The sequence below is a fragment of the Semicossyphus pulcher genome, unplaced genomic scaffold (assembly GCF_022749685.1).
Source record: "Semicossyphus pulcher isolate SPU_LCO1_2020_fin unplaced genomic scaffold, fSemPul1.0.p SCAF_4, whole genome shotgun sequence".
NCBI classification, from domain to species: domain Eukaryota; kingdom Metazoa; phylum Chordata; class Actinopteri; order Labriformes; family Labridae; genus Semicossyphus; species Semicossyphus pulcher.
Window position 1 is genome coordinate 9478860 of NW_027211715.1, and position 134695 is coordinate 9613554.

General features: G+C 42.1%; 89 non-coding genes across 89 annotated transcripts; all 89 read right to left on the reverse strand.

Moving 5' to 3' along the window:
* Positions 1-35431: 35431 nt before the first annotated feature.
* Positions 35432-35503, reverse strand: trnae-cuc (transfer RNA glutamic acid (anticodon CUC)). The gene has a single exon. It is a non-coding gene; the product is annotated as a tRNA-Glu (tRNA).
* A 368-nt stretch (positions 35504-35871) lies between these two features.
* trnae-cuc (transfer RNA glutamic acid (anticodon CUC)) lies at positions 35872-35943 on the reverse strand. Its single transcript has one exon. It is a non-coding gene; the product is annotated as a tRNA-Glu (tRNA).
* A 557-nt stretch (positions 35944-36500) lies between these two features.
* On the reverse strand, positions 36501-36572 carry trnae-uuc (transfer RNA glutamic acid (anticodon UUC)). Its single transcript has one exon. It is a non-coding gene; the product is annotated as a tRNA-Glu (tRNA).
* A 331-nt stretch (positions 36573-36903) lies between these two features.
* trnae-cuc (transfer RNA glutamic acid (anticodon CUC)) lies at positions 36904-36975 on the reverse strand. Its single transcript has one exon. It is a non-coding gene; the product is annotated as a tRNA-Glu (tRNA).
* A 1382-nt stretch (positions 36976-38357) lies between these two features.
* Positions 38358-38429, reverse strand: trnae-cuc (transfer RNA glutamic acid (anticodon CUC)). Its single transcript has one exon. It is a non-coding gene; the product is annotated as a tRNA-Glu (tRNA).
* Positions 38430-39812: 1383 nt separating this feature from the next.
* Positions 39813-39884, reverse strand: trnae-cuc (transfer RNA glutamic acid (anticodon CUC)). Its single transcript has one exon. It is a non-coding gene; the product is annotated as a tRNA-Glu (tRNA).
* Positions 39885-40252: 368 nt separating this feature from the next.
* On the reverse strand, positions 40253-40324 carry trnae-cuc (transfer RNA glutamic acid (anticodon CUC)). The gene has a single exon. It is a non-coding gene; the product is annotated as a tRNA-Glu (tRNA).
* Positions 40325-40881: 557 nt separating this feature from the next.
* Positions 40882-40953, reverse strand: trnae-uuc (transfer RNA glutamic acid (anticodon UUC)). Its single transcript has one exon. It is a non-coding gene; the product is annotated as a tRNA-Glu (tRNA).
* A 331-nt stretch (positions 40954-41284) lies between these two features.
* trnae-cuc (transfer RNA glutamic acid (anticodon CUC)) lies at positions 41285-41356 on the reverse strand. The gene has a single exon. It is a non-coding gene; the product is annotated as a tRNA-Glu (tRNA).
* Positions 41357-41724: 368 nt separating this feature from the next.
* Positions 41725-41796, reverse strand: trnae-cuc (transfer RNA glutamic acid (anticodon CUC)). The gene has a single exon. It is a non-coding gene; the product is annotated as a tRNA-Glu (tRNA).
* A 540-nt stretch (positions 41797-42336) lies between these two features.
* Positions 42337-42408, reverse strand: trnae-uuc (transfer RNA glutamic acid (anticodon UUC)). The gene has a single exon. It is a non-coding gene; the product is annotated as a tRNA-Glu (tRNA).
* A 771-nt stretch (positions 42409-43179) lies between these two features.
* On the reverse strand, positions 43180-43251 carry trnae-cuc (transfer RNA glutamic acid (anticodon CUC)). The gene has a single exon. It is a non-coding gene; the product is annotated as a tRNA-Glu (tRNA).
* Positions 43252-44194: 943 nt separating this feature from the next.
* Positions 44195-44266, reverse strand: trnae-cuc (transfer RNA glutamic acid (anticodon CUC)). The gene has a single exon. It is a non-coding gene; the product is annotated as a tRNA-Glu (tRNA).
* A 368-nt stretch (positions 44267-44634) lies between these two features.
* On the reverse strand, positions 44635-44706 carry trnae-cuc (transfer RNA glutamic acid (anticodon CUC)). Its single transcript has one exon. It is a non-coding gene; the product is annotated as a tRNA-Glu (tRNA).
* A 960-nt stretch (positions 44707-45666) lies between these two features.
* On the reverse strand, positions 45667-45738 carry trnae-cuc (transfer RNA glutamic acid (anticodon CUC)). The gene has a single exon. It is a non-coding gene; the product is annotated as a tRNA-Glu (tRNA).
* A 980-nt stretch (positions 45739-46718) lies between these two features.
* trnae-uuc (transfer RNA glutamic acid (anticodon UUC)) lies at positions 46719-46790 on the reverse strand. The gene has a single exon. It is a non-coding gene; the product is annotated as a tRNA-Glu (tRNA).
* A 331-nt stretch (positions 46791-47121) lies between these two features.
* On the reverse strand, positions 47122-47193 carry trnae-cuc (transfer RNA glutamic acid (anticodon CUC)). Its single transcript has one exon. It is a non-coding gene; the product is annotated as a tRNA-Glu (tRNA).
* A 980-nt stretch (positions 47194-48173) lies between these two features.
* On the reverse strand, positions 48174-48245 carry trnae-uuc (transfer RNA glutamic acid (anticodon UUC)). Its single transcript has one exon. It is a non-coding gene; the product is annotated as a tRNA-Glu (tRNA).
* Positions 48246-48576: 331 nt separating this feature from the next.
* On the reverse strand, positions 48577-48648 carry trnae-cuc (transfer RNA glutamic acid (anticodon CUC)). The gene has a single exon. It is a non-coding gene; the product is annotated as a tRNA-Glu (tRNA).
* A 1400-nt stretch (positions 48649-50048) lies between these two features.
* Positions 50049-50120, reverse strand: trnae-cuc (transfer RNA glutamic acid (anticodon CUC)). Its single transcript has one exon. It is a non-coding gene; the product is annotated as a tRNA-Glu (tRNA).
* Positions 50121-51100: 980 nt separating this feature from the next.
* On the reverse strand, positions 51101-51172 carry trnae-uuc (transfer RNA glutamic acid (anticodon UUC)). Its single transcript has one exon. It is a non-coding gene; the product is annotated as a tRNA-Glu (tRNA).
* A 331-nt stretch (positions 51173-51503) lies between these two features.
* On the reverse strand, positions 51504-51575 carry trnae-cuc (transfer RNA glutamic acid (anticodon CUC)). The gene has a single exon. It is a non-coding gene; the product is annotated as a tRNA-Glu (tRNA).
* A 980-nt stretch (positions 51576-52555) lies between these two features.
* trnae-uuc (transfer RNA glutamic acid (anticodon UUC)) lies at positions 52556-52627 on the reverse strand. The gene has a single exon. It is a non-coding gene; the product is annotated as a tRNA-Glu (tRNA).
* A 331-nt stretch (positions 52628-52958) lies between these two features.
* trnae-cuc (transfer RNA glutamic acid (anticodon CUC)) lies at positions 52959-53030 on the reverse strand. Its single transcript has one exon. It is a non-coding gene; the product is annotated as a tRNA-Glu (tRNA).
* A 1400-nt stretch (positions 53031-54430) lies between these two features.
* Positions 54431-54502, reverse strand: trnae-cuc (transfer RNA glutamic acid (anticodon CUC)). The gene has a single exon. It is a non-coding gene; the product is annotated as a tRNA-Glu (tRNA).
* Positions 54503-54870: 368 nt separating this feature from the next.
* Positions 54871-54942, reverse strand: trnae-cuc (transfer RNA glutamic acid (anticodon CUC)). The gene has a single exon. It is a non-coding gene; the product is annotated as a tRNA-Glu (tRNA).
* Positions 54943-55499: 557 nt separating this feature from the next.
* On the reverse strand, positions 55500-55571 carry trnae-uuc (transfer RNA glutamic acid (anticodon UUC)). The gene has a single exon. It is a non-coding gene; the product is annotated as a tRNA-Glu (tRNA).
* Positions 55572-55901: 330 nt separating this feature from the next.
* Positions 55902-55973, reverse strand: trnae-cuc (transfer RNA glutamic acid (anticodon CUC)). The gene has a single exon. It is a non-coding gene; the product is annotated as a tRNA-Glu (tRNA).
* Positions 55974-56341: 368 nt separating this feature from the next.
* On the reverse strand, positions 56342-56413 carry trnae-cuc (transfer RNA glutamic acid (anticodon CUC)). Its single transcript has one exon. It is a non-coding gene; the product is annotated as a tRNA-Glu (tRNA).
* Positions 56414-57355: 942 nt separating this feature from the next.
* trnae-cuc (transfer RNA glutamic acid (anticodon CUC)) lies at positions 57356-57427 on the reverse strand. Its single transcript has one exon. It is a non-coding gene; the product is annotated as a tRNA-Glu (tRNA).
* Positions 57428-57795: 368 nt separating this feature from the next.
* On the reverse strand, positions 57796-57867 carry trnae-cuc (transfer RNA glutamic acid (anticodon CUC)). The gene has a single exon. It is a non-coding gene; the product is annotated as a tRNA-Glu (tRNA).
* A 943-nt stretch (positions 57868-58810) lies between these two features.
* On the reverse strand, positions 58811-58882 carry trnae-cuc (transfer RNA glutamic acid (anticodon CUC)). Its single transcript has one exon. It is a non-coding gene; the product is annotated as a tRNA-Glu (tRNA).
* A 368-nt stretch (positions 58883-59250) lies between these two features.
* Positions 59251-59322, reverse strand: trnae-cuc (transfer RNA glutamic acid (anticodon CUC)). Its single transcript has one exon. It is a non-coding gene; the product is annotated as a tRNA-Glu (tRNA).
* Positions 59323-60264: 942 nt separating this feature from the next.
* trnae-cuc (transfer RNA glutamic acid (anticodon CUC)) lies at positions 60265-60336 on the reverse strand. Its single transcript has one exon. It is a non-coding gene; the product is annotated as a tRNA-Glu (tRNA).
* A 368-nt stretch (positions 60337-60704) lies between these two features.
* trnae-cuc (transfer RNA glutamic acid (anticodon CUC)) lies at positions 60705-60776 on the reverse strand. Its single transcript has one exon. It is a non-coding gene; the product is annotated as a tRNA-Glu (tRNA).
* A 943-nt stretch (positions 60777-61719) lies between these two features.
* trnae-cuc (transfer RNA glutamic acid (anticodon CUC)) lies at positions 61720-61791 on the reverse strand. The gene has a single exon. It is a non-coding gene; the product is annotated as a tRNA-Glu (tRNA).
* Positions 61792-62159: 368 nt separating this feature from the next.
* On the reverse strand, positions 62160-62231 carry trnae-cuc (transfer RNA glutamic acid (anticodon CUC)). The gene has a single exon. It is a non-coding gene; the product is annotated as a tRNA-Glu (tRNA).
* Positions 62232-62788: 557 nt separating this feature from the next.
* On the reverse strand, positions 62789-62860 carry trnae-uuc (transfer RNA glutamic acid (anticodon UUC)). Its single transcript has one exon. It is a non-coding gene; the product is annotated as a tRNA-Glu (tRNA).
* A 331-nt stretch (positions 62861-63191) lies between these two features.
* On the reverse strand, positions 63192-63263 carry trnae-cuc (transfer RNA glutamic acid (anticodon CUC)). The gene has a single exon. It is a non-coding gene; the product is annotated as a tRNA-Glu (tRNA).
* Positions 63264-63631: 368 nt separating this feature from the next.
* Positions 63632-63703, reverse strand: trnae-cuc (transfer RNA glutamic acid (anticodon CUC)). Its single transcript has one exon. It is a non-coding gene; the product is annotated as a tRNA-Glu (tRNA).
* A 943-nt stretch (positions 63704-64646) lies between these two features.
* Positions 64647-64718, reverse strand: trnae-cuc (transfer RNA glutamic acid (anticodon CUC)). Its single transcript has one exon. It is a non-coding gene; the product is annotated as a tRNA-Glu (tRNA).
* Positions 64719-65086: 368 nt separating this feature from the next.
* On the reverse strand, positions 65087-65158 carry trnae-cuc (transfer RNA glutamic acid (anticodon CUC)). Its single transcript has one exon. It is a non-coding gene; the product is annotated as a tRNA-Glu (tRNA).
* A 942-nt stretch (positions 65159-66100) lies between these two features.
* Positions 66101-66172, reverse strand: trnae-cuc (transfer RNA glutamic acid (anticodon CUC)). The gene has a single exon. It is a non-coding gene; the product is annotated as a tRNA-Glu (tRNA).
* A 368-nt stretch (positions 66173-66540) lies between these two features.
* trnae-cuc (transfer RNA glutamic acid (anticodon CUC)) lies at positions 66541-66612 on the reverse strand. Its single transcript has one exon. It is a non-coding gene; the product is annotated as a tRNA-Glu (tRNA).
* A 942-nt stretch (positions 66613-67554) lies between these two features.
* On the reverse strand, positions 67555-67626 carry trnae-cuc (transfer RNA glutamic acid (anticodon CUC)). The gene has a single exon. It is a non-coding gene; the product is annotated as a tRNA-Glu (tRNA).
* Positions 67627-67994: 368 nt separating this feature from the next.
* Positions 67995-68066, reverse strand: trnae-cuc (transfer RNA glutamic acid (anticodon CUC)). The gene has a single exon. It is a non-coding gene; the product is annotated as a tRNA-Glu (tRNA).
* Positions 68067-69009: 943 nt separating this feature from the next.
* Positions 69010-69081, reverse strand: trnae-cuc (transfer RNA glutamic acid (anticodon CUC)). Its single transcript has one exon. It is a non-coding gene; the product is annotated as a tRNA-Glu (tRNA).
* A 997-nt stretch (positions 69082-70078) lies between these two features.
* Positions 70079-70150, reverse strand: trnae-uuc (transfer RNA glutamic acid (anticodon UUC)). Its single transcript has one exon. It is a non-coding gene; the product is annotated as a tRNA-Glu (tRNA).
* Positions 70151-70481: 331 nt separating this feature from the next.
* trnae-cuc (transfer RNA glutamic acid (anticodon CUC)) lies at positions 70482-70553 on the reverse strand. The gene has a single exon. It is a non-coding gene; the product is annotated as a tRNA-Glu (tRNA).
* A 368-nt stretch (positions 70554-70921) lies between these two features.
* trnae-cuc (transfer RNA glutamic acid (anticodon CUC)) lies at positions 70922-70993 on the reverse strand. The gene has a single exon. It is a non-coding gene; the product is annotated as a tRNA-Glu (tRNA).
* Positions 70994-71936: 943 nt separating this feature from the next.
* On the reverse strand, positions 71937-72008 carry trnae-cuc (transfer RNA glutamic acid (anticodon CUC)). Its single transcript has one exon. It is a non-coding gene; the product is annotated as a tRNA-Glu (tRNA).
* A 368-nt stretch (positions 72009-72376) lies between these two features.
* trnae-cuc (transfer RNA glutamic acid (anticodon CUC)) lies at positions 72377-72448 on the reverse strand. Its single transcript has one exon. It is a non-coding gene; the product is annotated as a tRNA-Glu (tRNA).
* A 942-nt stretch (positions 72449-73390) lies between these two features.
* Positions 73391-73462, reverse strand: trnae-cuc (transfer RNA glutamic acid (anticodon CUC)). Its single transcript has one exon. It is a non-coding gene; the product is annotated as a tRNA-Glu (tRNA).
* A 997-nt stretch (positions 73463-74459) lies between these two features.
* trnae-uuc (transfer RNA glutamic acid (anticodon UUC)) lies at positions 74460-74531 on the reverse strand. The gene has a single exon. It is a non-coding gene; the product is annotated as a tRNA-Glu (tRNA).
* A 331-nt stretch (positions 74532-74862) lies between these two features.
* trnae-cuc (transfer RNA glutamic acid (anticodon CUC)) lies at positions 74863-74934 on the reverse strand. Its single transcript has one exon. It is a non-coding gene; the product is annotated as a tRNA-Glu (tRNA).
* Positions 74935-76317: 1383 nt separating this feature from the next.
* trnae-cuc (transfer RNA glutamic acid (anticodon CUC)) lies at positions 76318-76389 on the reverse strand. Its single transcript has one exon. It is a non-coding gene; the product is annotated as a tRNA-Glu (tRNA).
* A 1383-nt stretch (positions 76390-77772) lies between these two features.
* Positions 77773-77844, reverse strand: trnae-cuc (transfer RNA glutamic acid (anticodon CUC)). The gene has a single exon. It is a non-coding gene; the product is annotated as a tRNA-Glu (tRNA).
* Positions 77845-78212: 368 nt separating this feature from the next.
* trnae-cuc (transfer RNA glutamic acid (anticodon CUC)) lies at positions 78213-78284 on the reverse strand. The gene has a single exon. It is a non-coding gene; the product is annotated as a tRNA-Glu (tRNA).
* A 943-nt stretch (positions 78285-79227) lies between these two features.
* Positions 79228-79299, reverse strand: trnae-cuc (transfer RNA glutamic acid (anticodon CUC)). Its single transcript has one exon. It is a non-coding gene; the product is annotated as a tRNA-Glu (tRNA).
* Positions 79300-79667: 368 nt separating this feature from the next.
* On the reverse strand, positions 79668-79739 carry trnae-cuc (transfer RNA glutamic acid (anticodon CUC)). Its single transcript has one exon. It is a non-coding gene; the product is annotated as a tRNA-Glu (tRNA).
* Positions 79740-80682: 943 nt separating this feature from the next.
* trnae-cuc (transfer RNA glutamic acid (anticodon CUC)) lies at positions 80683-80754 on the reverse strand. Its single transcript has one exon. It is a non-coding gene; the product is annotated as a tRNA-Glu (tRNA).
* A 368-nt stretch (positions 80755-81122) lies between these two features.
* Positions 81123-81194, reverse strand: trnae-cuc (transfer RNA glutamic acid (anticodon CUC)). Its single transcript has one exon. It is a non-coding gene; the product is annotated as a tRNA-Glu (tRNA).
* Positions 81195-81751: 557 nt separating this feature from the next.
* On the reverse strand, positions 81752-81823 carry trnae-uuc (transfer RNA glutamic acid (anticodon UUC)). The gene has a single exon. It is a non-coding gene; the product is annotated as a tRNA-Glu (tRNA).
* Positions 81824-82154: 331 nt separating this feature from the next.
* trnae-cuc (transfer RNA glutamic acid (anticodon CUC)) lies at positions 82155-82226 on the reverse strand. Its single transcript has one exon. It is a non-coding gene; the product is annotated as a tRNA-Glu (tRNA).
* Positions 82227-82594: 368 nt separating this feature from the next.
* trnae-cuc (transfer RNA glutamic acid (anticodon CUC)) lies at positions 82595-82666 on the reverse strand. The gene has a single exon. It is a non-coding gene; the product is annotated as a tRNA-Glu (tRNA).
* Positions 82667-83609: 943 nt separating this feature from the next.
* trnae-cuc (transfer RNA glutamic acid (anticodon CUC)) lies at positions 83610-83681 on the reverse strand. The gene has a single exon. It is a non-coding gene; the product is annotated as a tRNA-Glu (tRNA).
* Positions 83682-84049: 368 nt separating this feature from the next.
* On the reverse strand, positions 84050-84121 carry trnae-cuc (transfer RNA glutamic acid (anticodon CUC)). Its single transcript has one exon. It is a non-coding gene; the product is annotated as a tRNA-Glu (tRNA).
* A 942-nt stretch (positions 84122-85063) lies between these two features.
* Positions 85064-85135, reverse strand: trnae-cuc (transfer RNA glutamic acid (anticodon CUC)). The gene has a single exon. It is a non-coding gene; the product is annotated as a tRNA-Glu (tRNA).
* A 1383-nt stretch (positions 85136-86518) lies between these two features.
* trnae-cuc (transfer RNA glutamic acid (anticodon CUC)) lies at positions 86519-86590 on the reverse strand. Its single transcript has one exon. It is a non-coding gene; the product is annotated as a tRNA-Glu (tRNA).
* A 368-nt stretch (positions 86591-86958) lies between these two features.
* trnae-cuc (transfer RNA glutamic acid (anticodon CUC)) lies at positions 86959-87030 on the reverse strand. The gene has a single exon. It is a non-coding gene; the product is annotated as a tRNA-Glu (tRNA).
* A 942-nt stretch (positions 87031-87972) lies between these two features.
* trnae-cuc (transfer RNA glutamic acid (anticodon CUC)) lies at positions 87973-88044 on the reverse strand. Its single transcript has one exon. It is a non-coding gene; the product is annotated as a tRNA-Glu (tRNA).
* Positions 88045-88412: 368 nt separating this feature from the next.
* Positions 88413-88484, reverse strand: trnae-cuc (transfer RNA glutamic acid (anticodon CUC)). Its single transcript has one exon. It is a non-coding gene; the product is annotated as a tRNA-Glu (tRNA).
* Positions 88485-89426: 942 nt separating this feature from the next.
* Positions 89427-89498, reverse strand: trnae-cuc (transfer RNA glutamic acid (anticodon CUC)). Its single transcript has one exon. It is a non-coding gene; the product is annotated as a tRNA-Glu (tRNA).
* Positions 89499-89866: 368 nt separating this feature from the next.
* Positions 89867-89938, reverse strand: trnae-cuc (transfer RNA glutamic acid (anticodon CUC)). Its single transcript has one exon. It is a non-coding gene; the product is annotated as a tRNA-Glu (tRNA).
* Positions 89939-90881: 943 nt separating this feature from the next.
* Positions 90882-90953, reverse strand: trnae-cuc (transfer RNA glutamic acid (anticodon CUC)). Its single transcript has one exon. It is a non-coding gene; the product is annotated as a tRNA-Glu (tRNA).
* Positions 90954-91321: 368 nt separating this feature from the next.
* On the reverse strand, positions 91322-91393 carry trnae-cuc (transfer RNA glutamic acid (anticodon CUC)). Its single transcript has one exon. It is a non-coding gene; the product is annotated as a tRNA-Glu (tRNA).
* A 942-nt stretch (positions 91394-92335) lies between these two features.
* Positions 92336-92407, reverse strand: trnae-cuc (transfer RNA glutamic acid (anticodon CUC)). Its single transcript has one exon. It is a non-coding gene; the product is annotated as a tRNA-Glu (tRNA).
* A 368-nt stretch (positions 92408-92775) lies between these two features.
* Positions 92776-92847, reverse strand: trnae-cuc (transfer RNA glutamic acid (anticodon CUC)). The gene has a single exon. It is a non-coding gene; the product is annotated as a tRNA-Glu (tRNA).
* A 557-nt stretch (positions 92848-93404) lies between these two features.
* Positions 93405-93476, reverse strand: trnae-uuc (transfer RNA glutamic acid (anticodon UUC)). Its single transcript has one exon. It is a non-coding gene; the product is annotated as a tRNA-Glu (tRNA).
* A 331-nt stretch (positions 93477-93807) lies between these two features.
* Positions 93808-93879, reverse strand: trnae-cuc (transfer RNA glutamic acid (anticodon CUC)). Its single transcript has one exon. It is a non-coding gene; the product is annotated as a tRNA-Glu (tRNA).
* Positions 93880-94247: 368 nt separating this feature from the next.
* On the reverse strand, positions 94248-94319 carry trnae-cuc (transfer RNA glutamic acid (anticodon CUC)). Its single transcript has one exon. It is a non-coding gene; the product is annotated as a tRNA-Glu (tRNA).
* Positions 94320-95262: 943 nt separating this feature from the next.
* On the reverse strand, positions 95263-95334 carry trnae-cuc (transfer RNA glutamic acid (anticodon CUC)). The gene has a single exon. It is a non-coding gene; the product is annotated as a tRNA-Glu (tRNA).
* A 368-nt stretch (positions 95335-95702) lies between these two features.
* Positions 95703-95774, reverse strand: trnae-cuc (transfer RNA glutamic acid (anticodon CUC)). Its single transcript has one exon. It is a non-coding gene; the product is annotated as a tRNA-Glu (tRNA).
* Positions 95775-96314: 540 nt separating this feature from the next.
* trnae-uuc (transfer RNA glutamic acid (anticodon UUC)) lies at positions 96315-96386 on the reverse strand. The gene has a single exon. It is a non-coding gene; the product is annotated as a tRNA-Glu (tRNA).
* A 331-nt stretch (positions 96387-96717) lies between these two features.
* trnae-cuc (transfer RNA glutamic acid (anticodon CUC)) lies at positions 96718-96789 on the reverse strand. The gene has a single exon. It is a non-coding gene; the product is annotated as a tRNA-Glu (tRNA).
* A 368-nt stretch (positions 96790-97157) lies between these two features.
* trnae-cuc (transfer RNA glutamic acid (anticodon CUC)) lies at positions 97158-97229 on the reverse strand. The gene has a single exon. It is a non-coding gene; the product is annotated as a tRNA-Glu (tRNA).
* Positions 97230-97786: 557 nt separating this feature from the next.
* trnae-uuc (transfer RNA glutamic acid (anticodon UUC)) lies at positions 97787-97858 on the reverse strand. Its single transcript has one exon. It is a non-coding gene; the product is annotated as a tRNA-Glu (tRNA).
* A 331-nt stretch (positions 97859-98189) lies between these two features.
* On the reverse strand, positions 98190-98261 carry trnae-cuc (transfer RNA glutamic acid (anticodon CUC)). Its single transcript has one exon. It is a non-coding gene; the product is annotated as a tRNA-Glu (tRNA).
* A 368-nt stretch (positions 98262-98629) lies between these two features.
* On the reverse strand, positions 98630-98701 carry trnae-cuc (transfer RNA glutamic acid (anticodon CUC)). Its single transcript has one exon. It is a non-coding gene; the product is annotated as a tRNA-Glu (tRNA).
* Between the last annotated feature and the right edge of the window lie 35994 nt (positions 98702-134695).

Below are 134695 nucleotides of genomic sequence, written 5' to 3' on the forward strand. Positions count from 1 at the left end.
CTAGTCATCCTCGATGTCATCATCATCACTCAATAGCATCAATATGGGCAAAATCTGATGAGCACACACATTCATTTTACTGAGCATATTCATCTTGCTTACAAATTAAATAATCTTTTCCAGCACTGCCACCCTCAGGAATACATGTCAGTAATAGACAAAAGGTATTTTACAGACTTGCAGCCAATATGGAGTTTTATATTTACTTTCTCTACTGGTCCTTTATCAAATATAGCATTTTAATGATATCTCTGAAAAGTGAAACTATGCTATTTATAGTTTTGGCTGACTTTGAGACTCATCTTTGCTGTAGTCTCAGCCGATGAAGATTGCAAAATAGATGCTGCCGTGACCCTTCTATGTCGCGCACATTCGTCTGACGTTATGGTGCTGACATCTCTCCAAAAAGGCTATAAGAGTGCTCGTGAAGGGGATGTGAGTGCGGATCTTCGGTATGGACAATGACCAAAAGCAAGAACCGGTCAAGGCTGTAAATGGATAAGGATGATCTGCATTTATTTATTTCTAAAGTGCATCTCCGCATCAACCGCTTATACACAAGAAAGACACAGACTAAAGTAAAGGTGATGATAATAAGAAAGCAATATTGACAATTAGTTTATTGCTGAAAGCATATACTACCAGTCAAAAGTTTGGACACATTTTCTCATACAAGTGAATGGGAAAGTGTTTCCAAACTTTTGACTGGTATTGTATATGGAAAGCATATGCATGATTTTGAGATATGAAATGCAGCACTGATAGTGCGCACTGATGATTTTGTTTGGTGTCCGACTGACATTGATGTGTTCACAAAATTATAAAATTGCCCAAATAGGTCTTACAATGTATGATTTTAGTTGTGATTTGAGTCTGTTTTCAGTTTAGCTAATGAATTGTGGAGGGCTAATTATTAAATAATTAATTTGAGGTGGGGGGGGGGGGGGGCAGCTGCTTTTATGTTCTTTCAGGGGAGGCTCACTTTGCCATACTTTGAAAAGCCCTGTGTTATAACATGACTTCCTTAATTTACTGTAATGGTATCCATGTACGACAGCTAATTTGTGTAAATGTATAGAAAATGAGGGACTGTAAGCATGTCTTCATATTCCCTTCTATGCTTTAACAGTATAGTCTGATTTACGTGACAACTGACATGTTGCTTTCATACCTCCGCTGCCATCTCTCCTGTCAGCCTCTGACACCTCCAAGTTCTCTTCAGAAAGCCTGCTGCCTCATCTGGCAGAGCCCAACCTAGAAAGATTCTCTGAAACAATCTCTGCCCTTCACACTCCGCTGCTTACCACCTGACATTTTGGTGGTAAAAAAGCAATTCAGGAGCATTGATTTGAGGGAAAGGGTTTGCGGCTGGTTAAAGAGGAAAATCGATGGGCACTACAGAGACTGGGTCAGGTACACAGGTTCACTACAATTCCTTGACAACAAAAGGCCAATGTAAGAAAAGAGAGCTCTGTGACTCGTAATCAGCTGAAAATCATACGTCGCTGGCTGCGTCAGCAACTCCCACTGAGAGTAAATTGTCTGTGTTGCTATTTCTGCCGAGTTCCTGCACTGTTGGTAATAGTCAGGTGCACTATCTCACTCTGCTCCTCTCTAACGCACACACACCGACACACTGACAGTGAAGACACTTTTCTTTACTTTGGGCATTTCCTTTGATCAGCAATGGTTAATTAATCTAATTTAAAAGCCTCACTGAGAAGAATGACTGGCTTCAGTAACACTCGGGTTATAAATCGACAAATGAGCTGTGTCTCAAGCTACTTGTGAGACTTTAACAAAATCATATGGATTATTCTAGATTTTTTTTAAAACTCTTTTCTGCACAGTACAAATCCTTTATTCCTCTTCTCTCTGAGACTAATTTTTGGTTCCAGCAGGACTTTGCTGCTGCTCTTTGCAGCTAAAACTCACAACATTATCAGAGCTTTGTTGTTTGCAACCTTTTGTTGTTATTGTTTTGTTTAAAAAAAAAAGTTGAAACAGGGGGCTGCACGGTGGTGCAGTGGTTAACTTCCTGGTTCGAATGATGGTTTGGATGTAGGGGTCTGTCTGAGTGGAGTTTGCATGTTTTACCTGTGCATGCGTGGGTTTCCTCCAGGTACTCCAGCTTGTGAGTGTGAGTGTGAGCGTGAAAGGTTGTCTATCTCAAACAGTCCGGTTTTCCCCGCCTCTTGCCCAATGACAGCTGGGATTGGCTCCAACCCCCTCATTACCATGAATAGGATAAGTCGTATATATAATGGATGGATGGATGGAAGTTCAAACAGACTTTTCCTCGTAGATTAGGCATGCTTAACCTTAAATTGTCACAGTTCACAAAAGGGAGAGGGCCCAGATGCAGGCGAAGCAGATATTTATTGAACAAAAGGCAATATGCCAAATACAAATCAAAACCAGACCTTAACCAGTCCTGCGGTCAAAAAGTCAAAATAAGTCCTCCTGCGTCTTTTCCTAACCACTTTTCCTTGAACTTGATGAGGAGAATTCAAAAGAAGTAAGGAAAAGACAACTGTGTAGCTCAGAGAAGCTTAAATCATTTGTTTTACTGCTTTTATGTTGCAAAATTGAATTCTGTTTTGTTGTGTCTAATACGATCTTATTCTATCTTATTTTATCTTTTACCTTGTTTGTATTAATATTACAAGGTCTACACTTTGTTCTGTCTTATAATGAGCTTGTAAGTAATTTGTAAAGCACACGAAACTAACACACTCCACCATCAGAGAGGATTATTTTTCTTTATAATGTCAAGCAAAATAACAATAGCCTTTTAGATAAAAGCCTCATCAATGTCATCAAAACAGAAGAACACCATTCATCTATATTATCTATCTATATTGATTTATTCACTGACTGACTGATTGACTGGTTGATTGATTGATTGATTGGAGGTGGCAATTAAATAAAAAAAGGAAAATAAGTTACCAAAGGTATTTATCCAAATGAATACGTTTTGTTGTATGAAAATAACTGTTTAATCCAGTCAAGTTGGCATTCAAATCTACTATCAACTATCTTCGTCATGTTGATGCATGATGCGAGGTTCGTTGCAAAGAATTGTGGGTCATTATTTTCTTCTCTCCTTTCGTAAAGGAAGTCAGTGGGTGGGATATGTAAGGGAACAAGTCAACATTTTCTCCTCGAAGTTGATGTGTTGGAAGCAGTGTAATGATGTGAGCAACTTTGACAAGGGCCAAATTGTGATGGCTAGACGACGACTGGGTCACAGCATCTCCAAAACTGCAGCTCTTGTGGGGTGTTCCCGGTCTGCAGTGGTCAGTAACTACAAAAAGTGGTCTAATTAAGGAAAAATCGGTGAACCAGCGACAGAGCCATGGGCGGCCAAGGCTCATTGATGTGCGTAGGGAGTAAAGGTTGGCCTGTGTGCTCCGATCCAACAGAAGCACTGCTGTAGCTCAAATTGCTGAAAAATGTAATGCTGGTTCAAATAGAAAGATGTCAGAACACACAGTGAATCATAGTTTGTTGTGTATGGGGCTGTTGTATAGCCACACTGATCAGGATGACCATGTATCGGTGTATATATATGTGTTTCACAGCAATTTTGAAACCAAATATTGACATTGCTTGCAACAAAATGTTTACTTACAGGGAAGTCGGGGCTTGATTATATTGATAAACCATCCTGTATTGTTTGATTTCTAGGTCACTGTGAGAACAGGTGACCTGTGGTGACCATGGTTCGTAGATGCGTCAGATATGGCACTGAAAAAAGGACTGTAAAACAAAATATCCATATACTGTATTAATGCAAACTTGTAAACAGTAATGAATGCTAAGTGCAAAAACAATCAACTTTCATAACAGTAAAAAAAAAAAATTAAAACAATAAACAATATATATATAATATTATCAGAAAGAACACCAGTGTACTGTCTATAGGCCTTTTCATATAAAGCTTTGGAGTTATTACCACTATGATACCCTGAGACTTTCTGTCCCAGTCACCTGACTCCTAGATACAGCTGTTAACCTGGTCCTCTATCACCCTGTCAGTATTTATACCAGCCCCAGTTTCTCAGTCACTTGCTAGGTCATCCATGTTGCTTCTTGCAGTTGCTTTTCAAGTCTTTTCTACCTGAACCTGACTCTGTATATTTTACCTGCCCCGGGCGTGGTTACGTGTGGATTTTCCCTTCTTCTTCTCAACTTTTTTCTTTTTGGAGTACTTCCTTTGCCTGTAAGCTTTTGCTTAATCCTTTTACCATTAAAAACATTTTACTGCCTGCTTGTCTGCATGTGGGTCATATTCCTAGCTTCCTCATCCATGCCCACAGATGCATTTAATCAGTTGTTGTGGCAATAAAGTTCCACAAACTCTCTTATCTGCAACATAATTTCAATCTCCAATAGATAATAAAACATGGTTGAAAAACTCTTAAAAATACGTAATAAACTGGGTTGAAAAACTCTTAAAAATAGGTTATAAAACTTGGTTAAAAAACTCTTAAAATATAATCAAAGTCTTCAAAAACTCTGACAAGCAAACACTAGAGACTGGCAGAATCTGATGCAAAAAGAGTTTATTCCCGTATAAATACAAAGAAACAAACCTGAGTCCATCCGGATGAGACTGCCCACGGGTCAGCCGCTTGGGTCTTATATACTCTAAGCCCCTCCCTCGCTGGGCTTCAGCTTGCCCCAACACCTGTTGGAGCCCCCCCCCCCCTATAGAAAAGTTAACTTTAAGACATTTTAACTATAAAACCTTTAACTTTAAAGCATTAGACTATAGAAAAGTTAACTTTAAGACATTTTAACTATAAAAACTTTAACTTTAAGGCCTTAGACTATCGGAAAGTTGACTTTAAGGCATTATAACTATACAAACTTTAACTTTAAGGCCTTAGACCATAGGAAAGTGAACTTTAAGACATTTTAACTATAAAAACTTTAACTTAAAGGCCTTAGACCATAGGAAAGTTAACTTTAAGGCATTATAACTATAAAACTTTAACTTTAAGGCATTCAAACATTTAATTTATAAATCTTATGGTTATATAACTTCAACTCTAAAACATTTAATTATAAAGTTTCAACTAAAACATATCATTATAAAACTTGTGATTATATAACTTCAACTCTAAAACATTTGATTATAAAGGTTCAAATTTTTTTCCAACACAGTATGTTACATCATGTTCACCATAACAGACTGAGCCTAATCTGTTTTTATTAAATTATCAATACTAGCAAACCAACAGTCAAATCAAAGTAAGAGTGCATGTAAATAAAGTGGTGCAGTAATAACAAGGAATAAAATCATTGGTTTAATAAGGACGAGGTAAAGCTTGTTGCTATAGACTTGCTGGGACTGAATAATCAATGAAAGGCGGAGAGGAAAGGGAATGTGGTTTGCCCTAGAGGTCAACCGATTGATCGTTTTGGCCAATTAATCGGCCCCGATAGGACTTATTAAAAACTATAATCATCGGCAGATCTGGGCTCCGATAGTGGCCGATGGCTGCGCAGCCTCAGGCGGGGACGTACATCGCGTGCATTCGCCTTTTTAATGGAGTCTCAATACGTGACATACAGGTAATGCAGGTACCTGGGATAATTAATGAAAGTTAACTTTATAACACAGCTTTATTCATAAATTATGATCATGATAAGGTTGTTGTTCATAGTATTGCATTTTTAATGAATTAGACTATCGTTAACTTTCACTGCTTTCTGCCGATCTCATGCTGCTGTCTCTGTTAGCTAGCAAGCTCGCTACAATTTGGCTAGCAGTGAGTGCAAGCCTAGCACAACTAAAGGGATCGTATCTGATCATTTGAGGGGCACTTTTGCTGAAAATATAAGTTTGCGTGTGCAACTACCGAGGATACTTTTAACAACTGTTAGAAAACCATGAAATGCCACTCGTACTTGGAGACCGTGACAGGGGCCAGGTGGGGGCTAAACCTTTGCTGTACCGGGGAACAGCTGACAAGTGGTATGAGATTCATATTATATCTGACTTGTTTCAGTTTATTTCTCCCCTCAAAAGTTATCTCTGGAATATAACATAACAATATCAGCTCTCCACGATACAAGACAGGCAGGCAGGGAGGAAAATAAATAATTTAACTGTTACTTAAATTACTTACCAATTTGGCGTTCTCTCTTCTAAATAATCCAACCACGTAACATCATCTGTCCATTCATGACATGAAATCACACTTTTTATGATCCTCCTCACTCCGGTAATGTGAACAAACACTAATAGTTTGTAAGAGTTGTATTTAAAAATGTAACGGGACGCGCAGCATCTGGCCTGATATAGATTCTTATGGTAACTTCTTTGATGCTACTTGAGTTGTGTCTGCTGAATTAATGTTTCTATTTTTTTCTCCCAAATATATGCCAGAAAGCTTCCGTGATGATAATAACCATTCATTTGTAACTTTAGTAAAACTTTACTTTATCAGAAAGGTTTTATTAAACCAGCAACTTTAAGAAAACAACTGCAGTATCATTTCAATTTAAAAATGTTTAATAAAGTGCAACTTAAATTATTCATGTAGATTGAAATAAATATGAAATATATAACAGTAAATAATAAAGTTATATATATATACATTATCTATTTAATAGCCTATTTAGTTAATAGCTATATTGAATTGATTTACATGTTTCTTGTTTCTTACATTAGATGGCAGATGGAGGAAACACAGTCCCTCTATGGGACTATTTTGCTGAGGAAAGGCACAATGTGGGCACAACAATTCAAGATTGATGTTCATTTGCAGATTATATTTTCTTTTCTTAACTTTACTTTAGGATCAAACACATGCTCTTTTTCGCTTTTCAGTGTTGCTGACAACGTTCATCAAGGTTGAACTCCACGCAAAGCGACGAGGCAGATTTGCTTTGTTACTTGTTACTATTATAGAATGGAATGTAAAAGAAGGCCGATGTATATATGCCAAAATTGTAGGTACGACCGTGTGAGCCTTAAACCTGCAAAAAGTTATGATGAGGCCATTATGCCAAGTTAGAAATGAGCTGCAGACATAACATAGTATACACTTTTAAAGTTGATTTGGTCATCTTTGAAGTCTTTGAGTTGCCTATTTACAAATTCAGCAGCTACAGAGCAACATTATCATTCATTTGGAATAATTTTTCACTAACTGTCACTAGCTGTTTGGTGTTAGACAGGTAGCTTACAGCGGAAGTCTCATCACTGAAACCAGCTGCCTGCCTCAGATGGAAAGGATACTTTGAGAGCAATGAACCAATACAAGCCTTAAACCAACAACGAGCTGAAAAAGGCTACAAAGTTCAAAGAAGCTCAGAGGTAGCTACTGCAGAGTTGGTGATAATTATCTGTGAGCCCTTCAAAACCAGTGACTCCTTACACATAATACACAGCCAGCAATTTGATGTCTTATTTATATGAAAATATATGTACGTAGCTTTTACATGGTATATCATACCATGTTGATTTTCTAGTCTGACAACTTGTTTTGTTTTGTTGTTTTTATGTAGAGAAAATCAGAGCCTCAGTGGGTTTTTTTCACATTCATTTTCATGTGTATTTGCATGTCATTTGTCAGATTTTAACCTGTGCAAATTTACAAAAATAGAGATATAGACAAATATTATATAGAGATTTGGTCAGTTTTTGTTTTCAATTAGTGTTTGTTTGTTCCTCGTTTCCTGGTCAGAGGATTTGAAGTGATGATCTTCGTTCTGTTTCTCTCTATAGACTTAGATAAGATAAACCTTTGTCGATTCCAGAACAGGGACATTTTCGGTGTTAAACGGCAAGAAACAACAGAAGCACAATACGCAGTGCACAATACAGTCACACAATTAGAGTACAAAAAATACAGTGCACACTACACACAGTGGTAGAAAAATACAGTTCAGAAAAGTGAACATAATATTTTACAGAGAAGTGAAGGTGGTATTGTGTGTAGTTTAGTACAGTTTTGCAAACACAAATGACCCACAATATGGAAACTATAACTTACTGTCAGCTCTGCAGAGTCTGGAGAAAAAAAAGGAGTATGCAATTTTTTTTTTCTTTTGGGATTTGAACATGTCTCACTGCCACAGGCCCTTAGAAACAAAGACAGTCACCCCCTCTCACATTTACCTTTCTATTCCCACAGCAACAGAATGGCGGTGATGGCAACAGAAACAAACAACAACAGGAAGAGATCTTTTCCACAGTTACTGCCTCTCTCTGTCAGACTTTTACCTAGAGCCCCATGGGATCAGGGGATTCTGAGAGAATCCATGAAACCCTTTGGGGCCCCACCGATTCCTTGCTACTTGCTTTTAAACACCACAAGCACACCTAAACCAAATGTGGCATTTTTACAAGAGTTAATCACTTGTGAGGAGCGTCTTCCTTGCATGTCTTTCTGACTGTAATTACTATGTAACCCAATTAATTTCCCTTGTGCAATTCAAGTAAGGTGTGCTCTACAAAATCACTTGAAGTCTAACAGGCCTTTAGCATACACTTAACAGTCAAGTATCATCTGCAGGAGAAAGGAAGAACAATCTTAAGAGAATTAAGTTTTGACTCATTGAGCGAAGGAAGTTTAAATATGCTATTAGGATGGCAAATTAAGATCAAGATTAAGAGGCTGTATTGTAGTTGCATGGTAAACACAACAAAATTTGGTTTGGGAGCAGTCCACTCCAAAAACTAACAGCAAATGTAAATAAATTATATATAGTCCATGGGCTGTGTAAGTGATGGCTTTCAATATCTGAGTTCCAGTTACACTGCAAGGCACCAGCTTTGAATAAACAATTAACCTATCCTGCTGCAGTCACGTAATTTAGTATTGCTTACTACTTACTGATAAAAGAATCAAATCAGGGCATATAGCCACTGTCAGAAATAAACATGTTTTCATGTATGAGAGAGTCTCGCCTTTGTCATTGTGCTGCTATAGATGTTTCAATAAAATGTTCATTTTGTTCTTAATGATGAACCTTGTTCATGTATCAGCACCTTTGTTGACAGGAAATGAAGCAAATATGGATAGCTGTGTTTCAAGTGATAAATGACAGAATGTTTCAGTGACACCTCATTTATCATTATAGAAATATAACTCTTTTATTTCCAATTATTACATTGACATTTCATTTCATGTTTTAAGGGATATTATGTAATGGTTTATATTACATTTAAAAGAAAGATGGAAAAACAATTATATACTGCTTCTTGTTTTGGAACTTTTTTGCAAAGAAATCTCTGAATGTCATGCCATGTGTAAAACTTAGATTATGTTGCATTGTTTGACTGGACTTTCGTAAAGGCTATTAGAAAACTTTCCATATAAACCTTAAAGAAACTGCAGTTGTGCTTCTTTTTTTAACAGTGAAAGTGTGCACCTACAAACAAAAGTAAGAAAAAATTGCTTTTTCAAAATTGGTGAAGTGTAAGTGTGACTTGTCTAGTGTTTGATTCAAGTAGAAAATTTATTGATGTGTTGGCTCCATAGACTTTATATAAAAATGGAAAAAAGCCACTATCTACCATCTACTACAGAGGGGGAGCAGCAAAATGCTGGAGCTTCGTTATGGCGCTGTGGTGGATTTGCAATGTAATAATGGCTGTCATTTCAAATACATGATCATAGTAAACACCTGAACAAGTTCACAGGTGTAAATGGAAGAACATGGCCACCAGCCTGCTTTGTACCATGTATAAGACCAAAGAAAAAGAAGCAAATTGGAAAAATGTGTATAGGCACATTCATTTACACATGAAAAAAAGATGAGAAAACATTCACACACAAAACAAAAGGACAGAGAGGAAGAATTGGTAAATAGACTCTGTACTTAAAACTGCTTTTGGATTCACTGGCATTGCTGGAGTATTAGCAAATACAGTTTTGTGTGTGACATCCTATCAATTTTTTTTTTAGAAATGATTATCCTGGTCTGATCAGGACAGATGCTACACATCACCCACTTTGGATGGAGTAGCTCTCATATCTAAAAATATGCATGAGTATATCAGACCTAAACCTACAATGAGACCGGGGGCAGAGCTACACACGCTTCTCTCTGCTTTAATTAGAACAGTTATCCACACAATATCCCAGAGAGACGACCAGTGGTGTCATTAGCGTCAAACATCCAAGGCTTTAGCCCCGAATGTTTTGATCCTAGCCCCGAAGGTTATTGGTCTGGAGTCGATTCTAATGTATTGTAGTGGTACAGAACTTTAGGTGAGTTTCAATTGTTATTGGGGGCGCAATAGAGCTCTGCACAAGCATGATTGTGATGCGTTGTCATGTCAATGGTTGTTTAGAGGATCATCAGGCTTAATGATCAAACTAAGTTTCACATCACGTCACTTCAGTCCGTGATCACCCGCTCCCTCCCTCCCTCCCTCCCTCCGTGCGCCTGCACAGCAGCTCTCCCCTCTCTGTGCTGCGAGTCTGCAATCGTGTTTTTATATTATAGCCTATTATGTTTTGTTAAGTCTTAACTTAAGTTAAGTAATTAACGGGTCTTACCTTTGCCGAAATTTCAACATCATGATGCAGATTTGTAAAAAGTAAAAATTAGGCTTTGTCAGGTCTGTCCTCAAGAGGAGAAGAAACAACTTTTAAAATGCTTGTTTGTTAAACGGAGGTCGTATCAATCATTTCTGATGCATTCAAGGGAGTTGGGAAATCTGAACGCTGAACGGCTTTTGCAAACTGATGTTGTTTCTGTCCGTTTTGGCTCTTGTTTGTGGTATTCTCATTGCGTGTTTGCCCTACAATCTGGCACAAGGCCACAGATCTTTTGGCTATGCTAATAGTTGTCATTTATTGATAATCACCTGCTATTTGATTTCTGTCACTTGTTTGCCACCTAGATGTCTGCAATCGAATACTATGAATACAATAGTAATACAGCCTTGAGATTGTGTCATTAGAGTCTTGTTGCATTTGCAATACATCTTGTCAAGCTTTAACAGTAAATACTTGTCATAGTTTAATTTATCATTTATATATATTTATATTTTATAATTTTTCATTATATCATTTAAAGGCAAGCAATGTCAAAACATTTTTCATGAGGCAGAGTCTGTTGTCTTGATGTTTTAGTTTATTTAAAGGTGTCCAGAGTGTAGCAGCCTGTGTGTGTGTGTGTGTGTGTGTGTGTGTGTGCGTGCGTGCGTGTGTGTGTGAGAAAGAAAGAGAGAGAGAGAGAGCTGTACTATATATGTGAGTACTAGATTGAGTGAGAGAAATTTTCATTAAGGCCACAAAATCAACAACCCCTGGCTGCCCCCAGACTCCCTACAAGGTGTGAGGTTAGCCCCAGATGTATTTGGCTAAGCCCCAGATGTTTTCAAGTCCGAAAAACGCCCCTGGAGACCATGCCTGTGGGGTCAGCCCTACACATGGGTCTGTATGTGACTGACTGAGTGAGTGACGGTACTTTCAGAGCCATAGAGAGAGAGAGAGAGAGAGAGAGAGAGTTGCGACATCGCAATGGTGGATCATCGAGCATACTGACGCAACTCTCTCTACATGGCTCTGGATACTTTGCTCGGGGAGTAGGCGGGGCTGCTCCTCCGCTGCTCGTCCACTGTCCTCACCATGTCTGCAGCGCACATATCCTTCGGTAGTTTCGGGTCTTTGTTTAAAAGGTTTCCATGGGTTGGTCTTAACAGAAAACAACCTTCTTTACATTAGAAATGGGACCTTAATTAACACACAGAGAAAACAACCATTTGACCTAGTATTGTGTAAATAAAATCAAAAGTATTAAGAAGAGGAGTTAAATTTAATGAAAAATAACATCATCTCTGCAAAATCACAACAAAATAGGAGGATTTAATCAAAGGTTTAAATATTAAAACTGTCGTGTAAAACAGCTTCAGTAATCGGTAATGCAACGAATATGAATGCTAACCAGCATAAAACCCAATAGAAGAAGAAGACTGCCTCTGACCTGCCTACCTGTCTGTTATCCAGGAAAATGCCTCAGCCCTCTGTCCCTGACCAAGAGTTCTGCCAATGCATTCCTGGTTTCTATTAGCCTCTCCCTTTGGCTGTTTGGCTTTTCCTGCACTACGGTGTGAGTGTTCTGTCTGCTTACCTGTGGATTACTGTGGCTCAGAGACTCTCACTGTGTTGCTACGCTCATCACTGTGTGTCCTGTGATCTCTCACCTTCTGGCTCCCAGAATCTACACTTGGCCCGACTTACCTACCGCCTGCTTGCAATTGGTTTTCCGGCTTCAGCCGAGTGCTTACCTGGTTCTGGACCTGCTGCTCCCTCAACCACGTCTCCTGCCTGCTCCCCCCGTGCTCCTATGCAGTCCTGTTGCCCTTCTGTGAACTGTTGTGTGAGTGTGTGTGTGTGTGTGTGTGTGTTGTGGTACCACCTTACCACACTCACCTATCTCCCGGTTTGGCTCACCTAGCCCATGCCGCCGGCCCAGCCAAGAGATTCAGACAGCTCTAAGCCTCATACTGTACTGTGTTCTCACCTGCCTATTGGATCCTGTACCTGTTGGAGCTATCAGAAAAGATTATTACCATCGATCCCTGTTTCTCCGTGTGCTGAATTTGGGTCAATACACAAACCGTAACATTACCGTTACCCTCTTTCTAACAGGCATGTGCACATGCGGTCCAAGCAGCTGTTTTTTAACATCTTTTTAAAAATCCTGCACTTGATTTAAGCACTTTGGTCGACTAGAGACTAATAACTTACCTTCCCATTTTTCTCTAATGCACCATAAGACAGAGACAGGTCAAAGCTTAAAATGGCCAACTAAATGAATCTGTATCTGTATCTGACCACCACATATTATTACAACGACATAGAACTTAAGTGCCATTAGAGTCCATTTATCTGTTTTTCTCATACACTATAAAGCTAATTACACCCTTCACCTACCTCATTTTATGCTTAACTGACACCACACTTGTGACACTTTATTTTCAGTCCTAATTGATCAAATTTTGCAAAAACAGTGTGTGCAAAATAAACCTTCAACCTTTTTAAAAATGACTCTAAATCTAACCCTTACATAGTACTGCAGTAAATGGAAAAAGACCATCATTATACTTTTTCATTTTCGTTTTCGTTTTTCATTTATTGGGAAATCAATCATTGTAAAAAATATAATACAGAGATCTCTGTGGTGTAAATGAAGTACACTAGCTCCCAGGTTTTTGTCTTGATAACTAAATATTTGATGCTAGTTTGAAATCTGTCAATACTCGCATGGACAGCTGTTATTACAGCACAGTCAACAGCAGATACCCTGTCACGCATTGTGCTGTGTGAATTAGAGACAGATGATTTCATGGTATAATGATACCTTTGGTCTGGACAACTCTGCTGATGCGTCCTCCTGTATTTAGTTTTTCTTTATCTTCCTTCTTTCTTGTTGTTAGTGCTATTATTAGTCAGATTCCTATTATTATTTTAGTCCTTATTGCTTTTATTAGATTAAAATTGTAGTTGTAAGTGCTATTGGAATTATAGTAGTTGTTGATTGTATTATTGTACATCTCCGTCTGTCAGTCCAACTTTCTATCTCTCTCTCTCTCTTAACCCGTGCATCTAAGGCCGGGCTCAGGCTACAGGAGTTTTAGGTCGATTCATACCTAATTATCCTGCTCTCGACAAGTGGAGGAGAAATCTGGTCTGGTGCGTTCTGATGTTTGACCAAGATTATTTGGTAACTTTACAGATCCGGTCTTAAACCTCCCTATGGCATGGAGACTCATTAGAGCTACCCCGATAAAATCAGACATGTTTGATATTTAGGATTTAAATTTACACGATTACATCTGTACATTCCCAGCTGGACCACAACAGCCATTGACGATGGCGAGGAGGAGACCGAGCCGCTGACAATGTTTCCACGCAACAGTAAACATTCTAGCCCCTTAGGCTAATATTAGCAGCTACTTCTGTTGACAGATAATATACAGGTACAATCTCTCCTCCAGCTCTTGCGGTGTCGCCTGCGATTCCCCTAAAATGTTCTCATCCAGATTTGTTTTGGCCTCACCATTATTTTCACTGCAAAGCATCACTATAGCACATTGTAGTCAGTTTCTGCTTTGTTAAAATCTGCTTCTACGTACAAGAATATTCTGAGGTGTTATGTTTCTCGCTATGGCACAAACAATAATGCTAATCCATCATGATTATTTATTAATAATCAACAGCTTTGAACAACACACCAATTAAATCACCTGGGATCCGTTTCAGAAAGCGGGTTTAGTGAAAACCCTGAGTTTGTTAACCCTGAAATGAAGGAAACCTTGGGTTTGCCGTTTCAGAAAGAGAGGTAACTTTAACTCTGGTTGGTTACTATGGTAACTGAGTATGTGAACCTAACCTGGTGGCGAGCAGGTTTTCTTCAGGAAACTCAGAGTTTCGCTCTGTCTCCTCCCTCTAGAATATAAAACCCTCATTCGACTTCCTCATTCATTCAGCCCATCTCACGCGTGTTTGAGCGGTTACCGAATTAAAAGAAGAAACGTTGCGTCTCTGTGCTGCTCTGACCCCTTTGCAAAAGTCTGTTATAATTGTGATAAAAAAAAATCAAAGACAAATCTGTGTCAAAGTCATCATTTTTAGATATTCCACCACCACTGCCGAGAGCACTCAAATAAGACGCTGTAAGTTATTGGATTTTTTTTTTTTAAACAAACACAATTCAGTTTAATCAACATAAATTATAATGTATATGAAGTCAGCATCATGTTAGGGATAAAGTTAATGCAAATTAAAACAGCCAATGAATGATATTTAATTCGTTTAATATTTAAAATATGATTGAAGTGAGGTTCAGCCATGAGCCTTACCTTTGAATGATGTTCTGGTATTTTATTTTTAAGTGCTTCCATGTACGTTTTTTACTCCCGCTGGATTGCTCCTGAATTAATATAAATTTTTAGCTTCCGGTCGTGATTAAGTATCAAATAAATAGACAGTTCAAACTTGCAAATTTACTCGAGCAGCAGTTTCTTCCCACACTGCTTCTCTCTCTTTTGCAGCTGCAGCCGTGTTACTTTATTTTTCTAAAAACATGCTCGTATTCGCTGAACGTCCGCATGAGGATTTCGAGCTCCACTGGTGTGACGTAGGAGGACCTCTTTTTGTGTACCGTTGCCATGGTGAATCGTGGTCTCGAAGCTCCATTAATGCTGGCTTTTTATAGTCAGCGTGCACGCACTTAACTCTGGCTGAACCTGCTCAGAGTTGATTGAACTAATTCTGATCAGCTGTTCTGGAACCGAAAACTCAGAGTTTCCTATCTCAGAGTAGATCAACTCAGAGTTCAGGGTTAGATTCAGAGTTTGTTGAACCTGCTTTGTGAAACGGACCCCTGGACTGCCTTTGCACCTCTCCGTACATGGCTCTCTTTCTCTGCTGGCGAAACTCTGATCCATGTGTTCATCATATCCAGAATTAACTGCTGTAACAGCATTTTATATGGTTCATCCTCAAAAGTCCTCAATAAACTCAAATTCATCCAGCACTCTGCTGCCCGCCTCCTCACTCACTCCTACTCCCGTGAACACATCACCCCTGTCCTCCAGAACCTCCACTGGCTCCCTTTTCCACAACGCATCAGGAGAAAGTCCTTCTTCTCACCCATAAAGCACCTCCATAACCAGGCCCCTTCATACCTCACAGACCTGCTCCATCGCCACACTCCCTCCCACAGGCTCCGCTCCTCTGATGCAAACCTCTCTCCACCACTTAGAACCAAGCACTGAACCTGGGACAGACCTTTCTCCATAGCTGCCCCCTCTGGAACCCAAACACTTCTGAGACTGTACCGACCTGACCTCATTCAAATCACTGATCAAGACCCACCTTAGAACTGCTTTGAACCTCTTTTTCATTGTCTTTTTAATTGTTTAGTTTCCTTTTGTGTTTCTTGTTATTGCGTTTCTTTAGTTTTAAAATGTGATCAACAAAGGAGAGTTGTGAAATGCTGTAAACCACTTTGAAAAACCCTTTGCTGCTTGATTTTTCTATCAAGAAATGTTATATATATGTATACGTTATATAACTAACAATTCTGCCTTTTAAAAGTATTCACAACTAATTTCAGATCAAAGAAAAGGAAAAATTACTACAGCCAGACTTCCTTTACATCGAGTTTAAGTAAGCACCTAATATTTACAATGTTGTTATGTCCATACCTCAACGATTTTGTTGAGTTATCACAAGCATCCCGGCTTCCCCTGTTTCCACCAATGTTTTGAATTGGTGGTAGTTTGTCCCCTCGTTCTTCAGCCTCATCCAACCACCTTTGATTTTGGGAAGGGGCTAGAAGGTGATGCATGTAGCCATGACCAAAGAGTCTACATTTTCCGGCTTCATATTTATTCTTGTATGTAGCACCCTCCATCTTGATGACAAAATTACAAAGGCCCGCTCAACCACCATGCGGACACTGTAATTAAAAATTGTCCTCCATCTTGGGATATTGTTCCCAGGAAATGGCCGCATGAGGTACGTATTCAGGGGGAACACAGCAGGCACACCAAGGGCCCTATTTAGATGGTCGGTGGTGCAAACCGAGGCGCAAGGCGCAAAGAGGTTGGCTTTAGTCCCTGGATTATTCATAGACATGTTTTCGGCATAACAAGAGTCAAACCAATCAGAGTGTCAGCTGTCATTCCCTTTAAGAGCCTGGTGCATCAGCAGGCAGGCATGTTGCTATTTACACGTCGGATTTCAGTCATTCTTCTCATATAAACTGGACCCCGACCGGCATATTCAACTTATTTCTTTCCACTGTGTCCTAGAAAAAAAACACAGGTTACTGTACAATATGTCGAATCATGGATTGATGTTACAGCCACTGAAGCAATCCTACTGCCCAACAGAAACAAAAATGAAAAGCAGCAAGCTGTGTACATTTACGCAGGAGGCGCAGCATTAATTATTTAAATCTCCAGACGGACAGGATCTTGTGTTTATTAAAGTTATGTTTGCTGACCATCAAGGAAAGGTAGGCTTTAAATGTTTATTTACTTATTGTTGCTGCTGGATCACATGGTTGTGTTGTCTCCTGCGTGCGTATTGCCACAGGTAGTTATGTTTGAGTATGGTAATTAATTTACCACCTAGTTGCATGTGTGTGTGTGTGTGTGTCGTGGTTTCTGCTGTATTATAGAGAGCGTGCGTCTGCACAAGTGTGCAGTATGGAGAGCTTTGTGTCGGTCTCGGTAGTTTTTTACCTGTACGCGGCTGGAGCAGGAACCTCCCTGAGGTGAAGCAGGTGTGTGTGGAGGCAGCGGTGAGCTTATCCACGTCTTCCTGCACTTCTCAGCAGATCGGTGACAAACCAAAAGCAGTATCATGATTTAAGGAGACGAGGGAAACAAAAGCTTGCAGTCTGTCCCTTAAACAATGTTTTTTCACTGTATCTGCAAATGCACTGCTTTTTCCTTATGAGTAGATGTGCGTCCCCGTGTGATTAACAAGCACAGACTCGTGTCGTAAAGTCGTCGGTAGACTTTAGACTTTAGATCAGGTTTTTGTTGGCGCAGTCGCTTTCTGTGTTCTCAAGATAGCAACGTGCCACCCATTTGCCTGACCACACCTCATATCAAAACCAACACACCCACGGGCACTAAGGGTGGTACAAGATCACTTGCTATTTACACAACGTGGGCGCTGGTGTGAAAATGACGACTGCGCCGGGTGGAAGATAGCAATGACAATGCGTGCTTTGGCGCTTTGCGCCGGGTGGATGATAGGGCCCCAAGGGTTTTGGCCTTTTCCAAGTGCAGGGCTGGAGTAAACACCGCCATCGCTTGTCCTTCTGATGTCCCCTACCTGGACAAATCTAAATATATGTAGTCTGCTTCAACCAGAGAAAGAAGAACGATGGACAAAGTCTTTTTCTAATTAAAGTAAAGGCTTCCTGATTTTTTGGGTGTAACAGTGGTGAGGTGTTTACCGTCAATTGCACCCAGGCAGGCAGAAGGCCTGTGAGGCTCTCTCCTGTTCCCAGGAACCTGTGTAAGAACGACAAAATTATGTAATGTCTTGATGTTATATTAATACAATTATATTCTTTACTTCCTCACAGTTGATGAATGCAAAAAGAGGTGGAGCCCAGAAGGTTAGTAAGCTTTATTGCTTCATCATTAAGCTGTACCTATCGAATGTGCACAGCACTAAATAACAAATAATTACTTTTATTTTATTGTATCTTAAGTTTGTAAGTTTTTTTTTGAAAAAAAAGGAACTTTTTATCAACCAGGTACATTAAGCTAATGTAACAACTCCCTTCTATACAGAACAACAACCCCACCCCACCATTACCAGGACAGGACATTTGCTCAGCGATCATTCTGAAATACTTGAGGTGTTTGTCATTATCAAGACTGTGAAAGGCTCCAGCTAATCTTCTCCTCCAGTTTATGGGGGGTGAAGCGCTATAGCTTTTCTTCTCTTTTTCTTCCGTCTACAAATCAATCTGAAAACCAAGGAAATGGAAACAAATTAATTAACCCCAGTTTTGTTATTTGGGAAATATGATTAGAGATAGACTATAAAAAGATGTAAAATAAATCGATAATGAATAATAGTAGTCATATATTCTCATGTCAACATGCATTACAAAAAATGCTGTTAGAAGTAAGAAGTAATGCAGAAGCATACTCACCCGTGTGGAAACAAAATCCGTAGCAAGATGAGGTGACAAGACAAACACAGAGCACTACTGAAAAAAGTGTGCACACAACTTTTAGCCGGACTCTTTAAGACGGTGATTAAAGATTAAAGAGGACATTTGTGGAGATTTTTTTCATTACACTTGTTGCTGTTGCCCATTTTAAACATATTGTAATTAACCATAACCGTGGTTGCACTTAGTTGAAAATTTCAGTCTCCTCTTTGGTTCAAACTGTCATGCTCGCTTGATCTGAAAGGACCTTTTGCATAATTTTCCTATTAACCCTCTGGTTCACACTTACCATCCGCTACATCACACATACACATCCGACAAAAGCTGACTCACGCAGAGTCTAATGGTAGCAAAATAGAAATATACTATATGTAAGTGTAAGTGTATTTAATGCCTGCCACGTCCCGCAAAAGCTTATGAAGTCAATTGATGTAGTTAGAAAAGAGGCAGAGTGTGTATAGGTTGGCATTCACTTGCAGACCTGGATAAGTGTCCTGTGCGACACCACAAGTCACTAAAGGGATTCGTAAAAAGGGAATTAGTGTCCATGTACAGAAGTCTATAGGATAGAATTTCCAGACTATTTAAAGAACGACGATGAGACTGGGATGCTCATTGATTTACTAGACAGTGTGTTATGTGGAGTGTGACCTTTCCAAGTGCTAGCACTGATGGAATGAAAGGTGCTGAAAGACCTACAATGCAGTCGCACCTCTCAGGAGAAATGTCAGTAATTAGAGCTTGGCGCCATGAGAGGTTGCAGGCCAAAATCATTCCACAGACACAAAGACGCAGACACAAAGAGTGGAGAGTGAGTGGGTAGGAGGAGAGTAACAGGTGACATACTCTACAGGAGGAGCAGTGGCATCACAAATCTCTTATCAAACTGTCTAGATCATAGAAGTAAATTATATTCTATTATATCGGGATTTGCAAAAATGTATCTAATCTGAAACTACCGTCTTTACCATGGTTACTCACTGTAACATGTTTGGTTGTCCTCTAGCTTTGCATTAAATTTTAGAGTGACATACTATTGTAACAAGTGACAGTTCTGTGTCTCCGTTATTGATAGTAGTGAGATAGCTCTTAGATTTATCAAATAATAAAATACAGATCTCCTAGCAATGCTCGAGCTGTGACAGTGCACAATATGATTTCAGACCTTACAGTTGCTCCCTATTTATGATGGCTTCAAATTACATTAAGGAGAGGGAGAGGAACCATGGGTTTTAAAATGTTATGTCCAACTGCTGTAACTATGCTACAGCAGAAAGTGACATTAGCAAAGAACCACGTTTGCCTTTTTTGTATAGTTTTGGCAGTGCTAATTCGAAGATGTACATTGGTTGGTGAAGTTCAGAATTTCCAAGCTTATCTCGTCTTTTAGCATGTTTACACCCAAGCTGCAGTAGGTCACATCAGGGCAGCACAAGATATGCCTACTCTTCTAAGTTGTTTTACTTACCATGCTTTTGTCATTAGTTTTGAAATAAAAATGGCCAAAACGCATCTTGTAGTAATCACTTTAAAGTGACAATTTGTTTGAAGTGGGGTTGTATAAGATACTTATCAATAGTGAGTGTACTACATGCAGTGGATGCCACTGTATATAGGCTCAGTTTCACAATTTATTTTATTTATTCACTTATAAGGACATCCCTAAAAATCAGTAGTGGTATCGATTGTATGCTATATTTGAATATTTCACCAAGGTTCACTTTTCATTTAGTAAGCCTCTTTATTTGGCACTACTTTGTGTCTTTCTAGTGTTTTTGAGGGAGGAATAGACCTTGATGAGGCCAATTGAAGTCAGCTCCCTCGAAAATTGCCTGGAAGTAAAAATGTCACTTTTATGGTTTTTGTTTCTTCTGAGTGAGTCAGCATATCAGGAGAATGAGAGGACAGTTTAGATGAGGACTCCCCTATTCGTTTCAGTACTGATTTTACTATTGTGATTTTACAGCACACGTGTATATCTATATAGTTTAACACAAACATCTTTTGATTGTTGTCTGTCTGATTCTACAGTTTGGGAGAGCTGTAGACAGGAGGCGAAAGATCCAAAATCAGTCATTCCAGGTGATCAAACAATACTTGACCTTCTTATGACCTAGGACCAATCAGTGGCCCTTTTTACATTGCAATTCTGCCACAGCGCTTTAATGATGCTCTACCGTTACGCAGCCTTTGCCATTTTACATTGAACCAAGCAATGTCAGCGCAAAGCCTCCCCAGTGTCTGTTTTTACATAGCTTCCCAGGTAAATTACTGGCTACTAGTTGCATTACTTTCACAGTAACTTCCCAGTAATTTACTGTAAATATTTCACAGTAACTTACGGTAAATATTTCGCAGTAAATTATAATAAAACTACAACTGTATACTGTAACTTCACAGCCCATGCCCATGGAATTACTGTGATATAGCAGTATGTAACTGTGGAATTACAGCACCTTGCTGTGCATAAAATACAATAATTGCCTGTATTTTTACATTTTTACTGTAAAAGTAATGCAACTCAGTTATTTACTGTAAATTTACTATTTAAATAATATAATGTAAAATATTGTAATTTTGACTTTTTAACTGTGATTTTACCACACCTACACAAACATGCTTTGGATCTGCTCGATAAAAAAAGAAAACAACAATAAAGAAAACAAAGACAATATTCATTTATGCTTTTTAATTCAACTATTCAAGTGCTAAGTCCAACTACATTTCACATTGAAGTAAAGCAGACTCTCTTAAAGCCTGATAAAAGCCTCATCATAGTTAAGAATGGTGTTAAAGATTTCGTTATGAATTTCTACTGCTGCAGTATGGAGTGCAGTATGAATTTGATTAAAGGAACATCCAAAACTGAACATCGTGTCATCATCTACTCACCCTTATGCCAGCTGAAACACAGGTGAATTTTGCCCATATGACACACAGGGAGGTTGCCAGCACAACTCGAGAGAAAACGGTGACTGGTTTTCTCTCAAACTTCACCTGTGTTTCAACTGGCATGAGGGTGAATAGATGATAGCTTCTTTTTTTCCATTTGGGGGAAAAAACACCTTCCCAGTGTTCCAGAATTTTTAATCTACTGTGATGGAAAGGAATTAAATGTGGCACATTAAAATATATAGTAACAGATAGTACACATACCTTTTTGTTCACAATTAACTGGAACATAAAGTACAACTGGACTGTTATACCTGCATCGCAATTACCCAGGTCAGAAAATGAAAATATTTGAACTATAATTTAATGGTCTTTGAGAGGCTGTATATCCTGTTTAACGCCTCAAGTAGTTACCTGGAGAATTCAATTAACCTTTCATCAATAAGTACTACTGACGTCTCCAAATGACAACCCCTTTATACACAACTGGCAAAGTTATGCTTTTAACATGGCTCACATAAACTTGTATTATTTATTCCTTGATATCTTTTGAACATATTAAAGATCAATTTCGGTGTTCCAAGCAAAACATACAAAACCTCAGAGATTAAGAACACTTTCAACGGACTGTGTTAGTTCTCATATTAGAGTCCTGGACACCATTATGTCTACATCTACAGCCATTCAAAGTCCACAAGATTTCTCAAAAGTGTGCTCACGTGTGGGTTGATAGCTCCAAGCCTCTTCTTCGCTTTGGAGCCTGTCTCAGGGTTAATGCCCAAGAAGCACCTGTAAAACAATAAGCCAAGACAACAACTTCCAGTTTCACATAGATTTATATAGTTAATTTATCCAAGGCACATGCAGTGGTGCCCCTTTCTCTTCAAGTAAACCCTACACCAAAGAAAGAAATTAGTATTGAAAGCCAAGCAAAACTGATACAAGCAAGCGAATTAGGTGTGTAGAAAGTGAGATACACATGCAAACATTGTCATATACTTGACACCCGAGTTAGAAAGCTGGATTGGGTGACATATACTGGAAGGGAACATAGTGCTGATGGAAAATTCCTGACACAATGATGTATTAAAATTGATTGAAGTTGTGTTACCAGAAAAGAGCACATGTCCGCAGCTCACAGGCTGTGTGCACTCTTTGCCATGCTATCTAAAGGAGAAAGTGGAAGAGTGTTGCTCTGCTGAATTGATTTGGATCAACCAAATGCCGAGAGGGCCAATTAGAAACTGCTCAACCATAGCACTCACTCCCTCTGTGCTTACATTTCTGTTCAAAGACAATAGCATGAAGGCTGATTTCAGTTTGGAAATGTCAGATGTTGAGTGAAAGCAATGAGTATGACGCACTGATAAAATCAATCAATAAAGCATAGGAGGCAGGCAAGCTTGTATGTCAAACAAGGATATATGCTATGCAAGCAAGATGAGAAAGCCAGGTGGTTTCTTAAGCAAGAGGGCCAAGCAAGCAATTCAGTAAAATGTTAATTTGAGTGTTACCTTTGGATAAACTCCAGAGTGCATGAGCCATCCTTGGGATACTACAGACTGAAGTTGTAGCTCGCAAAAAGAGCAGCTATCCCATTGATGAAAATTGTTGAGTGGTCCCATTACCACTTGTTCACTTGCTTCATCATGTCACCTGAAATGAACAAATATACCCATCATGTGCTGTTGTAAAGAAGTGGAATGTTCAATAAACAATGGAAGAACTACTGTTAAAAAATCAGAATCAAAAAAGATGGAGACAAGCTACAATATTGGAAAAAACATGTTCAAAACACCAATCAGTGAGTTATGTGAAAAGAATCATGTAGTGGCTTTTTTGGGTTCATTTTTAAAATAACCACTTGGTATAATAACCACATGGCATCTACACCAGACAACAAAGCAGGTTAACAACCACAGTTAAAATGTAACTTTTTATTCCACCAACTGGTGGTTGTAAAGATTGCCTGGCTGGTGGTAACTAGCTGTTGATAACTAATGCTGTAGATTTCTTTATTCCACCTGAAATACCCTCACAAATAAGTTCACAAAAGTGCTGCACAACCCTCTAATGTTACTTGCTGCTTTAATTTTCCACACTTGATGCAAGATGGAACAAAACTAACATTATTTTCTGAGTTGAAATGTTTTTGGTTAGTGACTCACAGTGACCCCTTTCTTTTCTTTGGTGGATTATGTCTGTTATTTGTCTTCATCGCACACTTAATGAACTGAAACCGGTGGAACGCGATGGGAAAGCAGGAGCTGGCCAAGCGCCAGGAGACGAAGCAGGGAAACGCGGAAGAAGCTAGTCGGTGAACGTCGCATGTGGCGCGCTGGTCCACGGGGGGGCTGGGATAGACAGGTAAGTCCACTCCCTGGTATTTAGCATGTGGCCAAACCTGTTGCATCTCATAATTAATATATGTATGGCGCCGCGCTCTGGACAACCCTAGACAGGCGACCGAACCAGGTTTTACGAATTGAAGCGGAATTCGCGGAGCTGGCCGATGACCGTGACAATACATTTTATTTATATTGCGCTTTTCATAATACTCAAAGTCACTTTACATTATTAAAACTGAAGTGGAGCATAAAATAACGTTACTGTGATCCAAAAGACCCTTGGTTCATTTACTAGCTAACACTCAACCAATAGTATAACTGTCACAGTTCATTTTCATGCTACCCGTGGATTTTTGTCGTCTGTCCATGTGCATCCATCGTGTTAGTTCCTTGTAGCTCTTCGTGTTCCCTGGATTTGTTTGTAAGTGTTTTTTGCTCTGATTTTTGTTTTTGCATTTTTGCCTTTTGTTAATTAAACTCATAATATCCAAGTCTGCATCTGGGTCCTCAACCTTCTTGTTTCTACTGAAACCGTGACAGAATGAACCAGCCAATGGACCCAGCAGACTTGGAAAATTTTGATTTCTTTTCAAAGATTAAATATTTTCAAGATATTTTTAGAGAGGTGAGAGGAGATTTTGATTTTTAGCAGTCTCCCTGGACTGGGACTCGCTTGGCCATTTTTCCTGGCTCCCATGGAGGCACCAGGAAAAGACGTGGCCATCGTGGCTCTCGTCTTCCTCGCCCCTCTCCCCAGCCCAGAGCCCCCAACGCCTAGCTCTAGTTCTTTTCGGAGGCTCTGCCGACTCCTGCTCCTCGGGTCCAGATGGCTCCCAGGCTGACTCCTGCTCCCCAGGTCCAGACAGCTCCCAGGCCGACTCCTGCTCCCCGGGTCCAGACGGCTCCGAGGCCGACTCCTGCTCCCCGGGTCCAGATCTGTCTAATATTTTAGGCTAACGACGTTACCGCCGTGCTCTTCTTTTGCTAGGATGGCACCAACGAAAAATAAATAAATGTAAGAAATTAAAGTTTTGTATGTGTCAACCTCGTTTCGATCTCACCTTAGCAATAATATAAAACTCCCTCACCCTTTCATCACTGTGAGCCACCGAAATAACCAACCAAATAACAAATAGAATACTTTTTTAACCGTGACGATCCAACTCTGGCAACTCTATCATAATCACAATCATGGAGATTTTCAGGTCGCATTTCAAATGTATTGTGGCGAAAAGTAGTGTAAATGTGAGCAGTGAATCACATCCACCAAAGAAAAGTGTATATAAAAAATATATTTTCTCCATTGTGACGAACTGGGCTGGATCCCACGAGAGCAACAATAAGCAAGATATAAACCTGCTGGATTATCCTGTAGGCTACAGACTTACAGTAAATTCATGAACTGTCACTTATCCAGAAACTACATCAGGATCTAGGTAACATTTTGTTTGGTGCCAATTTAAAACAACTGGTTACCTTCAGCCTATGTGAGGATATTCACAGACATTCAGGACATTGATCAAGATGTTTTCTCCGAACGCTTTATCGATCGCTACCTTACAGCTCACTTTGACTCTGCACATTTGTGCAACATAATACTTTTTGAAAGTGACGATCTACATCTGGCAATACTATGAAAATACATGCAACATTTATAGGATTATTCTATCAAAAGCAATGTAAAGTTCTGCAATCAAACACAGCAATGTTGGACTTTACTTGTCATGTGGCTTTATGGAGCTTAAATGACCAATAGCTTCTGATTTTATTTTTTGTTCTGAGGGGGAGACAAGGGCATCTTGTCACACTTTTCATACTCTTTTATATATATCTTGGGATCAATACATCATAGTGTTAAAAAAAATGCATACCAAATGAAAGAACAAAGTCTCAGGTATAAAGTAATGTGCAAATGTTTTTGAGCATGTGTGAAAAAATTCTGTAAACTTAGAATGCTTTCAAAAATATAAATAATTGTTTATTTTTAGTGAACAAACAAAATAAAAATCTAAATCAAATCAATATTTGGTGTTACTACCCTTTGCTACAAACCAGCATCAATTCTTGTAAGTAAACTTGCACACAAGTCAGGGATTTTGTAGGATTATAGTCAGGTGTATGATCAACCAATATTAACAGGTGCTAATGATCAGCAATTTCACATGAAGATTGAAACACAGTCATTAACTGAAACTGAAACTGAAACAGCTGTGTAGGAGGCCTAAAACTGGGTGAAGAACAGCCAAACTTTGCTACCAAGGTGAGGTTGTGGAAGACAGTTTCATGTCACAGGTCATAGCAACAAGACACAAGGTAGTTATACTGCATCAGCAAGGTCTCTCCCAGGCAAAGATTTCAAAGCAGACTGGGGTTTCAAGATGTGCTGCTCTTTTGAAGCAGAAATGGGCAACATTGAGGATCATAGACGCAAGGAAACTTAGTGCAGCAGATAAAAAACACATCAAGCTAATGTCCGGCAGTGCCATCAGCTTCAAACTGGCAGAAACCAGTGGGACCCAGGTACAGCCATCTACTGTCCGGAGAAGTCTGGCCAGAAGTGGTTTTTATGGAAGAGTTGCAGCCAAAAAGCCATACCTCTGACATGGAAACATGGCCAAGCGACTCAACTATGCACGAAAACATAGGAACTCAAAATTAGAAATATTTGGCTGTAGCAGAAGGCTGTTTGTTCGCCAAAGGGCTGGAGAGCCGTACAATAATGAGTGTCTGCAGATAACAGTGAAGCATGGTGGAGGTTGCCAGTTTGGGGCTGCATTTCTGCAAATGGAGTTTGGTCAGGATTAATGGTGTCCACAATGCTGAGAAATACAGGCAGAGACTTATCCATCATGCAATACCATCAGGGAGGCATATGATTGGACCCAAATTTATTCTGCAGCAGCACGACCCCAAACATACAGTCAATGTCATAAAGAACTACACTGAACAAAAATATAAACGCAACACTTTTGTTTTTGCTCCCATTTTTCACGAGCTGAACTTAAATGAACTGAATCTAAGACTTTTTCTATGTACACAAAAGGCCTATTTCTCTCAAATTTTGTTCACAAATTTGTCTAAATCTGTGTTAGTGAGCACTTCTCCTTTGCCGTGATAATCCATCCACCTCACAGGTGTGGCATATCAAGATGCTGATTAGACAGCATGATTATTGCACAGGTGTGCCTTAGGCTGGCCACAATAAAACCAGTCAGAAAACCAGTCTGTATCTGGTGTGACCACCATTTGCCTAACGCAGCGCAGCACATCTCCTTCGCATAGATTTGATCAGGTTGTTGATTGTGGCCTGTGGAATGTTGGTCCACTCCTCTTCAATTGCTGTGCGAAGTTGCTGGATATTGGCTGGAACTGGAACACGCTGTCGTATACGCCGATCCAGGGCATCCCAAACATGCTTAATGGGTGACATGTCCGGTGAGTATGCTGGCCATGCAAGAACTGGGATGTTTTCAGCTACCAGGAGTTGTGCACAGATCCTTGCAACATGGGGCTGTGCATTATCATGCTGCAACATGAGGTGATGGTCGTGGATGAATGGCACAACAATGGGCCTGTGTTTGTTGGCCAGTTGGATGTACTGCCAAATTCTATGAAACGCCTTTGGAGACGGCTTATGGTAGAGAAATGAACATTCAGTTCACGGACAACAGCTCTGGTGGACATTCCAGCAGTCAGCATGCCAATTGCACACTCCCTCAAAACTTGCGACATCTGTGGCATTGTGCTGTGTGATACAACTGTACATTTTAGAGTGGCCTTTTATTGTGGCCAGCCTAAGGCACACCTGTGCAATAATCATGCTGTCTAATCAGCATCTTGATATGCCACACCTGTGAGGTGGATGGATTATCTCGGCAAAGGAGAAGTGCTCACTAACACAGATTTAGACAAATTTGTGAACAATATTTGAGAGAAATAGGCGTTTTGTGTACATAGAAAAAGTCTTAGATCTTCGAGTTCATCTCATGAAAAATGGGAGCAAAAATAAAAGTGTTGCGTTTATATTTTTGTTCAGTGTAATTGACTTGTGGGCTCCAGTTGTGTTATTAATATGGAATGTCGTCAACTATTGCTAATGATTCTCAAATGTATGTTTAATCAGCGTGAACATTAAACAGCACATCTGCTCCGTGAACTGTCCGTTTGTGTAGCCGCTGCATTAACCAACACCGGGACAAGGTGACGCCGTTAACGGGAATACTCTCACTTATAAGCCACCTCGCGTAACGGAGCTGCTGATGTCACAGATAATATCAGCAGGATGATCGAGGCTCCGTAAAGCGGTGTAGTTTATAAGCGAGTGTATTTCCCAATAACAGTGGCACCTCGTTCCGAAAGTTGTTAACACTGTGGTTACACAATCGTTTAAGGATCCTACAGTTCCTTAGCCATCGCCTCCTACCGGCTCTGCAGCCATGGCATTTTTTTCTTGTCCTTTGGGATTTCAGGTCACCTGCCGCCTCTGTGTCGGAGTCCCATCAGCTGATCCCTGGTGTAAACAATGGAGCCCTGGCTCACTTCTGCCAGGAGCGGAATCGGACCGATAAAAGTACTCCAAACAAGTCAAAAAAAAGAAAGTGCAGAGCCATATCTTATTGGTCTCACCACCATCTTCTGGATTCATTTTGTCGGTTAATTTGTCCTTAGTAAGGACAGTAAGGCAATATAAAATTTCCTCACTGAACTTTACTCACAGTCATTCTCTCACATGGGTTTGTTTTGGCCAGTGACTGCTGCTCTGTATCACGTGGTGTAACGACGCGTTGTCATTTGTTGAGGGAGAAAGATGGAGCGTTTGTTCTGATGCAGCTGATGTCCTGAATGAAAATGTGGCAGAATCGTTGACATTTAGAAATGAGACTGCGTAGAAGAATGGATCGAGATCGCGATTTTTTTTTGATTAATCGTGCAGCCCTAGCTGGGGATCGAACGTCCAACCCTCAACTTGAAAGATGACCGACTCTACCACTAAGCCACAGCCTAAGTATCTTCAGGGGTGGCATTCAGCATGAGACCAAGGCAAGAGAGGCATACATTGAGACTGGTGGGACTCATGGGAAGGTGTCTTGTGACTGTTACGGCTCTGGTTGCTTGGAGATCAAATGTCCCTACTTGGCAAAAGACAAGACACTGTCTGAACTGTCAAAAGAAAAAATCTTTTGCTTGGTTGCCTCCTCCCCTTCAGATGTGACACTGGAATTTAACAGACAGCATGACTATTATGTTCAAGTGCAGTGTCAAATTCTTGTTACAAAATCACAATTCTGTGACTTTTGTGTGTGGACCCCTTCAGAATTATATATGGAGAGAATCACACCAGACTCAAAATTTGAAAAACATGTGAAGGCAACAAAGTTTTTCAAGTATGGTGTGTTACCAAAATTGCTCAGAAAAAATGGTTTCCACACAATGCAGTGCTGAATCTTGGTGTAACATCTGATCCATAGGCCTATTTCATACAAAGAAAATCGATCATTTCAAATATAAATCCCACTTTGCCCACAGAGGAGATTTGCTGCTTGTATATTGTTACATAGGATGTTTTTCACTCACATTTAAAGGGGCACTTTAATATACATTTCATTGAAGTAAACATGTTTTTCACTAGAAGAGAAAACACAATTAGTGATTCAACCTATTCCCAGTTTGTGATAGCTTTTCATTGCTGCTCTAAACCAAGGTTTTACAGTGTTTTCTGTGTTGATTCTTCTTCTTCTTGTCATATATTAGTCTTCACATTTCATATGAAATATCTGTTCAGAATATTGGGCTTAATATGGTCTCTTTCCTAAGATTTTTATGTAAATGGACTGTACTTATATAGCGCTTTTCTAGTCTTTGCGACCACTCAAAGCTGCTTTTACACTACATATCACATTCACCCATTCACACACTGATGGCAGAGGCTGCTACGTAAAGTGCCCAACTGTCAATCAGATATCACATTCATACCCGTTGGCTATGCCACCGGGAGCAATTTGGGGTTCAGTATCTTGCCCAAGGACACTTCGACATGTAGCTTGAGGGTGCTGGGGATCGAACCTCCAACCTTCTGATTGAAAGACGACCGACTGAGCCACAGCCGCCCCTATGTCTAAGGTTGAAAAGTGAAGCATTAGCACACATAGACCGACGTGACAGTTGTGTAAAAACTAATGAAACAGTCAAAAGTGTAGAAGAACATTTTCAGCAGACCATATCTTCCAGAGTATCACTTATCACTTATCTGTCAAGCTTGCTTTTCAAACATTTCAGTCACACAATCTTGATCAGAGCATAACAGTGGTGTGCCATTCTTTTTTTTATATGATAAAACATATTATGTTTTTTTAACAACATTTTGCAGACAAATATTCACTTCGTCAATCTGTAGGCACGATGGTTTCACACAGATTACATAGAGCACAACATGTTACCACAATCTATAAGGCTGTCCTCTACTTTGCCATTTTGTTCTACTCTAATGAGGCTGAAAGGCAGAGTTGAGTCCAGAATTGTATATTTCTGCTTCAACATTCCGATCACTCTTTCAATATGGATTCTCACAAGAGAAATTTCTTGAGCAGATTCAATCTCTTTCCGGCCTCGTGTGAATCGAAGTGTTACTAATTCTGCAAAATAATCCAACGCTATCCTCTATCGTGAAACCTCTGTCAGCCAGTATCAAGTTCCCTGGCAGGAGCTTGTCAAGGAACCCAGTGTATTGGGTAAGCTGTTTGTCTGACACACGTCCACCCCAGACCTTTGACACAAAGGATGCTTCCTTGTGGGGTGACTGAAATAAGAAACTTTATAGTCTTATGTTGTTTGAGCTCGAGCTTTTAAATCTGAAGGACGCTCTATGAACATCTCAAAGCAGTTAATAATGCTAACACGCTTTTTAAAAAATGTCTGGAAACACATTGGTAAGCTTCGTCTCAGGTACTCTATTTCCGGCCACAATATGAGGGGATAAAGCCTGCTTTCCATGACACGTATCCAGCGCCGAAAGATTCTTGACACTGATGACTGATGAATCCCAAAGAGGTAGTAGGAAGGACTGATGACACATAATTGAACAATATGAGAGTCTGTAAATTAGGTAGTCCCGTGAAAAATGTCATTTTGCTGCCATCAAATTGTGTCAGGAGTATGATGTTTCAACTCCCTTTCTAATGTATGAACTTTATCCCTCAGTGATTGACACTCAGTGTTCAAAGATCTAATCTGGTCATGTAATGAGGCAATATCATTGTGTGTCTCCTCTGTCTTGGATTTCAACAGTCTGTACCTCTGCTTCTGATGCAGGATTTTGATGCAGGTTCAGAAGGGCTGTGGCAGCTAGCTCTCCACTTGTGTTGACAAGTCTTTTCTCAGATACTATTTGAGATCGTAGATATCTTTCCAGGTTGTTGACAGCCCGGGTTCAATCAGTGGTGGAGGTGAAACTGAATAAATTTGGCACGTCGTCAGGGTGTAGGGGATCATCCCTGTTTTTTCCTGAAACAAACAAAACATTTCACTAGTACTGTGATATTTGATTACATCTCTGCACAGGAAATATACATGGTATCCTCATTTATTACAATATTTGACTTGTGTAACGTTACCTTTAGGTAGTTAACAAAGCAGGATCACAACTTGAAAAGTTCTGATCTGGCAAGACTGTCTAAATTTGTTTTGTGGAGTAAGATTACGTAGGAAAACTGAGTTTGTCTTGGCTAGGTAACACTATCTAACCATAACCACCTTAGAGTACAAGGCTCATCATCATAGATGTTTATGCTAACAAGGAATTTACAGAACATTATAAAGATTATAAATGAAAGATGATAAATATTTAATTGATGAGTAGTCAAAACAGTATATAAGTGATCCAACATACCTGACGTAAAATGGCAACAGCAAATCCATGTTTTGCTGCCTGGATTCCAGTTGTTTCTGCAAATTGCAGCAATCCATTTACTTCTCTTTTCTTTAACTTTCAGCAGTCTGTAGAAAGATATATCTGATTTCTTGTCGAATCTATTTGTACAGTCAATCGCACAACAGCACTTTCCCATTTTAGATGTGTTTTCCCAAGTTTTCACATGGTTTAAACTGAACGCCCAATGCTACTCAGTATTCTTTCTGCCACTCAGTGGGTGCTACTACAGTGACGTCATGTGCATACCCACTATAGTGCCCTTATCCAAATAATAAATGACTCTCCGAAACAAAATTTTCAAAAAAAGTTTCGAATAAGAAGTTCCTGTTAACTCGGTCAAATGCATTTTCTGTGTTAAGTGATAGAACGGTGGTAGTGAGTGGAAGTCAGTGGTAGAGTTTTTCGTCTTTCAATCGGAATGTCGGAGGTTCGATCCCCAGCTTCCACAGGCTACATATCGAAGTGTCCTTTGGCAAGACACTGAACCCCGGTGGCATAGCCAACGGGTATGAATGTGATAACTGACTGACAGTTGGGCACTGTACGTAGCAGCCTCTGCCATCAGTGTATGAATGTGTGTGTGAATGGGTGAATGTGACATGTAGTGTAAAAGCAGCTTTGAGTGGTCGCAAAGACTAGAAAAAGCACTATATAAGTACAGTCCATTTAACAGTTCTGTTGACTTTTTGATGATTTGAAAGCTGCATGAGGTTGAAGAGTTTGCGAGTGTTGAGATGATTGTCTTTCTTTGATAAAACTTGTCAGATCTGGATGTATGCGAAATGGAGTGACTTTTTCAATTCTGCTTGCCAAAGCTTATTTTTATGTCAGTATTGATAAGAGATATTTATTTCAGAGTAGGGCAATCAATGCTGTAATCATAGAAGGTGGTTGGCCAGAATTGTTAGTAGAACTCAAGGGAAGCCATCTGGACCAGGTGCCTTGTGGTTTGGCATGACCTTCAGGGTACTTAAACATTATTCTGTGGATAATGGCTTATCACGAGTATCAACTTGGTCTTGTGAAATATGTGGTAGATACAAGGAGCTTAAGAATTTATGGATGTCTTCAATATTTGGGTTATGATCAGCTGTGTACAGTTCTTTGTAGAAATTCCTGAATACATTGTTTTTATTTTGAGAATTGTGGTTAGGCTTCCCCGCTGAGTTCTTAATAACTGTAATGGTTGATCTTTTTTTTATGTTGAAATTTATTTTCAACCAAATAATCCGCTCTCTATTAAAGTTACTCTCAAAGTCCTGCTCCTATAGCAGAGATGTTTTAAACCTCAATCTGGTTCGGTTGGACTTTCCTGTTGAGTTTAAATGAAATTGGTGTGTGAATGCTTATGGTGCTCAAGTGAATTTGTGTTTCAAATATATCTGATTGTAGGGAATAGCTAGTTAGGGGGAAAAAATCTATTCTGGAATATGAATAATGGACTTTTGAAAAGGGGGAGTATTCTTTCTTTACAATGTGGTTTAACCTCCAGCTACCGCCAAGACCATAATCCTCCATACAATGTTTTTAGACTTCAGTGGAATGCTGAGTTCTAATATTTCCTGCAGTGTTCCATCTGTCTAAAGATGGGTCTTGCAGAGTGTTGAAATCTTCTCCTATGATTAACTCAGTGCTGGGTAGGTTGTTGAGAACAGAGAATAATTTATGATAGAAGGAGGGGTCATCTTTATTTGGGGCATGCAGATTAGCAATTGCAATAATAGACTGTAGTGTTATGACTGAATTTAGTTTTGTTATTAATAAGAATTGCAGCTCATCTTTGCCTTGAGTTATAATTGTCTGTGAATATGTGTGGGAATTGTGCTGATTTCAAAAATTTCTGGAGTCAGTAAAACGAGTTTCTTGCAAAACACAAATATCTGCATGGATTTTGCAGAGTTGATTCAAAACTTTTAGTTGTTTTGCCTGATATCCAATGCCACAAATGCTACAGATAATAAATGTAATCATGAACCTGACTAATTAGCACAGAAGTAAAAGGGTTGTAATGTTAAAAAACTGGTATAGTGGGTGGTATCGTTGTGCATGAATTAGATTGGATGCATGTGTGTGTGCGTGAGGGGTAGGGAACAACGGACATATTGAACCATATACCAAAGGAAAGGGATAAGCAGATAACATATATCAACAAAAAAATCACAGTGTGAGACATAATCACTGCAACAATTTCTACAAAATAAAACCAGGAAATGGCGTTTGTTCATCTTTTTTCGTGTGTACCTTTGTTTTTAAGAAACATGCTTTCTGATAGGAAACAGAGGCTTGCGTCACATATTTCGCGTACTTTTAAGGTCAGAATTAATCACTTGGGTTTATGTATGGAATTACTCAATTCCTCATGTGACCCAGTCAATGTGAAACTAAGCAGCACTATGAGACAAAGGCAGTAAAATCAGTTCACATCTCAATATTAAACAGACATTAACTAACCAGGAATTTAAATTGTAATGTGTCATTTAAATGTGAATGGGGCATATGACTGTCAAGTACTGAATAGGGCTTCAAGGAAAGTCTGAGAAATCCCATTGGAGTTCACAGAGCACATCACTGTATTAAAAGCTCATTCCCTGACCGGGAATCGAACTCTGGCCGTGGCGGTGAGAGCACCGAATCCTAGCCACTAGACCATCAGGGACCCGCTGGAATGCAGTTGGTGGACACAAAAAGTCAATCAAGTCATCCTGAAAACATGAACCATTTTTCCAGCAATTGTGGTGCAGTATTTTAGACTTGTGTAAAATCCTGCTAGATCTGTATGAAGTTTGGTGTATTGTTTTTCCCCAAGTTTCTGCAAAAGTTGTGAACATTACGGAAGCTGATAGGGTTCAAACCATGTGCCAAACAAAACTGAGGGGATGTCTTCCTGAACACATTGAAGAATTTTCCAGCAATTCTGGTAAAGTATTTCAGACATGTAATTTGCTGTGTTGGACCACCCTACATTGCTGCTTAGGCTGAAGCTGAAAAGGTTTCAACTGTGAGCCAATTAAAGGGAAGTTGGGCTTCACATGGCTAACTCTTAGAGGTATTTTACTTTTCAGGTAAGAATTAATCACTTGGTTATACTATATGTGTGGAATTATTCCCTTTCACATTGACTGAACAGAGGCCTGTAAAACCTGTCTGGCACATCTCTGTATTAAGCAGACATTCCCTAAGCGGGAATTGAACCCCGGCCGCAGCGGTGAAAGCGCTGAATCCTAGCCACTAGACCATTAGGGATGCAACAGAGCAACGGCTGAGAACAGAAAAGTGATCAGTTCTACAGGAAAACATGAAGAACTTCTCGAGCAATTCCAGTCAAATAATTCAAACCAGGGGAAATTTTGCAGGACTTGTAGAACATTTTTTGTATTGTGGTGCCAAAAGGAAGTGCTTCAGTGGTGAGCGGTAGCATTTAAGCCAGAGCCGATCAGGTTCGAACCAAGAGGCAGTCCAAAGAAACTGGCACTATTGTGGCTTCCTTTTCAGAAGAATTTGAATTTTCACTGAAGCGTAGTAGAATTAGGACGGAGAGGGCGTGCACAAGCACATCAGCGTATTTAAAACCACATTCCCTGACCAGGAATCGAACCCGGGCCGCGGCGGTGAGAGCGCCGAATCCTAGCCACTAGACCATCAGGGAGGCACAGTAGGGCACATGGTGGACTCAATAGTGAATCAAGCCATCCTGCAACCATGAGCAATTTTTTTCCCAGCAATTCTGGTAAACGTTTTAAGACGAGTGGAAATTTCTGTGCCTGTTGTGGTGGGGATTCTTTAGTGCTTTGGCTGGAGCTGATCACGTGACAACTCTATGCTTGGGTTTCATGTAGCTTGCTTGTTGCAGGTTTTGGACATATTTCAGGAAGCAAATCAATTTTCTTTGTGTGAAGGGTTAGTTCTTTTCAATGTGACTGGGACATACGACTGTCAAGTAGTGAATAAAGCTGCGAGGAAAGTCTGAGGAATCCCATTGGAGTTCACAGAGCACATCACTGTATTAAAAGCTCATTCCCTGACCGGGAATCGAACCCGGGCCGCAGCGGTGAGAGCGCCGAATCCTAGCCACTAGACCATCAAGGACCCGCTGGAATGCAGTTGGTGGACACAAAAAGTCAATCAAGTCATCCTGAAAACATGAACCATTTTTCCAGCAATTGTGGTGCAGTATTTTAGACTTGTGTAAAATCCTGCTAGATCTGTATGAAGTTTGGTGTATTGTTTTTCCCCAAGTTTCTGCAAAAGTTGTGAACATTACGGAAGCTGATAGGGTTCAAACCATGTGCCAAACAAAACTGAGGGGATGTCTTCCTGAACACATTGAAGAATTTTCCAGCAATTCTGGTAAAGTATTTCAGACATGTAGACAATTTAGCAAGATTTGTATGAAATTTGCTGTGTTGGACCACCCTACATTGCTGCTTTGGCTGAAGCTGAAAAGGTTTCAACTGTGAGCCAATTAAAGGGAAGTTGGGCTTCACATGGCTAACTCTTAGAGGTATTTTACTTTTCAGGTAAGAATTAATCACTTGGTTATACTATATGTGTGGAATTATTCCCTTTCACATTGACTGAACAGAGGCGTTGACTGAACAGAGGCGTGTAAAACCTGTCTGGCACATCTCTGTATTAAGCAGACATTCCCTAACCGGGAATCGAACCCCGGCCGCAGCGGTGAAAGCGCTGAATCCTAGCCACTAGACCATTAGGGATGCAACAGAGCAATGGCTGAGAACAGAAAAGTGATCAGTTCTACAGGAAAACATGAAGAACTTCTCGAGCAATTCCAGTCAAATAATTCAAACCAGGGGAAATTTTGCAGGACTTGTAGAACATTTTTTGTATTGTGGTGCCAAAAGGAAGTGCTTCAGTGGTGAGCGGTAGCATTTAAGCCAGAGCCGATCAGGTTCGAACCAAGAGGCAGTCCAAAGAAACTGGCACTATTGTGGCTTCCTTTTCAGAAGAATTTGAATTTTCACTGAAGCGTAGTAGAATTGGGACGGAGAGGGCGTGCACAAGGACATCAGCGTATTTAAAACCACATTCCCTGACCGGGAATCGAACCCGGGCCGCGGCGGTGAGAGCGCCGAATCCTAGCCACTAGACCATCAGGGAGGCACAGTAGGGCACATGGTGGACTCAATAGTGAATCAAGCCATCCTGCAACCATGAGTAATTCTTTTCCCAGCAATTCTGGTAAACGTTTTAAGACGAGTGGAAATTTCTGTGCCTGTTGTGGTGGGGATTCTTTAGTGCTTTGGCTGGAGCTGATCACGTGACAACTCTATGCTTGGGTTTCATGTAGCTTGCTTGTTGCAGGTTTTGGACATATTTCAGGAAGCAAATCAATTTTCTTTGTGTGAAGGGTTAGTTCTTTTCAATGTGACTGGGACATACGACTGTCAAGTAGTGAATAAAGCTGCGAGGAAAGTCTGAGGAATACCATTGGAGTTCACAGAGCACATCACTGTATTAAAAGCTCATTCCCTGACTGGGAATCAAACCCGGGCCGTGGCGGTGAGAGCGCCGAATCCTAGCCACTAGACCATCAAGGACCCGCTGGAATGCAGTTGGTGGACACAAAAAGTCAATCAAGTCATCCTGAAAACATGAACCATTTTTCCAGCAATTGTGGTGCAGTATTTTAGACTTGTGTAAAATCCTGCTAGATCTGTATGAAGTTTGGTGTATTGTTTTTCCCCAAGTTTCTGCAAAAGTTGTGAACATTACGGAAGCTGATAGGGTTCAAACCATGTGCCAAACAAAACTGAGGGGATGTCTTCCTGAACACATTGAAGAATTTTCCAGCAATTCTGGTAAAGTATTTCAGACATGTAGACAATTTAGCAAGATTTGTATGAAATTTGCTGTGTTGGACCACCCTACGTTGCTGCTTTGGCTGAAGCTGAAAAGGTTTCAACTGTGAGCCAATTAAAGGGAAGTTGGGCTTCACATGGCTAACTCTTAGAGGTATTTTACTTTTCAGGTAAGAATTAATCACTTGGTTATACTATATGTGTGGAATTATTCCCTTTCACATTGACTGAACAGAGGCCTGTAAAACCTGTCTGGCACATCTCTGTATTAAGCAGACATTCCCTAACTGGGAATTGAACCCCGGCCGCAGCTGTGAAAGCGCTGAATCCTAGCCACTAGACCATTAGGGATGCAACAGAGCAACGGCTGAGAACAGAAAAGTGATCAGTTCTACAGGAAAATATGAAGAACTTCTCGAGCAATTCCAGTCAAATAATTCAAACCAGGGGAAATTTTGCAGGACTTGTAGAACATTTTTTGTATTGTGGTGCCAAAAGGAAGTGCTTCAGTGGGAGCGGTAGCATTTAAGCCAGAGCCGATCAGGTTCGAACCAAGAGGCAGTCCAAAGAAACTGGCACTATTGTGGCTTCCTTTTCAGAAGAATTTGAATTTTCACTGAAGCGTAGTAGAATTAGGACGGAGAAGGCGTGCACAAGCACATCAGCGTATTTAAAACCACATTCCCTGACCGGGAATCAAACCCGGGCTGCGGCGGTGAGAGCGCCGAATCCTAGCCACTAGACCATCAGGGAGGCACAGTAGGGCACATGGTGGACTCAATAGTGAATCAAGTCATCCTGCAACCATGAGTAATTCTTTTCCCAGCAATTCTGGTAAACGTTTTAAGACGAGTGGAAATTTCTGTGCCTGTTGTGGTGGGGATTCTTTAGTGCTTTGGCTGGAGCTGATCACGTGACAACTCTATGCTTGGGTTTCATGTAGCTTGCTTGTTGCAGGTTTTTGACATATTTCAGGAAGCAAATCAATTTTCTTTGTGTGAAGGGTTAGTTCTTTTCAATGTGACTGGGACATACGACTGTCAAGTAGTGAATAAAGCTGCGAGGAAAGTCTGAGGAATCCCATTGGAGTTCACAGAGCACATCACTGTATTAAAAGCTCATTCCCTGACCAGGAATCTAACCCGGGCCGTGGCGGTGAGAGCGCCGAATCCTAGCCACTAGACCATCAAGGACCCGCTGGAATGCAGTTGGTGGACACAAAAAGTCAATCAAGTCATCCTGAAAACATGAACCATTTTTCCAGCAATTGTGGTGCAGTATTTTAGACTTGTGTAAAATCCTGCTAGATCTGTATGAAGTTTGGTGTATTGTTTTTCCCCAAGTTTCTGCAAAAGTTGTGAACATTACGGAAGCTGATAGGGTTCAAACCATGTGCCAAACAAAACTGAGGGGATGTCTTCCTGAACACATTGAAGAATTTTCCAGCAATTCTGGTAAAGTATTTCAGACATGTAGACAATTTAGCAAGATTTGTATGAAATTTGCTGTGTTGGACCACCCTACATTGCTGCTTTGGCTGAAGCTGAAAAGGTTTCAACTGTGAGCCAATTAAAGGGAAGTTGGGCTTCACATGGCTAACTCTTAGAGGTACTTTACTTTTCAGGTAAGAATTAATCACTTGGTTATACTATATGTGTGGAATTATTCCCTTTCACATTGACTGAACAGAGGCCTGTAAAACCTGTCTGGCACATCTCTGTATTAAGCAGACATTCCCTAAGCGGGAATTGAACCCCGGCCGCAGCGGTGAAAGCGCTGAATCCTAGCCACTAGACCATTAGGGATGCAACAGAGCAACGGCTGAGAACAGAAAAGTGATCAGTTCTACAGGAAAACATGAAGAACTTCTCGAGCAATTCCAGTCAAATAATTCAAACCAGGGGAAATTTTGCAGGACTTGTAGAACATTTTTTGTATTGTGGTGCCAAAAGGAAGTGCTTCAGTGGTGAGCGGTAGCATTTAAGCCAGAGCCGATCAGGTTCGAACCAAGAGGCAGTCCAAAGAAACTGGCACTATTGTGGCTTCCTTTTCAGAAGAATTTGAATTTTCACTGAAGCGTAGTAGAATTAGGACGGAGAGGGCGTGCACAAGCACATCAGCGTATTTAAAACCACATTCCCTGACCAGGAATCGAACCCGGGCCGCGGCGGTGAGAGCGCCGAATCCTAGCCACTAGACCATCAGGGAGGCACAGTAGGGCACATGGTGGACTCAATAGTGAATCAAGCCATCCTGCAACCATGAGCAATTTTTTTCCCAGCAATTCTGGTAAACGTTTTAAGACGAGTGGAAATTTCTGTGCCTGTTGTGGTGGGGATTCTTTAGTGCTTTGGCTGGAGCTGATCACGTGACAACTCTATGCTTGGGTTTCATGTAGCTTGCTTGTTGCAGGTTTTGGACATATTTCAGGAAGCAAATCAATTTTCTTTGTGTGAAGGGTTAGTTCTTTTCAATGTGACTGGGACATACGACTGTCAAGTAGTGAATAAAGCTGCGAGGAAAGTCTGAGGAATCCCATTGGAGTTCACAGAGCACATCACTGTATTAAAAGCTCATTCCCTGACCGGGAATCAAACCCGGGCCGCAGCGGTGAGAGCGCCGAATCCTAGCCACTAGACCATCAAGGACCCGCTGGAATGCAGTTGGTGGACACAAAAAGTCAATCAAGTCATCCTGAAAACATGAACCATTTTTCCAGCAATTGTGGTGCAGTATTTTAGACTTGTGTAAAATCCTGCTAGATCTGTATGAAGTTTGGTGTATTGTTTTTCCCCAAGTTTCTGCAAAAGTTGTGAACATTACGGAAGCTGATAGGGTTCAAACCATGTGCCAAACAAAACTGAGGGGATGTCTTCCTGAACACATTGAAGAATTTTCCAGCAATTCTGGTAAAGTATTTCAGACATGTAGACAATTTAGCAAGATTTGTATGAAATTTGCTGTGTTGGACCACCCTACATTGCTGCTTTGGCTGAAGCTGAAAAGGTTTCAACTGTGAGCCAATTAAAGGGAAGTTGGGCTTCACATGGCTAACTCTTAGAGGTATTTTACTTTTCAGGTAAGAATTAATCACTTGGTTATACTATATGTGTGGAATTATTCCCTTTCACATTGACTGAACAGAGGCGTTGACTGAACAGAGGCGTGTAAAACCTGTCTGGCACATCTCTGTATTAAGCAGACATTCCCTAACCGGGAATCGAACCCCGGCCGCAGCGGTGAAAGCGCTGAATCCTAGCCACTAGACCATTAGGGATGCAACAGAGCAATGGCTGAGAACAGAAAATTGATCAGTTCTACAGGAAAACATGAAGAACTTCTCGAGCAATTCCAGTCAAATAATTCAAACCAGGGGAAATTTTGCAGGACTTGTAGAACATTTTTTGTATTGTGGTGCCAAAAGGAAGTGCTTCAGTGGTGAGCGGTAGCATTTAAGCCAGAGCCGATCAGGTTCGAACCAAGAGGCAGTCCAAAGAAACTGGCACTATTGTGGCTTCCTTTTCAGAAGAATTTGAATTTTCACTGAAGCGTAGTAGAATTGGGACGGAGAGGGCGTGCACAAGGACATCAGCGTATTTAAAACCACATTCCCTGACCAGGAATCGAACCCGGGCCGCGGCGGTGAGAGCGCCGAATCCTAGCCACTAGACCATCAGGGAGGCACAGTAGGGCACATGGTGGACTCAATAGTGAATCAAGCCATCCTGCAACCATGAGTAATTCTTTTCCCAGCAATTCTGGTAAACGTTTTAAGACGAGTGGAAATTTCTGTGCCTGTTGTGGTGGGGATTCTTTAGTGCTTTGGCTGGAGCTGATCACGTGACAACTCTATGCTTGGGTTTCATGTAGCTTGCTTGTTGCAGGTTTTGGACATATTTCAGGAAGCAAATCAATTTTCTTTGTGTGAAGGGTTAGTTCTTTTCAATGTGACTGGGACATACGACTGTCAAGTAGTGAATAAAGCTGCGAGGAAAGTCTGAGGAATCCCATTGGAGTTCACAGAGCACATCACTGTATTAAAAGCTCATTCCCTGACCGGGAATCGAACCCGGGCCGCGGCGGTGAGAGCGCCGAATCCTAGCCACTAGACCATCAAGGACCTGCTGGAATGCAGTTGGTGGACACAAAAAGTCAATCAAGTCATCCTGAAAACATGAACCATTTTTCCAGCAATTGTGGTGCAGTATTTTAGACTTGTGTAAAATCCTGCTAGATCTGTATGAAGTTTGGTGTATTGTTTTTCCCCAAGTTTCTGCAAAAGTTGTGAACATTACGGAAGCTGATAGGGTTCAAACCATGTGCCAAACAAAACTGAGGGGATGTCTTCCTGAACACATTGAAGAATTTTCCAGCAATTCTGGTAAAGTATTTCAGACATGTAGACAATTTAGCAAGATTTGTATGAAATTTGCTGTGTTGGACCACCCTACATTGCTGCTTTGGCTGAAGCTGAAAAGGTTTCAACTGTGAGCCAATTAAAGGGAAGTTGGGCTTCACATGGCTAACTCTTAGAGGTATTTTACTTTTCAGGTAAGAATTAATCACTTGGTTATACTATATGTGTGGAATTATTCCCTTTCACATTGACTGAACAGAGGCCTGTAAAACCTGTCTGGCACTTCTCTGTATTAAGCAGACATTCCCTAACCGGGAATTGAACCCCGGCCGCAGCGGTGAAAGCGCTGAATCCTAGCCACTAGACCATTAGGGATGCAACAGAGCAATGGCTGAGAACAGAAAAGTGATCAGTTCTACAGGAAAACATGAAGAACTTCTCGAGCAATTCCAGTCAAATAATTCAAACCAGGGGAAATTTTGCAGGACTTGTAGAACATTTTTTGTATTGTGGTGCCAAAAGGAAGTGCTTCAGTGGTGAGCGGTAGCATTTAAGCCAGAGCCGATCAGGTTCGAACCAAGAGGCAGTCCAAAGAAACTGGCACTATTGTGGCTTCCTTTTCAGAAGAATTTGAATTTTCACTGAAGCGTAGTAGAATTAGGACGGAGAGGGCGTGCACAAGCACATCAGCGTATTTAAAACCACATTCCCTGACTGGGAATCGAACCCGGGCTGTGGCGGTGAGAGCGGCGAATCCTAGCCACTAGACCATCAGGGAGGCACAGTAGGGCACATGGTGGACTCAATAGTGAATCAAGTCATCCTGCAACCATGAGTAATTCTTTTCCCAGCAATTCTGGTAAACGTTTTAAGACGAGTGGAAATTTCTGTGCCTGTTGTGGTGGGGATTCTTTAGTGCTTTGGCTGGAGCTGATCACGTGACAACTCTATGCTTGGGTTTCATGTAGCTTGCTTGTTGCAGGTTTTGGACATATTTCAGGAAGCAAATCAATTTTCTTTGTGTGAAGGGTTAGTTCTTTTCAATGTGACTGGGACATACGACTGTCAAGTAGTGAATAAAGCTGCGAGGAAAGTCTGAGGAATCCCATTGGAGTTCACAGAGAACATCACTGTATTAAAAGCTCATTCCCTGACCGGGAATCGAACCCGGGCCGCGGCGGTGAGAGCGCCGAATCCTAGCCACTAGACCATCAAGGACCCGCTGGAATGCAGTTGGTGGACACAAAAAGTCAATCAAGTCATCCTGAAAACATGAACCATTTTTCCAGCAATTGTGGTGCAGTATTTTAGACTTGTGTAAAATCCTGCTAGATCTGTATGAAGTTTGGTGTATTGTTTTTCCCCAAGTTACTGCAAAAGTTGTGAACATTACGGAAGCTGATAGGGTTCAAACCATGTGCCAAACAAAACTGAGGGGATGTCTTCCTGAACACATTGAAGAATTTTCCAGCAATTCTGGTAAAGTATTTCAGACATGTAGACAATTTAGCAAGATTTGTATGAAATTTGCTGTGTTGGACCACCCTACATTGCTGCTTTGGCTGAAGCTGAAAAGGTTTCAACTGTGAGCCAATTAAAGGGAAGTTGGGCTTCACATGGCTAACTCTTAGAGGTATTTTACTTTTCAGGTAAGAATTAATCACTTGGTTATACTATATGTGTGGAATTATTCCCTTTCACATTGACTGAACAGAGGCCTGTAAAACCTGTCTGGCACATCTCTGTATTAAGCAGACATTCCCTAACTGGGAATTGAACCCCGGCCGCAGCTGTGAAAGCGCTGAATCCTAGCCACTAGACCATTAGGGATGCAACAGAGCAACGGCTGAGAACAGAAAAGTGATCAGTTCTACAGGAAAATATGAAGAACTTCTCGAGCAATTCCAGTCAAATAATTCAAACCAGGGGAAATTTTGCAGGACTTGTAGAACATTTTTTGTATTGTGGTGCCAAAAGGAAGTGCTTCAGTGGTGAGCGGTAGCATTTAAGCCAGAGCCGATCAGGTTCGAACCAAGAGGCAGTCCAAAGAAACTGGCACTATTGTGGCTTCCTTTTCAGAAGAATTTGAATTTTCACTGAAGCGTAGTAGAATTAGGACGGAGAGGGCGTGCACAAGCACATCAGCGTATTTAAAACCACATTCCCTGACCAGGAATCGAACCCGGGCCGCGGCGGTGAGAGCGCCGAATCCTAGCCACTAGACCATCAGGGAGGCACAGTAGGGCACATGGTGGACTCAATAGTGAATCAAGCCATCCTGCAACCATGAGCAATTTTTTTCCCAGCAATTCTGGTAAACGTTTTAAGACGAGTGGAAATTTCTGTGCCTGTTGTGGTGGGGATTCTTTAGTGCTTTGGCTGGAGCTGATCACGTGACAACTCTATGCTTGGGTTTCATGTAGCTTGCTTGTTGCAGGTTTTGGACATATTTCAGGAAGCAAATCAATTTTCTTTGTGTGAAGGGTTAGTTCTTTTCAATGTGACTGGGACATACGACTGTCAAGTAGTGAATAAAGCTGCGAGGAAAGTCTGAGGAATCCCATTGGAGTTCACAGAGCACATCACTGTATTAAAAGCTCATTCCCTGACCGGGAATCGAACCTGGGCCGCAGCGGTGAGAGCGCCGAATCCTAGCCACTAGACCATCAAGGACCCGCTGGAATGCAGTTGGTGGACACAAAAAGTCAATCAAGTCATCCTGAAAACATGAACCATTTTTCCAGCAATTGTGGTGCAGTATTTTAGACTTGTGTAAAATCCTGCTAGATCTGTATGAAGTTTGGTGTATTGTTTTTCCCCAAGTTTCTGCAAAAGTTGTGAACATTACGGAAGCTGATAGGGTTCAAACCATGTGCCAAACAAAACTGAGGGGATGTCTTCCTGAACACATTGAAGAATTTTCCAGCAATTCTGGTAAAGTATTTCAGACATGTAGACAATTTAGCAAGATTTGTATGAAATTTGCTGTGTTGGACCACCCTACATTGCTGCTTTGGCTGAAGCTGAAAAGGTTTCAACTGTGAGCCAATTAAAGGGAAGTTGGGCTTCACATGGCTAACTCTTAGAGGTATTTTACTTTTCAGGTAAGAATTAATCACTTGGTTATACTATATGTGTGGAATTATTCCCTTTCACATTGACTGAACAGAGGCGTTGACTGAACAGAGGCGTGTAAAACCTGTCTGGCACATCTCTGTATTAAGCAGACATTCCCTAACTGGGAATTGAACCCCGGCCGCAGTGGTGAAAGCGCTGAATCCTAGCCACTAGACCATTAGGGATGCAACAGAGCAACGGCTGAGAACAGAAAAGTGATCAGTTCTACAGGAAAATATGAAGAACTTCTCGAGCAATTCCAGTCAAATAATTCAAACCAGGGGAAATTTTGCAGGACTTGTAGAACATTTTTTGTATTGTGGTGCCAAAAGGAAGTGCTTCAGTGGTGAGCGGTAGCATTTAAGCCAGAGCCGATCAGGTTCGAACCAAGAGGCAGTCCAAAGAAACTGGCACTATTGTGGCTTCCTTTTCAGAAGAATTTGAATTTTCACTGAAGCGTAGTAGAATTAGGACGGAGAGGGCGTGCACAAGCACATCAGCGTATTTAAAACCACATTCCCTGACCGGGAATCGAACCCGGGCCGCGGCGGTGAGAGCGCCGAATCCTAGCCACTAGACCATCAGGGAGGCACAGTAGGGCACATGGTGGACTCAATAGTGAATCAAGTCATCCTGCAACCATGAGTAATTCTTTTCCCAGCAATTCTGGTAAACGTTTTAAGACGAGTGGAAATTTCTGTGCCTGTTGTGGTGGGGATTCTTTAGTGCTTTGGCTGGAGCTGATCACGTGACAACTCTATGCTTGGGTTTCATGTAGCTTGCTTGTTGCAGGTTTTTGACATATTTCAGGAAGCAAATCAATTTTCTTTGTGTGAAGGGTTAGTTCTTTTCAATGTGACTGGGACATACGACTGTCAAGTAGTGAATAAAGCTGCGAGGAAAGTCTGAGGAATCCCATTGGAGTTCACAGAGCACATCACTGTATTAAAAGCTCATTCCCTGACCAGGAATCTAACCCGGGCCGTGGCGGTGAGAGCGCCGAATCCTAGCCACTAGACCATCAAGGACCCGCTGGAATGCAGTTGGTGGACACAAAAAGTCAATCAAGTCATCCTGAAAACATGAACCATTTTTCCAGCAATTGTGGTGCAGTATTTTAGACTTGTGTAAAATCCTGCTAGATCTGTATGAAGTTTGGTGTATTGTTTTTCCCCAAGTTTCTGCAAAAGTTGTGAACATTACGGAAGCTGATAGGGTTCAAACCATGTGCCAAACAAAACTGAGGGGATGTCTTCCTGAACACATTGAAGAATTTTCCAGCAATTCTGGTAAAGTATTTCAGACATGTAGACAATTTAGCAAGATTTGTATGAAATTTGCTGTGTTGGACCACCCTACATTGCTGCTTTGGCTGAAGCTGAAAAGGTTTCAACTGTGAGCCAATTAAAGGGAAGTTGGGCTTCACATGGCTAACTCTTAGAGGTATTTTACTTTTCAGGTAAGAATTAATCACTTGGTTATACTATATGTGTGGAATTATTCCCTTTCACATTGACTGAACAGAGGTGTGTAAAACCTGTCTGGCACATCTCTGTATTAAGCAGACATTCCCTAACTGGGAATTGAACCCCGGCCGCAGCGGTGAAAGCGCTGAATCCTAGCCACTAGACCATTAGGGATGCAACAGAGCAACGGCTGAGAACAGAAAAGTGATCAGTTCTACAGGAAAACATGAAGAACTTCTCGAGCAATTCCAGTCAAATAATTCAAACCAGGGGAAATTTTGCAGGACTTGTAGAACATTTTTTGTATTGTGGTGCCAAAAGGAAGTGCTTCAGTGGTGAGCGGTAGCATATAAGCCAGAGCCGATCAGGTTCGAACCAAGAGGCAGTCCAAAGAAACTGGCACTATTGTGGCTTCCTTTTCAGAAGAATTTGAATTTTCACTGAAGCGTAGTAGAATTAGGACGGAGAGGGCGTGCACAAGCACATCAGCGTATTTAAAACCACATTCCCTGACCGGGAATCGAACCCGGGCCGCGGCGGTGAGAGCGCCGAATCCTAGCCACTAGACCATCAGGGAGGCACAGTAGGGCACATGGTGGACTCAATAGTGAATCAAGCCATCCTGCAACCATGAGCAATTTTTTTCCCAGCAATTCTGGTAAACGTTTTAAGACGAGTGGAAATTTCTGTGCCTGTTGTGGTGGGGATTCTTTAGTGCTTTGGCTGGAGCTGATCACGTGACAACTCTATGCTTGGGTTTCATGTAGCTTGCTTGTTGCAGGTTTTGGACATATTTCAGGAAGCAAATCAATTTTCTTTGTGTGAAGGGTTAGTTCTTTTCAATGTGACTGGGACATACGACTGTCAAGTAGTGAATAAAGCTGCGAGGAAAGTCTGAGGAATCCCATTGGAGTTCACAGAGCACATCACTGTATTAAAAGCTCATTCCCTGACTGGGAATCAAACCCGGGCCGTGGCGGTGAGAGCGCCGAATCCTAGCCACTAGACCATCAAGGACCCGCTGGAATGCAGTTGGTGGACACAAAAAGTCAATCAAGTCATCCTGAAAACATGAACCATTTTTCCAGCAATTGTGGTGCAGTATTTTAGACTTGTGTAAAATCCTGCTAGATCTGTATGAAGTTTGGTGTATTGTTTTTCCCCAAGTTTCTGCAAAAGTTGTGAACATTACGGAAGCTGATAGGGTTCAAACCATGTGCCAAACAAAACTGAGGGGATGTCTTCCTGAACACATTGAAGAATTTTCCAGCAATTCTGGTAAAGTATTTCAGACATGTAGACAATTTAGCAAGATTTGTATGAAATTTGCTGTGTTGGACCACCCTACATTGCTGCTTTGGCTGAAGCTGAAAAGGTTTCAACTGTGAGCCAATTAAAGGGAAGTTGGGCTTCACATGGCTAACTCTTAGAGGTATTTTACTTTTCAGGTAAGAATTAATCACTTGGTTATACTATATGTGTGGAATTATTCCCTTTCACATTGACTGAACAGAGGTGTGTAAAACCTGTCTGGCACATCTCTGTATTAAGCAGACATTCCCTAACTGGGAATTGAACCCCGGCCGCAGCGGTGAAAGCGCTGAATCCTAGCCACTAGACCATTAGGGATGCAACAGAGCAACGGCTGAGAACAGAAAAGTGATCAGTTCTACAGGAAAACATGAAGAACTTCTCGAGCAATTCCAGTCAAATAATTCAAACCAGGGGAAATTTTGCAGGACTTGTAGAACATTTTTTGTATTGTGGTGCCAAAAGGAAGTGCTTCAGTGGTGAGCGGTAGCATATAAGCCAGAGCCGATCAGGTTCGAACCAAGAGGCAGTCCAAAGAAACTGGCACTATTGTGGCTTCCTTTTCAGAAGAATTTGAATTTTCACTGAAGCGTAGTAGAATTAGGACGGAGAGGGCGTGCACAAGCACATCAGCGTATTTAAAACCACATTCCCTGACCGGGAATCGAACCCGGGCCGCGGCGGTGAGAGCGCCGAATCCTAGCCACTAGACCATCAGGGAGGCACAGTAGGGCACATGGTGGACTCAATAGTGAATCAAGCCATCCTGCAACCATGAGCAATTTTTTTCCCAGCAATTCTGGTAAACGTTTTAAGACGAGTGGAAATTTCTGTGCCTGTTGTGGTGGGGATTCTTTAGTGCTTTGGCTGGAGCTGATCACGTGACAACTCTATGCTTGGGTTTCATGTAGCTTGCTTGTTGCAGGTTTTGGACATATTTCAGGAAGCAAATCAATTTTCTTTGTGTGAAGGGTTAGTTCTTTTCAATGTGACTGGGACATACGACTGTCAAGTAGTGAATAAAGCTGCGAGGAAAGTCTGAGGAATCCCATTGGAGTTCACAGAGCACATCACTGTATTAAAAGCTCATTCCCTGACTGGGAATCAAACCCGGGCCGTGGCGGTGAGAGCGCCGAATCCTAGCCACTAGACCATCAAGGACCCGCTGGAATGCAGTTGGTGGACACAAAAAGTCAATCAAGTCATCCTGAAAACATGAACCATTTTTCCAGCAATTGTGGTGCAGTATTTTAGACTTGTGTAAAATCCTGCTAGATCTGTATGAAGTTTGGTGTATTGTTTTTCCCCAAGTTTCTGCAAAAGTTGTGAACATTACGGAAGCTGATAGGGTTCAAACCATGTGCCAAACAAAACTGAGGGGATGTCTTCCTGAACACATTGAAGAATTTTCCAGCAATTCTGGTAAAGTATTTCAGACATGTAGACAATTTAGCAAGATTTGTATGAAATTTGCTGTGTTGGACCACCCTACATTGCTGCTTTGGCTGAAGCTGAAAAGGTTTCAACTGTGAGCCAATTAAAGGGAAGTTGGGCTTCACATGGCTAACTCTTAGAGGTATTTTACTTTTCAGGTAAGAATTAATCACTTGGTTATACTATATGTGTGGAATTATTCCCTTTCACATTGACTGAACAGAGGCGTTGACTGAACAGAGGCCTGTAAAACCTGTCTGGCACATCTCTGTATTAAGCAGACATTCCCTAACTGGGAATTGAACCCCGGCCGCAGCTGTGAAAGCGCTGAATCCTAGCCACTAGACCATTAGGGATGCAACAGAGCAACGGCTGAGAACAGAAAAGTGATCAGTTCTACAGGAAAATATGAAGAACTTCTCGAGCAATTCCAGTCAAATAATTCAAACCAGGGGAAATTTTGCAGGACTTGTAGAACATTTTTTGTATTGTGGTGCCAAAAGGAAGTGCTTCAGTGGTGAGCGGTAGCATTTAAGCCAGAGCCGATCAGGTTCGAACCAAGAGGCAGTCCAAAGAAACTGGCACTATTGTGGCTTCCTTTTCAGAAGAATTTGAATTTTCACTGAAGCGTAGTAGAATTAGGACGGAGAGGGCGTGCACAAGCACATCAGCGTATTTAAAACCACATTCCCTGACCAGGAATCGAACCCGGGCCGCGGCGGTGAGAGCGCCGAATCCTAGCCACTAGACCATCAGGGAGGCACAGTAGGGCACATGGTGGACTCAATAGTGAATCAAGCCATCCTGCAACCATGAGCAATTTTTTTCCCAGCAATTCTGGTAAACGTTTTAAGACGAGTGGAAATTTCTGTGCCTGTTGTGGTGGGGATTCTTTAGTGCTTTGGCTGGAGCTGATCACGTGACAACTCTATGCTTGGGTTTCATGTAGCTTGCTTGTTGCAGGTTTTGGACATATTTCAGGAAGCAAATCAATTTTCTTTGTGTGAAGGGTTAGTTCTTTTCAATGTGACTGGGACATACGACTGTCAAGTAGTGAATAAAGCTGCGAGGAAAGTCTGAGGAATCCCATTGGAGTTCACAGAGCACATCACTGTATTAAAAGCTCATTCCCTGACCAGGAATCTAACCCGGGCCGTGGCGGTGAGAGCGCCGAATCCTAGCCACTAGACCATCAAGGACCCGCTGGAATGCAGTTGGTGGACACAAAAAGTCAATCAAGTCATCCTGAAAACATGAACCATTTTTCCAGCAATTGTGGTGCAGTATTTTAGACTTGTGTAAAATCCTGCTAGATCTGTATGAAGTTTGGTGTATTGTTTTTCCCCAAGTTTCTGCAAAAGTTGTGAACATTACGGAAGCTGATAGGGTTCAAACCATGTGCCAAACAAAACTGAGGGGATGTCTTCCTGAACACATTGAAGAATTTTCCAGCAATTCTGGTAAAGTATTTCAGACATGTAGACAATTTAGCAAGATTTGTATGAAATTTGCTGTGTTGGACCACCCTACATTGCTGCTTTGGCTGAAGCTGAAAAGGTTTCAACTGTGAGCCAATTAAAGGGAAGTTGGGCTTCACATGGCTAACTCTTAGAGGTATTTTACTTTTCAGGTAAGAATTAATCACTTGGTTATACTATATGTGTGGAATTATTCCCTTTCACATTGACTGAACAGAGGTGTGTAAAACCTGTCTGGCACATCTCTGTATTAAGCAGACATTCCCTAACTGGGAATTGAACCCCGGCCGCAGCGGTGAAAGCGCTGAATCCTAGCCACTAGACCATTAGGGATGCAACAGAGCAACGGCTGAGAACAGAAAAGTGATCAGTTCTACAGGAAAACATGAAGAACTTCTCGAGCAATTCCAGTCAAATAATTCAAACCAGGGGAAATTTTGCAGGACTTGTAGAACATTTTTTGTATTGTGGTGCCAAAAGGAAGTGCTTCAGTGGTGAGCGGTAGCATATAAGCCAGAGCCGATCAGGTTCGAACCAAGAGGCAGTCCAAAGAAACTGGCACTATTGTGGCTTCCTTTTCAGAAGAATTTGAATTTTCACTGAAGCGTAGTAGAATTAGGACGGAGAGGGCGTGCACAAGCACATCAGCGTATTTAAAACCACATTCCCTGACCGGGAATCGAACCCGGGCCGCGGCGGTGAGAGCGCCGAATCCTAGCCACTAGACCATCAGGGAGGCACAGTAGGGCACATGGTGGACTCAATAGTGAATCAAGCCATCCTGCAACCATGAGCAATTTTTTTCCCAGCAATTCTGGTAAACGTTTTAAGACGAGTGGAAATTTCTGTGCCTGTTGTGGTGGGGATTCTTTAGTGCTTTGGCTGGAGCTGATCACGTGACAACTCTATGCTTGGGTTTCATGTAGCTTGCTTGTTGCAGGTTTTGGACATATTTCAGGAAGCAAATCAATTTTCTTTGTGTGAAGGGTTAGTTCTTTTCAATGTGACTGGGACATACGACTGTCAAGTAGTGAATAAAGCTGCGAGGAAAGTCTGAGGAATCCCATTGGAGTTCACAGAGCACATCACTGTATTAAAAGCTCATTCCCTGACTGGGAATCAAACCCGGGCCGTGGCGGTGAGAGCGCCGAATCCTAGCCACTAGACCATCAAGGACCCGCTGGAATGCAGTTGGTGGACACAAAAAGTCAATCAAGTCATCCTGAAAACATGAACCATTTTTCCAGCAATTGTGGTGCAGTATTTTAGACTTGTGTAAAATCCTGCTAGATCTGTATGAAGTTTGGTGTATTGTTTTTCCCCAAGTTTCTGCAAAAGTTGTGAACATTACGGAAGCTGATAGGGTTCAAACCATGTGCCAAACAAAACTGAGGGGATGTCTTCCTGAACACATTGAAGAATTTTCCAGCAATTCTGGTAAAGTATTTCAGACATGTAGACAATTTAGCAAGATTTGTATGAAATTTGCTGTGTTGGACCACCCTACATTGCTGCTTTGGCTGAAGCTGAAAAGGTTTCAACTGTGAGCCAATTAAAGGGAAGTTGGGCTTCACATGGCTAACTCTTAGAGGTATTTTACTTTTCAGGTAAGAATTAATCACTTGGTTATACTATATGTGTGGAATTATTCCCTTTCACATTGACTGAACAGAGGTGTGTAAAACCTGTCTGGCACATCTCTGTATTAAGCAGACATTCCCTAACTGGGAATTGAACCCCGGCCGCAGCGGTGAAAGCGCTGAATCCTAGCCACTAGACCATTAGGGATGCAACAGAGCAACGGCTGAGAACAGAAAAGTGATCAGTTCTACAGGAAAACATGAAGAACTTCTCGAGCAATTCCAGTCAAATAATTCAAACCAGGGGAAATTTTGCAGGACTTGTAGAACATTTTTTGTATTGTGGTGCCAAAAGGAAGTGCTTCAGTGGTGAGCGGTAGCATATAAGCCAGAGCCGATCAGGTTCGAACCAAGAGGCAGTCCAAAGAAACTGGCACTATTGTGGCTTCCTTTTCAGAAGAATTTGAATTTTCACTGAAGCGTAGTAGAATTAGGACGGAGAGGGCGTGCACAAGCACATCAGCGTATTTAAAACCACATTCCCTGACCGGGAATCGAACCCGGGCCGCGGCGGTGAGAGCGCCGAATCCTAGCCACTAGACCATCAGGGAGGCACAGTAGGGCACATGGTGGACTCAATAGTGAATCAAGCCATCCTGCAACCATGAGCAATTTTTTTCCCAGCAATTCTGGTAAACGTTTTAAGACGAGTGGAAATTTCTGTGCCTGTTGTGGTGGGGATTCTTTAGTGCTTTGGCTGGAGCTGATCACGTGACAACTCTATGCTTGGGTTTCATGTAGCTTGCTTGTTGCAGGTTTTGGACATATTTCAGGAAGCAAATCAATTTTCTTTGTGTGAAGGGTTAGTTCTTTTCAATGTGACTGGGACATACGACTGTCAAGTAGTGAATAAAGCTGCGAGGAAAGTCTGAGGAATCCCATTGGAGTTCACAGAGCACATCACTGTATTAAAAGCTCATTCCCTGACTGGGAATCAAACCCGGGCCGTGGCGGTGAGAGCGCCGAATCCTAGCCACTAGACCATCAAGGACCCGCTGGAATGCAGTTGGTGGACACAAAAAGTCAATCAAGTCATCCTGAAAACATGAACCATTTTTCCAGCAATTGTGGTGCAGTATTTTAGACTTGTGTAAAATCCTGCTAGATCTGTATGAAGTTTGGTGTATTGTTTTTCCCCAAGTTTCTGCAAAAGTTGTGAACATTACGGAAGCTGATAGGGTTCAAACCATGTGCCAAACAAAACTGAGGGGATGTCTTCCTGAACACATTGAAGAATTTTCCAGCAATTCTGGTAAAGTATTTCAGACATGTAGACAATTTAGCAAGATTTGTATGAAATTTGCTGTGTTGGACCACCCTACATTGCTGCTTTGGCTGAAGCTGAAAAGGTTTCAACTGTGAGCCAATTAAAGGGAAGTTGGGCTTCACATGGCTAACTCTTAGAGGTATTTTACTTTTCAGGTAAGAATTAATCACTTGGTTATACTATATGTGTGGAATTATTCCCTTTCACATTGACTGAACAGAGGCGTTGACTGAACAGAGGCCTGTAAAACCTGTCTGGCACATCTCTGTATTAAGCAGACATTCCCTAACTGGGAATTGAACCCCGGCCGCAGCTGTGAAAGCGCTGAATCCTAGCCACTAGACCATTAGGGATGCAACAGAGCAACGGCTGAGAACAGAAAAGTGATCAGTTCTACAGGAAAATATGAAGAACTTCTCGAGCAATTCCAGTCAAATAATTCAAACCAGGGGAAATTTTGCAGGACTTGTAGAACATTTTTTGTATTGTGGTGCCAAAAGGAAGTGCTTCAGTGGTGAGCGGTAGCATTTAAGCCAGAGCCGATCAGGTTCGAACCAAGAGGCAGTCCAAAGAAACTGGCACTATTGTGGCTTCCTTTTCAGAAGAATTTGAATTTTCACTGAAGCGTAGTAGAATTAGGACGGAGAGGGCGTGCACAAGCACATCAGCGTATTTAAAACCACATTCCCTGACCAGGAATCGAACCCGGGCCGCGGCGGTGAGAGCGCCGAATCCTAGCCACTAGACCATCAGGGAGGCACAGTAGGGCACATGGTGGACTCAATAGTGAATCAAGCCATCCTGCAACCATGAGCAATTTTTTTCCCAGCAATTCTGGTAAACGTTTTAAGACGAGTGGAAATTTCTGTGCCTGTTGTGGTGGGGATTCTTTAGTGCTTTGGCTGGAGCTGATCACGTGACAACTCTATGCTTGGGTTTCATGTAGCTTGCTTGTTGCAGGTTTTGGACATATTTCAGGAAGCAAATCAATTTTCTTTGTGTGAAGGGTTAGTTCTTTTCAATGTGACTGGGACATACGACTGTCAAGTAGTGAATAAAGCTGCGAGGAAAGTCTGAGGAATCCCATTGGAGTTCACAGAGCACATCACTGTATTAAAAGCTCATTCCCTGACCGGGAATCGAACCTGGGCCGCAGCGGTGAGAGCGCCGAATCCTAGCCACTAGACCATCAAGGACCCGCTGGAATGCAGTTGGTGGACACAAAAAGTCAATCAAGTCATCCTGAAAACATGAACCATTTTTCCAGCAATTGTGGTGCAGTATTTTAGACTTGTGTAAAATCCTGCTAGATCTGTATGAAGTTTGGTGTATTGTTTTTCCCCAAGTTTCTGCAAAAGTTGTGAACATTACGGAAGCTGATAGGGTTCAAACCATGTGCCAAACAAAACTGAGGGGATGTCTTCCTGAACACATTGAAGAATTTTCCAGCAATTCTGGTAAAGTATTTCAGACATGTAGACAATTTAGCAAGATTTGTATGAAATTTGCTGTGTTGGACCACCCTACATTGCTGCTTTGGCTGAAGCTGAAAAGGTTTCAACTGTGAGCCAATTAAAGGGAAGTTGGGCTTCACATGGCTAACTCTTAGAGGTATTTTACTTTTCAGGTAAGAATTAATCACTTGGTTATACTATATGTGTGGAATTATTCCCTTTCACATTGACTGAACAGAGGCGTTGACTGAACAGAGGCGTGTAAAACCTGTCTGGCACATCTCTGTATTAAGCAGACATTCCCTAACCGGGAATCGAACCCCGGCCGCAGCGGTGAAAGCGCTGAATCCTAGCCACTAGACCATTAGGGATGCAACAGAGCAACGGCTGAGAACAGAAAAGTGATCAGTTCTACAGGAAAATATGAAGAACTTCTCGAGCAATTCCAGTCAAATAATTCAAACCAGGGGAAATTTTGCAGGACTTGTAGAACATTTTTTGTATTGTGGTGCCAAAAGGAAGTGCTTCAGTGGGAGCGGTAGCATTTAAGCCAGAGCCGATCAGGTTCGAACCAAGAGGCAGTCCAAAGAAACTGGCACTATTGTGGCTTCCTTTTCAGAAGAATTTGAATTTTCACTGAAGCGTAGTAGAATTAGGACGGAGAAGGCGTGCACAAGCACATCAGCGTATTTAAAACCACATTCCCTGACCGGGAATCGAACCCGGGCTGCGGCAGTGAGAGCGCCGAATCCTAGCCACTAGACCATCAGGGAGGCACAGTAGGGCACATGGTGGACTCAATAGTGAATCAAGTCATCCTGCAACCATGAGTAATTCTTTTCCCAGCAATTCTGGTAAACGTTTTAAGACGAGTGGAAATTTCTGTGCCTGTTGTGGTGGGGATTCTTTAGTGCTTTGGCTGGAGCTGATCACGTGACAACTCTATGCTTGGGTTTCATGTAGCTTGCTTGTTGCAGGTTTTGGACATATTTCAGGAAGCAAATCAATTTTCTTTGTGTGAAGGGTTAGTTCTTTTCAATGTGACTGGGACATACGACTGTCAAGTAGTGAATAAAGCTGCGAGGAAAGTCTGAGGAATCCCATTGGAGTTCACAGAGCACATCACTGTATTAAAAGCTCATTCCCTGACCGGGAATCGAACCCGGGCCGCGGCGGTGAGAGCGCCGAATCCTAGCCACTAGACCATCAAGGACCCGCTGGAATGCAGTTGGTGGACACAAAAAGTCAATCAAGTCATCCTGAAAACATGAACCATTTTTCCAGCAATTGTGGTGCAGTATTTTAGACTTGTGTAAAATCCTGCTAGATCTGTATGAAGTTTGGTGTATTGTTTTTCCCCAAGTTACTGCAAAAGTTGTGAACATTACGGAAGCTGATAGGGTTCAAACCATGTGCCAAACAAAACTGAGGGGATGTCTTCCTGAACACATTGAAGAATTTTCCAGCAATTCTGGTAAAGTATTTCAGACATGTAGACAATTTAGCAAGATTTGTATGAAATTTGCTGTGTTGGACCACCCTACATTGCTGCTTTGGCTGAAGCTGAAAAGGTTTCAACTGTGAGCCAATTAAAGGGAAGTTGGGCTTCACATGGCTAACTCTTAGAGGTATTTTACTTTTCAGGTAAGAATTAATCACTTGGTTATACTATATGTGTGGAATTATTCCCTTTCACATTGACTGAACAGAGGCCTGTAAAACCTGTCTGGCACATCTCTGTATTAAGCAGACATTCCCTAACTGGGAATTGAACCTCGGCCGCAGCTGTGAAAGCGCTGAATCCTAGCCACTAGACCATTAGGGATGCAACAGAGCAACGGCTGAGAACAGAAAAGTGATCAGTTCTACAGGAAAATATGAAGAACTTCTCGAGCAATTCCAGTCAAATAATTCAAACCAGGGGAAATTTTGCAGGACTTGTAGAACATTTTTTGTATTGTGGTGCCAAAAGGAAGTGCTTCAGTGGGAGCGGTAGCATTTAAGCCAGAGCCGATCAGGTTCGAACCAAGAGGCAGTCCAAAGAAACTGGCACTATTGTGGCTTCCTTTTCAGAAGAATTTGAATTTTCACTGAAGCGTAGTAGAATTAGGACGGAGAAGGCGTGCACAAGCACATCAGCGTATTTAAAACCACATTCCCTGACCGGGAATCGAACCCGGGCTGCGGCAGTGAGAGCGCCGAATCCTAGCCACTAGACCATCAGGGAGGCACAGTAGGGCACATGGTGGACTCAATAGTGAATCAAGTCATCCTGCAACCATGAGTAATTCTTTTCCCAGCAATTCTGGTAAACGTTTTAAGACGAGTGGAAATTTCTGTGGCTGTTGTGGTGGGGATTCTTTAGTGCTTTGGCTGGAGCTGATCACGTGACAACTCTATGCTTGGGTTTCATGTAGCTTGCTTGTTGCAGGTTTTTGACATATTTCAGGAAGCAAATCAATTTTCTTTGTGTGAAGGGTTAGTTCTTTTCAATGTGACTGGGACATACGACTGTCAAGTAGTGAATAAAGCTGCGAGGAAAGTCTGAGGAATCCCATTGGAGTTCACAGAGCACATCACTGTATTAAAAGCTCATTCCCTGACCGGGAATCTAACCCGGGCCGTGGCGGTGAGAGCGCCGAATCCTAGCCACTAGACCATCAAGGACCCGCTGGAATGCAGTTGGTGGACACAAAAAGTCAATCAAGTCATCCTGAAAACATGAACCATTTTTCCAGCAATTGTGGTGCAGTATTTTAGACTTGTGTAAAATCCTGCTAGATCTGTATGAAGTTTGGTGTATTGTTTTTCCCCAAGTTTCTGCAAAAGTTGTGAACATTACGGAAGCTGATAGGGTTCAAACCATGTGCCAAACAAAACTGAGGGGATGTCTTCCTGAACACATTGAAGAATTTTCCAGCAATTCTGGTAAAGTATTTCAGACATGTAGACAATTTAGCAAGATTTGTATGAAATTTGCTGTGTTGGACCACCCTACATTGCTGCTTTGGCTGAAGCTGAAAAGGTTTCAACTGTGAGCCAATTAAAGGGAAGTTGGGCTTCACATGGCTAACTCTTAGAGGTATTTTACTTTTCAGGTAAGAATTAATCACTTGGTTATACTATATGTGTGGAATTATTCCCTTTCACATTGACTGAACAGAGGCGTGTAAAACCTGTCTGGCACATCTCTGTATTAAGCAGACATTCCCTAACTGGGAATTGAACCCCAGCCGCAGCGGTGAAAGCGCTGAATCCTAGCCACTAGACCATTAGGGATGCAACAGAGCAACGGCTGAGAACAGAAAAGTGATCAGTTCTACAGGAAAATATGAAGAACTTCTCGAGCAATTCCAGTCAAATAATTCAAACCAGGGGAAATTTTGCAGGACTTGTAGAACATTTTTTGTATTGTGGTGCCAAAAGGAAGTGCTTCAGTGGTGAGCGGTAGCATTTAAGCCAGAGCCGATCAGGTTCGAACCAAGAGGCAGTCCAAAGAAACTGGCACTATTGTGGCTTCCTTTTCAGAAGAATTTGAATTTTCACTGAAGCGTAGTAGAATTAGGACGGAGAGGGCGTGCACAAGCACATCAGCGTATTTAAAACCACATTCCCTGACCGGGAATCGAACCCGGGCCGCGGCGGTGAGAGCGCCGAATCCTAGCCACTAGACCATCAGGGAGGCACAGTAGGGCACATGGTGGACTCAATAGTGAATCAAGTCATCCTGCAACCATGAGTAATTCTTTTCCCAGCAATTCTGGTAAACGTTTTAAGACGAGTGGAAATTTCTGTGCCTGTTGTGGTGGGGATTCTTTAGTGCTTTGGCTGGAGCTGATCACGTGACAACTCTATGCTTGGGTTTCATGTAGCTTGCTTGTTGCAGGTTTTTGACATATTTCAGGAAGCAAATCAATTTTCTTTGTGTGAAGGGTTAGTTCTTTTCAATGTGACTGGGACATACGACTGTCAAGTAGTGAATAAAGCTGCGAGGAAAGTCTGAGGAATCCCATTGGAGTTCACAGAGCACATCACTGTATTAAAAGCTCATTCCCTGACTGGGAATCGAACCCGGGCCGCGGCGGTGAGAGCGCCGAATCCTAGCCACTAGACCATCAAGGACCCGCTGGAATGCAGTTGGTGGACACAAAAAGTCAATCAAGTCATCCTGAAAACATGAACCATTTTTCCAGCAATTGTGGTGCAGTATTTTAGACTTGTGTAAAATCCTGCTAGATCTGTATGAAGTTTGGTGTATTGTTTTTCCCCAAGTTACTGCAAAAGTTGTGAACATTACGGAAGCTGATAGGGTTCAAACCATGTGCCAAACAAAACTGAGGGGATGTCTTCCTGAACACATTGAAGAATTTTCCAGCAATTCTGGTAAAGTATTTCAGACATGTAGACAATTTAGCAAGATTTGTATGAAATTTGCTGTGTTGGACCACCCTACATTGCTGCTTTGGCTGAAGCTGAAAAGGTTTCAACTGTGAGCCAATTAAAGGGAAGTTGGGCTTCACATGGCTAACTCTTAGAGGTATTTTACTTTTCAGGTAAGAATTAATCACTTGGTTATACTATATGTGTGGAATTATTCCCTTTCACATTGACTGAACAGAGGCCTGTAAAACCTGTCTGGCACATCTCTGTATTAAGCAGACATTCCCTAACTGGGAATTGAACCCCGGCCGCAGCTGTGAAAGCGCTGAATCCTAGCCACTAGACCATTAGGGATGCAACAGAGCAACGGCTGAGAACAGAAAAGTGATCAGTTCTACAGGAAAATATGAAGAACTTCTCGAGCAATTCCAGTCAAATAATTCAAACCAGGGGAAATTTTGCAGGACTTGTAGAACATTTTTTGTATTGTGGTGCCAAAAGGAAGTGCTTCAGTGGGAGCGGTAGCATTTAAGCCAGAGCCGATCAGGTTCGAACCAAGAGGCAGTCCAAAGAAACTGGCACTATTGTGGCTTCCTTTTCAGAAGAATTTGAATTTTCACTGAAGCGTAGTAGAATTAGGACGGAGAGGGCGTGCACAAGCACATCAGCGTATTTAAAACCACATTCCCTGACCAGGAATCGAACCCGGGCCGCGGCGGTGAGAGCGCCGAATCCTAGCCACTAGACCATCAGGGAGGCACAGTAGGGCACATGGTGGACTCAATAGTGAATCAAGCCATCCTGCAACCATGAGCAATTTTTTTCCCAGCAATTCTGGTAAACGTTTTAAGACGAGTGGAAATTTCTGTGCCTGTTGTGGTGGGGATTCTTTAGTGCTTTGGCTGGAGCTGATCACGTGACAACTCTATGCTTGGGTTTCATGTAGCTTGCTTGTTGCAGGTTTTGGACATATTTCAGGAAGCAAATCAATTTTCTTTGTGTGAAGGGTTAGTTCTTTTCAATGTGACTGGGACATACGACTGTCAAGTAGTGAATAAAGCTGCGAGGAAAGTCTGAGGAATCCCATTGGAGTTCACAGAGCACATCACTGTATTAAAAGCTCATTCCCTGACCGGGAATCGAACCCGGGCCGCGGCGGTGAGAGCGCCGAATCCTAGCCACTAGACCATCAAGGACCCGCTGGAATGCAGTTGGTGGACACAAAAAGTCAATCAAGTCATCCTGAAAACATGAACCATTTTTCCAGCAATTGTGGTGCAGTATTTTAGACTTGTGTAAAATCCTGCTAGATCTGTATGAAGTTTGGTGTATTGTTTTTCCCCAAGTTACTGCAAAAGTTGTGAACATTACGGAAGCTGATAGGGTTCAAACCATGTGCCAAACAAAACTGAGGGGATGTCTTCCTGAACACATTGAAGAATTTTCCAGCAATTCTGGTAAAGTATTTCAGACATGTAGACAATTTAGCAAGATTTGTATGAAATTTGCTGTGTTGGACCACCCTACATTGCTGCTTTGGCTGAAGCTGAAAAGGTTTCAACTGTGAGCCAATTAAAGGGAAGTTGGGCTTCACATGGCTAACTCTTAGAGGTATTTTACTTTTCAGGTAAGAATTAATCACTTGGTTATACTATATGTGTGGAATTATTCCCTTTCACATTGACTGAACAGAGGCCTGTAAAACCTGTCTGGCACATCTCTGTATTAAGCAGACATTCCCTAACTGGGAATTGAACCCCGGCCGCAGCTGTGAAAGCGCTGAATCCTAGCCACTAGACCATTAGGGATGCAACAGAGCAACGGCTGAGAACAGAAAAGTGATCAGTTCTACAGGAAAATATGAAGAACTTCTCGAGCAATTCCAGTCAAATAATTCAAACCAGGGGAAATTTTGCAGGACTTGTAGAACATTTTTTGTATTGTGGTGCCAAAAGGAAGTGCTTCAGTGGTGAGCGGTAGCATTTAAGCCAGAGCCGATCAGGTTCGAACCAAGAGGCAGTCCAAAGAAACTGGCACTATTGTGGCTTCCTTTTCAGAAGAATTTGAATTTTCACTGAAGCGTAGTAGAATTAGGACGGAGAGGGCGTGCACAAGCACATCAGCGTATTTAAAACCACATTCCCTGACCAGGAATCGAACCCGGGCCGCGGCGGTGAGAGCGCCGAATCCTAGCCACTAGACCATCAGGGAGGCACAGTAAGGCACATGGTGGACTCAATAGTGAATCAAGCCATCCTGCAACCATGAGCAATTTTTTTCCCAGCAATTCTGGTAAACGTTTTAAGACGAGTGGAAATTTCTGTGCCTGTTGTGGTGGGGATTCTTTAGTGCTTTGGCTGGAGCTGATCACGTGACAACTCTATGCTTGGGTTTCATGTAGCTTGCTTGTTGCAGGTTTTGGACATATTTCAGGAAGCAAATCAATTTTCTTTGTGTGAAGGGTTAGTTCTTTTCAATGTGACTGGGACATACGACTGTCAAGTAGTGAATAAAGCTGCGAGGAAAGTCTGAGGAATCCCATTGGAGTTCACAGAGCACATCACTGTATTAAAAGCTCATTCCCTGACCGGGAATCGAACCTGGGCCGCAGCGGTGAGAGCGCCGAATCCTAGCCACTAGACCATCAAGGACCCGCTGGAATGCAGTTGGTGGACACAAAAAGTCAATCAAGTCATCCTGAAAACATGAACCATTTTTCCAGCAATTGTGGTGCAGTATTTTAGACTTGTGTAAAATCCTGCTAGATCTGTATGAAGTTTGGTGTATTGTTTTTCCCCAAGTTTCTGCAAAAGTTGTGAACATTACGGAAGCTGATAGGGTTCAAACCATGTGCCAAACAAAACTGAGGGGATGTCTTCCTGAACACATTGAAGAATTTTCCAGCAATTCTGGTAAAGTATTTCAGACATGTAGACAATTTAGCAAGATTTGTATGAAATTTGCTGTGTTGGACCACCCTACATTGCTGCTTTGGCTGAAGCTGAAAAGGTTTCAACTGTGAGCCAATTAAAGGGAAGTTGGGCTTCACATGGCTAACTCTTAGAGGTATTTTACTTTTCAGGTAAGAATTAATCACTTGGTTATACTATATGTGTGGAATTATTCCCTTTCACATTGACTGAACAGAGGCGTTGACTGAACAGAGGCGTGTAAAACCTGTCTGGCACATCTCTGTATTAAGCAGACATTCCCTAACCGGGAATCGAACCCCGGCCGCAGCGGTGAAAGCGCTGAATCCTAGCCACTAGACCATTAGGGATGCAACAGAGCAATGGCTGAGAACAGAAAATTGATCAGTTCTACAGGAAAACATGAAGAACTTCTCGAGCAATTCCAGTCAAATAATTCAAACCAGGGGAAATTTTGCAGGACTTGTAGAACATTTTTTGTATTGTGGTGCCAAAAGGAAGTGCTTCAGTGGTGAGCGGTAGCATTTAAGCCAGAGCCGATCAGGTTCGAACCAAGAGGCAGTCCAAAGAAACTGGCACTATTGTGGCTTCCTTTTCAGAAGAATTTGAATTTTCACTGAAGCGTAGTAGAATTGGGACGGAGAGGGCGTGCACAAGGACATCAGCGTATTTAAAACCACATTCCCTGACCGGGAATCGAACCCGGGCCGCGGTGGTGAGAGCGCCAAATCCTAGCCACTAGACCATCAGGGAGGCACAGTAGGGCACATGGTGGACTCAATAGTGAATCAAGCCATCCTGCAACCATGAGTAATTCTTTTCCCAGCAATTCTGGTAAACGTTTTAAGACGAGTGGAAATTTCTGTGCCTGTTGTGGTGAGGATTCTTTAGTGCTTTGGCTGGAGCTGATCACGTGACAACTCTATGCTTGGGTTTCATGTAGCTTGCTTGTTGCAGGTTTTGGACATATTTCAGGAAGCAAATCAATTTTCTTTGTGTGAAGGGTTAGTTCTTTTCAATGTGACTGGGACATACGACTGTCAAGTAGTGAATAAAGCTGCGAGGAAAGTCTGAGGAATCCCATTGGAGTTCACAGAGCACATCACTGTATTAAAAGCTCATTCCCTGACCGGGAATCGAACCCGGGCCGCGGCGGTGAGAGCGCCGAATCCTAGCCACTAGACCATCAAGGACCCGCTGGAATGCAGTTGGTGGACACAAAACGTCAATCAAGTCATCCTGAAAACATGAACCATTTTTCCAGCAATTGTGGTGCAGTATTTTAGACTTGTGTAAAATCCTGCTAGATCTGTATGAAGTTTGGTGTATTGTTTTTCCCCAAGTTACTGCAAAAGTTGTGAACATTACGGAAGCTGATAGGGTTCAAACCATGTGCCAAACAAAACTGAGGGGATGTCTTCCTGAACACATTGAAGAATTTTCCAGCAATTCTGGTAAAGTATTTCAGACATGTAGACAATTTAGCAAGATTTGTATGAAATTTGCTGTGTTGGACCACCCTACATTGCTGCTTTGGCTGAAGCTGAAAAGGTTTCAACTGTGAGCCAATTAAAGGGAAGTTGGGCTTCACATGGCTAACTCTTAGAGGTATTTTACTTTTCAGGTAAGAATTAATCACTTGGTTATACTATATGTGTGGAATTATTCCCTTTCACATTGACTGAACAGAGGCGTGTAAAACCTGTCTGGCACATCTCTGTATTAAGCAGACATTCCCTAACTGGGAATTGAACCCCGGCCGCCGCGGTGAAAGCGCTGAATCCTAGCCACTAGACCATTAGGGATGCAACAGAGCAACGGCTGAGAACAGAAAAGTGATCAGTTCTACAGGAAAATATGAAGAACTTCTCGAGCAATTCCAGTCAAATAATTCAAACCAGGGGAAATTTTGCAGGACTTGTAGAACATTTTTTGTATTGTGGTGCCAAAAGGAAGTGCTTCAGTGGTGAGCGGTAGCATTTAAGCCAGAGCCGATCAGGTTCGAACCAAGAGGCAGTCCAAAGAAACTGGCACTATTGTGGCTTCCTTTTCAGAAGAATTTGAATTTTCACTGAAGCGTAGAAGAATTAGGACGGAGAGGGCGTGCACAAGCACATCAGCGTATTTAAAACCACATTCCCTGACCGGGAATCGAACCCGGGCCGCGGCGGTGAGAGCGCTGAATCCTAGCCACTAGACCATCAGGGAGGCACAGTAGGGCACATGGTGGACTCAATAGTGAATCAAGTCATCCTGCAACCATGAGTAATTCTTTTCCCAGCAATTCTGGTAAACGTTTTAAGACGAGTGGAAATTTCTGTGCCTGTTGTGGTGGGGATTCTTTAGTGCTTTGGCTGGAGCTGATCACGTGACAACTCTATGCTTGGGTTTCATGTAGCTTGCTTGTTGCAGGTTTTGGACATATTTCAGGAAGCAAATCAATTTTCTTTGTGTGAAGGGTTAGTTCTTTTCAATGTGACTGGGACATACGACTGTCAAGTAGTGAATAAAGCTGCGAGGAAAGTCTGAAGAATCCCATTGGAGTTCACAGAGCACATCACTGTATTAAAAGCTCATTCCCTGACCGGGAATCGAACCCGGGCCGCGGCGGTGAGAGCGCCGAATCCTAGCCACTAGACCATCAAGGACCCGCTGGAATGCAGTTGGTGGACACAAAAAGTCAATCAAGTCATCCTGAAAACATGAACCATTTTTCCAGCAATTGTGGTGCAGTATTTTAGACTTGTGTAAAATCCTGCTAGATCTGTATGAAGTTTGGTGTATTGTTTTTCCCCAAGTTACTGCAAAAGTTGTGAACATTACGGAAGCTGATAGGGTTCAAACCATGTGCCAAACAAAACTGAGGGGATGTCTTCCTGAACACATTGAAGAATTTTCCAGCAATTCTGGTAAAGTATTTCAGACATGTAGACAATTTAGCAAGATTTGTATGAAATTTGCTGTGTTGGACCACCCTACATTGCTGCTTTGGCTGAAGCTGAAAAGGTTTCAACTGTGAGCCAATTAAAGGGAAGTTGGGCTTCACATGGCTAACTCTTAGAGGTATTTTACTTTTCAGGTAAGAATTAATCACTTGGTTATACTATATGTGTGGAATTATTCCCTTTCACATTGACTGAACAGAGGCCTGTAAAACCTGTCTGGCACATCTCTGTATTAAGCAGACATTCCCTAACTGGGAATTGAACCTCGGCCGCAGCTGTGAAAGCGCTGAATCCTAGCCACTAGACCATTAGGGATGCAACAGAGCAACGGCTGAGAACAGAAAAGTGATCAGTTCTACAGGAAAATATGAAGAACTTCTCGAGCAATTCCAGTCAAATAATTCAAACCAGGGGAAATTTTGCAGGACTTGTAGAACATTTTTTGTATTGTGGTGCCAAAAGGAAGTGCTTCAGTGGGAGCGGTAGCATTTAAGCCAGAGCCGATCAGGTTCGAACCAAGAGGCAGTCCAAAGAAACTGGCACTATTGTGGCTTCCTTTTCAGAAGAATTTGAATTTTCACTGAAGCGTAGTAGAATTAGGACGGAGAAGGCGTGCACAAGCACATCAGCGTATTTAAAACCACATTCCCTGACCGGGAATCGAACCCGGGCTGCGGCAGTGAGAGCGCCGAATCCTAGCCACTAGACCATCAGGGAGGCACAGTAGGGCACATGGTGGACTCAATAGTGAATCAAGTCATCCTGCAACCATGAGTAATTCTTTTCCCAGCAATTCTGGTAAACGTTTTAAGACGAGTGGAAATTTCTGTGCCTGTTGTGGTGGGGATTCTTTAGTGCTTTGGCTGGAGCTGATCACGTGACAACTCTATGCTTGGGTTTCATGTAGCTTGCTTGTTGCAGGTTTTTGACATATTTCAGGAAGCAAATCAATTTTCTTTGTGTGAAGGGTTAGTTCTTTTCAATGTGACTGGGACATACGACTGTCAAGTAGTGAATAAAGCTGCGAGGAAAGTCTGAGGAATCCCATTGGAGTTCACAGAGCACATCACTGTATTAAAAGCTCATTCCCTGACCGGGAATCGAACCTGGGCCGCAGCGGTGAGAGCGCCGAATCCTAGCCACTAGACCATCAAGGACCCGCTGGAATGCAGTTGGTGGACACAAAAAGTCAATCAAGTCATCCTGAAAACATGAACCATTTTTCCAGCAATTGTGGTGCAGTATTTTAGACTTGTGTAAAATCCTGCTAGATCTGTATGAAGTTTGGTGTATTGTTTTTCCCCAAGTTTCTGCAAAAGTTGTGAACATTACGGAAGCTGATAGGGTTCAAACCATGTGCCAAACAAAACTGAGGGGATGTCTTCCTGAACACATTGAAGAATTTTCCAGCAATTCTGGTAAAGTATTTCAGACATGTAGACAATTTAGCAAGATTTGTATGAAATTTGCTGTGTTGGACCACCCTACATTGCTGCTTTGGCTGAAGCTGAAAAGGTTTCAACTGTGAGCCAATTAAAGGGAAGTTGGGCTTCACATGGCTAACTCTTAGAGGTATTTTACTTTTCAGGTAAGAATTAATCACTTGGTTATACTATATGTGTGGAATTATTCCCTTTCACATTGACTGAACAGAGGCCTGTAAAACCTGTCTGGCACATCTCTGTATTAAGCAGACATTCCCTAACTGGGAATTGAACCCCGGCCGCAGCTGTGAAAGCGCTGAATCCTAGCCACTAGACCATTAGGGATGCAACAGAGCAACGGCTGAGAACAGAAAAGTGATCAGTTCTACAGGAAAATATGAAGAACTTCTCGAGCAATTCCAGTCAAATAATTCAAACCAGGGGAAATTTTGCAGGACTTGTAGAACATTTTTTGTATTGTGGTGCCAAAAGGAAGTGCTTCAGTGGGAGCGGTAGCATTTAAGCCAGAGCCGATCAGGTTCGAACCAAGAGGCAGTCCAAAGAAACTGGCACTATTGTGGCTTCCTTTTCAGAAGAATTTGAATTTTCACTGAAGCGTAGTAGAATTAGGACGGAGAGGGCGTGCACAAGCACATCAGCGTATTTAAAACCACATTCCCTGACCAGGAATCGAACCCGGGCCGCGGCGGTGAGAGCGCCGAATCCTAGCCACTAGACCATCAGGGAGGCACAGTAGGGCACATGGTGGACTCAATAGTGAATCAAGCCATCCTGCAACCATGAGCAATTTTTTTCCCAGCAATTCTGGTAAACGTTTTAAGACGAGTGGAAATTTCTGTGCCTGTTGTGGTGGGGATTCTTTAGTGCTTTGGCTGGAGCTGATCACGTGACAACTCTATGCTTGGGTTTCATGTAGCTTGCTTGTTGCAGGTTTTGGACATATTTCAGGAAGCAAATCAATTTTCTTTGTGTGAAGGGTTAGTTCTTTTCAATGTGACTGGGACATACGACTGTCAAGTAGTGAATAAAGCTGCGAGGAAAGTCTGAGGAATCCCATTGGAGTTCACAGAGCACATCACTGTATTAAAAGCTCATTCCCTGACCGGGAATCGAACCCGGGCCGCGGCGGTGAGAGCGCCGAATCCTAGCCACTAGACCATCAAGGACCCGCTGGAATGCAGTTGGTGGACACAAAAAGTCAATCAAGTCATCCTGAAAACATGAACCATTTTTCCAGCAATTGTGGTGCAGTATTTTAGACTTGTGTAAAATCCTGCTAGATCTGTATGAAGTTTGGTGTATTGTTTTTCCCCAAGTTACTGCAAAAGTTGTGAACATTACGGAAGCTGATAGGGTTCAAACCATGTGCCAAACAAAACTGAGGGGATGTCTTCCTGAACACATTGAAGAATTTTCCAGCAATTCTGGTAAAGTATTTCAGACATGTAGACAATTTAGCAAGATTTGTATGAAATTTGCTGTGTTGGACCACCCTACATTGCTGCTTTGGCTGAAGCTGAAAAGGTTTCAACTGTGAGCCAATTAAAGGGAAGTTGGGCTTCACATGGCTAACTCTTAGAGGTATTTTACTTTTCAGGTAAGAATTAATCACTTGGTTATACTATATGTGTGGAATTATTCCCTTTCACATTGACTGAACAGAGGCCTGTAAAACCTGTCTGGCACATCTCTGTATTAAGCAGACATTCCCTAACTGGGAATTGAACCCCGGCCGCAGCTGTGAAAGCGCTGAATCCTAGCCACTAGACCATTAGGGATGCAACAGAGCAACGGCTGAGAACAGAAAAGTGATCAGTTCTACAGGAAAATATGAAGAACTTCTCGAGCAATTCCAGTCAAATAATTCAAACCAGGGGAAATTTTGCAGGACTTGTAGAACATTTTTTGTATTGTGGTGCCAAAAGGAAGTGCTTCAGTGGTGAGCGGTAGCATTTAAGCCAGAGCCGATCAGGTTCGAACCAAGAGGCAGTCCAAAGAAACTGGCACTATTGTGGCTTCCTTTTCAGAAGAATTTGAATTTTCACTGAAGCGTAGTAGAATTAGGACGGAGAGGGCGTGCACAAGCACATCAGCGTATTTAAAACCACATTCCCTGACCAGGAATCGAACCCTGGCCGCGGCGGTGAGAGCGCCGAATCCTAGCCACTAGACCATCAGGGAGGCACAGTAGGGCACATGGTGGACTCAATAGTGAATCAAGCCATCCTGCAACCATGAGCAATTTTTTTCCCAGCAATTCTGGTAAACGTTTTAAGACGAGTGGAAATTTCTGTGCCTGTTGTGGTGGGGATTCTTTAGTGCTTTGGCTGGAGCTGATCACGTGACAACTCTATGCTTGGGTTTCATGTAGCTTGCTTGTTGCAGGTTTTGGACATATTTCAGGAAGCAAATCAATTTTCTTTGTGTGAAGGGTTAGTTCTTTTCAATGTGACTGGGACATACGACTGTCAAGTAGTGAATAAAGCTGCGAGGAAAGTCTGAGGAATCCCATTGGAGTTCACAGAGCACATCACTGTATTAAAAGCTCATTCCCTGACCGGGAATCGAAACTGGGCCGCAGCGGTGAGAGCGCCGAATCCTAGCCACTAGACCATCAAGGACCCGCTGGAATGCAGTTGGTGGACACAAAAAGTCAATCAAGTCATCCTGAAAACATGAACCATTTTTCCAGCAATTGTGGTGCAGTATTTTAGACTTGTGTAAAATCCTGCTAGATCTGTATGAAGTTTGGTGTATTGTTTTTCCCCAAGTTTCTGCAAAAGTTGTGAACATTACGGAAGCTGATAGGGTTCAAACCATGTGCCAAACAAAACTGAGGGGATGTCTTCCTGAACACATTGAAGAATTTTCCAGCAATTCTGGTAAAGTATTTCAGACATGTAGACAATTTAGCAAGATTTGTATGAAATTTGCTGTGTTGGACCACCCTACATTGCTGCTTTGGCTGAAGCTGAAAAGGTTTCAACTGTGAGCCAATTAAAGGGAAGTTGGGCTTCACATGGCTAACTCTTAGAGGTATTTTACTTTTCAGGTAAGAATTAATCACTTGGTTATACTATATGTGTGGAATTATTCCCTTTCACATTGACTGAACAGAGGCGTTGACTGAACAGAGGCGTGTAAAACCTGTCTGGCACATCTCTGTATTAAGCAGACATTCCCTAACCGGGAATCGAACCCCGGCCGCAGCGGTGAAAGCGCTGAATCCTAGCCACTAGACCATTAGGGATGCAACAGAGCAATGGCTGAGAACAGAAAATTGATCAGTTCTACAGGAAAACATGAAGAACTTCTCGAGCAATTCCAGTCAAATAATTCAAACCAGGGGAAATTTTGCAGGACTTGTAGAACATTTTTTGTATTGTGGTGCCAAAAGGAAGTGCTTCAGTGGTGAGCGGTAGCATTTAAGCCAGAGCCGATCAGGTTCGAACCAAGAGGCAGTCCAAAGAAACTGGCACTATTGTGGCTTCCTTTTCAGAAGAATTTGAATTTTCACTGAAGCGTAGTAGAATTGGGACGGAGAGGGCGTGCACAAGGACATCAGCGTATTTAAAACCACATTCCCTGACCGGGAATCGAACCCGGGCCGCGGTGGTGAGAGCACCAAATCCTAGCCACTAGACCATCAGGGAGGCACAGTAGGGCACATGGTGGACTCAATAGTGAATCAAGCCATCCTGCAACCATGAGTAATTCTTTTCCCAGCAATTCTGGTAAACGTTTTAAGACGAGTGGAAATTTCTGTGCCTGTTGTGGTGGGGATTCTTTAGTGCTTTGGCTGGAGCTGATCACGTGACAACTCTATGCTTGGGTTTCATGTAGCTTGCTTGTTGCAGGTTTTGGACATATTTCAGGAAGCAAATCAATTTTCTTTGTGTGAAGGGTTAGTTCTTTTCAATGTGACTGGGACATACGACTGTCAAGTAGTGAATAAAGCTGCGAGGAAAGTCTGAGGAATCCCATTGGAGTTCACAGAGCACATCACTGTATTAAAAGCTCATTCCCTGACCGGGAATCGAACCCGGGCCGCGGCGGTGAGAGCGCCGAATCCTAGCCACTAGACCATCAAGGACCCGCTGGAATGCAGTTGGTGGACACAAAACGTCAATCAAGTCATCCTGAAAACATGAACCATTTTTCCAGCAATTGTGGTGCAGTATTTTAGACTTGTGTAAAATCCTGCTAGATCTGTATGAAGTTTGGTGTATTGTTTTTCCCCAAGTTACTGCAAAAGTTGTGAACATTACGGAAGCTGATAGGGTTCAAACCATGTGCCAAACAAAACTGAGGGGATGTCTTCCTGAACACATTGAAGAATTTTCCAGCAATTCTGGTAAAGTATTTCAGACATGTAGACAATTTAGCAAGATTTGTATGAAATTTGCTGTGTTGGACCACCCTACATTGCTGCTTTGGCTGAAGCTGAAAAGGTTTCAACTGTGAGCCAATTAAAGGGAAGTTGGGCTTCACATGGCTAACTCTTAGAGGTATTTTACTTTTCAGGTAAGAATTAATCACTTGGTTATACTATATGTGTGGAATTATTCCCTTTCACATTGACTGAACAGAGGCGTGTAAAACCTGTCTGGCACATCTCTGTATTAAGCAGACATTCCCTAACTGGGAATTGAACCCCGGCCGCCGCGGTGAAAGCGCTGAATACTAGCCACTAGACCATTAGGGATGCAACAGAGCAACGGCTGAGAACAGAAAAGTGATCAGTTCTACAGGAAAATATGAAGAACTTCTCGAGCAATTCCAGTCAAATAATTCAAACCAGGGGAAATTTTGCAGGACTTGTAGAACATTTTTTGTATTGTGGTGCCAAAAGGAAGTGCTTCAGTGGTGAGCGGTAGCATTTAAGCCAGAGCCGATCAGGTTCGAACCAAGAGGCAGTCCAAAGAAACTGGCACTATTGTGGCTTCCTTTTCAGAAGAATTTGAATTTTCACTGAAGCGTAGAAGAATTAGGACGGAGAGGGCGTGCACAAGCACATCAGCGTATTTAAAACCACATTCCCTGACCGGGAATCGAACCCGGGCCGCGGCGGTGAGAGCGCCGAATCCTAGCCACTAGACCATCAGGGAGGCACAGTAGGGCACATGGTGGACTCAATAGTGAATCAAGTCATCCTGCAACCATGAGTAATTCTTTTCCCAGCAATTCTGGTAAACGTTTTAAGACGAGTGGAAATTTCTGTGCCTGTTGTGGTGGGGATTCTTTAGTGCTTTGGCTGGAGCTGATCACGTGACAACTCTATGCTTGGGTTTCATGTAGCTTGCTTGTTGCAGGTTTTGGACATATTTCAGGAAGCAAATCAATTTTCTTTGTGTGAAGGGTTAGTTCTTTTCAATGTGACTGGGACATACGACTGTCAAGTAGTGAATAAAGCTGCGAGGAAAGTCTGAAGAATCCCATTGGAGTTCACAGAGCACATCACTGTATTAAAAGCTCATTCCCTGACCGGGAATCGAACCCGGGCCGCGGCGGTGAGAGCGCCGAATCCTAGCCACTAGACCATCAAGGACCCGCTGGAATGCAGTTGGTGGACACAAAAAGTCAATCAAGTCATCCTGAAAACATGAACCATTTTTCCAGCAATTGTGGTGCAGTATTTTAGACTTGTGTAAAATCCTGCTAGATCTGTATGAAGTTTGGTGTATTGTTTTTCCCCAAGTTACTGCAAAAGTTGTGAACATTACGGAAGCTGATAGGGTTCAAACCATGTGCCAAACAAAACTGAGGGGATGTCTTCCTGAACACATTGAAGAATTTTCCAGCAATTCTGGTAAAGTATTTCAGACATGTAGACAATTTAGCAAGATTTGTATGAAATTTGCTGTGTTGGACCACCCTACATTGCTGCTTTGGCTGAAGCTGAAAAGGTTTCAACTGTGAGCCAATTAAAGGGAAGTTGGGCTTCACATGGCTAACTCTTAGAGGTATTTTACTTTTCAGGTAAGAATTAATCACTTGGTTATACTATATGTGTGGAATTATTCCCTTTCACATTGACTGAACAGAGGCCTGTAAAACCTGTCTGGCACATCTCTGTATTAAGCAGACATTCCCTAACTGGGAATTGAACCTCGGCCGCAGCTGTGAAAGCGCTGAATCCTAGCCACTAGACCATTAGGGATGCAACAGAGCAACGGCTGAGAACAGAAAAGTGATCAGTTCTACAGGAAAATATGAAGAACTTCTCGAGCAATTCCAGTCAAATAATTCAAACCAGGGGAAATTTTGCAGGACTTGTAGAACATTTTTTGTATTGTGGTGCCAAAAGGAAGTGCTTCAGTGGGAGCGGTAGCATTTAAGCCAGAGCCGATCAGGTTCGAACCAAGAGGCAGTCCAAAGAAACTGGCACTATTGTGGCTTCCTTTTCAGAAGAATTTGAATTTTCACTGAAGCGTAGTAGAATTAGGACGGAGAAGGCGTGCACAAGCACATCAGCGTATTTAAAACCACATTCCCTGACCGGGAATCGAACCCGGGCTGCGGCAGTGAGAGCGCCGAATCCTAGCCACTAGACCATCAGGGAGGCACAGTAGGGCACATGGTGGACTCAATAGTGAATCAAGTCATCCTGCAACCATGAGTAATTCTTTTCCCAGCAATTCTGGTAAACGTTTTAAGACGAGTGGAAATTTCTGTGCCTGTTGTGGTGGGGATTCTTTAGTGCTTTGGCTGGAGCTGATCACGTGACAACTCTATGCTTGGGTTTCATGTAGCTTGCTTGTTGCAGGTTTTTGACATATTTCAGGAAGCAAATCAATTTTCTTTGTGTGAAGGGTTAGTTCTTTTCAATGTGACTGGGACATACGACTGTCAAGTAGTGAATAAAGCTGCGAGGAAAGTCTGAGGAATCCCATTGGAGTTCACAGAGCACATCACTGTATTAAAAGCTCATTCCCTGACCAGGAATCTAACCCGGGCCGTGGCGGTGAGAGCGCCGAATCCTAGCCACTAGACCATCAAGGACCCGCTGGAATGCAGTTGGTGGACACAAAAAGTCAATCAAGTCATCCTGAAAACATGAACCATTTTTCCAGCAATTGTGGTGCAGTATTTTAGACTTGTGTAAAATCCTGCTAGATCTGTATGAAGTTTGGTGTATTGTTTTTCCCCAAGTTTCTGCAAAAGTTGTGAACATTACGGAAGCTGATAGGGTTCAAACCATGTGCCAAACAAAACTGAGGGGATGTCTTCCTGAACACATTGAAGAATTTTCCAGCAATTCTGGTAAAGTATTTCAGACATGTAGACAATTTAGCAAGATTTGTATGAAATTTGCTGTGTTGGACCACCCTACGTTGCTGCTTTGGCTGAAGCTGAAAAGGTTTCAACTGTGAGCCAATTAAAGGGAAGTTGGGCTTCACATGGCTAACTCTTAGAGGTATTTTACTTTTCAGGTAAGAATTAATCACTTGGTTATACTATATGTGTGGAATTATTCCCTTTCACATTGACTGAACAGAGGCGTTGACTGAACAGAGGCGTGTAAAACCTGTCTGGCACATCTCTGTATTAAGCAGACATTCCCTAACCGGGAATCGAACCCCGGCCGCAGCGGTGAAAGCGCTGAATCCTAGCCACTAGACCATTAGGGATGCAACAGAGCAATGGCTGAGAACAGAAAATTGATCAGTTCTACAGGAAAACATGAAGAACTTCTCGAGCAATTCCAGTCAAATAATTCAAACCAGGGGAAATTTTGCAGGACTTGTAGAACATTTTTTGTATTGTGGTGCCAAAAGGAAGTGCTTCAGTGGTGAGCGGTAGCATTTAAGCCAGAGCCGATCAGGTTCGAACCAAGAGGCAGTCCAAAGAAACTGGCACTATTGTGGCTTCCTTTTCAGAAGAATTTGAATTTTCACTGAAGCGTAGTAGAATTGGGACGGAGAGGGCGTGCACAAGGACATCAGCGTATTTAAAACCACATTCCCTGACCGGGAATCGAACCCGGGCCGCGGCGGTGAGAGCGCCGAATCCTAGCCACTAGACCATCAGGGAGGCACAGTAGGGCACATGGTGGACTCAATAGTGAATCAAGTCATCCTGCAACCATGAGTAATTCTTTTCCCAGCAATTCTGGTAAACGTTTTAAGACGAGTGGAAATTTCTGTGCCTGTTGTGGTGGGGATTCTTTAGTGCTTTGGCTGGAGCTGATCACGTGACAACTCTATGCTTGGGTTTCATGTAGCTTGCTTGTTGCAGGTTTTGGACATATTTCAGGAAGCAAATCAATTTTCTTTGTGTGAAGGGTTAGTTCTTTTCAATGTGACTGGGACATACGACTGTCAAGTAGTGAATAAAGCTGCGAGGAAAGTCTGAGGAATCCCATTGGAGTTCACAGAGCACATCACTGTATTAAAAGCTCATTCCCTGACCAGGAATCTAACCCGGGCCGTGGCGGTGAGAGCGCCGAATCCTAGCCACTAGACCATCAAGGACCCGCTGGAATGCAGTTGGTGGACACAAAAAGTCAATCAAGTCATCCTGAAAACATGAACCATTTTTCCAGCAATTGTGGTGCAGTATTTTAGACTTGTGTAAAATCCTGCTAGATCTGTATGAAGTTTGGTGTATTGTTTTTCCCCAAGTTTCTGCAAAAGTTGTGAACATTACGGAAGCTGATAGGGTTCAAACCATGTGCCAAACAAAACTGAGGGGATGTCTTCCTGAACACATTGAAGAATTTTCCAGCAATTCTGGTAAAGTATTTCAGACATGTAGACAATTTAGCAAGATTTGTATGAAATTTGCTGTGTTGGACCACCCTACATTGCTGCTTTGGCTGAAGCTGAAAAGGTTTCAACTGTGAGCCAATTAAAGGGAAGTTGGGCTTCACATGGCTAACTCTTAGAGGTATTTTACTTTTCAGGTAAGAATTAATCACTTGGTTATACTATATGTGTGGAATTATTCCCTTTCACATTGACTGAACAGAGGCGTGTAAAACCTGTCTGGCACATCTCTGTATTAAGCAGACATTCCCTAACTGGGAATTGAACCCCAGCCGCAGCGGTGAAAGCGCTGAATCCTAGCCACTAGACCATTAGGGATGCAACAGAGCAACGGCTGAGAACAGAAAAGTGATCAGTTCTACAGGAAAATATGAAGAACTTCTCGAGCAATTCCAGTCAAATAATTCAAACCAGGGGAAATTTTGCAGGACTTGTAGAACATTTTTTGTATTGTGGTGCCAAAAGGAAGTGCTTCAGTGGTGAGCGGTAGCATTTAAGCCAGAGCCGATCAGGTTCGAACCAAGAGGCAGTCCAAAGAAACTGGCACTATTGTGGCTTCCTTTTCAGAAGAATTTGAATTTTCACTGAAGCGTAGTAGAATTAGGACGGAGAGGGCGTGCACAAGCACATCAGCGTATTTAAAACCACATTCCCTGACCGGGAATCGAACCCGGGCCGCGGTGGTGAGAGCGCCAAATCCTAGCCACTAGACCATCAGGGAGGCACAGTAGGGCACATGGTGGACTCAATAGTGAATCAAGCCATCCTGCAACCATGAGTAATTCTTTTCCCAGCAATTCTGGTAAACGTTTTAAGACGAGTGGAAATTTCTGTGCCTGTTGTGGTGGGGATTCTTTAGTGCTTTGGCTGGAGCTGATCACGTGACAACTCTATGCTTGGGTTTCATGTAGCTTGCTTGTTGCAGGTTTTTGACATATTTCAGGAAGCAAATCAATTTTCTTTGTGTGAAGGGTTAGTTCTTTTCAATGTGACTGGGACATACGACTGTCAAGTAGTGAATAAAGCTGCGAGGAAAGTCTGAGGAATCCCATTGGAGTTCACAGAGCACATCACTGTATTAAAAGCTCATTCCCTGACCAGGAATCTAACCCGGGCCGTGGCGGTGAGAGCGCCGAATCCTAGCCACTAGACCATCAAGGACCCGCTGGAATGCAGTTGGTGGACACAAAAAGTCAATCAAGTCATCCTGAAAACATGAACCATTTTTCCAGCAATTGTGGTGCAGTATTTTAGACTTGTGTAAAATCCTGCTAGATCTGTATGAAGTTTGGTGTATTGTTTTTCCCCAAGTTTCTGCAAAAGTTGTGAACATTACGGAAGCTGATAGGGTTCAAACCATGTGCCAAACAAAACTGAGGGGATGTCTTCCTGAACACATTGAAGAATTTTCCAGCAATTCTGGTAAAGTATTTCAGACATGTAGACAATTTAGCAAGATTTGTATGAAATTTGCTGTGTTGGACCACCCTACATTGCTGCTTTGGCTGAAGCTGAAAAGGTTTCAACTGTGAGCCAATTAAAGGGAAGTTGGGCTTCACATGGCTAACTCTTAGAGGTATTTTACTTTTCAGGTAAGAATTAATCACTTGGTTATACTATATGTGTGGAATTATTCCCTTTCACATTGACTGAACAGAGGCGTGTAAAACCTGTCTGGCACATCTCTGTATTAAGCAGACATTCCCTAACTGGGAATTGAACCCCAGCCGCAGCGGTGAAAGCGCTGAATCCTAGCCACTAGACCATTAGGGATGCAACAGAGCAACGGCTGAGAACAGAAAAGTGATCAGTTCTACAGGAAAATATGAAGAACTTCTCGAGCAATTCCAGTCAAATAATTCAAACCAGGGGAAATTTTGCAGGACTTGTAGAACATTTTTTGTATTGTGGTGCCAAAAGGAAGTGCTTCAGTGGTGAGCGGTAGCATTTAAGCCAGAGCCGATCAGGTTCGAACCAAGAGGCAGTCCAAAGAAACTGGCACTATTGTGGCTTCCTTTTCAGAAGAATTTGAATTTTCACTGAAGCGTAGTAGAATTAGGACGGAGAGGGCGTGCACAAGCACATCAGCGTATTTAAAACCACATTCCCTGACCGGGAATCGAACCCGGGCCGCGGCGGTGAGAGCGCCGAATCCTAGCCACTAGACCATCAGGGAGGCACAGTAGGGCACATGGTGGACTCAATAGTGAATCAAGTCATCCTGCAACCATGAGTAATTCTTTTCCCAGCAATTCTGGTAAACGTTTTAAGACGAGTGGAAATTTCTGTGCCTGTTGTGGTGGGGATTCTTTAGTGCTTTGGCTGGAGCTGATCACGTGACAACTCTATGCTTGGGTTTCATGTAGCTTGCTTGTTGCAGGTTTTTGACATATTTCAGGAAGCAAATCAATTTTCTTTGTGTGAAGGGTTAGTTCTTTTCAATGTGACTGGGACATACGACTGTCAAGTAGTGAATAAAGCTGCGAGGAAAGTCTGAGGAATCCCATTGGAGTTCACAGAGCACATCACTGTATTAAAACCACATTCCCTGACCGGGAATCGAACCCGGGCCGCGGTGGTGAGAGCGCCGAATCCTAGCCACTAGACCATCAAGGACCCGCTGGAATGCAGTTGGTGGACACAAAAAGTCAATCAAGTCATCCTGAAAACATGAACCATTTTTCCAGCAATTGTGGTGCAGTATTTTAGACTTGTGTAAAATCCTGCTAGATCTGTATGAAGTTTGGTGTATTGTTTTTCCCCAAGTTACTGCAAAAGTTGTGAACATTACGGAAGCTGATAGGGTTCAAACCATGTGCCAAACAAAACTGAGGGGATGTCTTCCTGAACACATTGAAGAATTTTCCAGCAATTCTGGTAAAGTATTTCAGACATGTAGACAATTTAGCAAGATTTGTATGAAATTTGCTGTGTTGGACCACCCTACATTGCTGCTTTGGCTGAAGCTGAAAAGGTTTCAACTGTGAGCCAATTAAAGGGAAGTTGGGCTTCACATGGCTAACTCTTAGAGGTATTTTACTTTTCAGGTAAGAATTAATCACTTGGTTATACTATATGTGTGGAATTATTCCCTTTCACATTGACTGAACAGAGGCCTGTAAAACCTGTCTGGCACATCTCTGTATTAAGCAGACATTCCCTAACTGGGAATTGAACCCCGGCCGCAGCTGTGAAAGCGCTGAATCCTAGCCACTAGACCATTAGGGATGCAACAGAGCAACGGCTGAGAACAGAAAAGTGATCAGTTCTACAGGAAAATATGAAGAACTTCTCGAGCAATTCCAGTCAAATAATTCAAACCAGGGGAAATTTTGCAGGACTTGTAGAACATTTTTTGTATTGTGGTGCCAAAAGGAAGTGCTTCAGTGGTGAGCGGTAGCATTTAAGCCAGAGCCGATCAGGTTCGAACCAAGAGGCAGTCCAAAGAAACTGGCACTATTGTGGCTTCCTTTTCAGAAGAATTTGAATTTTCACTGAAGCGTAGTAGAATTAGGACGGAGAGGGCGTGCACAAGCACATCAGCGTATTTAAAACCACATTCCCTGACCAGGAATCGAACCCGGGCCGCGGCGGTGAGAGCGCCGAATCCTAGCCACTAGACCATCAGGGAGGCACAGTAGGGCACATGGTGGACTCAATAGTGAATCAAGCCATCCTGCAACCATGAGCAATTTTTTTCCCAGCAATTCTGGTAAACGTTTTAAGACGAGTGGAAATTTCTGTGCCTGTTGTGGTGGGGATTCTTTAGTGCTTTGGCTGGAGCTGATCACGTGACAACTCTATGCTTGGGTTTCATGTAGCTTGCTTGTTGCAGGTTTTGGACATATTTCAGGAAGCAAATCAATTTTCTTTGTGTGAAGGGTTAGTTCTTTTCAATGTGACTGGGACATACGACTGTCAAGTAGTGAATAAAGCTGCGAGGAAAGTCTGAGGAATCCCATTGGAGTTCACAGAGCACATCACTGTATTAAAAGCTCATTCCCTGACCGGGAATCGAACCCGGGCCGCGGCGGTGAGAGCGCCGAATCCTAGCCACTAGACCATCAAGGACCCGCTGGAATGCAGTTGGTGGACACAAAAAGTCAATCAAGTCATCCTGAAAACATGAACCATTTTTCCAGCAATTGTGGTGCAGTATTTTAGACTTGTGTAAAATCCTGCTAGATCTGTATGAAGTTTGGTGTATTGTTTTTCCCCAAGTTACTGCAAAAGTTGTGAACATTACGGAAGCTGATAGGGTTCAAACCATGTGCCAAACAAAACTGAGGGGATGTCTTCCTGAACACATTGAAGAATTTTCCAGCAATTCTGGTAAAGTATTTCAGACATGTAGACAATTTAGCAAGATTTGTATGAAATTTGCTGTGTTGGACCACCCTACATTGCTGCTTTGGCTGAAGCTGAAAAGGTTTCAACTGTGAGCCAATTAAAGGGAAGTTGGGCTTCACATGGCTAACTCTTAGAGGTATTTTACTTTTCAGGTAAGAATTAATCACTTGGTTATACTATATGTGTGGAATTATTCCCTTTCACATTGACTGAACAGAGGCCTGTAAAACCTGTCTGGCACATCTCTGTATTAAGCAGACATTCCCTAACTGGGAATTGAACCCCGGCCGCAGCTGTGAAAGCGCTGAATCCTAGCCACTAGACCATTAGGGATGCAACAGAGCAACGGCTGAGAACAGAAAAGTGATCAGTTCTACAGGAAAATATGAAGAACTTCTCGAGCAATTCCAGTCAAATAATTCAAACCAGGGGAAATTTTGCAGGACTTGTAGAACATTTTTTGTATTGTGGTGCCAAAAGGAAGTGCTTCAGTGGTGAGCGGTAGCATTTAAGCCAGAGCCGATCAGGTTCGAACCAAGAGGCAGTCCAAAGAAACTGGCACTATTGTGGCTTCCTTTTCAGAAGAATTTGAATTTTCACTGAAGCGTAGTAGAATTAGGACGGAGAGGGCGTGCACAAGCACATCAGCGTATTTAAAACCACATTCCCTGACCAGGAATCGAACCCGGGCCGCGGCGGTGAGAGCGCCGAATCCTAGCCACTAGACCATCAGGGAGGCACAGTAGGGCACATGGTGGACTCAATAGTGAATCAAGCCATCCTGCAACCATGAGCAATTTTTTTCCCAGCAATTCTGGTAAACGTTTTAAGACGAGTGGAAATTTCTGTGCCTGTTGTGGTGGGGATTCTTTAGTGCTTTGGCTGGAGCTGATCACGTGACAACTCTATGCTTGGGTTTCATGTAGCTTGCTTGTTGCAGGTTTTGGACATATTTCAGGAAGCAAATCAATTTTCTTTGTGTGAAGGGTTAGTTCTTTTCAATGTGACTGGGACATACGACTGTCAAGTAGTGAATAAAGCTGCGAGGAAAGTCTGAGGAATCCCATTGGAGTTCACAGAGCACATCACTGTATTAAAAGCTCATTCCCTGACCGGGAATCGAACCTGGGCCGCAGCGGTGAGAGCGCCGAATCCTAGCCACTAGACCATCAAGGACCCGCTGGAATGCAGTTGGTGGACACAAAAAGTCAATCAAGTCATCCTGAAAACATGAACCATTTTTCCAGCAATTGTGGTGCAGTATTTTAGACTTGTGTAAAATCCTGCTAGATCTGTATGAAGTTTGGTGTATTGTTTTTCCCCAAGTTTCTGCAAAAGTTGTGAACATTACGGAAGCTGATAGGGTTCAAACCATGTGCCAAACAAAACTGAGGGGATGTCTTCCTGAACACATTGAAGAATTTTCCAGCAATTCTGGTAAAGTATTTCAGACATGTAGACAATTTAGCAAGATTTGTATGAAATTTGCTGTGTTGGACCACCCTACATTGCTGCTTTGGCTGAAGCTGAAAAGGTTTCAACTGTGAGCCAATTAAAGGGAAGTTGGGCTTCACATGGCTAACTCTTAGAGGTATTTTACTTTTCAGGTAAGAATTAATCACTTGGTTATACTATATGTGTGGAATTATTCCCTTTCACATTGACTGAACAGAGGCGTTGACTGAACAGAGGCGTGTAAAACCTGTCTGGCACATCTCTGTATTAAGCAGACATTCCCTAACCGGGAATCGAACCCCGGCCGCAGCGGTGAAAGCGCTGAATCCTAGCCACTAGACCATTAGGGATGCAACAGAGCAATGGCTGAGAACAGAAAATTGATCAGTTCTACAGGAAAACATGAAGAACTTCTCGAGCAATTCCAGTCAAATAATTCAAACCAGGGGAAATTTTGCAGGACTTGTAGAACATTTTTTGTATTGTGGTGCCAAAAGGAAGTGCTTCAGTGGTGAGCGGTAGCATTTAAGCCAGAGCCGATCAGGTTCGAACCAAGAGGCAGTCCAAAGAAACTGGCACTATTGTGGCTTCCTTTTCAGAAGAATTTGAATTTTCACTGAAGCGTAGTAGAATTGGGACGGAGAGGGCGTGCACAAGGACATCAGCGTATTTAAAACCACATTCCCTGACCGGGAATCGAACCCGGGCCGCGGTGGTGAGAGCGCCAAATCCTAGCCACTAGACCATCAGGGAGGCACAGTAGGGCACATGGTGGACTCAATAGTGAATCAAGCCATCCTGCAACCATGAGTAATTCTTTTCCCAGCAATTCTGGTAAACGTTTTAAGACGAGTGGAAATTTCTGTGCCTGTTGTGGTGGGGATTCTTTAGTGCTTTGGCTGGAGCTGATCACGTGACAACTCTATGCTTGGGTTTCATGTAGCTTGCTTGTTGCAGGTTTTGGACATATTTCAGGAAGCAAATCAATTTTCTTTGTGTGAAGGGTTAGTTCTTTTCAATGTGACTGGGACATACGACTGTCAAGTAGTGAATAAAGCTGCGAGGAAAGTCTGAGGAATCCCATTGGAGTTCACAGAGCACATCACTGTATTAAAAGCTCATTCCCTGACCGGGAATCGAACCCGGGCCGCGGCGGTGAGAGCGCCGAATCCTAGCCACTAGACCATCAAGGACCCGCTGGAATGCAGTTGGTGGACACAAAACGTCAATCAAGTCATCCTGAAAACATGAACCATTTTTCCAGCAATTGTGGTGCAGTATTTTAGACTTGTGTAAAATCCTGCTAGATCTGTATGAAGTTTGGTGTATTGTTTTTCCCCAAGTTACTGCAAAAGTTGTGAACATTACGGAAGCTGATAGGGTTCAAACCATGTGCCAAACAAAACTGAGGGGATGTCTTCCTGAACACATTGAAGAATTTTCCAGCAATTCTGGTAAAGTATTTCAGACATGTAGACAATTTAGCAAGATTTGTATGAAATTTGCTGTGTTGGACCACCCTACATTGCTGCTTTGGCTGAAGCTGAAAAGGTTTCAACTGTGAGCCAATTAAAGGGAAGTTGGGCTTCACATGGCTAACTCTTAGAGGTATTTTACTTTTCAGGTAAGAATTAATCACTTGGTTATACTATATGTGTGGAATTATTCCCTTTCACATTGACTGAACAGAGGCGTGTAAAACCTGTCTGGCACATCTCTGTATTAAGCAGACATTCCCTAACTGGGAATTGAACCCCGGCCGCCGCGGTGAAAGCGCTGAATCCTAGCCACTAGACCATTAGGGATGCAACAGAGCAACGGCTGAGAACAGAAAAGTGATCAGTTCTACAGGAAAATATGAAGAACTTCTCGAGCAATTCCAGTCAAATAATTCAAACCAGGGGAAATTTTGCAGGACTTGTAGAACATTTTTTGTATTGTGGTGCCAAAAGGAAGTGCTTCAGTGGTGAGCGGTAGCATTTAAGCCAGAGCCGATCAGGTTCGAACCAAGAGGCAGTCCAAAGAAACTGGCACTATTGTGGCTTCCTTTTCAGAAGAATTTGAATTTTCACTGAAGCGTAGAAGAATTAGGACGGAGAGGGCGTGCACAAGCACATCAGCGTATTTAAAACCACATTCCCTGACCAGGAATCGAACCCGGGCCGCGGCGGTGAGAGCGCCGAATCCTAGCCACTAGACCATCAGGGAGGCACAGTAGGGCACATGGTGGACTCAATAGTGAATCAAGTCATCCTGCAACCATGAGTAATTCTTTTCCCAGCAATTCTGGTAAACGTTTTAAGACGAGTGGAAATTTCTGTGCCTGTTGTGGTGGGGATTCTTTAGTGCTTTGGCTGGAGCTGATCACGTGACAACTCTATGCTTGGGTTTCATGTAGCTTGCTTGTTGCAGGTTTTGGACATATTTCAGGAAGCAAATCAATTTTCTTTGTGTGAAGGGTTAGTTCTTTTCAATGTGACTGGGACATACGACTGTCAAGTAGTGAATAAAGCTGCGAGGAAAGTCTGAAGAATCCCATTGGAGTTCACAGAGCACATCACTGTATTAAAAGCTCATTCCCTGACCGGGAATCGAACCCGGGCCGCGGCGGTGAGAGCGCCGAATCCTAGCCACTAGACCATCAAGGACCCGCTGGAATGCAGTTGGTGGACACAAAAAGTCAATCAAGTCATCCTGAAAACATGAACCATTTTTCCAGCAATTGTGGTGCAGTATTTTAGACTTGTGTAAAATCCTGCTAGATCTGTATGAAGTTTGGTGTATTGTTTTTCCCCAAGTTACTGCAAAAGTTGTGAACATTACGGAAGCTGATAGGGTTCAAACCATGTGCCAAACAAAACTGAGGGGATGTCTTCCTGAACACATTGAAGAATTTTCCAGCAATTCTGGTAAAGTATTTCAGACATGTAGACAATTTAGCAAGATTTGTATGAAATTTGCTGTGTTGGACCACCCTACATTGCTGCTTTGGCTGAAGCTGAAAAGGTTTCAACTGTGAGCCAATTAAAGGGAAGTTGGGCTTCACATGGCTAACTCTTAGAGGTATTTTACTTTTCAGGTAAGAATTAATCACTTGGTTATACTATATGTGTGGAATTATTCCCTTTCACATTGACTGAACAGAGGCCTGTAAAACCTGTCTGGCACATCTCTGTATTAAGCAGACATTCCCTAACTGGGAATTGAACCTCGGCCGCAGCTGTGAAAGCGCTGAATCCTAGCCACTAGACCATTAGGGATGCAACAGAGCAACGGCTGAGAACAGAAAAGTGATCAGTTCTACAGGAAAATATGAAGAACTTCTCGAGCAATTCCAGTCAAATAATTCAAACCAGGGGAAATTTTGCAGGACTTGTAGAACATTTTTTGTATTGTGGTGCCAAAAGGAAGTGCTTCAGTGGGAGCGGTAGCATTTAAGCCAGAGCCGATCAGGTTCGAACCAAGAGGCAGTCCAAAGAAACTGGCACTATTGTGGCTTCCTTTTCAGAAGAATTTGAATTTTCACTGAAGCGTAGTAGAATTAGGACGGAGAAGGCGTGCACAAGCACATCAGCGTATTTAAAACCACATTCCCTGACCGGGAATCGAACCCGGGCTGCGGCAGTGAGAGCGCCGAATCCTAGCCACTAGACCATCAGGGAGGCACAGTAGGGCACATGGTGGACTCAATAGTGAATCAAGTCATCCTGCAACCATGAGTAATTCTTTTCCCAGCAATTCTGGTAAACGTTTTAAGACGAGTGGAAATTTCTGTGCCTGTTGTGGTGGGGATTCTTTAGTGCTTTGGCTGGAGCTGATCACGTGACAACTCTATGCTTGGGTTTCATGTAGCTTGCTTGTTGCAGGTTTTTGACATATTTCAGGAAGCAAATCAATTTTCTTTGTGTGAAGGGTTAGTTCTTTTCAATGTGACTGGGACATACGACTGTCAAGTAGTGAATAAAGCTGCGAGGAAAGTCTGAGGAATCCCATTGGAGTTCACAGAGCACATCACTGTATTAAAAGCTCATTCCCTGACCAGGAATCTAACCCGGGCCGTGGCGGTGAGAGCGCCGAATCCTAGCCACTAGACCATCAAGGACCCGCTGGAATGCAGTTGGTGGACACAAAAAGTCAATCAAGTCATCCTGAAAACATGAACCATTTTTCCAGCAATTGTGGTGCAGTATTTTAGACTTGTGTAAAATCCTGCTAGATCTGTATGAAGTTTGGTGTATTGTTTTTCCCCAAGTTTCTGCAAAAGTTGTGAACATTACGGAAGCTGATAGGGTTCAAACCATGTGCCAAACAAAACTGAGGGGATGTCTTCCTGAACACATTGAAGAATTTTCCAGCAATTCTGGTAAAGTATTTCAGACATGTAGACAATTTAGCAAGATTTGTATGAAATTTGCTGTGTTGGACCACCCTACATTGCTGCTTTGGCTGAAGCTGAAAAGGTTTCAACTGTGAGCCAATTAAAGGGAAGTTGGGCTTCACATGGCTAACTCTTAGAGGTATTTTACTTTTCAGGTAAGAATTAATCACTTGGTTATACTATATGTGTGGAATTATTCCCTTTCACATTGACTGAACAGAGGCGTGTAAAACCTGTCTGGCACATCTCTGTATTAAGCAGACATTCCCTAACTGGGAATTGAACCCCAGCCGCAGCGGTGAAAGCGCTGAATCCTAGCCACTAGACCATTAGGGATGCAACAGAGCAACGGCTGAGAACAGAAAAGTGATCAGTTCTACAGGAAAATATGAAGAACTTCTCGAGCAATTCCAGTCAAATAATTCAAACCAGGGGAAATTTTGCAGGACTTGTAGAACATTTTTTGTATTGTGGTGCCAAAAGGAAGTGCTTCAGTGGTGAGCGGTAGCATTTAAGCCAGAGCCGATCAGGTTCGAACCAAGAGGCAGTCCAAAGAAACTGGCACTATTGTGGCTTCCTTTTCAGAAGAATTTGAATTTTCACTGAAGCGTAGTAGAATTAGGACGGAGAGGGCGTGCACAAGCACATCAGCGTATTTAAAACCACATTCCCTGACCGGGAATCGAACCCGGGCCGCGGCGGTGAGAGCGCCGAATCCTAGCCACTAGACCATCAGGGAGGCACAGTAGGGCACATGGTGGACTCAATAGTGAATCAAGTCATCCTGCAACCATGAGTAATTCTTTTCCCAGCAATTCTGGTAAACGTTTTAAGACGAGTGGAAATTTCTGTGCCTGTTGTGGTGGGGATTCTTTAGTGCTTTGGCTGGAGCTGATCACGTGACAACTCTATGCTTGGGTTTCATGTAGCTTGCTTGTTGCAGGTTTTTGACATATTTCAGGAAGCAAATCAATTTTCTTTGTGTGAAGGGTTAGTTCTTTTCAATGTGACTGGGACATACGACTGTCAAGTAGTGAATAAAGCTGCGAGGAAAGTCTGAGGAATCCCATTGGAGTTCACAGAGCACATCACTGTATTAAAAGCTCATTCCCTGACTGGGAATCGAACCCGGGCCGCGGCGGTGAGAGCGCCGAATCCTAGCCACTAGACCATCAAGGACCCGCTGGAATGCAGTTGGTGGACACAAAAAGTCAATCAAGTCATCCTGAAAACATGAACCATTTTTCCAGCAATTGTGGTGCAGTATTTTAGACTTGTGTAAAATCCTGCTAGATCTGTATGAAGTTTGGTGTATTGTTTTTCCCCAAGTTACTGCAAAAGTTGTGAACATTACGGAAGCTGATAGGGTTCAAACCATGTGCCAAACAAAACTGAGGGGATGTCTTCCTGAACACATTGAAGAATTTTCCAGCAATTCTGGTAAAGTATTTCAGACATGTAGACAATTTAGCAAGATTTGTATGAAATTTGCTGTGTTGGACCACCCTACATTGCTGCTTTGGCTGAAGCTGAAAAGGTTTCAACTGTGAGCCAATTAAAGGGAAGTTGGGCTTCACATGGCTAACTCTTAGAGGTATTTTACTTTTCAGGTAAGAATTAATCACTTGGTTATACTATATGTGTGGAATTATTCCCTTTCACATTGACTGAACAGAGGCCTGTAAAACCTGTCTGGCACATCTCTGTATTAAGCAGACATTCCCTAACTGGGAATTGAACCCCGGCCGCAGCTGTGAAAGCGCTGAATCCTAGCCACTAGACCATTAGGGATGCAACAGAGCAACGGCTGAGAACAGAAAAGTGATCAGTTCTACAGGAAAATATGAAGAACTTCTCGAGCAATTCCAGTCAAATAATTCAAACCAGGGGAAATTTTGCAGGACTTGTAGAACATTTTTTGTATTGTGGTGCCAAAAGGAAGTGCTTCAGTGGGAGCGGTAGCATTTAAGCCAGAGCCGATCAGGTTCGAACCAAGAGGCAGTCCAAAGAAACTGGCACTATTGTGGCTTCCTTTTCAGAAGAATTTGAATTTTCACTGAAGCGTAGTAGAATTAGGACGGAGAGGGCGTGCACAAGCACATCAGCGTATTTAAAACCACATTCCCTGACCAGGAATCGAACCCGGGCCGCGGCGGTGAGAGCGCCGAATCCTAGCCACTAGACCATCAGGGAGGCACAGTAGGGCACATGGTGGACTCAATAGTGAATCAAGCCATCCTGCAACCATGAGCAATTTTTTTCCCAGCAATTCTGGTAAACGTTTTAAGACGAGTGGAAATTTCTGTGCCTGTTGTGGTGGGGATTCTTTAGTGCTTTGGCTGGAGCTGATCACGTGACAACTCTATGCTTGGGTTTCATGTAGCTTGCTTGTTGCAGGTTTTGGACATATTTCAGGAAGCAAATCAATTTTCTTTGTGTGAAGGGTTAGTTCTTTTCAATGTGACTGGGACATACGACTGTCAAGTAGTGAATAAAGCTGCGAGGAAAGTCTGAGGAATCCCATTGGAGTTCACAGAGCACATCACTGTATTAAAAGCTCATTCCCTGACCGGGAATCGAACCTGGGCCGCAGCGGTGAGAGCGCCGAATCCTAGCCACTAGACCATCAAGGACCCGCTGGAATGCAGTTGGTGGACACAAAAAGTCAATCAAGTCATCCTGAAAACATGAACCATTTTTCCAGCAATTGTGGTGCAGTATTTTAGACTTGTGTAAAATCCTGCTAGATCTGTATGAAGTTTGGTGTATTGTTTTTCCCCAAGTTACTGCAAAAGTTGTGAACATTACGGAAGCTGATAGGGTTCAAACCATGTGCCAAACAAAACTGAGGGGATGTCTTCCTGAACACATTGAAGAATTTTCCAGCAATTCTGGTAAAGTATTTCAGACATGTAGACAATTTAGCAAGATTTGTATGAAATTTGCTGTGTTGGACCACCCTACATTGCTGCTTTGGCTGAAGCTGAAAAGGTTTCAACTGTGAGCCAATTAAAGGGAAGTTGGGCTTCACATGGCTAACTCTTAGAGGTATTTTACTTTTCAGGTAAGAATTAATCACTTGGTTATACTATATGTGTGGAATTATTCCCTTTCACATTGACTGAACAGAGGCCTGTAAAACCTGTCTGGCACATCTCTGTATTAAGCAGACATTCCCTAACTGGGAATTGAACCCCGGCTGCAGCTGTGAAAGCGCTGAATCCTAGCCACTAGACCATTAGGGATGCAACAGAGCAACGGCTGAGAACAGAAAAGTGATCAGTTCTACAGGAAAATATGAAGAACTTCTCGAGCAATTCCAGTCAAATAATTCAAACCAGGGGAAATTTTGCAGGACTTGTAGAACATTTTTTGTATTGTGGTGCCAAAAGGAAGTGCTTCAGTGGGAGCGGTAGCATTTAAGCCAGAGCCGATCAGGTTCGAACCAAGAGGCAGTCCAAAGAAACTGGCACTATTGTGGCTTCCTTTTCAGAAGAATTTGAATTTTCACTGAAGCGTAGTAGAATTAGGACGGAGAGGGCGTGCACAAGCACATCAGCGTATTTAAAACCACATTCCCTGACCAGGAATCGAACCCGGGCCGCGGCGGTGAGAGCGCCGAATCCTAGCCACTAGACCATCAGGGAGGCACAGTAGGGCACATGGTGGACTCAATAGTGAATCAAGCCATCCTGCAACCATGAGCAATTTTTTTCCCAGCAATTCTGGTAAACGTTTTAAGACGAGTGGAAATTTCTGTGCCTGTTGTGGTGGGGATTCTTTAGTGCTTTGGCTGGAGCTGATCACGTGACAACTCTATGCTTGGGTTTCATGTAGCTTGCTTGTTGCAGGTTTTGGACATATTTCAGGAAGCAAATCAATTTTCTTTGTGTGAAGGGTTAGTTCTTTTCAATGTGACTGGGACATACGACTGTCAAGTAGTGAATAAAGCTGCGAGGAAAGTCTGAGGAATCCCATTGGAGTTCACAGAGCACATCACTGTATTAAAAGCTCATTCCCTGACCGGGAATCGAACCCGGGCCGCGGCGGTGAGAGCGCCGAATCCTAGCCACTAGACCATCAAGGACCCGCTGGAATGCAGTTGGTGGACACAAAAAGTCAATCAAGTCATCCTGAAAACATGAACCATTTTTCCAGCAATTGTGGTGCAGTATTTTAGACTTGTGTAAAATCCTGCTAGATCTGTATGAAGTTTGGTGTATTGTTTTTCCCCAAGTTACTGCAAAAGTTGTGAACATTACGGAAGCTGATAGGGTTCAAACCATGTGCCAAACAAAACTGAGGGGATGTCTTCCTGAACACATTGAAGAATTTTCCAGCAATTCTGGTAAAGTATTTCAGACATGTAGACAATTTAGCAAGATTTGTATGAAATTTGCTGTGTTGGACCACCCTACATTGCTGCTTTGGCTGAAGCTGAAAAGGTTTCAACTGTGAGCCAATTAAAGGGAAGTTGGGCTTCACATGGCTAACTCTTAGAGGTATTTTACTTTTCAGGTAAGAATTAATCACTTGGTTATACTATATGTGTGGAATTATTCCCTTTCACATTGACTGAACAGAGGCCTGTAAAACCTGTCTGGCACATCTCTGTATTAAGCAGACATTCCCTAACTGGGAATTGAACCCCGGCCGCAGCTGTGAAAGCGCTGAATCCTAGCCACTAGACCATTAGGGATGCAACAGAGCAACGGCTGAGAACAGAAAAGTGATCAGTTCTACAGGAAAATATGAAGAACTTCTCGAGCAATTCCAGTCAAATAATTCAAACCAGGGGAAATTTTGCAGGACTTGTAGAACATTTTTTGTATTGTGGTGCCAAAAGGAAGTGCTTCAGTGGTGAGCGGTAGCATTTAAGCCAGAGCCGATCAGGTTCGAACCAAGAGGCAGTCCAAAGAAACTGGCACTATTGTGGCTTCCTTTTCAGAAGAATTTGAATTTTCACTGAAGCGTAGTAGAATTAGGACGGAGAGGGCGTGCACAAGCACATCAGCGTATTTAAAACCACATTCCCTGACCAGGAATCGAACCCGGGCCGCGGCGGTGAGAGCGCCGAATCCTAGCCACTAGACCATCAGGGAGGCACAGTAGGGCACATGGTGGACTCAATAGTGAATCAAGCCATCCTGCAACCATGAGCAATTTTTTTCCCAGCAATTCTGGTAAACGTTTTAAGACGAGTGGAAATTTCTGTGCCTGTTGTGGTGGGGATTCTTTAGTGCTTTGGCTGGAGCTGATCACGTGACAACTCTATGCTTGGGTTTCATGTAGCTTGCTTGTTGCAGGTTTTGGACATATTTCAGGAAGCAAATCAATTTTCTTTGTGTGAAGGGTTAGTTCTTTTCAATGTGACTGGGACATACGACTGTCAAGTAGTGAATAAAGCTGCGAGGAAAGTCTGAGGAATCCCATTGGAGTTCACAGAGCACATCACTGTATTAAAAGCTCATTCCCTGACTGGGAATCGAACCCGGGCCGCGGCGGTGAGAGCGCCGAATCCTAGCCACTAGACCATCAAGGACCCGCTGGAATGCAGTTGGTGGACACAAAAAGTCAATCAAGTCATCCTGAAAACATGAACCATTTTTCCAGCAATTGTGGTGCAGTATTTTAGACTTGTGTAAAATCCTGCTAGATCTGTATGAAGTTTGGTGTATTGTTTTTCCCCAAGTTACTGCAAAAGTTGTGAACATTACGGAAGCTGATAGGGTTCAAACCATGTGCCAAACAAAACTGAGGGGATGTCTTCCTGAACACATTGAAGAATTTTCCAGCAATTCTGGTAAAGTATTTCAGACATGTAGACAATTTAGCAAGATTTGTATGAAATTTGCTGTGTTGGACCACCCTACATTGCTGCTTTGGCTGAAGCTGAAAAGGTTTCAACTGTGAGCCAATTAAAGGGAAGTTGGGCTTCACATGGCTAACTCTTAGAGGTATTTTACTTTTCAGGTAAGAATTAATCACTTGGTTATACTATATGTGTGGAATTATTCCCTTTCACATTGACTGAACAGAGGCCTGTAAAACCTGTCTGGCACATCTCTGTATTAAGCAGACATTCCCTAACTGGGAATTGAACCCCGGCCGCAGCTGTGAAAGCGCTGAATCCTAGCCACTAGACCATTAGGGATGCAACAGAGCAACGGCTGAGAACAGAAAAGTGATCAGTTCTACAGGAAAATATGAAGAACTTCTCGAGCAATTCCAGTCAAATAATTCAAACCAGGGGAAATTTTGCAGGACTTGTAGAACATTTTTTGTATTGTGGTGCCAAAAGGAAGTGCTTCAGTGGGAGCGGTAGCATTTAAGCCAGAGCCGATCAGGTTCGAACCAAGAGGCAGTCCAAAGAAACTGGCACTATTGTGGCTTCCTTTTCAGAAGAATTTGAATTTTCACTGAAGCGTAGTAGAATTAGGACGGAGAGGGCGTGCACAAGCACATCAGCGTATTTAAAACCACATTCCCTGACCAGGAATCGAACCCGGGCCGCGGCGGTGAGAGCGCCGAATCCTAGCCACTAGACCATCAGGGAGGCACAGTAGGGCACATGGTGGACTCAATAGTGAATCAAGCCATCCTGCAACCATGAGCAATTTTTTTCCCAGCAATTCTGGTAAACGTTTTAAGACGAGTGGAAATTTCTGTGCCTGTTGTGGTGGGGATTCTTTAGTGCTTTGGCTGGAGCTGATCACGTGACAACTCTATGCTTGGGTTTCATGTAGCTTGCTTGTTGCAGGTTTTGGACATATTTCAGGAAGCAAATCAATTTTCTTTGTGTGAAGGGTTAGTTCTTTTCAATGTGACTGGGACATACGACTGTCAAGTAGTGAATAAAGCTGCGAGGAAAGTCTGAGGAATCCCATTGGAGTTCACAGAGCACATCACTGTATTAAAAGCTCATTCCCTGACCGGGAATCGAACCTGGGCCGCAGCGGTGAGAGCGCCGAATCCTAGCCACTAGACCATCAAGGACCCGCTGGAATGCAGTTGGTGGACACAAAAAGTCAATCAAGTCATCCTGAAAACATGAACCATTTTTCCAGCAATTGTGGTGCAGTATTTTAGACTTGTGTAAAATCCTGCTAGATCTGTATGAAGTTTGGTGTATTGTTTTTCCCCAAGTTTCTGCAAAAGTTGTGAACATTACGGAAGCTGATAGGGTTCAAACCATGTGCCAAACAAAACTGAGGGGATGTCTTCCTGAACACATTGAAGAATTTTCCAGCAATTCTGGTAAAGTATTTCAGACATGTAGACAATTTAGCAAGATTTGTATGAAATTTGCTGTGTTGGACCACCCTACATTGCTGCTTTGGCTGAAGCTGAAAAGGTTTCAACTGTGAGCCAATTAAAGGGAAGTTGGGCTTCACATGGCTAACTCTTAGAGGTATTTTACTTTTCAGGTAAGAATTAATCACTTGGTTATACTATATGTGTGGAATTATTCCCTTTCACATTGACTGAACAGAGGCGTTGACTGAACAGAGGCGTGTAAAACCTGTCTGGCACATCTCTGTATTAAGCAGACATTCCCTAACCGGGAATCGAACCCCGGCCGCAGCGGTGAAAGCGCTGAATCCTAGCCACTAGACCATTAGGGATGCAACAGAGCAATGGCTGAGAACAGAAAATTGATCAGTTCTACAGGAAAACATGAAGAACTTCTCGAGCAATTCCAGTCAAATAATTCAAACCAGGGGAAATTTTGCAGGACTTGTAGAACATTTTTTGTATTGTGGTGCCAAAAGGAAGTGCTTCAGTGGTGAGCGGTAGCATTTAAGCCAGAGCCGATCAGGTTCGAACCAAGAGGCAGTCCAAAGAAACTGGCACTATTGTGGCTTCCTTTTCAGAAGAATTTGAATTTTCACTGAAGCGTAGTAGAATTGGGACGGAGAGGGCGTGCACAAGGACATCAGCGTATTTAAAACCACATTCCCTGACCGGGAATCGAACCCCGGCCGCGGCGGTGAGAGCGCCGAATCCTAGCCACTAGACCATCAGGGAGGCACAGTAGGGCACATGGTGGACTCAATAGTGAATCAAGCCATCCTGCAACCATGAGTAATTCTTTTCCCAGCAATTCTGGTAAACGTTTTAAGACGAGTGGAAATTTCTGTGCCTGTTGTGGTGGGGATTCTTTAGTGCTTTGGCTGGAGCTGATCACGTGACAACTCTATGCTTGGGTTTCATGTAGCTTGCTTGTTGCAGGTTTTGGACATATTTCAGGAAGCAAATCAATTTTCTTTGTGTGAAGGGTTAGTTCTTTTCAATGTGACTGGGACATACGACTGTCAAGTAGTGAATAAAGCTGCGAGGAAAGTCTGAGGAATCCCATTGGAGTTCACAGAGCACATCACTGTATTAAAAGCTCATTCCCTGACCGGGAATCGAACCCGGGCCGCGGCGGTGAGAGCGCCGAATCCTAGCCACTAGACCATCAAGGACCCGCTGGAATGCAGTTGGTGGACACAAAAAGTCAATCAAGTCATCCTGAAAACATGAACCATTTTTCCAGCAATTGTGGTGCAGTATTTTAGACTTGTGTAAAATCCTGCTAGATCTGTATGAAGTTTGGTGTATTGTTTTTCCCCAAGTTACTGCAAAAGTTGTGAACATTACGGAAGCTGATAGGGTTCAAACCATGTGCCAAACAAAACTGAGGGGATGTCTTCCTGAACACATTGAAGAATTTTCCAGCAATTCTGGTAAAGTATTTCAGACATGTAGACAATTTAGCAAGATTTGTATGAAATTTGCTGTGTTGGACCACCCTACATTGCTGCTTTGGCTGAAGCTGAAAAGGTTTCAACTGTGAGCCAATTAAAGGGAAGTTGGGCTTCACATGGCTAACTCTTAGAGGTATTTTACTTTTCAGGTAAGAATTAATCACTTGGTTATACTATATGTGTGGAATTATTCCCTTTCACATTGACTGAACAGAGGCGTGTAAAACCTGTCTGGCACATCTCTGTATTAAGCAGACATTCCCTAACTGGGAATTGAACCCCAGCCGCAGCGGTGAAAGCGCTGAATCCTAGCCACTAGACCATTAGGGATGCAACAGAGCAACGGCTGAGAACAGAAAAGTGATCAGTTCTACAGGAAAATATGAAGAACTTCTCGAGCAATTCCAGTCAAATAATTCAAACCAGGGGAAATTTTGCAGGACTTGTAGAACATTTTTTGTATTGTGGTGCCAAAAGGAAGTGCTTCAGTGGTGAGCGGTAGCATTTAAGCCAGAGCCGATCAGGTTCGAACCAAGAGGCAGTCCAAAGAAACTGGCACTATTGTGGCTTCCTTTTCAGAAGAATTTGAATTTTCACTGAAGCGTAGTAGAATTAGGACGGAGAGGGCGTGCACAAGCACATCAGCGTATTTAAAACCACATTCCCTGACCGGGAATCGAACCCGGGCCGCGGCGGTGAGAGCGCCAAATCCTAGCCACTAGACCATCAGGGAGGCACAGTAGGGCACATGGTGGACTCAATAGTGAATCAAGTCATCCTGCAACCATGAGTAATTCTTTTCCCAGCAATTCTGGTAAACGTTTTAAGACGAGTGGAAATTTCTGTGCCTGTTGTGGTGGGGATTCTTTAGTGCTTTGGCTGGAGCTGATCACGTGACAACTCTATGCTTGGGTTTCATGTAGCTTGCTTGTTGCAGGTTTTTGACATATTTCAGGAAGCAAATCAATTTTCTTTGTGTGAAGGGTTAGTTCTTTTCAATGTGACTGGGACATACGACTGTCAAGTAGTGAATAAAGCTGCGAGGAAAGTCTGAGGAATCCCATTGGAGTTCACAGAGCACATCACTGTATTAAAAGCTCATTCCCTGACCGGGAATCGAACCCGGGCCGCGGCGGTGAGAGCGCCGAATCCTAGCCACTAGACCATCAAGGACCCGCTGGAATGCAGTTGGTGGACACAAAAAGTCAATCAAGTCATCCTGAAAACATGAACCATTTTTCCAGCAATTGTGGTGCAGTATTTTAGACTTGTGTAAAATCCTGCTAGATCTGTATGAAGTTTGGTGTATTGTTTTTCCCCAAGTTTCTGCAAAAGTTGTGAACATTACGGAAGCTGATAGGGTTCAAACCATGTGCCAAACAAAACTGAGGGGATGTCTTCCTGAACACATTGAAGAATTTTCCAGCAATTCTGGTAAAGTATTTCAGACATGTAGACAATTTAGCAAGATTTGTATGAAATTTGCTGTGTTGGACCACCCTACATTGCTGCTTTGGCTGAAACTGAAAAGGTTTCAACTGTGAGCCAATTAAAGGGAAGTTGGGCTTCACATGGCTAACTCTTAGAGGTATTTTACTTTTCAGGTAAGAATTAATCACTTGGTTATACTATATGTGTGGAATTATTCCCTTTCACATTGACTGAACAGAGGCGTGTAAAACCTGTCTGGCACATCTCTGTATTAAGCAGACATTCCCTAACTGGGAATTGAACCCCGGCCGCAGCGGTGAAAGCGCTGAATCCTAGCCACTAGACCATTAGGGATGCAACAGAGCAACGGCTGAGAACAGAAAAGTGATCAGTTCTACAGGAAAACATGAAGAACTTCTCGAGCAATTCCAGTCAAATAATTCAAACCAGGGGAAATTTTGCAGGACTTGTAGAACATTTTTTGTATTGTGGTGCCAAAAGGAAGTGCTTCAGTGGTGAGCGGTAGCATATAAGCCAGAGCCGATCAGGTTCGAACCAAGAGGCAGTCCAAAGAAACTGGCACTATTGTGGCTTCCTTTTCAGAAGAATTTGAATTTTCACTGAAGCGTAGTAGAATTAGGACGGAGAGGGCGTGCACAAGCACATCAGCGTATTTAAAACCACATTCCCTGACCGGGAATCGAACCCGGGCCGCGGCGGTGAGAGCGCTGAATCCTAGCCACTAGACCATCAGGGAGGCACAGTAGGGCACATGGTGGACTCAATAGTGAATCAAGCCATCCTGCAACCATGAGCAATTTTTTTCCCAGCAATTCTGGTAAACGTTTTAAGACGAGTGGAAATTTCTGTGCCTGTTGTGGTGGGGATTCTTTAGTGCTTTGGCTGGAGCTGATCACGTGACAACTCTATGCTTGGGTTTCATGTAGCTTGCTTGTTGCAGGTTTTGGACATATTTCAGGAAGCAAATCAATTTTCTTTGTGTGAAGGGTTAGTTCTTTTCAATGTGACTGGGACATACAACTGTCAAGTAGTGAATAAAGCTGCGAGGAAAGTCTGAGGAATCCCATTGGAGTTCACAGAGCACATCACTGTATTAAAAGCTCATTCCCTGACTGGGAATCGAACCCGGGCCGCGGCGGTGAGAGCGCCGAATCCTAGCCACTAGACCATCAAGGACCCGCTGGAATGCAGTTGGTGGACACAAAAAGTCAATCAAGTCATCCTGAAAACATGAACCATTTTTCCAGCAATTGTGGTGCAGTATTTTAGACTTGTGTAAAATCCTGCTAGATCTGTATGAAGTTTGGTGTATTGTTTTTCCCCAAGTTTCTGCAAAAGTTGTGAACATTACGGAAGCTGATAGGGTTCAAACCATGTGCCAAACAAAACTGAGGGGATGTCTTCCTGAACACATTGAAGAATTTTCCAGCAATTCTGGTAAAGTATTTCAGACATGTAGACAATTTAGCAAGATTTGTATGAAATTTGCTGTGTTGGACCACCCTACATTGCTGCTTTGGCTGAAACTGAAAAGGTTTCAACTGTGAGCCAATTAAAGGGAAGTTGGGCTTCACATGGCTAACTCTTAGAGGTATTTTACTTTTCAGGTAAGAATTAATCACTTGGTTATACTATATGTGTGGAATTATTCCCTTTCACATTGACTGAACAGAGGCGTTGACTGAACAGAGGCGTGTAAAACCTGTCTGGCACATCTCTGTATTAAGCAGACATTCCCTAACCGGGAATCGAACCCCGGCCGCAGCGGTGAAAGCGCTGAATCCTAGCCACTAGACCATTAGGGATGCAACAGAGCAATGGCTGAGAACAGAAAATTGATCAGTTCTACAGGAAAACATGAAGAACTTCTCGAGCAATTCCAGTCAAATAATTCAAACCAGGGGAAATTTTGCAGGACTTGTAGAACATTTTTTGTATTGTGGTGCCAAAAGGAAGTGCTTCAGTGGTGAGCGGTAGCATTTAAGCCAGAGCCGATCAGGTTCGAACCAAGAGGCAGTCCAAAGAAACTGGCACTATTGTGGCTTCCTTTTCAGAAGAATTTGAATTTTCACTGAAGCGTAGTAGAATTGGGACGGAGAGGGCGTACACAAGGACATCAGCGTATTTAAAACCACATTCCCTGACCGGGAATCGAACCCGGGCCGCGGCGGTGAGAGCGCCGAATCCTAGCCACTAGACCATCAGGGAGGCACAGTAGGGCACATGGTGGACTCAATAGTGAATCAAGTCATCCTGCAACCATGAGCAATTTTGTTCCCAGCAATTCTGGTAAACGTTTTAAGACGAGTGGACATTTCTGTGCCTGTTGTGGTGGGGATTCTTTAGTGCTTTGGCTGGAGCTGATCACGTGACAACTCTATGCTTGGGTTTCATGTAGCTTGCTTGTTGCAGGTTTTGGACATATTTCAGGAAGCAAATCAATTTTCTTTGTGTGAAGGGTTAGTTCTTTTCAATGTGACTGGGACATACGACTGTCAAGTAGTGAATAAAGCTGCGAGGAAAGTCTGAGGAATCCCATTGGAGTTCACAGAGCACATCACTGTATTAAAAGCTCATTCCCTGACCGGGAATCGAACCCGGGCCGTGGCGGTGAGAGCGCCGAATCCTAGCCACTAGACCATCAAGGACCCGCTGGAATGCAGTTGGTGGACACAAAAAGTCAATCAAGTCATCCTGAAAACATGAACCATTTTTCCAGCAATTGTGGTGCAGTATTTTAGACTTGTGTAAAATCCTGCTAGATCTGTATGAAGTTTGGTGTATTGTTTTTCCCCAAGTTTCTGCAAAAGTTGTGAACATTACGGAAGCTGATAGGGTTCAAACCATGTGCCAAACAAAACTGAGGGGATGTCTTCCTGAACACATTGAAGAATTTTCCAGCAATTCTGGTAAAGTATTTCAGACATGTAGACAATTTAGCAAGATTTGTATGAAATTTGCTGTGTTGGACCACCCTACATTGCTGCTTTGGCTGAAGCTGAAAAGGTTTCAACTGTGAGCCAATTAAAGGGAAGTTGGGCTTCACATGGCTAACTCTTAGAGGTATTTTACTTTTCAGGTAAGAATTAATCACTTGGTTATACTATATGTGTGGAATTATTCCCTTTCACATTGACTGGGTCACACGAGAATGAGGAACTGAACAGAGGCGTGTAAAACCTGTTGGGAGTTGGAGAGCACATCTCTGTATTAAGCAGACATTCCCTAACCGGGAATGGAACCCCGGCCACAGCGGTGGTGAAGGTGCTGAATCCTAGCCACTAGACCATTAGGGATGCAACAGAGCAATGGCTGAGAACAGAAAAGTGATCAGTTCTACAGGAAAACATGAAACACTTCTCGAGCAATTCCAGTCAAATAATTCAAACCAGGGGAAATTTTGCAGGACTTGTAGAACATTTTTTGTATTGTGGTGCCAAAAGGAAGTGCTTCAGTGGTGAGCGGTAGCATTTAAGCCAGAGCCGATCAGGTTTGAACCAAGAGGCAGTCCAAAGAAACTGGCACTATTGTATGAAGGACAAAAAATGACATAAGCATAAATAAATAAATAAATAAATAAATGATCAAATAAATGCATAAATACCAAATAAATACATACGAAAATAACAAAACAAATTTTGGTAAAGAAAAGGGCTATTATATATTAATTAATCAATTTACTTATGTATTTCTTCATTTATTTATTTTTTTCTACATTTCCACATCTATTTATTTATGTATTTCTACATTTCTACATTTATTTATTTATTTATTCCCACATTTATTTATCAATGTATTTCTGTGTCCATGTCCTACGAGGAAAAGTAAATATGCAAATTGAGTGGGTGGACCTAACGTCACTCTGATGCAGGATTGGTCAGCTGGGAAAACCAGACCGTAGCAATCGATTCCTATCAACTCTAATCTTGGTAACATAATTGCTACTCCTGCAATGGCTTTGTCTGGGAGGCCGCTGCCAGATCTGCTGCGGGATTTAGCTAACCAGCTTGAAAACAGTAAGTTACACTTGTGCAGATCGATCATTTAACAAGTGCGACCACAAAAGTGGTTATGTAACAAAAAAAAACAAAGGCTACTGTACTAACTTAAACTGAATTCACCGACCATGTTGTTATTTTTTTCTGCAGCACCGGCTGCTGTATACGCGGCAAACTCACGTCAGCCGTCAAATTCACCTTCACCATCACACACACCCGCACACCCAGTTGACGGTGGGTTTCCGCAATTAACATTTTGTGATGCGAAATAAGAGACTGTACGGATTAAAAAATTAAGAATGTGTGTCAGTTCGGTTGTGTAGACTAATATGTAATTCAGTCGGTTATGATGGGTTTCTTCAGTTGCGCTGTGCAGTTATTAGTGCAGTTATTATTATGTCCTAAAATGCCTGTTGTCTTTACTTTATCCTAGCCGAGGTTTCAAGACTGTTTGGCCCGTACAGACAGGGAGGGAGAAGGTTGACAGATCGGAGATCCCTTGCTGTGCCCGCACAACTTTATTCTTACACTCATAACTTCTGCTGTCTTAACGATAAAAATGTGGAGCTATTCCCCAATCAATTTGCCAAACAGAGGCTTGCTGCTGCAGGATTGGGGGATAAACGTCTTACATTTCAAGGTTTGTATAGAATCATAATCACAATTTAGACCCTTTTTTGGAGGATGTCTGCTGTATGTGAATTTATGATTAAAATAAGACTCCCCTTCAGTATTATTTTATTATAATACACTATTATAATATTAAGTACTTTTTAAGTTTTTTTTTAAGTTAGTAATTGCCTTTGTTATACATATCATCTGTCTTCTCTTCTCAGGCAGTCAGACAAATTCAAATGAGTTCAGTGACTTCCTCTTAGCAGCATTTCCAAAACTCAGAGAGGGCGGGGGATTTGAACTGCTTAAAATTTCTGGAGCAACACGAAGTCGCCAACTGGTCATCATCCCCTGTCCCAATGACGGCTACCATGTCCGACATCTTAAAGATGCACAAACCCAGATTGGTCATGCTACCATTTTCATTCGACCTCTTCAAAGAAATCTGAATGTGGAGCCTGTATGTTTCTCATTTTAAAACTGCTCTTGCAGATTATGAATGTCAGTTACATCATTATTTTTTGTGTGTAATTTTATTCTGATCTCCTCTACAGGTATGTCAACCAGGATGCAGTAGGGAGCTGGTTGGACCACCTCAGAAATGTGTCAGATGTGGAGAAGAATTCCCTTTTTCAAGTATTAAGGCTCATAGTGATGACTGCATGAGGTATTGCTCTACATAGTTAATGTATCATATTTGTATAATCATATATCAAGAAAGGGGGTATTCAGCAGGGCACCTCCAGCCAGCAGTTGTAGAGTGTCTTGATAGTGACTGTGTGTATGTGTACCTTGCAGTGCGATATGTATTCAAAAACAAAGAGTGCAAACATTGTGACATACAGCATCTTTTGATTGAAAGTATGGGCCCAAATAGTCCTCTTTTTATTTAAAAAAAAGTCACTTTGTAAAAGCCAAAATGGGGATTTCTGCATGTCCTGGATATTTTCTAAGAACTGTAACTAACTGTTGAATTTAAATTTCTTTTCAACTCGTGTTACTACATTGCAGTCTTTTTGGAATTGTATCTTGCAATATGACCAAAACACTAACAAAAATCACCTCTATATATCTAAGACAATAACAGAGCAGTGTTGAGGGGCATATGGAGGTTGCCACAGAAAGTCCACGCACTCCCCAACATGAAGGTAGATTTGTGAGCTCGTTGACAAGACAACAGGAGAGTCAAACAGTGAGGGCCAGCAACATGGACAACTCAGTGCCCCATCAGGGAAATATGCCTACAGCTCAGATTATTGATTTAGATCCCTTTGAGGAGAGAGGCTTTTCTGGTGTGTTACATGAAATCTGCACATTACTGTATATATTATATATGGATATATATAATATATGGATTAAATAATATTTTTTTATATTTCCTTTTTTTTTTTTTTTTACTGTTATAGATTGGAAAATTGAGCCAGATCCTGCCGAAGCAGCAAATAAGTTCAAAGAAGAGATTTTAAATCAGTATGCGACCGGAAAACCACTTAGTCTTGTCATGGATCTTGGAGACAGTGCAGAAGACAGGGAAAGGGCAATCCTTGCTTTTTATAAAATGGCTCATGTTGAGTGGGCTTCCCCTTTGACATGCACACTGAAGGGTAAATGTGTTACACACCAATACAAACAAAAAACACTAAAAATAAAAAATGTTTTACCTTTTTATGTTTATTTATTTAATCTATACTTCTACAGGGAATAGAAATGTAATGTTACATCTAATCACAAGGAAAGTAACAGAGGTGGACAAACACATTAAATGACAGATATTAGATAGCAATGTGCAGGCTCAGTTAAAGCAGTAGAGAATAATTATTTGGAATTTTCTGTAAGTTATGGAGCAGTAGAGGTATTTAGATCTGTATTTGTCATCCCAAATTATCACATACGATTTCTAAACAGCAAATGATATTTTCATTACTATGTTTTTTTCTACTGATTTACACATTGTGTGTTTTCTTCTTTAGGGGATCCAGCAACTGGTGATGGTGTAACTCGCCATTTCTTTGCAACAACCATGTCCAAACTTCAGTATGGTTTTGACATCAAATTTAGTAAGTAAAAAATATTATTTTTATTCTATTTATTTCACTGATGTTTTATGATGCATTGTGACTGAGCTTGTTTATCAGCCATCGGGTTCTTTGTTTGGTCTCTGCCAGTCCCACTCTGAAAAAAAATCTGTCCCCAGACAAGTACAATAATCCTGCCTGATTGCTGCATGTGCATGTTTGTGAATATATCTGCTTTTATATCTGCTAATTGATGGAATGAACGTTACAAATGCTGTATGACAGCAGAATATCTATTTCCTTTACATTACCTAATATATGGTTTGACTGTTTTCTTTTATTTTAAGCGCCAGGGGGAACACTTCTGTTTGAGGGTGAGAAAGATCATTTGATTCCCTCCACTTCCCATTTCCTTCTGGAGAGCGACTTCTTTGTTGTTGCTGGCCGAATGATAGGTCATTCATTTCTACATGGCGGGCCAAGCCTTGGGGGACTGAGCCCAGCAATCCTGCATGTGCTCTTTGGTGGATCCCCAGAAGAAGCCACCATAGATATAAAGGACTGTGCTGACCTTGATATCCGTGAGACAATCAAGATGGTATGATCACTTTTTTCAAAAAAATTTTACCAAGCATAAGTAGGGGTAAAACAGTAAACAGTATGACATTGGAACGAAATTGTAACTGAGTATTTTTACATAATACTATTTCAATACTATTTATTCAGCAGATCAACGTAGATAATTCTGCAATCAAATCATGTTCTACTTTGCACCACCTGGGAGTGCTTGAATAAATCACTCAGTTATAGTGACAGATGCCATTTTGTAAAATGTTATTTGAGCAAACATGGTTTTAACAAATTACATATTATAAGAGAAACCATTTGTACTGAAGCGTAATGCATTCACTTGAGAAAAAAATATTAGTTTTTCTAAATTCGCAAGATTTCTGAAGAGATTGTTTTATAGATTTAAGTATTTTCATGAAAATAACACATCTCCTTAATTCAGAAAAACGTGACAAATATTTTTTTCTCAAGTGGATGCATCACGCTTCTGTACAGATGGCTTTGTTTTTGCTTGAGTAATACAAAAACTGATAATTACATTTTTCATGTGATTTGAAACAAATGTTTTCTGACTCAATTCATTAATAACTTCAGTTTAGAAATAAAAATAACCTTTTCATATATTAATGTTTGAAAACAAAGTGTTCTTGAGATATCAATTATAATTTCTAATTTTCATTATAAGCTGGATGGGTACAGCAGAATTATCAGCTGATGTAAAGGACACCATCAATGAGCTGGCAATGTCCTGGGATTTGCCTCTAGTCACATCTGAGAACAGGAGATGGCTGCTGGACAAACTGCTCATCCATGCTGTGAGTATACTGTACTAAACAGATCATTGAAATCCCACTGGACAGAGATGGAGTTTTGACTGAATTTTCCACATTTCCGCCATTTGGCTTTTTTCCCCCTGTGAGATACACAAATAAACATTGATGGGTTTGTCGTAAGAGCTTCGAGTTGAGGAGAAGTAAGGCTGCTTGGCTTTTCTGTTGTGATGCATATGTTTTACAGGTCCTTCAAAGGACTTCCAGACAAGTCAAACAGTTACGACGGGGGTTAAAGGAGACACTGATTTGGCCTTTGCTAACAGAGAGGAAAGACACAATTCCCCTTCTCTTTCCAGGGACATCTGATATGCAGTGCACACCACAGGTAAATGCTCAAAGTCAAAAACACTCCAACTAGCCCCAGGAAGTTAGTCTTATTTTCTACTTTCAGGAAGCCACTGGTTTCAGTACATTTCAGTTAATTATATAAGTTGCTTGACTGAAAAATAATCATGACAATTTTGCTGATCAGCTGATCATAAAATCATTCATAAATAAATAAAATCATTCTTCAATTTTTTTAAAGACAAAAAATGCAGTATATGTCAGCTTTTAAAAATGTGATAGATTGTTAGTTCAACTAAAAAAGATTTTTAAAGACTTTAATTTCGACTATACTTTAACTGTAACTTTTAAAATTGTTTCTGACATTTCACAGACAAATTAAGATTAGAGCTTTAAAAATATTTATTAGATTATTGTTTAATGAAACTTATTGTTAGTTACAACCCTATACTTGGGAGAGACCTGAACCCTGCTGCAGATACAGATGCAGTCAGCAATGTGTCACTTTTCCACTCAGCTTAATTTACAGTATCATTGCATGGGCAAGGATTACTGATCAGGATTGTGGTCTTGAAGTATATGCAGGTTAATTTAGATTGAAATGAACAGACATCATTGGCTACCTGTAAGGAAGGGAAATTAATCCAAAATCCTTATAATAATTTATATTTATTATAAGCTTTTATCAGTGTGTCAACTATGTCTTATATTTATCTGTATGGCATTTTTATTGTACTTTCTTGGCTGTTTGAAAAAGCAGGTGATAAATGATTAAAAATTATTTTGTCAGATGGTCTTGGAAAAGATAAACTGGCCTTCACAGGACCAAGAGGAAGAGAGTGATGTATCTTTGGAAGATGCATGTAGGATCACAGGATACCTTTGCACGTTCATTGAGAATGGTAAGTAGATGTGTAATTAATGTAAGAGTCCTCCCAGGTTGTTTAACTGGAGGTCTGTTTTATATTGTACTGATTTTACAAATTAATAACATAAACATGTACTTTCTTCTCTCCTGTGGTAGCCTCTCCAAACCTACTTGGGAAACTTGTGCGGTTTTGGGTGGGCTGGGATGTACTTCCCAGACAGTTGGTTGTTGAAGTGGTGGAGAGCAGCTTCCCAGGGTCATCCACCTGCTTTCATCTCCTTAAACTCCCAGCACATTGCAAAGACTATAATATCTTCGAAAGAGACATCCTTGCTGCTATCTGGAGTGTTGATACTGGTTTTGGATTGGTCTAAGGAGTGTGCATGTGTTACTGTCCCCCAGTTCAGCATATCATAACTGTAGAAAATGTTTTGCCTTTGGCTTTTTAAAAACTATTATCGTTCCTGGGGAAAAAATGCAACTAGTTCAGTTAAAAATAATTTGAGTGAGACCAAAAGTAGCACCTAGTTCTTTCAGTGTGCAACCCTTGTCAAAAAAGGAAAAACCCAAGTGTAATTAATAACATTAATAATGGATGCATTCCATTTAGACAATAGTTCAGCACTCGGGTTCTGCGCCTGCTGGGTCACTGTTATTTCTTATTGGGACAACTGATGAAATGCAGCCAATGTTAGCATTATCATGTATACCTGTACTTTTCCTGCATTGACTTTGAATTCAAAAGAACTCCATTGAAAAAGAGTCCATTGTTTAAAGTGAGACACCCTGAATTCTTGTTCTTTTATCTTCTTCTGAAAGAGGGTAGAAAAGCAGATTGTTGTGCTGCCTGATTCGCAGAATGTCTCTTTATTTACATTTCAGCTAAATGTTTTAGAACAAGAAATCTTTACAACAGGACAGTTATTTTTGTTTATGAATGTTAGATAACCATAAGAATTAAACATGTTTTAACCTTCTAGATGTTCGTGAGCATGTTGTACATTACAGAAGGTATTTTATATGAAGACTGTTGATAATAAAATACATAAAAACACTTGATGTCCTGCCCTTACCATTTGTCAAATGTAAATTTCATTATGTTTGTTATACAAGTACAAAAAATACAAATCTCATTTATAATCGTTAAATGTATAGCAAACTCACTACCCCTTGCTTCTCCATTTAGCTTGAACCTTGTGAATTTGGAATTTACTGGAGCATTTCTGACAACAGGCTCACAGTTTGTATGTAGACATCCAACACATCGGACAGAGGACCGTCAGGCTCTGGCAGACTTTCTACTTCCTGCTCAGTCAGCGAGCGCTGCAGTTCAACTTCAGGGACAACAACATCTGGATGTCAATGACCACATGGTCCAGGCCAGTCAACTCCATACTCTATGTCAACCTGTAATTACAGGAGATACGGTTACAGGGGCTGTTCTACCAGAATCAGTGATTGTATTCATTATCTCAAGACATGAAAGTCGTCCTCAAACTGTGTAACTGGTAACTTAATAAAACCTAGTTTTAAAATAACTGGTCGAACGTATCAAATTCTCATTTCAACATTGTAGAAACAATTTTAAAGCTCCATTTAGTTACTGGATATCAAGCTACTTTAGTAGTTTGGTCATTGACATAAGTGTGGCTGAGTGCCTTATTTCCTTTTACAATATTCAATTCATGACATGCATCACTTTATTCTCTAAAACCTATTTTCTGAGTATATTTTCAGTGCATTGAAATAATATGTTTTCTTTTATGTTTTGCAATCTCAAACCTCTATTTAAACTATTTAAAATGGTACATTATCGATAACTTCAAAACACTTCATCTTATGTTCTAAACATTTCAAATAAACCTATTTTAAAAATTAATTTTGAAATGTAAATACAAAACACAACCACAAAATAATGTGTTAGCCACTGTAGAAACTCAGGGTTACTTACTAAAGATTTTAGGACGAATAAATACTAGGAAATAATAAATATAGTTGGTTGTGCCACCTGACATTTACTAAAAGAATGTAAAAAAGTGAATTAAAACACTTTGAAATATTATTTAACAAATGAGACTTATGTAAACATTATTCTACAGATGCAGGCTGCAGAACAGGACTTTGGAGTGGTCTGTCCCTGCATTAACAATTGAAACAGTTGTATAATATTAGATAAGGTGGTTAGGATGTTGACTATTATGTAGGACAGTCATACAAAAAAATTCAAACCTGCATGGGGTCTTGCAGTGCTTCACGCTCATGGCGAGTCCACAGTTGAAGTGGGGACCGATTTCCCTCAGTGCTCAGCCGGAGGCAGTTCCAGCCATGCTGGAAAACCTCAAGGTGCTTCTGGATGTGAGGCAGAAAGCACCAGTGTAGAGCATATAAGTGAACTTCACTGTCAGGATTGAGAAAGCCCTCTCTCTCAAGGTTTGTGAAGATTGTGTAGAACAGATCAAGCACTCCCACGTAAACGTCTCTCCAGAGTCTCTCTATTCTGATTGAAAAAAGTAAGACTGTTTATCATTACGTCATTCCAAATTAGTGGTGTGAAAACAACCTAACAGTAACCAATGATGGACATAATCCACAGATCTGTTTAAAAATGCATTTTGAGTACAAAAGAAAAGGAGGCATCTGGGTTACATATGTTACCTTTGATTATGGACACTCCTGCCAGCAATATGGGAACTCCTGTTAAGTCCTCTGTTAGCCACCATGTAGCGTGCAACAGCAACATTTTCCCCTCCTTTATCTGACCTCACACGAGATGGCACACCGTAGACATCCACAGCTTCTAGAAAGCTTCTCAAGACTGTTGCTGCACGGTTGTTGGTGGCGGCATGCAGGTACACAATGAGACGACTAAAACCGTCAACACCACCATGCACAACGAAACGCCATCTGAAATATATATGTATGGACATATATTAAGAGCAACCACGACATGTACCATGGATCTGTTACCCCTTTTCCACCAAGACATTTCCAGGATTCAAATTGGATTCAATGTAAGGTTCTGTAAAGTGTTTTGAATTAAAGTAGTCCTTCCAACCACCATGGAGCTATCTATCTCGTTTTCAACACATTATTTACTGTGCTGAGGTTTCTATGATATTTTGTAAAACTAGTTGAAGTCATTACTATTCTTCAGATAGCCTGCCTTATCAATTTATGATTGCCATCAATGTGCCACAAACTGTTAGGCACTGGTACAGAGTACCTCCTGCGCCTTCGAGGGTTAAGCTGGAGGGTGCGCATCAAAACATTCATGGGGATCCATGCGACGCATTGATTCCTGCACACGCTGTCCTATGATATGCAAAAAGGGACACAAAATTAGGTTTACTCAAAAACAAGTTGACCCTTTCCTAAAATGTAGCCTGGCAGTAAATAAAGCATCTTTTCTCCCCACATTCTAAGCAGTGTTCATTTTGGCAAACAATTTTAATTTATGTCTTAGTCTTTTGACTAAAATGCAGTGAGTCACATTTTATTCATTTGAATTATCGTTAGTTGTAGTCTAGTTTTATTCCACAAAGTTTTTGTATGTTTTAGTCTATGAACTCCATACAGGTTATGGTCTATGGTCAGGTTAATGAAATCAGTACAGAAACCTTTCATCAAGCACACAGGTAATTTTTGATGCACAATAATCCTAAAGTTTTCTCCTGTAGTATTTCCAACTAGAGTCTAAACTACATACATGGGTCAGCTGTTTCTCTCTCTCTCTCACACTCTCTCTGACTCTCTCTCGCTGACCTTCCCAATCAGATGAATGGGTATGACTCCAATCACTTACTCTGTATGCGAATGCCTTTTGCATGCAGGTGCCCAGCCATCATTTTGTACCCACAGTTGGGATGGTGCTGTAGAATTTGGGTGACAGTTTCATCCAGATCCTTGTCCTCCAATGGCGTTAATAGATCGTGGACTCTGATCATAAAGAAAACCATATGGTTAACATTACACAAATACGACAACAGTACAAACAAAACACAGTGATCACAACAGGTCAGTTGTTTTTTCATTAGCTTAGCTGCAATTAAAATTGAAACCAGAGATAGCTGACATTTTTGCCTGATAAATGGAGGCAGCTGTCTAACATCTTTACTATCTCTGTTGCTGTCACATTCAGCAGGCGACAAGAGACACTGCGGTCGAAAAGTCCAAATTTTACCACAACACCCCCACCCCACCCCTCCATTTGGTGGCGGAAGCCACTAAAATACAACAGAAAAAAATGACTATCGAAATCAATGGCTAATGTAGCTAGCTTCAGCGTGCTAGTCGCCAGCCTCGGAAGCTAATAACCAGCCTTGCCAGTAGCCAATCCAAAGGGTTGTAATGTTAGAAGCATGACTTGCCGCCCTGGTCGAATGAATAGGCGGCTTCTCCATCCCAACCGCCGGCCTTTCAGTTACCAGTGCTTGGCTTATCATTGAACAGATCAGTAGCTGGCTTCGGCAAGGATATAGCCTCCCTCAGCCTCTCAATAGTCTTAATATTGTCCCTATCCCTGCGCCACATTCATATCTCTAAACGTGACTTCAAACTTCTGCAGCCTGCTTAAGACTAAAGGACTAGGCAGAATTATGATTATTACCTTATCCCATACTGTCCCATCCTCCAACGAATTGTTCTCTCGCACACTCCGAACAACCGCGCAATGTCTCCAGCCGTGTGCCCCATAAGGAGGTGAACTTTAATTATATCTGGAGGTAGAAGGTACGATGGACGTCCAATCGTCGCTTCCTCCGTCTCCGACAGGACGTGAAGCTGGTGGGCGACTTCTTGAAGGCTATCTAGCACTACTAAGTCAACCTCATAATCCATGTCAGCGTTTAGCTGAACTAAATCCTCCAATAATCTTTCCAGACGAAACTGAAGGTAGTCATTGGGTGCGTTGTTCTCAAAATCGTTCGCCAAAGATCTTAAATCATTGACAATGGCTCGAGTAAAGGTTTCCATGACTACGTGAAACAAGCTCGACAACTTTTGGTTAGCTAAGCGGCTTGTGGCGTTGCGGGCTCAAGGTATTAAGGCAAAGTTCAAGTCAAGGCAGTAGTAGTAGATCCAATCACACCGATATAACCAATCCTGATTCAGAGTGACTAAGGACCACCCACTCAATTTACATGTTTCCTTTTCCTCGTCGGACAGGGACACAGAAATAAATGATGTGGAAATATAGAAATTAATAAATGTAGGAATAATAAATACATAAATAAATGCGGAAATGTAGAAATAAGTAAATAAATAAATATGGAAATGTAGAAATAAATAAATAAATGTAGAAGTAAATAAATAAATAAATGTAGAAATAAATAAATAAATATAAAAATATATAAATAGCCTATTTCATGACCAAAATGTATTTATTTTGGCTTTGGTTTAAGTATCGATCTAATTATTTTTACATTTATTCATTTATCTATCTATTTACTTATTTATTTATTTATTTATGCTTATGTCATTTTTTGTCCTTCATACTATTGTGGCTTCCTTTTCAGAAGAATTTGAATTTTCACTGAAGCATAGTAGAATTAGGACGGAGAGGGCGTGCACAAGCACATCAGCATATTTAAAAGCACATTCCCTGACCGGGAATCGAACCCGGGCCGCGTGTAAAATCCTGCTAGATCTGTATGAAGTTTGGTGTATTGTTTTTCCCCAAGTTTCTGCAGAAGTTGTGAACATTACGGACGCTGATAGGGTTCAAGCCATGTGCCAAACAAAACTGAGGGGATGTCTTTCTGAACACATTGAAGAATTTTCCAGCAATTCTGGTAAAGTATTTCAGACATGTAGACAATTTAGCAAGATTTGTATGAAATTTGCTGTGTTGGACCAACCGACATTGCTGCTTTGGCTGAAGCTGAAAAGGTTTCAACTGTGAGCCAATTAAAGGGAAGTTGGGCTTCACATGGCTAACTCTTAGAGGTATTTTACTTTTCAGGTAAGAATGAATCACTTGGTTATACTATATGTGTGGAATTGATCCCTTTCACATTGACTGGGTCACACGAGAATGAGGAACTGAACAGAGGCGTGTAAAACCTGTTGGGAGCTGGAGAGCACATCTCTGTATTAAGCAGACATTCCCAAACCGGGAATGGAACCTGGGCCGCAGCGGTGAAAGCGCTGAATCCTAGCCACTAGACCATTAGGGATGCAACAGAGGAATGGCTGAGAACAGAAAAGTGATCAGTTCTACAGGAAAACATGAAGAACTTCTCGAGCAATTCCAGTCAAATAATTCAAACCAGGGGAAATTTTAGAGGACTTGTAGAACATTTTTTGTATTGTGGTGCCAAAAGGAAGTGCTTCAGTGGTGAGCGGTAGCATTTAAGCCAGAGCCGATCAGGTTCGAACCAAGAGGCAGTCCAAAGAAACTGGCACTATTGTGGCTTCCTTTTCAGAAGAATTTGAATTTTCACTGAAGCGTAGCAGAATTAGGACGGAGAGGGCGTGCACAAGCACATCAGCGTATTTAAAACTACATTCCCTGACCGGGAATCGAACCCGGGCTGTGGTGATGAAAGTGCCGAATCCTAGCCACTAGACCATCAGGGAGGCACAGTAGGGCACATGGTGGACTCAATAGTGAATCAAGTCATCCTGCAACCATGAGCAATTTTTTTCCCAGCAATTCTGGTAAACGTTTTAAGACGAGTGGAAATTTCTGTGCCTGTTGTGGTGGGGATTCTTTAGTGCTTTGGCTGAAGCTGATCACGTGACAACTCTATGCTTGGGTTTCAAAACTGGCACTATTGTGGCTTCCTTTTTAGAAGAATTTGAATTTTCACTGAAGCGCATTAGAATTAGGACGGAGAGGGCATGCACAAGCACATCAGCGTATTTAAAACCACATTCCCTGACCGGGAATCGAATCCAGACGACATCTCCAATGGCCACGTTCCTGTGTGCTGTGTGCCACTTGGTTCTGACAAACAGGTTTGGTCCTGCTAACTGGCTCCATTTCCTCCTAAACCGGTCACCTACTGTTTGGATGGCTCTTAATCTCTTCTAAGAGTAGCCTTCAAAGTCAAAGGTCCCTGGATCTCCACTGGGTCCAGTTCTTCTAAGCAGAAGTGAATTTGGGCTGATGTATTCTACACAGTCGTCCCGGCTCTGAGTATTGGCATCAATAGGTCCTTCATTGGCGAGGTTGGAAGCCATATAAAGGAAGGTTTGAAACTCACCCCATGTGAAGACTCCATTACCTCCCAGATTGTGCAAAGCCTGCTTCACAGTGCGGACAGCAGCTTCAGCGGCTCTGTTAAGTCCACTGTTGTGTACTCGAATGGATTGGCTGGTGTTATTCGCTCAGATGGAAGGTCACTCATGATCTGCTGGCATCTTCTGGCCTTAGCTTTTTTGCATGTCAGACAGTTGTCAACAATCTTTTGAGCTAGTTTCCGGCCTCTTACCACCCAGGCTTTCCTTCTCATCCGGAGGAGTGTACCTGTAATTTCTTCATGATTTGCTTTGTGGGCTTCTTGAGCTAGAAGAGTGGATATCCATGATGTGCAAGGCAAGATTGGTACTGCAGTTTTTTCTTCATTAAAGATTTGGAACCTTAGGTTATCTCCTCTTGAGCCGCAAGAAAGAGATCCCTGAGCGCATCTTCACACTCCCTGACGGTAAGTGCAGCTTCTTTGGCTCTGGACCTGATCTTTTGGGCTGAAGGAATTCCTTCCCCCTTTGGCTTACTTGTGGCTGAGGTTCTGGCCAGCACTTTTCTCCACTTTGTGGCAGCTCTCCACACCCAGGCAATGACTCTGGTCAGCTTGGTTAAACTGATGAACTTGCTGATGTCAAGGATGTTCCTCACTGCAGAACCAGCAGGTGGTCTCCGGACTTGGATTTTGTGTTCTTCTCCACTAGGGCTGCTTTGCAGGTCCTGGCTTTGGTCAGTCTTGGCTGGAGCAGAGGTTGGAAACATTTTCACCTGTGCTTGGGTCAGTGCTGCTGTGAAACATTTCCTTTGGAGCTTGTTTATATCTTCTTTAGCATACGCAGTGACGTCTTTGGCTGATTTTGTCGGCCACTCTTCCACAGGTCTTCCACTTTGGTCCATCTTGCCACACAGAGTCCTCTTTGAGGTCTTCTAGGGTTGCTCCTCTTGTTATGAGGTCAGCAATGTTTTGCTCACCTGGAATCCATCTCCAGTCTTCAACAGATGTGGACTTCTGGATCTCTCCAACTCTGTTTGCGAAAAAGGTCTGGTACCCATAGCTGTCTCTTTGGATTGCTCCCAGCACGGTTTGACTGTCCAGCAGATGGAGCCAACGTTCAACTTGCGTTCGACTGTTCTTTTCTATGTATCTTCTGAGTCTCGCGGCAAAGACAGCACCACAGACTTCAGCCTTCACTGCTTCTCCCTTTTGGTCAAGTGGTGTGAGCTTTGCTTTGGACTCGACAAGCTGGACCAGGATGCCTTGTTCGGTTTCCCATCTGAAGTATGCAACAGCTCCATAGCTCTGGTCACTTCCATCAGAGAAGGTTATTCCCCAGGGCCCTCCAATCCTTTTGACTGGTGTGAGGCTTCTGTGGAAGGTTATTTGGTTGAGGCGTGTATATTCCTCAAACAGGTGGATGGCTTCTTCTCTCAGTCTTTCAGACAGAGGTTTGTCCCATGTATCTCGGGTCAGAGTTTTGCCTCCAGCTTCCTGAAGAGCTTTTCTGACTAGAATGGCTCCCTTCTGTTTGGCAGGTGTTGCGAGGCCTATTGGGTCATACAAGCTAGCTACTTGACTAAGCAGTTGTCGCCTAGTCAGTGGGTTTGGAGTTTTTTCTCTCACCTCTTTTCCAAGGAGATTTTGGCTGATTCTCATCTTCTTTTTTCTCTTTGAGAAGTTGATTGAGGTCATGAGGTACAGTTTGTCTGATTCGACCAGGTAGCCAACTCCAAGGGCTTTGTTGTCTCCTTCTCTCATTTGGTTGGGAAGAATAAAGACTTGATCTGATGATGTTGGTGTTCTGATGCATCCTTCTGCCTCCCACTTTGGCCTGACCGGACCCACGGCTTGAGGAAGAATCCACCCTCCTTCAGGATTTCAACTGTTTTTGTGGTTTCGTCTAGCTTTTCCAGGTCATTGTGGGATGTCAGGATGTCATCTACATAGGAATCCTCTTCAAGGATCCTACGCTCCTCCTTCAGGTGAGTTCCAATGCTGTCCCATTTCCACCAGTCTAAGAACTCTCTGCCAGCAACTGTGCCTTTGGTTTCAGCTTTGAATTCTTGCATCTCAGCAATTTCTTGATACTTCACTGCTGTGGTTCTCATCGATCGTGCAAAGTGAGTCTCAGAATTGTGCAGAGCCATGTCCACTACTTCACAGAGGTCTGGATGTGCTCCGCCAACGGTCTTTCCTTAAGGGCTTTCCCAAAGGACGAGATCTCCTACTACCTTTACTCTTTGTGGAGCGAGTCTTCCTTCACGGTGGCTGATGAGAAGCTCAACGTGCTCTGGTCTGTGAAGGTCTTCCAGGTTAGTGTCGGGGAAGAACTTCTTGAGCTGTTGTGGTTTGATTGCTCTGTGCACTTTTGCAATTTCATCCAAGCCATAGCAGATAAGCTCTCGAGTTCTCTCCGCGCCTCTAGGTGTCTTGACTCTCACCTAGAGTAAGTATCTTTTGGTCTTTACCTTCATGGCCATACCTCCGACTCCATGGACAACAAGCGTGATCTTTTCACTTCGTAGCTTCAGTCTTCTGGCAGCTCTGTGAGTGATGTAGTTGGTATCTGACGCCAAGCCAATAGAGTTCCAATTTTCTGTCCTGCATTGGCAGTTACTTCCAGAAGCATAAGAAGAACTGGTAACTCACATGTATTTGAGTCTATCACTCCAGGTAGGTTCTTTTCAGTGCAGCGTGATTTTGCAGCCATGTTGGTGAAAGCTCTCCTGAATTTTTCTGCTATGTCTGGGGTGAGTTCAGATATTAATTTCTCTTGTTCCTCTGTGAGTGCTTGCCTTCTGGTGCTGGGTTTTCCCACTTTTTCAGATTCTTTCCCTTTGAATCCTCCTTTCAGGCAAAGAAAGAAATGGTGGTCTGAGGAGCTCCCTTTCTTGCAGTCCCTGTTCCTGCACAGGTAAGTGTCCATCTTCTGCATGCTCCCAGCTTTTTAACAGCATTTAGCTTCTCGCCAGGCTTTAGTTCTTTGAACCGCTTGCAAAAGAAGATCTTCTCACGGTGCCTTTCATCTCCACAGACAACACATCCTCCTTTCCTTGTGGACTTTGTGGAGGCATACTTCTTCTCCGGGTAAGTAGGCTTCTTTTCAGATTTTTCACTTACACCCAGTTGGTCTAGTCTCTCTAGAATGTCCTCTTGAGTCTTTAAGAATGTAAGAAGGCTGTCGAAGTGATTGTCAGGTATGACTCTGTTTTTTGGATTGACCACGAATGTCAGCCAGTCTCTCTTTATATTGTCTGGCAGTTTGCTCTCTATGGATCTGATCACCAGGGGATTCTTGATGGCTCCAGTGCTGAATGTGCTCTTGTGAATTAATTGGGATCTGACACAACAATTATGAAAGCCCTCTAAAATGGCTTTCATAATATTAATTTTCCTCTGATTTCAGATAAGGATTAAAAGGAAAGTTCCTGTTATCACACACTCATTTCACTTCAGAGTGATAGTTCAACACCCCAGCGAGTCACTCAGAAAATATCAGAATATCACTCATAGAAAATCCCTTCACTCCATTATCAGTGATATGATACACCTGTCGTATGCATATTTCCATGTGGTGATTTCAATAGCTTGCTCATTAATGAATATATTGACTCAAAACTGCTTGTAGTGTCAATGGTATCCTCTCACAACATTCACAGTCATACACATGGTAAAATCCCATAGAAAATCCCTTCACTCTATTATTAGTGACTTGTTGTATTAAATATGCAAATGTCCATGATTTCAATAGCTTGCTCATTGATGAATATATTGACTCCAACCTACTTGTATTTTGTCTTTCACATCCTCTCATAACTTTCACTACTTTCAGTTTTGGGAAAATCCTACAAAAATCCCTCAAAAGGGAGTGGAAGAAAGGCCAGTGTTTTGAAACACTGCAGGCTTGATTGTACATGGGAAGCAGGTGTGAAGCAAGGAGGAGGAGGTGGAGAGGCTTGACCAGGTAACAAGGAGGCAGAACTGGGGTGTGGCCTTTCACTGTAACGGGGGCGTGGCCTTTTCTTGTTTTGGGGCGGGGCTTATGCCTGTGACGGGGGCGTGGCCTGTACATGTCACGGGGGCGTGGCCTGTTTTGGGGGCGGAGCTTATCCCTGCTTGTATTGGGGCGTGGCCTTTGACTGTAACGGGGGCGTGGCCTGTTCTTGTGACATGGGCGGGGCTTATGCCTGTGTCGGGGGCGTGGCCTGTACCTGAGCCTTGGCTCAATGATACCACCCGTGCGGCCAGGCGCGAGTGCAGGAGAGCTGAGCGCAGGTGGAAAAAAGATAGGCTTCATGTGTCTCATGAAATTCTCAAAGAAAGCTGGAGAAAATATCAGAGAATTGTCGAAGCAGAAAAAACTGTCTATTTTTCTGATATTATTTCCCAAAATCTTAATAAACCACGTGTTCTTTTTAAAACTATTGATTAGATTTTAAATGCTCCCTAATCCACTTGTCTGGAAGCTTCGTCACAAGTCTGTGAAGATTTTCTTTGCTTTTCTATTGATAAGGTTGTAACCATCAGAACTCATATCTCACCCCCCTCTTTTGAACCTTCCTTAGCTGTCACTTGCTCAACTGTTTTAAATCGGTTCGAGCCTGTGTCACTCTCATCTCTCACAAAAATCGTCACTCAACTTAAACCCTCATCCTGTCCCTCAGACATTGTTCCTCCTCGCCTCTTTAAGGAGGTCTGGGAGACTATTGGACCTTGTGTCCAAAAAATTATAAATAGCATTCTTGCTTCAGGGGTTGTCCCAACATATTTTAAAGAAGCAGTTGTGTAACCCCTATTGAAAAAGCCAAATCTGGACACTTCGGTTCTATCAAATTATAGACCTATCTCAAATCTTCCTTTTATTTCAAAAGTCTTAGAGAAAACTGTATTTGTACAACTACAGTCCTTTTTAGAAGTACACGGCATTCTTGAGATTTTTCAGTCTGGTTTTAAAGCTTTGCATAGCACTGAGTCTGCACTTTTAAGGGTTTTTAATGACCTTTTATTAACTACTGACTCTGGTGACTCTGCCATTCTTATGCTTCTAGACCTTACTGCTGCTTTTGACACAGTTGACCACACAATTCTCATTTCCCGTCTCAAGCACTGTGTGGGTATCAGGGATGCTACCCTGGAGTGGTTCAGGTCTTACCTGTCCGAGAGATGCTTCTCAGTGAGGCTTGGTGACTCTGCATCGCCTTCTGCCACCCTATCTTGTGGAGTTCCCCAAGGCTCAATCCTTGGGCCCATCCTGTTTTCTTTATACATGCTCCCCCTTGGTTTAATTTTTTAAAAACCTTGGCATCTCTTACCATTTTTATGCGGACGACTCCCAAATCTACCTGCCGCTTAAGAGAAATGATAAGAGCTCCCTGATACCCCCACTAGAGTGTCTAAAGGACATCAAGGCATGGATGGCTTTTAATTTTTAATTAATTAATTTATTTATTTATTTATTTTTTAAAGTTAAATGAAGACAAAACTGAGGTCATGGTGTTTGGACCCAGTCGAGGTTGTGATGTCCCTCCTATAGACCTGGGCTCCTTGCAGTCATATGTAAAACCCATAGTCACAAACCTCGGCGTCAAAATGGACAGTGATTTTAAACTTGATAAACAGATAAACTCGGTAGTTAAAACAAGTTTTTATCATCTGAGGCTTTTATCTAAAATTAAATCTGTTGTATCTTTTAATAATTTTGAGTGCTTGATTCATGCTTTTATCTCGACCCGTTTGGACTACTGTAATGCACTTTACACTGGCATCAACCAGGCCTCCCTCGCTCGCTTACAGTTAGTCCAAAACGCGGCTGCTCGTCTTTTAACAGGAACGCGCAAGCATGAACACATTACCCCCATTCTCGCCTCCCTCCACTGGCTCCCTGTCCATTTTAGAATTCATTTTAAGATTTTATTGTTCGTTTTTAAGTCATTAAATGGTCTGGCGCCTCAGTACATCACAGACCTCATACACACCTACACCCCCTCAAGAGCGTTGAGGTCTGCTGATCAGCTGCGTCTTGTCATCCCAAAGAGCAGACATAAGACCAGGGGTGATCATGCTTTTTCAGTGGTAGCTCCTAAATTGTGGAATGAGCTACCCACCCACGTCAAAATTGCCCCCACTCTAGATACTTTTAAATCTAGTCTTAAAACGCATTTTTATTCCTTGGCTTTTAATCCAGCATGAGAGTTGTGTGGTCTCTGTTTGTCTTTTATTGTTTCTAAATCATTTTATATGCTTTTATTTTACTGTGTTTTTTAATCTTTTACTTTTTATATATTTATTTTAACATTTGAATTTTACTTACTTACTGTTTTTATCTGTTGTGCACTTTGGTAACCTTGTTGTTTTTAAAAATGTGCTATATAAATAAAGTGGATTGGATTGGATTGGATACCTGTGAAATGGGCGGGGCTTGTTTTGGGGCACGGCCTTTGACTGTAATGGGGGCGTGGCCTGTTCGTGTGACATGGGCGGGGTTTATGCCTGTGACGGGGGCATGGCTTGTACCTGTAACATGGGTGACGGGGGCGTGGCCTGTACCTGTCACGGGGCCGTGGCTTGTTTTGGGGGCGGAACTTATGCATGTCACGGGGGCGTGGTCAATTCCTGTCACATGGGTGTGGCTTGTTTTGGGGGCGGGGCTTATGCCTGTGACGGGGGCGTGGCCTGTACCTGTCACGGGGGCGTGGCTTGTTTTGGGGCGGGGCTTATGACTATGCGGGGGGTGGGGCCTGCGCATAGTCGGTTTTTGGGGCGTGGCTTATGCCAGTTACAGGGGCGTGGCCTGTACCTGTCACATGGGCGTGGCCTGTACCTGTCACGGGGGCATGGCTTGTTTTGGGTCAGGGCTTATGCATGTGAAGGGGGCATGGCATGTAGCTGTCACATGGGCGGGGCTTGTTTTGGGGCGTGGCCTATGCCTGTAATGGGGCGTTGTCTGTTTAAGAGGTGTGGCTTTTGCTTGTGATGGGGTGGGGCTTATGCCTGTGACGGGGGCATGGCTTGTACCTGTAACATGGTTGACGGGGGTGTGGCCTGTACCTGTCAACATGGGCGTGGCTTATGCATGTTGGCGGGGGCGTGGGCTGCATGTGTCACATAGGCGGGGCTTGTTTTAGGGCGTGGCCTTTGAGTGTAACGGGGGCGTGGCCTGTTCATGTGACATGGGCGGAGCTAATACCTGTGACGGGGGCGTGGCCTGTGCCTGTCAAGTGGGCGGGGCTTGTTTTGGGGGCGGGGCTTATGTCTGTGACGGGGCGTGGCCTATACATGTCACGGGGGCGTGGTTTGTTTTGGGGGCTGAGCTTATACCTGTGACGGGGCGTGGCCTGTACCTGCTTGTTTTGGGGTGTGGCCTTTGACTGTAACGGGGGCGTGGCCTGTTTGTGTGACATGGGCGGGGCTTATGCCTGTGAAGGGGGCATGCCCTGTACCTGTGAAATGGGCCGGGCTTGTTTTGGTGCGTGGCCTTTGCCTGTGACGGGGGCGTGCCCTGTAACTGTGAAATGGGCCGGGCTTGTTTTGGTGCGTGGCCTTTGACTGTAACAGGGCGTGACTTATGCCAGTAACGGGGGCGGGGCTTATGCCTACGTGGGGGGCGGGGCTTATGCATGTGGCGGGGGCGTGGCCTGTGTGTGTCACATGGGCGGGGCTTGTTTGGGGGCGTGGCTTATGCATGTTGTGGGGGGCCAGGGTTGTGCCTGTAACAGGAGCGTGGCCTGTGCCTGTCACATAGGCGGGGCGTGGCTTATGACCATAACGGAAGTGTGGCCTATGCCCGTAATGGGGCGCATGACTTGTATGTGTCACATGGGCGGGGCTTATGACTGTGGGGGGGCGTGGCCTCTGCGTGTCACATGGGCATGGCTTATGCACGTGGCGTGGGCTGTACCTGTGACAGGGCGGGGCTTAATTTATATTATTCCACTTTGGCACACTACAATTAACTTTTGAATCACTATTTTCATCATATATTATCATATATATCATATATTTTTATGCAGAAAGGATGTCCATGACAGGGCTTGAACTCCGCTCCACCAGCTCCTAGGCTGTTAGCTTAACCCCTACACTATGTCACAGCTATAATTGTGGGAGTCTTTTCTTCCTACACTCCCTTTTACAAATATACTTTTGTTTGCAGCTGGCTTGTTTGACAGCCAAATTTGCAGTTAAGTAATGTAACCTAGTATTACGAAGGTTGTGCTTTTTTTAACCAGGGTACATTAACAAAGTAACTTAACAAGCCTAACAATTCCCCCCTATAAACTCCAGAGCAGGCTGTTCAAGGTAAGCCTCAACCTGCATCAAAATACTACCTACTGACTGACTATCTTGATCCTTGAGAAAGCAGTCGCTAATCAATTATGTGACTTTCTTCATAACAACAGTTTATTTGAGGACTTTCAGTCAGGATTTAGAGTCCACCATCGCACTGAGACAGCCCTTGTGCGAGTTTCAAATTATCTACTTACTGCTTCGGACAGAGGACTTCTCTCTGCACTCGACCTGTTATCTTAGTGCTTCTTTCAACTCGATAGTCAATCACATCCTGTAACAGAGACTAGAACATTTAATTGGCATTACAGGATCAGCATTAAGTTGGTTTAAATCTTATTTTTCAGATCAATCTCAGTTTGTTAATGTTCATGATGTGTCCTCTATGCACACCAAAGTTAGTCATGGAGTTCCACAATGTTCTGTGCTCGGATGGATTATACCTTATATATGCTTCCTCTGGGTAATATCATGAGGAAACACTCCATTAATTTTCATTGTTACGCAGATGATACTCAATTATACTTATCAATGAAGCCAGACGAAACCAATCAGCTATCTAAACTAGAAGCATGCCTTAAGGACATAAAGATCTGGATGACTAGAAACTTTCTGCTATTTAATTCAGACAAAACTGAAGTTATTATGCTCGGCCCCAAACACCTTAAAGATTCTTTCTCTAATGATATAGCTGCCCTATATGGCATCAGCCTGGCATTCAGCACTACTGTTAGGAATCTGGGAGTTCTATTTGATCAGGATATGTCCTTCATCTCCCACATAAAACAAATATCCAGGACAGCCTTCTTTCACCTTCACAACATAGCTAAAATCAGATACATCTTGTCTCAAAACGATGCAGAAAAACTAGTCCATGCATTCCTTACTTCCAGGCTGGATTATTGTAATTCGTTACTATCAGGCTGCCCTAATAAGTCCCTAAAAACTCTTCAGCTGGTACAAAATGCTGCAGCACGTGTACTGACAAGAACTAAGAAGAGAGATCACATCTCTCCTCTATTGGCCTCTCTGCACTGGCTTCCTGTAAAATCTAGAATAGAATTTAAAATCCTTATTCTTACTTACTAGAACATTGCGCTCCTGGATGCAGGCCTGCTTGTGGTACCTAAAGTCTCTAAGAGTTTGACAGCCAAATTTGCAGTTTAGCAATGTATCCTAGGGTATTCTCAGTATTACGAAGGTTGTGCTTTTTTTAACCAGGGTACATTAATAAGGTAACTTAACAAGCCTAACAATTTCTCCTTGTAAACTCCAGAGCAGGCTGTTCAAGATAAGCCTCAACCTGCATAAAAATACCACCTACTGACTGACTATCGTGATCCTAGTACCCCTGGAATGAAAGATATAATTGTGTGCTGGTTTAGGTCAGTGGTTAGATCAGTGAATAATTTATTAACAGAAATCTGAGAACTTCATGCGGTCGATCCTGGTTTGATTTTTGCTATCCCCACTTTCTGCCCTGTTTCCAACGCTGTCTGCTCTCTGTATTTTGGGAAATTAGCAATTTTTTTGCACAATTCACAAAATAAAAGAATTTCATTATAAAATCAATTAAAGTTACATTTCTGTGATGTCATTTGAGGTTTTTGCTCAACAGCCAATCATATTACACCCCTAACATCTAGAATAGAATTTAAAATCCTTCTTCTTACTTACTAGAACATTGCGCTCCCAGGATGCAGGCCTGCTTGTGGACCTAAAGTCTCTAAGAGTAGTGTGGGAGGTAGAGCCTTCAATTATCAGGCTCCCCTCCTCTGGAACAATCTACCAGTCAAGGTCCGGGAGGCAGACACCCTCTCTTCTTTTAAGAGTAAACTTAACACCTTCCTCCTTGATAAAGCTTATAGTTAGGGCTGGCTCAAGCTGGGACCAGCCCATAGTTATGCTGCTATAGGTTTAGACTGCCGGGGGGATCTGACACACCAAGCTCCCCTCTCTCTCACTGTGTTTCTCTCTCTCCCTCTGTATCTCTCTGTGTTTCTCTCTCTCCCTCTGTATCTCTCTGTGTTTCTCTCTCTCTCTCCCTCTCTCTCTCTCTCTCTGTCTCTCTCTCTCTCTCTTATATTAATGCAGCTCATTAACTCTGTATCTTCTGGTCCCATTAACATTACTAACCATATATCTTCCCGGGAGTTCTTGTGCTCCCTTGTCTTGTAGGTTCCTGGGGATTGTTGCTGCAGACCACCTGCTGCTGTGGACCTGCTCGACTGCAACAACTACTGACATCAATCTTCCCCATTGTATCATTATTGTTGCTGCTAATGCTAATAGTAGACCTGTTGACTTCAACTGTTACAATTACTACAGTTACTGCTTACTACAGCATTTATCATTACTATGCTGTTCTTGCTAAATCATTATTATAAACCTGTTATCATTATGATGCTTCTCTCGCTAATTTATTTTTTGCTAATCTTCACACTAATGTACCACTATTAGTGGCATTGTAACCATAAGTATGTATTACCTGTTGTTGTTGATGTAACAAGGACATATGTTGTTGTTGCTCTCTTTGCCTGTCTCTATCCTGCATCTCCTTCTATCCCATTTTTCGGCCCATCCAGTCAAGGCAGATGGCTGTTCAATATGAGTCTGGTTCTGCTCGAGGTTTCTGCCTGTTAAAAGGAAGTAATTCCCTGCCAATGTGCTGAATGGTGCTACTCATGGTGATTTATGCTGGGCCTCTCTTTAAATAACATAACAAAGAGTACAGTTTTGTAAAGTGTCTCAAGATAACTTTGGTTATGATTTGGCGCTATACAAATAAAATTTGATTGGTTGATTGATTTGATTGTTAAGATTTCCAATGGACAAAGGACGGTGGCCAAGTGTGTGTGCCTCGTGTTGTACCACCGTTTCAGTCAACAAACGAAGCAACGTGGCCACCAAACTCTTTGCACGGGACTTCTACAGGCAGCAGACTGCGAACTAAAAAAAAGTATTAAGACATACCAATGGCTCTACATGACATATCTTTGTGGAGCAGCTTTTCCAACATGAATGTCATGAAATCTAAATTCCAAATAAGACTAAACATTTAAATTACTCAAGTTTCAACTTAAGTAGATACACTCCAGCATACACCTCTAATGTGGACTCAATGCAGTGCCAGTTATCTGACCAACTGTAGAAAAGACTGAATGTATTTATTTTACATATGTTTGCGTATTATGTGGGCCATAAACAGGTATTCATTTTTTGTGAATCAAGGTGATGTGATACACTGACATGAGAATACAAAAAATAAGTTTAAGAAAAAAATAAGTGATTTTGACTGACTTTGATGTGATAAGATGTTTGACGCATTGAAATTTGAAACATTGATGCAGAACATACATTTGACATGGTAGTGAAGTTAATAAAGATAAGATGCTCTGATCCAAAATGTAAACTTTGGGTATTGACATTTGACATGTCTATACAAAAAGTAGTTTTATTAAGCTGGTTCGTTTGTTTTGATACGTCGTGAAAATAAACTGGGCGATGTATTGCAAGTAGCCCTTGTCCACTTTCATTATTTCAAAGTAGCTCTCGGATATAACAAAAAAAAAAAAAAGGTTGGAGACCCCTTCTCTAAGGGATACTTGCCAAAGATTTCACGTCAAATAAATACAACCATCCATCCATCCATTATCTTCCGCTCATCTGGGGCCGGGTCACGGTGGCAGCAGGCTCAGCAAGGTGACACAGGTGTCCCTCTCCCCAGCAACATTTTCCAGTTCCTCCTTGCGTTCCCAGGCCAGATGGGATATGTAATCCCTGGGTAAGCTTCTCCCATTTGGATGTGCCCGTACAGTGAAGTAAATTGGGCCAGTTTTTGGCCTCTTAAATATTTACTTGTTAAAAATGTGGAAAAATATAATTGTTTTGGAATTATGAGAGTTAGAGTATCAGCATGTTCACTCTCGAGCTACGCTACAATGTTCAGGTAAACAACAACACTGATTTCATATTCAGTCTTTTTAAAATTTAACAACAAATTGACACCAACTATTGTCTTTGGTGTGCCTTGGACATCTCCTTTGGTGAGGGGGAAACCTCTTTTGGAGAGGAGCTTGATAAGACCGGCCACTTCCTTCTCTGTACCTTTGTAATGTGGTCATTGGAATATCCCAATGTGGCCAGCCTAAGGCACACCTGTGCAATAATCATGCTGTCTAATCAGCATCTTGATATGCCACACCTGTGAGGTGGATGGATTATCTCGGCAAAGGAGAAGTGCTCACTAACACAGATTTAGACAAATTTGTGATCAATATTTGAGAGAAATAGGCCTTTTGTGTACATAGAAAAAGTCTTACATCTTTGAGTTCATCTCATGAAAAATGGGAGCAAAAACAAAAGTGTTGCGTTTATATTTTTGTTCAGTGTATGAACTGGTTTAGCATCCTTAATTTTTGTCTTTCTTTTGTGCAAAAATGTGGCCGATTTTAGCAAGCTGCTTAAGCAAAAATGGGCTAGTGCCTAAAATCAAGTCTTTTTAAATTTCAACCTTTTTATTTGAAAAAAAAAGTCTGTCAAATAATTGATCATTAAAATTTTGCTTTGTTGGTAAACTTACTTTAAATAGATTTATCCCCCTTATCAGTGATTCATGAAGTGAGTCATTATTGCTATGTCAAGCTCACTTGCTGTACAATTTCCCTCCTTCACTTCATGTGACAGTCTGCCCCACCCACCTCAGCAACCTCAGACCAATAAAAACTACTGATAAATGTCAATTAGTGTTGTAGCAACAATTCATGATAAGTAGTTGTGATTGGTTGTAAAATTTTAATGCGGTATGATGGTCCAACCTTACCTGACTCCACCCTAACACAGCTACAACGCTATTCAGTGGCTTGCTTTATGTTAGGTGAACATGATATAAGTCAAATAACAACATTTACATTTAAAATAACTTTTTTATTTTAATATTATGTTTTTTGGTGGGGTGTGGGGAGGAGAGAGCGTGGGAAGATATGCACCAGATGATCAGCAGACCAGGAGTTGAACCTGCAATCAGTGCGTCAAAGACTGTAGCCTCTGCACATGGGGCTCCTGCTCTACCAATTGAGCTAAACTAGTGCCCCATTAGAACAGCTTTTAACCTAACCTATGTACTTAAAATGAAATGCAATTTCTAAACCTGTACATGCGAGTCACTGACCAAAATTTGTATGGCACATATGGGTACATCAAATTTAAAGCTTTTTGGCGTATGAATCATTGACGTCTTTTTTGTCCCCATCAAGACTATGCAACATTTCTTATTATTTTGAGATAGTCATTATTTTGAGAAGTCTCATTACAAGAATGTAGCCTACGTGATCTGTATTTTTCATGACACTGACAGAAACAGGCTTCGATGGAAAAGACACTAGACAGAAAATAATGTCAGATGTAAAAAAGAGATGACTTTTTATGTGTTATAGCCTATAAATGGGACAGTGCACGTGGTGGCTCCAAAGATTTTTATTCACTTTTAGGTTAATTGACCAGAGAGAAATTTCACATTGGATCTGATAAAAGGGCAAGTGAATATTGTGGACAGTTTGAAAAGCACAACCTGCATTCACTTGCTATCTACAGTAAAAGATGGGACAAAAAGTGATTTCCATTGAATCATAGTAGCTGTTTCGAACTGGTTTATAACATTATAATGTCTGTAGACAGATCATGAGAGTTGCACACCAACCATTTTTTGATTCAAATAAAGAATCCCAATCTGTAGCTTTTGTTTCTGTGTAAGTACTTAAAAGCCTTTGCATGTGTTTAATTTTGATTAAACACATCTCTTGCATTTGAATCCACTTAACATTCTGAATGTATTCTATGGAACACTACACACAGTAGAATGTTGTGAGGTCAAATTTCTGTGGCCAAATCATTCTGGAATAACCTCTTCAAAGGCATAACTGGAACATAACATAACTTACACTTGGATGATCCAAGTTACTTAATTTTCATTTGTCATTTTAACGGAGAAGCATTACTTTTTGAGAGTCATGTCATCCAAATCGTGGAAACCAAAAAGCACCGTTCAGTGGTGGGCCTCAGTTGCAAAACGGAGTAAGTATTGAGGAACACAATTCTGGCAAAAAAACTGCTATTTTCCTTTCTTGTTAAACCACATGATTAAACTGGTAGATTAATAACTTCTAGTGCTGCCACTTACTTAATTCCCTCAGAACATAAATAATTTAATGGATTGTATTAAGCACATAATGAATTATCGTTTTCTGTTCTTGCAGGGTGCCACACTGATCCCATCATCTATATAGCAAAAGACTGCAACTCAGATCAAAAAAACATCTCTAAAAGAAAATCTGAGGAGAGTCTTGAAAGAGCCAGCAAGAGGAGCAGGACAAGTCAAAGTCCCTGCGAGGGCTGCAGCAGGGACCTCAGTGGGCCTTTAAGTGACAGCTCTTCCAGGTATTATGTAGGATACACTGGCCTTACTACCAGCACAGGTAAGCTCTGAAAAAAATCCCTTGACTCCCTCACTCTCACCTAAATCGAAATGTATTTGGCATAGTTATCTGAAATCAGGCTTTTGCTGAACTATATGTGTTATGTCTTATACCTGAATACCTTTGATTTGTCTGAATACCAATGTGCACAATTTGTTATTAACTCCTAATACTCGCATGCTCATGATTTGGCTTTATCTGTTGAATGTCACAGTTTCAGGAGAAACTCCAAGACTCTCTGGACCCAGCCATGGCGCTGTGTTGGGTTCTGGGGAGATAAAGACCAGCAGCAAGAGGAAGTCCAACGCTGATGAGAACGACGATCAGCCAAGGAAAAGAAGGACCCCAAGTCCTGCAGAGGACAACACTCAGACCTGCAGTGGCTCTCTCTCCACAGACGATGCTGGGACAGTCACATCCACATCTACCAACATCAGCAGAAAGAGGAAGTCTGAGGAGACAGAGGGTCCCAGGAAAAGGAGCAAAAAGTCCCATAATCCCTCTGAGGCCTCCAGCAGTGACAACCCTGACACTTCCTCTTCAGCAAATACGGTCCATCGTTGCAGCAGAGGTAAGCTAGGATAGGCAGAATTATACTTAGCCTGTAGAGAATGATGTAAATGTCTACGGTGGATGTGGAGGGAGGTCTCCAAAGTCAAAATAGCCAGGATTATGTCATCATAGGGCTTGAAAAAAATCTGCAATTAGAAGATAGAGTGACCAATGACATATGCGTATGAGTTATATTATTGGAAGTGAAGAATCCAGTGTTTATGGAGTTCGACACATGCAAGGGACTAAAATCTGGATACCTTGGCTGCTGCAAAATCAATTTCTACCATTTTTGTTTAAATGTATCTTCTGTGAGAAGCACAACTGAATGAAAGAAAAGATAAATGAAAGAAGAAAAAAATATTGAAAAATGTGTTTTTAAATGAGACAATGATTCTGTGCTCATAGCTGTTTTTAGAATAGAATGCTACGACATGCAGTTGCTTAACTTAGCATAAAGACTGGAAATAGTATAAGTCAGTTTTTTGTACTGATTTATTGATCATGATAACTAGTGAGCTTTAGAAATGTTGGTAGGTGGATTTATTATGTTTCCTCTGGATGGATTCTGGTATGCTTTGTCCAGCCTTGATGCTCAGCTACGCTAATAGAATGAGGTTTTTGTGAGAGATTAGTTTTATGTATTAGTATTACGATGAAAGTCCTGAGCATGTATATTTAAACTGTATATGTTTGTTATATTTTTCTGCAGATGCCTTTGAGTCCAAGTACAAGGAGGGGAAACTGCTTGGTGAAGGAGGCTTCAGGTCAGTCTTTGCTGGCTACTGCAAAAAGGACAATCTACCTGTAAGATTCATTGTCATGCTATACAACACACATACATACACACACACAAACTACCTGACTAACTAACTGTACTGATTCATGTAGCCACTCTGTATGAAAAATAAACTAGCCAAATGTCTTTATTTTTTGTAGGTAGCCATAAAACACATTCAACAGATAGAAGATGAACGCACATCTATGGTAAGCGATATATTCTTCTTTCTCATTCCAACATGAGACACAAAAAAAACTTTGAGCAACATTTATTAACATTTCTATTTTTTCATAATGAATACAAAGAGAAAATGCCCATGTTTTCTTTACCTCATACCAGTGAAGGTAGTTTACTTTTATTATGTAAACATAAGAGATTCATCTTTTCCCCTCTTTCGCTCTATGTATAAAGCTCCTGGACGGGGAAAAAAGCATGGTCCCTCTGGAAGTTGCACTGCTGCTGAAAGTCAAGCCACCAGCAGCAGAGACCAGTGCAGCCGTGACCCTGCTGGGCTGGTACGATCTGGATCGTGAGCTGATACTCGTCCTAGAGAGACCAGTCCCCTGCTGTGACCTGATAGATTATGTCTCTCTAGAAGGTCCTCCCTGCAGGAGCATGAGGCTAAAGTAAGTAGCTGATACAAACTGTGATTCAGTGTTTTTGTATCTGTGTCCATGAACACCATGTCACCTCGTCTTTATGTCTCTCTCTTTCTCCCCCAGACCATAGCCAGACAGCTGGTGGATGCTCTCATTGAGATCCACTCCAGAGGAGTATTTCACAGGGACATCAAGCTGGACAACATCCTCACTGAAACCGGCTCTGATGTCCCTCGTGTACGGCTTATTGATTTTGGCTGTGGAACATTTCTGTCAGAGGAGATTTACATTTCTGGTCAAGGTAGGCTGGCCCTCTTATTGTTCTTATTATTAGTTTGTCTTAGTCTCTTATATTTGTATTGCTTCGAGCTGATGATCATTGCATAATTGCTCTCTCTGTCCTTTATCTGTTTATGTCTCTTACCATTATATTTTCTTACTTTGTGGCTGGTTGAATTGTAGGAACTTATGTGTACACCTCCCCTGAGTGGTTCACGAATGGGACGTACAGGGCCGAACCAACTACAGTGTGGCAGCTTGGTGTTGTGCTTTTTGGAGTCCTGCATGGCACTCTCCCCTTTATCAACAGCTCTGACATTGTTTTTGGAAACCCTTACATCAGTGAAAGTCTTTCCATCGGTAAGTCATTAACACCCACATGCAGTAAAATTAAGCACAGGGAAACACATATTAAGTACAGTGTGTATTCAACCATGATTCTTTTTTGTCTGTCCAGACTGCCAGGGTTTTCTACGAAGCTGTCTAGTCAAGACCCCGGAGGCCCGACCCACCCTGGAGACACTTAAGGACCACCCCTGGCTGAAAAGAATCTCCAACGATCTCCCAGAACCACAGAACAACCCCCAGGACAACAAATAGACGTATAGACAAACATATAGACAGACAAATAGGCAAACACACAGACAGACATATGGACAGGCAGAGAGACATATAGACAAACATACAGACAAACAGGGCTGCACGGCGGTGCAGTGGTTAGCACTGTTGCCTCACAGCTAGAAGTTCACTTGTTCAAACCCCAGTTAGGAAAAAGTTGTGCGGAGTTTGCATGTTCTCCCCGTGCATGCGTGGGTTCTCTCCGGGGTCTCCGGCTTCCTCCCACAGTCCAAAGACATGCTTGTTAGGTTAATTGGTGACTCTAAATTGCCCAACAGTGTGGGTGTGAGTGCAAAAGGATAAGCAGTTTAGATAATAATGGATGGATATAGACAAACACAGACAGATATACGTATAAACAGACATATAAACAGCAATGACAAACGGACAGAGCCACTGTTTGGTCAGACTTTATCTTTGATGCAGCTATTGTTTCAGACACCCAGCCGTCCGTGGAAGGGGGATCTCTCTTTGAATTGCCTCTCCCGAGGTTTCTCCTGTTTCCTTGTACACAAAGGTTTCTCAGGAGTTTTTCCTCGTCTTCTTGGAGAGCTTGGGTTGGGTTCAGAGCTGCTCATCAGGACCTTAGTTTTAATATACATTGGAATATAGGATTAGGACCCCTATTAGAGGAATTTACCAGCGATTTAATGGTAGCTAGAAGAGGATCCCACCAATTAATTGACATGTCTTGGATAGTATTGGTCCCAAACTATTATTTTCAGCCCAATGCAATTCACTATTATTGGAATTTAAAACATCTGAAAAACATGTATTTTTTGCTAAATTGATTATTCTTCTTGACCCTAACAATGAGGTCATTTAATTAGGAGATTTTAATATAATTTGGAAGTAGGTTATGGAAGGTCCCAGTTGGATAATGAATTCTTCAAAAACGCTTATTGATTTGGCTTTTACCAACAGACCCGAAGGAATTAAGATAACTTAATATAATTATACTAACAACAATTTTTATTTTGAACAGACAGAAGCTCACCAAAAGGACATTTAATTCATCATACTACGAAAGAGTTGAACATTATATAATTTGGACATTATAAAATTTGTTAACTAATCTTGAAAATTCAATAAAAGAAAATTCAATCAGCATCTTACTCATTAAAGTTTCGCTCAGAACTGTAATTCTTTCAAGGCTGGAATTCAAACATGGGAGAACATGAGAGGCATTTATTTCCTACACTTTGACATAAAACAATAAAGCAAGGTATAGAGGGAAATATGAACCATGATCCAAGTAAAGTGGCGGCTGCATTTAATACTTATTTAATTTATTGTGTAAAAACAATGTATCCTGTTATTCTTCTAGATACTGATGGTGTCATTGTGACACCAACATACATTTTCTCTCATTTCCTCTCTTAAAGTTCCAGGATGTCTTTGGGATAAAAAGTGCTTGGAAACTGCAAAAATTACTCTATTGTTAAATCATGTTAACACATGAAAATGAGTAACTACAGACCCATCCATATTTTTCTGGCAGTATCAAAAATTGCCTGGGAACAAGTCATATTTATTTATGCTGGATATTTATGTTGGTTTACCTCAAAGCTCAACATTGGGTTGTCTGTTAGTTCGTTTATATACTGTATTATATACCTCAGGGTTGTTGCCCAACTGTAACATCCAGTCTAGATATTATTATAGTAGTAGGGTGAAAACAATCAGTGGTGCATGACTTGAAATATTTACTCATAATAATAGATGAAAAATGTCTGTGAAGGTTCTCAGTCATCCAGGTCATGGTAATTCTAAACTTAATCCAAAAGGCAACTGGACTTGGTAGATGTGTTACACATCTCTTAGCATAGTAATGACCCACAGAGGCTTATATTTCTAGCTCTGTCCACCAGTCAGTCAGAACTGAAGAAGCCTTTCGGATGAGAGATGAAGCATCGTGAAGAACTTCAACCAAGTCCAGTTGCTTTTTGGATTAATCTTAGAAAAGATTAACTAATTACATTCATAATGAGGCTTCAAAGAGTTATGACCAAATTAAAATTAAATTTGGTAAATTTGGACATTTTAGGCACCATTTATCTACAGAGGCCTCAAAGATGAACCTTAATGACATGGTTTTCTTTTATATGAACTAGTATGTTACCAGATGGGAAGACCACATAACAGGCTAAGTATTGCTCATGGTGGAATCATGCTGGGTCTCTGTAAGAGTACAGTCTAGACCTGCTCTATTTGTGAAGTATCCTGAGATAAATTTGGTTATGATTTGATGCTATACAAATAAAAATTGATTGATTGATTGAACAGACAAACACTTTATAAACAGGCTCTAAGAACAGGATAAAAAGTTTAATCATGTTATCATTGTCAGATTTTACCTAAATATAATTTCTGAGATGTGCACATGATCAGATGTGCTGATATTTTACTTGTGTATAAGATTTCATGGCTTGGGCCCTCCTACACTTAATGAGTCCATTAAATCAAATCAAACTCTGCAAGAACTACAACCAGAGGGGATTGAAAAATACCAAAAACTTGCAGCGCGAGTGTCATTGCTATCTTCCACCCGGCACAGTCGTCATTTTTACGCCCAGCGCCCACGTTGTGTAAATAGCAAGTGATCTGTGCCACCGTGAGCACCTATGGGCATGTTGGTTTTGATATGAGGTGTGGTCAGGCAAACGGGTGGCGCATTGCTATCTTGAGGACTTGGAAAGCAACTGCGCCTTAGACCAACAAAAATCTGGTCTAAAGTCTGTGGTGCAATCTTACTCTACTATTTAGAGGGTGCATTATGGGCATACATTGGCGAGTTCACAACACGAGTCTGCTTGTCACTCACATGGGGACACGCAGCAGCGCTTCTACTCATCAGGAAAAAACAGTTTATTTGCAGATACAGTGAAAAAACATTGTTAAAGGGACGGACTTGCAAGTTTTTTGTTTCCCTCCTCTCTTTAAATCATGATACTGCTTTCGGTTTGTTACCAATCTAATGAGAAGTGCAGGAAGACATGGACAAGCTCGCCGCTGCCTCCACTCGCACCTGCTTCACCTCAGGGGCATACCTGATCCAGCCGCGTACGGGTCAACAACTACAGAGGCCGACACAAAGCTCTCCATACTGCACGCTCATTCAGACATACGCTCTCAACAATACAGCAGAACCCGAGACACACTCACACACATGCTACTAGAAGGTAAATTAATTAGCATACTCAAACATAACTACCTGTGGCACCGACAATCGTGCCCACAGATATAAATACACTGTCCAGTCTCCATTATGCATGGACAGAATACAGCCGTCTGATCCAGCAGCAACAATAAGTAAATAAACATTTAGAGCCTACCTTCTTTGATGGTCAGCACACAGAACTTTAATAAACAGAAGATCCAGTCCCTGTGGAGATTTAAATAAAGAATGCTATGCCTCGTGCGTAAATGTACACAGCGTGCCACTTTTCATTTTTGTGAATGACTGAAATCCTGCACCGGGCTCTTAAAGGGAATGACAGCTGACACTCTGATTGGTTTGATTCATGTAATGCCGAAAACGCCGATGAATAATCCAGGGACTTAAGCCAACCTCTTTGCGCCTTGCGCCTCGGCCCGTGTAACTAGCAAAAGTGCGTCAGACAAGCCCTAAATCACTAACCGCCATGCGCTTTAGACTGTGCGCCTTCGACCGTCTGACAATTTGTTTTGTTTTTTTATGTAGAGAAAATCAATGAGCCTCAATTGTTTTTTTTTCCATTATCATGTGCATTTGCATGTCATTTGTCAGATTTTAACCAGTGTAAATTTAAATTAGAGATATCTATATCTCTATATTTTATATCGATATTATATTATATCAAGATTTGGTCAGTTTTTGTTTTCAATTAGTCTTCTTGTTTTGACCAGAGGATTTGAAGTGACGATCTTCATTCTGTTTCTCTCTGTAGAATTGGATAAGATAAACCTTTGTTGATTTCACAACAGGGACATTTTCGGTTTTAAACAGCAGCAAAGAAACAACAGAAGCACACTGTGCACGCAGTATACAGTACAGTCACACAATTAGAATACAAAAAATACAGTGCACACTGTACACAGTGGTAGAAAAGTACAGTTAAGAAAAGTGAACATAATATTTTACACAGAAGTGAAGGTGGTATTGTGTGTGGTTTAGTACAGTTTTGCAAACACAAATAAACCACAGTATGAAAAACTATAACGTTACATCATTGTCTTTAATGTTCACGAGCACATCTCTGTATCAAGCAGACATTCCCAGGCCCAAGCGGTGAAAGTGCTGTATCCTAGTCACTAGACCATTAGTGATGAGAACACAAAAATGATCAGTTCTACAGGAAAACATGAAGAACTTCTCCAGCAATTCCAGTAAAAAAATTCAAACCAGGGGAAATTTGTTGTATTGTGTTGCCAAAAGGAAGTGCTTCAGTCATGAGCGTTAGCATTTAAGCCAGAGCCAATCAGGTTCGAACCAAGAGGCAGTCCAAAGAAACTGGCACTATTGTGGCTTCCTTTTCAGAAGAATTTGAATTTGAATTTTCACTGAAGCGTAGTAGAATTACGACGTACGAGAGGGCGTGCACAAGCACATCAGCGTATTTAAAACCACATTCCCTAACCGGGAATGGAACTCGGGCCACAGCGATGAGAGGGCCGAATCCTAGCCACTAGACCATCAGAGAGGCACAG